Here is a 126,137-nt window from a genome sequence, read left to right on the forward strand (position 1 = left end):
ACAGAGCCCTGTGTGTTAACCCTCCTCCACACAATGAAACTCTGTACAGTGAAAATTGGCTAAGTGGGTCCTTATTCAGGATCATTCATCACCATGGCACGGCCTCGTGCACACATGGCAGATTTACATCAGTGAAACTGAGGAGGCAAAACAAAAGACCCATGATCCGAAGGAAGGACTAGCGTTATTTATGAAGCGCCAGGAACATGCTGAGGACGAGATGAAGATCTAACCAGCCTCGCTCTGCAAGGGTGCTGGTGGCAGGGGGACATGCCACCAAACACTGCAGCGAGGAGGACAACGTGTCAACAACTTGGGGCTCCTTAGAGGCACATTGTGGTGTCTGTTTTGCGCTCTAGACTCTCCCCTTCGGAAGATGGGGCACACGTATGGAAAGTAAGTTTACTGGTGAGTATGGACAGTAAAATTAGTTAAAGGAAATAGCGTCCCTGTTGCACTTGTTGATTTGAAGCCTCAGAACCTTTGCCAGGCCAGGAAGCCACGGTGATAGTTTCAGATCCCACTTTGCTCCTTTTGTCCAAGCAAAATAAATGCCAACAAGTATCAGAGGGGATGCAGGGATGAGCAGAGAACCTGCTGCTTGGAGTCACCAATTCCTCCTCCTTAAGGGGCTCAAATACACACCTTCCCTTGTGTCTCTCTGCTGGATTTCAGTGAGGAACCAGCAGCAGCTCTGAAGCTGCTACCCAGGAGCCCAAACCCCCAAGCCAGGCTCAGGCTGATTAAAGAAGATCCTTGCCAGGATGCTGCTGGGCTGGGTGTGGGGTGCATGGTGTCAGCTGGCACCTACTGCTCATTCACAAATTCTCAGCTTTTTCATAGCAATAGTGATACTTGCTCAACAGGCAACTATCAGGCCACGAGGAAGCCTTCTCCCACTCTCTGTATCCTGGTGGTTTTTGTTAAAGGAGAAATTGCATCTCTTGGCACTGGTCGAGACAAGAGCTGTTCTGGTTTCCGAGGCGTTGCTTTTTGGTGAGTGTCTCCAGCTGCTGCGCTCCCCTTCAGTCAGGGCACTGACTCATGCTTTTTGCCATCACAATAAGTCTGTTTTCATAAACAAAATTAAGTGCACTGTGTTTATTCATTAGGGAGATTTGAAGTCTCTCAGCAACCAAGAAATATGCTTCGTGGGATGAACTCTCCCTCCCTTTTCCCCCTTTTTCTCTTTTAACAGCTAAGGGAAAGGAAAAGGTTTAGGAAAACAGTGGCCCAATGCTATCAGCATGCTGATTCTGTGCCTGCTGATGTGCAACACCACGACTGAAGAGACGGCATTGACTACTTGGCTGTGGTTTGTACGTCTCGGAGACTCAGAGCTCTAGAGAAGGATATTGGAAATTGCACAAAGACACACAGGAAAAAAACGGGGCACGTTAATGAACTGGGCTTTAAAGGACACTCCAGATAAGCACAGTGCAGATGAGCGGTCCCAGCCTGACAGCCAGAGAGAGAAGCTTTTCTGGCGCACGGATGGTGCCGGCTCTCCATGCTCCTCCATACCAGTGGCTCTCTTACGGACAGTTTTGGGCAGGATTGGTCCTGGACATGAGCAAAGCCAAGCAAGGCAGGCTGCCCAGTGCCCCAGGGCCTGGTGGCACAGCCGGCTCTGCTGCTGTTCTCCCTGCCGTATCTGTCTCACCCCCAGTCTTCCCCTCTCCTTCCCACGGTGGGAACACAGCTGGACCCAGCCCCTAGTGGGACAGAATTCATTTCGCCTGCAGTGCTGGTAGGTTTTGAGCTGAATCTGCAGCAAGGTGAGAGGCTCATGCAGCCTCTCCGTGCCCAGACTCCCGCTTTTGGGTGTCACTCCTCCCTGCTGCCAAGGCTCCTGCAATTGCTGCCATCTGGGATTATTGATGCGTTGGTGACATTGGTGTTTCTTCATTAAGGACTGAACTAATGCCACAATACCATTGGGGAGAAAAGAAAAATATTCCTATTCTTAAGCTTGAAATAAAATTAAATCAGATGGAAACTATGAGTGGCAACAGGATGGATAAAATTTCATGACTGAAATAACGCCTGTGCTCTCACTTAGAACAGTGTAAAGGCAAGTAGCAACCGAGAGATGGCATTAAGCATGTGAAGAGTTGGAATCCAATTAAACTAATAAATAAGCCCCTGTAATTCATCTGAGTTTTAACTCGAGCATCCAGGTGCAGAGATTCTGCACCTTGGTCAGCTGCAGAACTGCAGAGGGAGAAATGCAAAATGCCAAGTTATGGAGAATTATTAAGACAAAAAAATTCTGATGTCGGCTGAAGAACATGGACTGGATCAGAATCAGCAAGTCTGTGTAAAGATGTGTTTGCTCATATCAGCCCACTGACACAGATTTACTCCCCAATGCATGCTGCCTATTACTGCGTGTTTTCCAGCATGCCAGCGACGCTCCCCTTGAGGAGTTACGTTACGGGTTATGTTATGGAATCCGAATCAGAGACTTGCCAAGCATCTCCAACATTGAGTGCATGCTTCCATTCAGATAGCTTTAATCTTGCAGAAGATAATTTAGAAGTAAGTAAGTAATCCGCAAGCCAGTGGGGAGCAGTGAGGGACGCAATTCAATCAGCCAGGTATAATGGCAATATACAGGGAGTGTAATCCCAGCCCCTAAAATAGCAAAATCTGGGTTTGAACATTGATTAATAAACCTATGTTATTTCAGGGTGGAAAATATACCTTGAATTTCTACTCATAACAACTACTCCGTGACCTCGTTATTAGTATGCAAATTTGTACCCATAGAAGAAGAAATAAATGTGGAATTTGCTGTCTTTGCAGCAAATGTAGAAGATATTTTGGCCATTCTTGAAATCCCACATACCATAAATGAAGTGAATACCTTTCACTTGTACTTTAGATGGATCCATAAATCAGAAACAAAGGACAGCAGAATAACAGGGTGGTGTTTCTCCTTCTAGAGCACCAGATACCCAGTGCCAACAGCAACAGCGTCAACGTGAACTGCAGTTTCTGTGCCAGACAGTTCTATGGGACTTGAGCACGGTGGTTGCTCACCTTCCAGGGCGCAGAGCCAGCCCTCGCTTGCCAGCACCCAGTCTTCCTCAGGGGTCATTCCTCAGTAAGAGATGCTGGCAGCCACCTCAAACTTTGTGAATTTGGGAGAGTGGGAGCACGGATATTGATTTGGGCTCAGACTTCTGATAGCTGGATTCTGTCCCTGGTTATCATCACAGTTGCTGGAGCTGAGGCTTTGGATGAGTCCCTTGCCCGTGCCTCAGTTTCACCATCTGTACAAACAACGTTATAATATTTCCTTGAGAAATTTGTGATGTGTGGGTGAAAACAAAACAAAAACCCAAACAGATAAACCCAAGGAATTTTGTAATTTTTAAATGTTTAAAATTTTGGAATGTTTTGATTTCGATGTGATTGACAGAAAATGCAGGGGGTCTTCTGGCTTAGGTTCCCACGTGGAAAACTGGATACACTGTGTAAAAGTTCATTGGCTAGAAAAGCATTGTGTCTTCAAAAGCATAGCCAGATGGACTGTGCAGCTAAATACTCACAAGCCTGTGACTGTGCATAATTCTTCAAAGGAGACATCTTAACCTGCAGCCATTCTGTCACTGGTGTGTCTACAAATACTATTTCACTGCTCCACTATTTCTGTTGCTCTTGGATTCTTTCACCACTGAACAATGCTCTGGGTAAAGTGATGGCCAGGCTGAATGGGTGAGTCTAATTTTCAGCTCCTGCCAGGTCAGCTTCCGACACTGATTGCTTATAAAACACCTGACAGATGAATCTCACGCAGAAGTGGATTATCTTCTTCCTCACCTTCAGGGGGTTCTTCTCCTCAACCCCTACCTCCTCCGGAGAGACGGTGCCAGTGAGCCACCATCGGATGCTACTCTTTCCAAACTAGAGGTGTGTGGGTCTCAAAGGACCTCTAATGTCTTTTCTAAAAAGTCCTGGCTCGCTTCAAATCTGCTTATTTCAGAAACTGAAAAACCCCCACATACATAGAAGAAATCTCATCAAGCACACGATGGGCTCCAAGTCCACAAATGGGTCTGCATCTGTGTTAGGGGTAGGTTCAAAGGTTTCAACCATCCAAAGCTTCTGTATGTGGGGCCTTGGAGTGTCGCCTCTGAAAAGTTACATTCCAGTTCGATCCTATATGTCACGCATTTGAACCAAAATTTGTCACCAAGGTTTGGAGGAGGGAGAAGCTTCATAGTTATTTCTGTTGCTGCAGGTTGCTTTTTTCCTACTGAGTCATGATGCTTACCAGGCATCGTTGCTAAAAAAAAAAAAAACAACCAAAAACAAACAACAAACTACCAACACAAACCATCTTTGTCCTCAGATTTTCTTTTCATCCACCAAATCCCTCTAATTTCCTTAAGTTCTCCTGATGGAAACCTCACTATGGGTAGAGGAAAATAACACATCTAAGCTTTCATCATTGCCCTTATTTCAGAGGGCTTCAGGTAGGCCAGAAAGATCTCGGTTTGTCTGATACAATTTTAGGAAAGCAGATTAGTCCCAGCATGTAACCAACACGAAATGAATCTTGTTTAGATGCAGCTCCTTAGTTATAAAAAAATCCATGTTTAGCTTAATGTGTTTCCAAAGGATGGAAGGATAACTAAAAAATGGTTAATTGCTGCCAAACCCACTCCCTGTTGCGTGAACCAGAGACATGAACCAGGCTGTGACATGGGGCGATTGGCTCCTGGAGACTAAGGTGGGAGTGTGCTGTGTCGGGGAGCGAAGAAAAAGGCCGGGAAGTCACGTAGCCATTGTAGCAGCTGTGCAAAAACAGTGGTTTAATACAGAGCTGCTGCAACTAATAGAAAAGGTGTCATGTGTGGTCATCACCCACTGTCTGCAGTGGCAGGGATCAGCCCAGCGAAACTCCCTGCTTTCTTACAAGGGAACTAAGCAGCGAAAGGTGAACCAAGCTGCATGGAAAAATGGAAAAACAAGGTTTTCCAGATAAAATGGTTTTCAGAATCGTGAAACGCTTCCTAGTCTTGGTGTAGCCATGCCAGAGCTGGGGAGGGGAGGGCTGGGGTGTCTGCCTGCCTGTGCCTCGCTCTCGGAAAAGCCGGCCAAATCGCCCCGTGCCTGGAAAAGCGTGTGCGTGTGCATGTATCTGTGTGTGTGCGTGCATGAGTGCAGGAGCTGTGCACGGGTGCAGCGTGCGAAGGTGCACCAGGTCTGCTGTCAGCAGGGCCCTGCCTCCCTCTCCCTGAGTGCTGAACCCACCTGGGAGATGTTTTCCATGGCCAGGATGTTTCACGGTCCCTCTGGCACTGCAGCTCTGCCCTGCCAGTGTGGGGGTCTCCGTGGGGTGGGCTTCCACAGAGGCCGTGGGGAGGGCTGCAGGATGGGTGCAGCAGATGGGTGCGGCAGCTGCAGCACACTGCAGATGGCAGTGGTATTCTGTGCTGCAGCAAACCCTTCGCTGTATTTCCCCATGCTTTTTTTCCTGCTAAAGGGAAAAAAAAAAACAAAACACCAATCCTCCATGCAGCCTAAAGAGCAAATTTTATATAAACTTTGCTTTGGCCCCAGAGTGCAACCTGGAGGGAGCAGTGCCTTTGTAAGGCAAAGTATTACGTGGCCCTTTCTGGTTATAAAAGCCTAGAGAATGTATGATATGTAGGCATGGTTCAATTACATTTATTCCTTCCATTTATTTCTTATGGTATATGGCCTTTTTAAAGGTAAATGAAGCCAAAATGGTTTCTTGCAAAAGCCCTGTATACCTAGGCAGCACAAATCTTGATTTATAGAACTACTTGAGTTTAGCACTGGGAAAAAGTGTAAGGCAAGAAGGGCACTCCAGCACTAATGGTAGGCTGAGCTGTCACTGGAGACTTCAACTCAAAAAAAAGAAAGGTCTCTCCCCAACCTTTTCCTTTAGTGAAGCCTAACATGAAAAAGCTTAGAAATTGAACATCTGTTAGGCTTAGGTTTCAGTGGCTTGCTCAGGCTGATATAATCAGACATCTAGGAAGGCTTTCATGATACTACTCATCTTTCAATAAGGTTATATAGAGGGTCCATGAAAAATTTACTCAGATTGACTTAAATCTTCAGGACTGTTCATCTCACCGCTGACCCAGCCTTAGCAAGTGTTTCCAATATTGAGCATCCACGGGAGCTGGTCAGCACTGAGTATCACTCTAAGGAAAAATTAACCTGCCAGTGAATGAAGCTTTGGTTTGACTGAATTGGAGCCAGTGGCATAGGAAATACAGAACCTCCTATCACTGTCATGTTCACGTAGTCTTACCCAGCACGGCACAGAGATGGCATGGTTAATCTGTCACCTCTGTGAGAGCCGGCAGCTGTGCTGCTCTTGAGGGCCTGTCCACCACCTGAGCAGCCTGCTGTGCTGCTGGCTGGAGACATGAGAAATGCCTGTGCTGTTAAGCCACTTTACAGATAAGCCTGGAAAGTTTTGGGAATTAACAGTAACGCTCCACGGCTCTCATGGTAAATAAACAGCATTAACGAGGCCCCGTTTCCCATAGATGTTTTTCTTATGCTAGGAAGCCTTAAATTTTAATTTGGGATGGGGAAAGTTTGCTGGTAGTTGCAGTGAACCTGCAACACAGTCATCCTTCCTGCAAACTCTTCCAGAGAATAGATGAAAACTCAGTCCAGCTCCTTCCCCTGCCATGCAGCACATGTGCGGTCATCATCACTGATTTCTCATCCTTTTCTCCAGAAAATTTGTATTTTTTTTTTCAATGAGAAGCAGATATGTATTTTGATATATAAAGGGAAGTGTTAGAGCAAGTGGCTTTGGATGCTGGAGTACAGATAGGGCAAACTTTGCAAGGAATCAGGCAACAAGATGCCAGGAGGCTTGTTGTCGTAAGGTTGGGTGGGAGACACACACGTACTTCTGAATCTTTAATGGTTTTTGATGCCTTGAGTTCACCTGGTGTGAAAAGTTAAGGTGCGTGGGTTTGTGACAATTTCTGACATTGCAAAAAAAAAAAAAAAGGAAATTCAACAGGGAGGGAAAATAGCATGTAGTTGGCAAAAAAATTCAGTGATGTTATCTGTCAACACTAATATGAATCAAATTTGACTCCTTTGGTCATTACTCCTAGGCTGTCATTAAAGGCCTGCCACAAAATCACAGTATCCATCCCTGTTCTGCTCTGCAGGCACAGCAGCTGTCATATTTTCCCCTCAGCCACGCCGCTGCGCCGACGGCTCCCACCGAGGGCCGGGAGCGCACGTTGGCGCAGTCGGTCACTGCCGCTCTGCTGGAGGGAGGGTTCCGAAAGCAGATGTCCTAATCCGCGCTAAACCTTCAGCAGGATTTCGGAATAGGCATTCTCAATACTGCTGCTCTCAGCTAGAGGCTGTGGATGGCCTGGATTGCTCTCGGGGGGAACTTTAAGTCATATTTCCTCCTCTATTTCCTCACAGTGCTGCTGGAGGAGAGGGCTCGGGGCAGCAAGGGGTGTCCCTGCGCAGGGCCAGTGCTGACCCGGCTGGCTTACCCCTCTGCCGGAGGCAGAGCGCCCGGATACGTGCCAGGGTCAAGCCCAGGCGCCCGAGGACTTAAGCTGCAGTTTCTTATTGCTGGTTTCGTACTATCTGGAGCCCCGGATGCAGCCCAGCCCTTGGAGCAGTTAATAACACCTAGAAATCACGTCTTTAGTTGCATACGTGCCTCTAGTCGTGCATAAATGTTGCAGTTGGCCGAGGAAGGTTTGTTATGCTTTTAGCTTGGGTTCTGAAGAAAACAAAGCCGGTACGGGGAACACTGGCTGACCAAGCAGGGATGCTTGGTCCCCATCCCTGGCCTGAAAGGCCATTTCAGCCAAAACCCCTGAGCAGAGCTGGGGTCTTAATGGTAGTTAGACAGCTGATAGACTGCAATGCACAAATATAATTTTACTATTTATATGTCTTATATCTCTATCTGAGTGGCAGACAAAAATCATTTTTATTTTACCTGCCTGCCTTCCTTGCTCTGATCTGCCTCCATGCTCTTCCACTTGATTTCAGCTGCACTTTTGGTCCTACCATCTGCTGAATAAAGAGGTGCCTTTGTGCTGCGGTCCCCCCTCGTGCCTGGATTTGGCCAATTCGCGTGCAGTGCAGTTCCTGCCAGCCTCTCCTGCCTCCCCCTTCCCCGGGCTTTTATGTGAAGTGGTTCCTCACAACCTCAGCAATTCTGCTGTGCCAGCAGTCTTGCCCTTCAGTTTAGCAGGAGCTCAAATCCTGTGCTGTGGCCTTCCTGTCCCTAAATAAAACTAACAGAAGCCCCTCTACAACATGAGTTCAGTGAGCCGATAGCTGCTTGCAGGAGCACAGGACGTGAGCAACGCTGGGGAAGACAAGGACAGTGCTGGGTGGGAGCTCATCTTTCCTGCAAAGCTCTCTTAGCAGCAGCCCAGTGGAGCGTGGCCACCTGAGCAAGCCAGTGATGATGTGTTTAGAAAAGAATCTAGTATGAAGCTGAAAGGCAGCTTCTTACATTGAGTGAATTACATTTGTATTTAAAAAAAAAAAAAAAAGAACTTGTAAATTGCATATTTACACAATGGAGCACGCGAGCAAGTGAGCATTCATACAAAACCCAGATGTTCATTAGAAACATAAATTTTTCTTCCTTGCTGCCACCATGAAAAGTAAAACTGGGAAAAAAAGTCAGCTATGTTGAAGGGGTATAAAGGAATGAGTTAAGTCTACAAAATCCAGGAAATTTCCCGTTAAGACTAAAAATCTGAGGCACTGTTGTAGTCTTTTAATTTGGACCCAAGATATAAATTAAAGCCAGAGTATCAGGTCAGGTGCTCAAGTTCTCAGCCCTTAGCTGTGGAATTTCCAGGTTAAGTTACTTGAATTTTCCTCTTGCTGAATAAAGCTAAAATCCTGTGTGCCATATATTTGCTCATCATAAAATGTTCTCTTCTAGCCAGTAACAGCTTCTTTGTTGGCGAAGCCTGTCTGGTTTATGAGCTTCCCAGCCTTTGTACAGTGTACTGCGAGTTAAGAACTTCCACATGGCGCTTGCTCTGAGGCTTTTGTGAATAAGCAAAGCAAAGCGCTTGCTCTATGTCCAACAAATGCATCAAATATGGTTTGAATTCTCTGTTTTTAAATGCGAAGGATAATATTGATTTTGTTAAGGTAAATGTCTTTAATTGTACGCTACATAAACTCGACTCTTACTGAGACATAATGGGCTCTGGGCATTCCTCCAGCGCAGCAGTAAGAAAATGTATCGTTTAGTGTCTCCAGTAGAGAAACGCAGAATTAAGATTTAGATGAACAAAAATTAAATGGAGTACATCCCCAGTCTCTAAAAAGCATATACTGATGCAGAAGGACATTTACACAGACGGAAATTAATGCTATATTGAGGTCAAACCTCTGGAGTACCTGTTGATGTGGATTGTTTAGTGCTTTTTATTGGGATGGTGCTGCTGAGAATAGAAAATTAAATGAGGGAAAATAGACAATAAGAGAAAATGAAGATGTTCATAAAATTGTCACTGTATGAATGAATCTCTCTCATCTACAGAAACTGAATGGGATCTTGAGGCAAAGGGGTACTGGACGTCTCATTAAGCAAAGAAGTACTCCATACTGAAATCCTGATGCACATTCCATTTGTGAGTATTTAGGAGGGTGATGAGGACAAGACGGCAATCAAGAAGGTGACTCACCCACTTGCTATTAGTTTATCAAAGGCAATAAAGACATTTAAGAACAGAGCAAACACTCCTGCAGCAGATGATATCTTTTCATTTATTGCTAAGCTACCATAGTACAGGTAATATATAAAAATATTTTACAGATAGCAAAACATCATTACATTGGAGGTTAACAATGTTGTTGTAGGAATGTGAATGATATAAACCCCTTTTCAATTCTCCAAGTCAGGCTTCTGAACAAACAGTTTGATTTGAAAGACATCTGTTAGGATGATTTGAGTGACAATCGCTCACTTGTATGTATATTAACATATGATTTTACCTGAACATACAGGGCAGGGCTTCAGCAAGGAGGCTTGGCCTTTGGTGAAGGGGGAATCACTTCATAGTTACACACACGTGTACACACACACATACACACACACAAATATGTAAGTCCCAATTAGGCCACCGTTACTAAGACTGAACTGTACCTCGACTCTCTGTTCCCAGGTCTCACCACACTACTTGTGTAGTAAGGTACTGATCAGCATCAGTAAAACAATGGCAGTTTAATCCTGGAACAACTGATTATTCCAACAACACATCTGTGCATTTCTGGGCTATTACAAACACAGCAATCATTATTCATTTTTGTGACTCAGTTTTGCTATTTTATGAGAGTTATTGAAAATAAACCCAAAATACTAACTTTTCTCCAAATAACCACTCATTTGCAGCCTGTATGATTTCTTTACAGTACTAGCACCTTCGTTTGAAATTTATTGCAATGTGGGTCAGGTATTAATTTATTTTTTTTGTACCACAGGAACAATGAAAATGGCTAAACAAATCTTAAACAGCCCATAGTAGATTAGATACTGATTGGTAGTTAAATTGCTATCAGCTGTCACCTGCTGCAGTTACAAAGTAGCAGACATTAAAAAAGACAGATGTCAATCTTATGTCAAACATTCAAAAAGGTGGATTATTCATTCTGAACTGAGATGAATAAAGAATTATAATCTTACACATGTGATGGCAGATAGACACCTTACATTTACACGTAAGAAATCACTGCAATGTAAACAATGAGGAAAACAGTTGATTTCTAAAGAATTTGCAATTCACCTAGTCTAAACCCAAAACTGACGTCTTTTCCTATTGCACAGGAATACGTAATTTAAATAACAAACGCTCAGAATTGCAGATTAACTGCAACATCAGATGATTTTAAGTGGTGCAAAGTTTATGAAGATCTGAATCAATTTAAGATTTGAAATTAAGACAGTAATTTTCTTGAATCCCATCTGGCAGATAATTGCTCCCTATTAAGTAGCAATTTGGAAAGAAATGCAGGGGAAAAAAGTCAGATTTAAATATTTAGAAACATATTTCTGAAGTGTTTAAAGCTGTCTTTGAAGTCTTTGGAAAATTTATCAAATATATCTTTTTTTAGGACAATAACAATTCAACAACAATTGCATAGAAAATTAATACAGTCAGAAAATGAAAATTGATCCTTTATAAATACTATCCTTAATCCAAAAGGTGTCGCATATTTGGTCAGACAAAAAGCATAGACACTTTTTTGTAAAGATATGGATTACAAAATATACTTTCAAACACATGCTAGCTAATTTGAGAACTGTTTTAGATACGGTGTTAAGCAGCAGCATTTTATACAAGAGAGAATAACATAGTGCTGGTTTTGGAAATATTCTACATTCAGAAAATGCTGTATTCCTACAAGAAGAATGGAAGTGATACATATTTACATGGATACAAATAAAGCAAGTGCAAAAACCATGGCTCTTCTACATTCTTTCTACCAATAAAACCACATACATTAGACACTTTCATTCCATCGCTGTTATTCGGGTCTTACATTTTGCTCATTCTCATGGAGAAAAACAAAAACGGGACTTCATACTTCATTGCAAGAATCTTCACGAGCAATTACTCTCCTGGCAAACTGTACTTCCAGCACTCATAACTGACAAAAAAAAAATCTTCCTGATATCTGTCCACTCCCATTCCACTCTCAGACTGTTTACATATCATGAATGATGATTTTATTCTACGTATTCATATATTTGATGCAGAAGTTTATAGAAGCTCATCCTGTATTTGCAGCCAAAGCTTGGCCGGAAAAATGGAAGCGGAAAAAAAAAAATGCACACACACTCAAAAATGAAAGAGATGAACTTTGAGTTCCAACGAGCCCCATGTACGTCGCATGGTATAACTTTGATGGAAAATCCATTAGAGTTGTTCACCCTGTAGACAATATATTTGGAGGCCTTTGGTACAATGGCAGGAAGGCACTGTGGTGAAACATTCAGATAACTAAGGAAAGACAGAATTTCCTCATGTGCAAATATGGCTATCTTCCAGGTAAAGTGAGAACAAATTACTCACAAAATGGTATTAACTCTTCTAAGGTTAAGCTACTGCTTCTACAGAGAGAGAGCAAGTTGTATTAGGTAACAAAATATTAATACTGGAAAAACACTGCTCAGCAAGAACAGGAAATAATTTAGTACTGTATATTTCGAAGTTCTTCAGCCTAGCTATGTAATTTTAACATACTGGTTTTCTTTGTAAAGAGAGACAACAATGCATAACACTATGTCTGAGGATACTCCTTTTCTCCAAAAATAAATATAAAAAGTTGGTTAAACCTGTATTATTTAACTAACAGTCACATGTAAAAGCGGACAGCGTAGCACAGCTTGACCTCATGTAGCTGTAAATAAAACCACTAAAATGTAGTCTATATTATATACATCTTATGAACCCTCGATCCAGTAGCTGGCTTCATGTGCCTGCTTAGGTCTGGCTGACTGGAGCCAATTATAGGATCGCGACCCAGGTTTGTAATGGAAGTGTGTGTGTGTTCATATATAATCATATGTATATAATATAGCCATATAGCTATACATATGGTTATATTATATAAATATACATGTATATGCACCTACACAAACACACGTACATATTAATATCTATGCCTTAAAAATGAGGAAGAAATACACGTAATGCATGCATGAGTAACGCACTTGTAGCACACTTTAAAAAAAAAACAAACCTCTCCCTCTCTCTCTATAGCAAAGTGCCTGAAAGAACATGTGAGTGCAGTGGAAATCTTGTCATGCACACATCTTATGGGTGCATTCTGCAAAGCAGCTTCAACAGCACATTGCAGGGGCTCAGGGCTTTGCCTGCCTGGGTCCCTTCAAGGGCTGAAAAGCCTTTGCTATGTCCACATTTTTCTTGTCTGCTTTATACATTTATGCATTATAGTAAATAGGGGAGAAAGATGCTTAAAGGATCAGTGAGGGATAGTGGCAAAAAAATAAAAATCAGCCTGCACCATGAACACGCATACTGCAACGGCTCATTGCAGGGGAAGGTTGCTAGTGGATGTGGTGTGTCATTATCTGACTTCGAGATCAGCCATTCAGCTGTATACAGAGGACTATTGACGAGCAGTTGCTATGGACAGTCACCAAATAAGCAGCAATATTTTTAGACTACATCAGTGTGTCTACCAATTTGAAAAGAAGTTCATGTTCTTCTTTGATGTTCTATTTAAAATCCAGCAAGAGAAATGTTTCTGTCAGTTATTTGGAGATTTTTGGTTTTCTATCATTGTGCTTTTGGTTTGGTTTTTTTTTTAATTTCTCCTATACTTTACAGGTTGGATCATGGAAAATAGATGGTCAGTTTTGGTGCTTCCAAGCCTGAATTCTGTGAAACCAGGAGACACGTTTGGTCTGTTCTTTTACTCAGCTGCAGCAAAGAACTTCTCTGACAGGCAACTTTTGGCCTGAAGAATTTTTCAAAATTGTCCAAAATGTCTGACTGCATGAAAAATTAAAAATATATGTCAGAGTCTGGCAAACAGGCAGTTTTAAAACAATCCCAAATAGCTTATTTGAGGCATGTGAGCCAGTCAAAGTACTATACAAGTGCTGTTTAACGATTAATAATTCCCCTGCGCAGAAGTCATTTCGGCTAGTCCAAGCCTCAGCTTTGTTTCTGTAAAAGCCAGTAATAAAAAAGGCCATTTTCACCTCTGCAGGTAACAGGCTGAGGCTTGGCTATCTCAGGCAGTTGTACTGATGCAACGTGTGGAGCTCACAACATGAGCACCAGAATGAGGCATCCTCAGTCAGCCACTTCTTGGTGTTGCTGAAATGGGCCACAGGAGACTCATTTTGTGACAAAAGACCTGAATCTCACAAAGTGGACTAATACCTGCTACCACTCACCGTCTTACACGAGCACTGCTGGTGTGTGTTGGCAGTTTTTCAAGGGGAAAAAAAAAGCAAACTCCCCAGGCTGTGATATTAATGCCAGTTTGGGATTTGCAACTGGGAAGGGCTCTGCTCTGATTCTGGACCCAGGCTTGGTTGAATCCAGAGCTTAGAGCTGCTCCTGTGAAATTCAGATTTAAGATCCAAGATTATAGGTGCGGTGTTCTGGAAAGTGTAATGTTTCTATCTCGAACTCTGAAACAGAAGACTTTGCAGATTTTAAGTGCCAGATTTTAGTGGCAGAAAATATATTATTCTCAATAATCCTGAAAAGATTTCTGTTGAACTGAGCACATACTCTGCAGGGTTTGTGGAAGATCTTTCTTGCAATATTGAGGAACCAATCATGCAGCTAGTGTACTGTATTCATATAACCCAATTCCTGCTGTGAGCATGTGGACACACTGGTATTCAGCAAAGTTTACTATAAAACAACTGAGAACAGGAGAGATTCACTGTGTTTTCTAGAATAGAGCTCAGGCTCTGCACTCTTAAAAATATCAATGTTCCTCATTTACAAAACCAGAAAAGATTACTACATATTTCCTACAATATTATGGTTATCTTTTACTGTACATCGATTATCCACTCACGATGCCTTTTTATCACACTGTGGTAGCAACAATACACCAAAATGTTATACACTTGCTAGCTGTACAACTGCAAACAGCAGCGGTTATCTCTTACCGTGATAAGCCTGTGTCAGTACAGTATATTCTAACACATGAAGCAAAACATAATAAACATACTAACTCCAGTGGAAATGTAACCTTTCCAAAAATTGCTGGTAGCTTTGCAAAGCTAAAGAGACAGGGTGAATATAAGTAAGTGTATACTTTTTCTGGAACTAATAGTTTCTGTAAGATGCCATTATTTTCCTCTGCAGCTTGTGTGGTTAAATGTTACAGCTGCTAAATGAGATAAGGTACGAGCCAATAGCAGGTTCTATATGAAAAGAAACAGCAACAATTTATTAGAGAAAAAATATCTTAAATGTGTTCATACACTAACTAAATATTAATAAGGATCAATCATAAAATCTTTGGATTTACTGTGACTCCTATATATTAATCTCTGTTTTATCTGGGTTTATTTTACCTTGGGACAGGTGTTACAACTGCTGAATTGCTCTTTTCACTTGTTCTCTGTGAGCATCCTTCTCCTTCAAATTCCTATCCAGTCTGACAAGAAAAATGAAGAAAACTCCCGGATTCAGTTGACATCTACTGTTTGAAATACTGATCACAGTGCTCAGAGTCAGAAAAAAATATGGCTTTTGATCCCAGGTCAGATAAAGGCTGAGCAAGCTTGGGTTGCCTCAGTTTCCTACAACAATAAAATTCCTCAAAAGGGCTTTGAGATCTGGAGGACAAGTCATTGTTACAGAACCGCAAAATGTGTTACTCTTTTATGGAATATATTACTCTTTCTTCCCCTCTTTCCCACCCCACCCAAATAAGCACTAATATATAACCTCCCTTGCTTCGTGCGGTGTTCAGGAGAGACATCTCACTTCTCCCTTATTACTAAGATAGATCGATACATAGATATTTTGCAGCAGGCTTGAAGAGTTTCCTCAGACAGATGCTCTGTTATATGAGAACAATATGATCTTGGGACAAAAGGAAGGGTGTCCTTCTTGATGTTTACAGAGAGAGGTGGCGAGTTGCTTAGTCAAGGCTGTCAGCTTGATGCCAATACATTGTTCCTTGCATTGAATTGGTGCCTTGAGATGAACAGTTAAGGAAGTAGGAGGTTGCAGGGGCATTGGAAGGATCTAAGAGGTCAGTTACGGAAGGATTCGGTAAAAGTTGTCTCACAAATCTCTTCTTCTATGTCTGATTTCTGGCAGGGAGTCCAGAAAATTCCTTCCTGATAATTTCATTAACTGTGAAATAAAAGAGAAAGAAACGTTAGAGCGCTTTCAAAATCACGAGACATAGAAGCAATCCTTGGGTAGTTTGCTGTTAAGCTGAAAACGTCCCCTGTGTACTCATAATATAATTTTATTAAACCTTAAAACTTCTAGCCTAATTACCCAGACTACATATTTCTGAAAGGCAAGGGGGAAGGAGCGGAGAGAAGGGGTTTACACCGTGCTCAGCATGCTTCAAGTACCATAAAACCACAACTGATGAGTTGTAGCACGTGTCCAGTACACGTTACATCCTTTACGTACACAACACTTTCCCTCTTTCACAGACATTTCCTTTACCTGGGTTAAAAAAAAAAAAATCTATAAGTATCTGAGAATTTTAACTAGGCTGAAATAAGAATATTTTGAAGAGAAAGGCCACATTTGGAGGAAATATAATGGACAACGCTGAAAACATAGAGATTGCAATTCTGGTGAAAAAGTGTTGGCTTTTTTGTGTTTTGTTGTGTTGGGTTTTTTTTTAAATCTCACTGTAGACTCCATTTGCTCTACGTTTTTCTTAATTTGTTCGTAGACTGTAGCATAAGCAAACCTCCATGCACCACTATGATACTCTAGGAGGCCAGGACAGGCTCGTTAATAAAGCTCAAGAGAAGACACTGAAGAACTTTGTTTCCCGTTTTAAAAATCAGAACAATATTACATGTTATATACAACAGCTATTCTCCTCTGTCTACCTTTCAGACTTCTTTGCCTAAAGCACCCTTTGGCACCTCCTGCAACAACAACTCGCTCTCTGGGCTGCACTTTCATCAGGAGAGACCTAAACCATGAGTGTTTTGGTGCAAAACTCCAGAACTGCCTGTTTTGAGGCTCCCTTTCACATGCAGCTTCTTGGTGCTGTATTCACCAAGGGGGTTCACAGTTCAGAAACTGTTTATCTACCTTGACGAATTTGCCTTAAAATCAAAAGACCAAATTTTCTAAGGTTTTAGACCCCAGATGTAAATTATTTCTCCCTGTTGAGATTTCAGGGCTAAGACAAGGACTAATTCAAACCAGAGAAGACCCTCCTCACCCACAACTGATTAATCCTCAGGTATGCAGCTGTAAGACTCCCCTATATTTAGGCCCATTACTAATGAATGTTTATGAAAAAATTTAATTAACATAGTATTTCACCACTTCCCACAATTAAAAAAAAAAAGGTGCCCAATCTCTTACTGTCTCTGGGAAGCGGAACACATGTATTAATTTTTAATGTTATGACTCATAGTTTGAAAGCACCCTCTACTCTACATGCAATGGAATTTATCTCTGAGAAAGTAAAAAAAAAAAAAATAAAATCTATGTTTTACTCAAAGCTCCATGTTATTACGGTACGGATGTCTGATGTGGTGGGTTATACGTCTCAAGGATTAAGTATTTGCACAGAGCACAGCACAGGTGCTTGACAGCAGGAGGAGAGAGCCAGCCCTCCACAATTCCATTAATTAACATTAATGTGTTAATTAAACTCTCCTGAAGGGACCTCACAGTCTGTGCCACACAAGGCAGTTTCCATTCCTCTGTGCCCAAAAATCCCACAGTTAACAGCCCAGAGTTTAGCTCTAATTCCAGCCAGGAAGTGCCTGATTTCAACCAGATTGGTGCCTCTTGGAGAAGACGTTGGCAAAAAGCACGGCTGACAGCAAACTCCTGTTCTCTCCTCCTGCCCAACTTTCTACCTGCCACCGTCACCTGCTGGCTTCTTTCAATCAGCCTTTTGGGTGAATTCTTGCAAATAAAGGACATACGTGGGATATTTGGTGTGCTGCTGCTCTGCAGTGCAAGCAAGCAACCAGAGGGAGGTGAGGTTGGTCCGCTTTCGGGCAAAAAAACCTCCTGCAGCTCGGTTAGAAGGGCTTCCTGTTTGCTCTGCCCAGGAAACGAGAGGAGCAGGTCTTCAATGGAAATTTTTCACAGCCTCCGCTAAAAATAGCAGTGAGGTAAAAGAAGTGGGCACCCACTCTTACAGGGTCATTTCCTTTCTAAAAACAAGTGGGCTGAGACTGCGGGCCGATTTATTTGTCGACATGTTTGTCTGAGCAGCCAGCGTACCAAAAATACTGTGTAGGATTTTCCTTTCATTTAATACAGCCACCACTTGTGGAAATATCAGAGCCAACAGCCATCTTCGTCTAGGAAGGGTTAAATGTTAGGTGAAAAACGAGCAAGTAATTAAGTGGAGTTTACTAAACCTACTGCCTTTTGAGGGGTCAATTTTTGGTTCTGTTTCCCAGCTGGAGCTTTAGGCAAAGAGGAATCAGCTGCACAGCACCAGCAGAGCTGAGCCCAGAGCCTGGCCAGCGCGGGGACCTCTGCTCGCCAGCTGCGGGCAGGTGGGACGGGGCGGTGAAGGGCTTACTCAGCCTGCAAACTTCACTTTCCCTCCTGTGTGCTGCACTGGAGGTCAGCAGTGGGTTTTGTGGGCTGAGGTGATAGGGGGACTACGATCTGAAAAGAGCAAAAAAGTTGCAGGGGAACGGTCTGAAACATTAACCCCATAGACAGGCTGCAGGACCGTGCTGAGGTGCAGTTGGGCTCTCTCTGTGTGAGCTCGCACAGGTGGGAAATTGGATTTTTATTGTAAGCATCTGAATGGCTGGGGAGCTTCCTGCTATCAGTCAGCCTAAATGTTCTGTAGTCACCCTGAATTTCACCTAAATCCATGTGGTGAGGGGAGTGAGATGCAGTTTAAGCTGGGCAACATTAGTCTGGGAGCTCTAAGGGAAGGATGTGTAAGTCAATGATTGCCCCAGCACAAAAAGTACTAATCTACAACCAGAGCCCCTAAATCTAATGAATATATAAATGTAAAAGGAATGGATCCCAAGGCAAGGATCTCTCTCCCAGCTTGGAGTCACCTCCAGACTCAGTCTAGTGAAATCACACATCTTTGGTGATCTGCTCCAGATTTGGGAGCACATGGATCCAGATCCAGGTGTAATCTCAGTGATTTGAGTTTCAGTAGCAGGTTGAACAACATCAGCAAGCTGAGACATATCTAAACTTTAGAGGAAGATGAGATCATGCGCTCAACTTGCTATTCTGATCTTGAATCTATCTTTTTTGGGTAGCATGGTTAAAATATATCTCAAGTATCAGTTCTCATTATTTGCTCATTTCTAGCCAAGAGGAAATGGAGATTATGTGATTAATAAACAAAATATTGTTATTTTAAGGTGCCTGGCATGTGGCAACTCTAGAGCATGCTGCTATTGATCCATTTAATGAGAAAGAACTGATTAAATGGGGCCATGAGGACACATGCAAAGATCATGAAAGATTAAATCATAAAAAAAGGTATTGAAATGTCAGCTGACATCGGCCATCCCGACCGAGGAAATGCCTAGTTAGGCCTGAATCCCTTCAGCATATCCTATGTTAGGTACTGCTGTTGTACGAGTATTACAACAGCCCCCGTGCTTGGAGATCCCCAAGTTAGCTGAATGCGAGAGGCTGGCTGAAATCATGGGAGAGTGTCTGCGTTCTTCTCATCTCTTAGTGTTGATGGGTTAGTCAGTCTCTCAGGCTCCAGTACTCAAAGACATTTAAGACTCTAACTCACATCCTCTCAGATAGAAATCTGGAGTGTATTCACTTGCGGGATGATAGTGGGTTGTATTAAATACCGAGCTTCAACTAGTAGTCCAGAGACAGAAAACAGTCTCCAGTTTTAGCTGGCAGTGAGTCAGGCTCCTTGTAACTGATTATATGCATGCACATACGCTCACATGCATGCGTGTGCACACGTTCTCACACGCATCGGAATAACAACTTTACCAGCATTATTCCATGTGTATGTCTGGAATAACACTGACAAAGTCCATGTTGTCACAGCACTATACCCATGGCAGTGACCGGGGTCTTGTGCCCTTTGGGGATCCTGCAAGGGTGAGGGTCTCATCAGAGGAGGCAAAGCTCAGGTCCAGTGGGCTCCTCCCTGCACTGGGCACAGATCCTGCAATATTCCATGTTTGCTCCACTGATGTGGCCAAGAGGTGTTTTTACGTGCAAAGTAAACACAAGACACACAGCAAGGAACTAATGGCATAATAGGGACTGGGGAGAAAAGTTGAACCCTGAATTTTTAGCATGCCCTCAAAATGTGACCAGGCAAACCATGGTCCTAACGTGGTTCTAGCTGCTGTCTGAGAACGACAGGATGCTTTAGCCCAGCATGCACAACCCCATCTCTCCTTCCCTGCCCACCAGGCCCCAGCTACTTCAGGACAGCTCTGTGGTACACAAGTGGGGAAGAAAAAGAATGAAAAAAAAATAAATTAAATGAGATTTTAAACCCTTTAAGCCAAATAAAAAAGGGCATGACTTTTAATTGAAAAAATAAATAAATAAAGGTTAAGAGAAACACACAGCTGGAGAAAAGGCAGAAAAATACCAATTACCTTTCTTTTTGATTGCTTGGATCAAAGATCACAGTCATTCTTTTTCATATAATGTTTTGTATCCAGCTAAGGTGTGTATCTATCAGCTCTGAAAAAGATTTGCAAAACCATTTTTGAGAAAAAAAAGGTAACCTTTGACCTGTGTTGCAAGGCCAAATGTTAGTTTTCAGCTACTCTTCCATTTTGTGGTTTAATTTATTAAAAGAACATTTCAACATATACAATACATAAGGCAGAACTTAACCGCTGACCTTTCTGTTTGCTCAGATCCAGCACTAGATTTTACTTTTTTCCACTCTTTTCTCAACTGATATTATCTAAAAATACGTAGGCAAAAGATTACACTTTTAAATTGATCACAAAACATGCCAAATGCTGATAATGTGATCTGAGACTTCAGAGGCACAGGAGGTCCATGAGTCTTGTAAGTCAGGTCAAAGACTAGTCACTGCCTTTTGCAAAATTCAGTTATATTATCATCTCAGTGGCCCAGATAAAACATGATACATTTATGCCAGATCAAAAGTCAGTCCCTTTTAAATAAGAGATCTAACCACAGTGGCCATGTAAATTAGACTTTGCCTTAATTGTAAAGAACAGGAATGATACGAGCAAAGAAATTATTTGTTACAGTCTTTGCTTCAAACACAAATGAGGTGAAATTTTTTTCTCATAAAATGGCAATATTTAAAATTCTGTTTCCTTTTTTTTTTCTGTCTGATCTTTTTTGATTTCTTTTGAATTCATCATGAAAGCATTTGGCACTTCTCTAAAATCGTGAAAATTTAAAAAAAATGCAATATTAAGGAGGAAAAAGTGCTTCTTAAAACTAAGTTAGTTTTAAGCACAAGATTCAGAAGTGTCTTTGCTGCTGGATTGCAGGTGACTATATATAGAAAAGAGATATTTTACTTGGCTGCCTAAGATTGTGCAGCCACGTATCGTACACTGGAACCTACTGCTCAGTGTACAGCCTATTTTACTTTCTGCATCGTGGAAATTCAGCTTTTGAGCATGCAAGCAGGGCAACTAATTGACTGGCAAACCCAAACTTAGGTGTATTAGGCACAAGGAGCCCAAACCCAACAAACCGTGTTGGGGAAAAATACCATGTGTGGGTGAGGGGGTTGTTTTATAAATCAACAGCAATGAAAGGCTTTTTTCTGGAAAATGGGGACGTATAGCTACTAAGCGGTTCTTAGCTGTAAAGCTTTACTTTAATTACATATCAAAAGAAGGGTTTACTTCTTACTGAAATAATGCCAATAGATGCACCCTGCAACTTTTCTTCCTTGTCCTAGTTGTAATCTACTTAGTCTGTGTAAACTATAAAGCTCTTCAACGCTATCCAGCCCAACAGCAACCAGGTCATCTCCAATAATTAAGCAAACTCTTGGAAGAAGTTACTGATCTCAAACGAAGTGGCAATTCAAGTCCCATGGTGCATTTTTGCTAATAGTTTCAATAGGCTCAAGACTCATTGGCATCTTTCCATGAATTCAACATCATAATACAGATATCTGATGGAAAACAGAATCTAAATAAAATGCATGTTCTTGGCTAAAGCTTGTCCCAACTGAAATCAATATCTAAACTCTTCATAATTCACAAGATCTGGATTTCACCCACAACATTTAAATATCCTTCTCTTATATTTCAATATAGTTTCAGAGTGAGCTGCAAAAATAAAACAATCAGTATCTATGGTACTACTCTACCCAAAATCTTTAACAGGAAGCTGGGTGTGCCTGTAAGAAAAGAGCAGAAGATGAAGACAGTACTTCTGCTACAAAAAAAAAAAAAAAATCCGTGTCCCAAACGCACTACACATCAAAGTTAAATACTGTGACAGTACCTCAGAAATTTTAAGGATTTTCTAAGTACTTTCATTATTGCCAGTGGGCTTCCAGAAAAGACCAACAGCCTACCACTACAAAACAACTGCATTAAAACTGTCAGGAAAAAGTGTGACCTAATGGTTAAAGCAGAAGACTGGATAGTGGGACTCCAGAGCTTGGACCTCTGCTACATCATCTTGCCATGTGGCCATGGCCAAATCCAAAGTATCCTTGAAGGACCAGATTTATTACAGGTTTGCTTTAGTCTGAAAAATGCAGAAAAACTGTGAAGGTCACGCTCAGGGAACTTAAATAATACACACCTAGCTAACAGAAAAAAGCCTGAAATGCTGATGACCTGCACAGAACGAGCCTATACTAAGTGTGTGGACCTAGTAGAAAGCAATCCTTTTCAAAAGTCTCTACAGGTATGTTTTGAAGTCCTTAGGTAGTTTAGATCTCAAACTAACAAAGGCATGAGGTGCTGACTCACTTAGGCAGTCTAAAAATCCTAATAGGCAACAATTTAAGGTACCAGCCTAAAACCTTTAAACCTCTAAATGTCAGTCAACATAGGAGTGCTCAACACCTCTAAAAATTAGGTCCTAAGTATTTCTATTAGGAAACTGGGCCAACATTGGTAAGGGAGAGCACTTTGAAGACAGTGACCTGTTCTGACTTTGCTGTATAACACCTAAAGTCAGGAGACTAAGGAGCATCCCTCTGCCCTGGGGATGCCTTGTCCTGGGAGACACTGTGGCACCAATTATGAGAAGCTGCACAGATGCTCTCTCCACTGACTGTGCAGGGGTCTGGGACTGGGATCCCCAGACAGTTGGTAGCCTGAATAATTTCTTTTAGACAAATAACTCCTTGCTTTTGTCTATTCATGCATCATCCTCAGACAGAAGTTGTTACTCTGCAGTTCCCTCCAGCCAAGTTCTCCTCAGTGATACAAAGCAAAGCGACCAGTTACAACGCAAGGAAAACAGAGCAGCTCGCAGCAGTGGAAATAAGGTGAAACTTGTGCTACTCTCCCTGCCATGCACAGAGCTGTTGGATGCCTGTCCTATTTTGCCATGCTTCACTTCAACTTGTTACACAAATGGTTACAATCTTGTAAATCAGTAATAAATTGCACCTGAACCTTAAAGTGATTAGTAAAAAAATCATTATGCTTCCATGGCCAGAGGACTTTCACACAGTTAATCAGTTAAGAAAAGAACTGGGTGTTAACTGGTTGTTTAATTCCCTGGAAGATCAGTTTATTGAGACCCTGTAGCAAGAGGACTAAAATCTGAAGCACAAACAATATATAGGAGAATTATATTGCTTACAAACTACATACTCTCCTGGAGAAAGAGGTGCCAAATGTTGCCTTAATGTGAGCTGAATGGGGGAATTCTAAGGCTGAGCAGGTGCTGTTAGTGGTGCTTTCAGTTATTTAATCCATTTGATCCCTGTTTGAACCTACTGGAAATCAATGAGTTAAATTTTCTAGGCAGCTTCTCCATGAACCAGGAAACTGGGGTTATGTGATATTTGCAGGACACACATGCACACACGCAAAAGCTTTCTCATCCTGATTTGTTAACTGGAACAGCAAGTGAAAGAGCATTTTTTGCTCCAGAGTGTGATTTCCTGTTTGCTTGATGGATTTCAGTATTTAGTCGTCAATTTTTTATCAGCAGATTCTAAGATAGGCACAAACTCTTGCCTACGCATCAACTGGAGGAAGAATCTGCATCAGCTGGCAATCTGGAAAGTGCACCTTCGGGCACGATTTCATGCCTTCCTCTCCTGTTCCATTAGGCTTCAGCGTATCACTGTGGGAAGCGCTCGGAGCTCAGCTGCAGGCACAGTCCCCTTGGTGTAAAAAATCTTAATTTAGAGGAGCTGCATCTTAGACATTGCATGAGTACAGTGGGAAGAGGCATCCCATCAAACTAGGGTGTTTCTTTAAATCTCATTCTCAGAACCTTTCTTCTGCCCGGTCCACAGCACTGAACATACTGAAACTGAACCCGAGGCATGGCATTCAGAGGGGCACCCAGTGCCAGGCACTGCCAATCTCATTCATGAGTTACCTGACAAAGGACTGACTCTGAATATTAATGCTGACACTGCCGGGAACTATATGAATAGGAAGCAAAACCTTTTGTACTATTAAATTTGCTAAGACAATGATAAATATCCCATTTATTTATCAGGTAAATCCTTTAAGTCTGTTTAGTCACTACACATAAGGCATAAAAGAACTGCAACAAGATGTGATGGCTTTGTGCAGTTCTACGAGTGTCAGCAGCCACTTTGGGAAGCGTACCTTGAAAGTGGAAAACTAGATCAGCCTGGGTGTGATGAGGAACTCCAGGCCACCGTGGATTTGGTTTGTAGTAGCTTTCCATAACAAAGTCTTTTTTTAACTGACTTTCTTTCTGCTCGCATATATTTAGATATGACTTTCATTCTGCAGTACTCTGATGCCAGATAATTTTGGCTGAAATTGTAAGGGAAGGGACACACGTTTGAGTCATGCAGTTGGCTGTCTCTAGTTGATAGTTAGCAAGTTACTGAGAAAAGATGAAGTTTGTATTTAGTTTTAGTTAACATGCAATGAGACCAAGTAAAATATTCCAAGCAGAGTACGCACATAATAAATACATATACAAAAACTTATACCAGAAGGGGATGGAGTTCATTTTCTTAAACCACATTACTTGGCTAAACCAATACAGATATATTAGGCTGATGGACTGAAGCTTAAGAAACACAAGGGAAGAGTCTTCATTTTGTCACTTCTAACTCTTGATCTAACTCTGTGGCAGCTGCTGCTGCGACAAAGCATAAGGGTGAACTGTGCCCACATCTATTTTTGTGTGCGTGGTTTGGACCTTACGAATTTGCTATGAATTATGAATATAACTGCTGAGATAAGCAGTGCCATTTGGTATTAAGACACATTTATTTTAGATTGAAAACAGCAAAACCCAAGGAGGCTGGCGATGACTTTTTCCTACAGTAGTTTGCACCTTATGGTTTAAAAGCTAATGAAATTGGTAATAGATACCACAATGCCTCTAAAATAGTACCTGCCAGCAGGAAAAGCACACAAAGCGATAGCACTATTTATTCACATGTCACTTTGCAGTTTCATCATTCTCCTAGATGTAACCTATTTACTAAGAGGCGATATGAGTCATTCAGCAAAGTGTTTCAAAAACAGAGAAAAGAGAATGGATGGGAGAAAGCTATTTTTTACAGGAAATAATTGGGGGGTAGGAACCGAAGAACAGTTACAGCATGTTCAGGATTAGCTGAAAGTAACAAGAATAGACAATGCTGCTGCTTTTTTCACTTCTGTCACAAAGGAACTACCAGAACAAATATTTAATTGAGGGGAAACAAACCATTTAACAAATATTTAATTAAGGGGAAACAAACCATCTTACCCTTCCCTTTAGGCAGTTTTGCAGGGGATGAACAGTCAATAATTTAATCTATTTTCCTCCCTCAAGCACTAGCGCTTATGTCTATTAATCCACAAACATTTACTGGCTCTAATTCTCTGGCATCTTATCTTCTGCTGTGTCTTAATTTTGCAAGCAACCCCACCGAAGGGCTTGTGGATTCTTGCAGAATCCTCTGCAAGCCTCTCCGCCAAACCAGGTTTCCCTCTGAACATGTCTGAACTGAATTTTGAGCCTGGTTCTCAGGAGAAAACAACCAGCAGAAAATCACTGTCCCAAGGTAAGAGGGAAGACACACAAGTGGCCTATGGACAATTTTGCCAGACAAACCAAGCTCTCCTTTGGAGCAGGCATGCAAATAACCTTCTGCTTGCAATTACTCTGCTTTCACAAACAACTTCGAACAGCGAGTGCGAAGAAGGCATGTTTCTTATGTGCCTTATTTTAAGGACGATTATGGGCAGTAGGCATACTGTAGCGAAAAACACTACGCAGGGGAACACATGAAATCACTTTTGTGTACAGGTTATTTTTCTATCAAGACTCCGTAACCTTCAGCAAATGAATATTTAGGGCCAGATTCTTCCTCCCTTTGCGTTAAGCATGGAATGGTGAGCACTGTTTTAGGAGCCCTGGTATCAGGAACTGCCTCCTCAGGTGACGGAAAGGGATAGCATTGCTAGAGAGGTCTGCGGGTCTTGGCAAAGGGAGTTCAGGACAGCTGAGTGCCTTACTTGAGGGCTACAGTTACGAGTCTCCAGTTAGCTGGAAAGAATCCAGACCATTAAATATTTAAGTAGTTATTGACAGAGTGTTACAATTCACATATAACAATGTCAAGGAGGTGCCACATACAAGATACTGTGTGTCTGCCCACATCCATCGGTTTGCTTTTATTTTGCATTTGGACTGTAAGCCCTTTGAGGCAGGAACTGCTTTTTTTCTTTTGGAGTCAACACAGCATCTGCCACAATGGAGTTGTCATCCGTGCGGAGGTTTCTAATATAAAATAATATAATAAAATACTACATAATACTATGGAGTATATGTATAAATCAGAGACTGTTATGAACCAAGAGGGAGAGCCAATTATAAGAGACACCTATAACGAGAAAAAGGTGTGCAAAAGACTACGAGGAGCAGATACTGTAACTTGACTTTGCAGCTCACCTTGAGGAGCCCAGCAACCTCTGACAGTAAATGGCTTGAGAGAATAACAAAAATGTGTATGCATCATCCAAAGGCATAAAACTTTCAATTTGACTCAATGGCAAAAACGATAAAACTTTTGTTCTCAAAAAGAAAAGAAAAGAAAAACTATAAATTACCAGAAATAGAACTCAACTCCTCGATGTCCAATAGCTGTTGAGGTGACTATCTTCAGCTGAAGTGCAGCCGGCACTATTGAGGTTGGGCAATTCCCAACCTCACCACAATAGCAATAACCTATACTTGTTCAGAAATTAGCCCTCAATTATTTGCAGAACTCACATACCAATTCCAGATCAAGATGTAAGAACAACCACCCAAGGAGACGGCCCTAGGGAATCCTTCTCAAGATTTAATGATGAGCCATCCCAAATTTTCAAACTGTGAGGTCTGAGAGCTGCGTCTATCCCCATGAAACCCAGGCAAGAGGCAAAACACCATGCTCACTGCAGCGTCTCAGGGGCATGCTGCAAGATGCTGCAAGTACCTAGCAAGACCATCCTCATCACTCCAAAGTTCCCATCAGCTCTATGACAACATTCTCCTTCACACATGAATTTGCACAGCCAGCTCACGAGCTCTGCATTTGTAGCTCATATTGAACCCATTAGTTTGTATTTAACCATCCATTGCTACACTTCCTGGGTGAATTCCAACCAAACAACAAAGGCTTTGGAACCACATCGTGACAAAATACCCTCTTGCTTAAAATAAAGATAAAACTTGCTTACGTTTGATATGATCTCATCTGACTACAGAACACATTCAGAAGCAATTGGCAGGCCGTCCCTTCGGCTAGGAACGTGAATTGAATGGGAACACTGTTTGTCCTGCAGTTGGGGAACTAGTTACAGACAGCTGGAAGACACAGTAGTAGCAAAGTGGAAGGCCAAGATCACCATAACTCTTTTTGAGCTGTCTTGGAAGGAAAGCAACTGCCAACACCATGAAATGCCCCAGCTAACACACAGAGCATAATGAAACCATATGAAGTCATCGAATATCTTCTGCAAAGCCAGAGTTTTGGAGGTATTTTGGTAGCTCTCAACTAAATCACTGCAGATTAGACATCTAGCCACTTTGAAAACAACCAAATACACAAGGAGACAAGCATGCATCACCTCCCAGAACCTGGCCTAGACTGTACCCAATGTTTCCCTGACAGATGAGACGGAACAAGCATTGGGGAACAATAACAGAGGATGGCTTATGATAGGAACCGCGGGTTGTCCTTTGGGATGCTGAGTAGAGATGGGAAGGTTTTTGTACTAGTAAGAGCTGACTCACTGGTGCAGAGGTAATGCTGACTCCTTGCACGTTTCTTGCAGCATCACTGTGAGGAAGGCTCATAGCTGAATCTTCCCCCTTTTCAGCCACAAAGTAAAAATGTGCTCAAGTTTAAATGGTTATGCCATGGTGACTTCAGAGCAGGCTCATGCTACAGAGGGTGCTGGGAGAGGGCAGAAGGAGCATCGCAGAACTGAAAACTGCCCCATTTTGTGCTGACAGTGAGCAGTGGCATTGGGAAAGCCCCTTCAAGCAGAGATCAGTTATGTCCCACGGCCAAGTCAGCAGCCAACATCCCTGTGGGGCCCATCAGCATGGAGGGTGGGGAGGGAGTGCACTCTGCCCTGGCCATACCACAGGTCACACAACAGGGCTTTCCTCTCAGAGAGTCCCTGTGACATGACTGTAATCAACACTAAAAATAATAGCGCAGTTTATACTTGGGCTGCAAATCACCACTGTTCATAGCAACAGCCAGCAGTCTCCAGAGAGGGTTTGGCCACTGCTGACCCTGGCTGAGGTCTGAAGGATGATCAGGATAGAGAGGGCTGCAGCCTTTCAGCCGCAAAGACAGAGGCAATTTTTATGGTTCAAGAGGGTGACCATCTCCAGTAGGTACTCCCTCCCTTCTCATCACCTGTGCTAGGAGCCCCAGAAGCACTTCCTAGTTGGATTTCTTCACCCGCTTGTGCGAGGCACTCAGCCTGGCCCTGCTGCTGCGTTGGGGCAGCATCAGAAGCGGGGCAGAGACAAACATGAGAGCAAGTGGTTTGGTTTGGGCTTTTTTTCTTTCTTGATTCAGAAATATCATCTGCATCCAGCTGTTAGTATTTTGGAACTCTGCTGCGTTTTGTTTTCCTCGTGTGATTCAGCACGGCTGATTCTCCAGCTGCAAAAGCTTCAGCAGCCAGTGAGCTCGCTTAAAGCAAATATACATGAAAGCCCATGTCCTGGCCAGCACCTCCTCTGTTGGGAGCACCCTGGGACTCCTCTTGGGTCCCGGGGGCAGCCTCCTCATCACTCTGATGGTGCCTGACTCCATCACAACCACACCAGATGAGAGTGTGGTGATCAGGAACTGCACAAATAGGTATCTACATCGAATGATGTGGCCAAAAAAATATTTTAGTTGCAGCCAACAGCATCCTGACCTCAACTTCTGTTCCTTCTGAAAGCATGTCAATGCTTAAACAGAATCACACAGAATCACAGAATGTTAGGGATTGGAAGGGACCTCGAAGGATCATCTAGTCCAATCCCTCTGCCTGAGCAGGACCACCTAGATTAGATCACAAAATCCTCTTTAGAGAATCTCTAACTCCTGTAGATGCTCCTCCAGTACATTGTAGCTGAAGCTAAGAAAATATATAGTGTGGGCTGCTTGTACGGTCACTAAACCAGTGGAGAAGAGATTACTTTAATATCCTTTTTACCTGGAAAGAAAAATAAACTGGGAAAAAAAAAAAATAATAACCCCCCCACCTCTTTAAAAGGCTGGAAAAAACCTGTCTGAGAAGGGCGATAGTTGAAAACGGCCTGTTGAACGCGCACTGTTTTTGATCCCCCATAAGCAGGTCTTAGTGTGTCTTTTACCACGGCTGGCCTGGATGCAGGCATTTCCCAGCGCGGGAGAGGAGCGAGAGGATGTGAAGTTTGCTGTGCTGTCCAGAAGATGAAAACACTAGTGCTGTTTATAGAGGGAAACCCAATTCGTCAGCCCAAATGAATTCCTGTGCTAATCCACGCAGGCTTCATGTTTTCCACCGGCCCCAGCCACTGTAAAGACTATCTTTAGGAGGCACAGTGTGTTTGGAAAGGAGCAGCTGGAAAGAGGGGACGTTTATGCCAGCTTGGAAGGCTTTCTGGTATGGAAAAAGAGGAATGCTCTCTTGGGTCTCCCCACAAAATTAAAGCATCTTCATCCAGAGCAAAACGATGCCAAGCACAACAAACAAAAGCGGCTTTCCCCAACTCTCCTGGGCAGCCTCACTCCAGGCTTCACAATGGTTTCCATAGAACTTGTTTTGCTATCATAACAAATTCGATCTATCCAGGCGTGATGGCGCGCACTGTTTTCTGAAGACAAGAAAATTAATTTCCTCACTGATTTGTCAGCCAAAGCATTTTTGTCTAGGTGCCACAGACAGGGACTCCCCAGATAACCAGTGCATTTGCCTGTCGGCTGAATGCAGCACACATCTCGAAAGGAAAAATCCTCACGAGGTTTTGGTCCGTGAGGCCCGATGTGAGTTACCTTTGCCGCAGAGGCTGGGGGAGAGGCTGCCCTTGGCTAATCAGTCTCCTTCCTCCGCCTCTGATCCTCCCAAGCTGAGCCAGCCTCCGGCAGCGCGCCTGCGTGCGGCAACACGAGCTTCCTGTAATAAACCAGCCATCGACTGTGTGCATCTCTCGTTGCATACATGGGAGGAAATGAGTGTCTTGTTGTACTGACCACAATCTGTTGAAATGCTAGTAAATATTACAGTCTAACTGTGATTAAGGGCTAGATTATTTGCATGGCCAGGGTACACTCCCCGAGAGCGAGAGCTGCACTGGAATGTCACACGCAGGAGAGGCTCCCTCCAGTCTTTCTGCAGACACTCGCGCTCAGCAGTAGTTTTTGAACAGCAGAGATGTTTTTCTGCACAACAGAGAAAGTTGGAGGAGCATTTAATGCTACATCTAAACCAAGACCATTATCAGAACAGCCCGAATTTTTTCAAAGTCCTAATCTAAAACTTGCACTAGTTTTGAAGATGGGAAGAGCTATGAAATGTAATGAAGCATAAACTAAAAGTCCACAGATATTAATTTCTAAAACAGATACATTAATAATTTTGTGTGCTTTTTATTTTAATAATAGCCTATAAAATTTATACTGAAGAAAATTTTGTATTAAAATTGATGGTATTTTTTTAAAAAGGAAACATATCTGAAAACATAGTAGAAGTTACTAGAAGACATGAAGCTACGGGATGACCTCAGGAGAAGAGCTCTCATGTAACCCAGCCTACCTAGCTGAAAACCTCATCTTAGGGTTTGCCTGCCGGAAATCAGTATCTTGGGATGCTTTCCAAGGAAGATGACAGCACCCCACTCAATGCAAATGAATATGTGTGAGGAAGAAACTAGATATGAAAAAACAAATATAATTTTAAGGTAAAAAGACCCACAAAACACAATGTAATTAAAAAATACAGCTGCTATAAGTCCTCCTTCGATTTGCCTCAGTTCTGATTTAAACCAGGCCAGTTTGCTCACTGGACCTGCCCAATACCTAGAGTGGCCAGTGTTTGCAGACTATTTCCAGCCTTTGCAAACATCGATTTGTACAAAATTGTAATTACTTCATATCTAGTGACTTGAACCGGGGGACTTCCCCAAGTCCCAAGGACAGCTTCCTAGGTTGGTAATCATTTACCTGTAGTAATGCTGGGCCTGATTTTTAAGTGGCTTTGGCAGACTCATGAAACGTGGCTGAAGCACAGGTACGGCAGTGCCCCGCGTGCCCCCAGCAGTGCCCCTTCCCTTGGAAAGCAGTGGCCAAAGGCACTGCCTGTGGGCAACCACAGAGAGCATGTGAGGGCAGGTGCCTTTCACAGCCGGAAACTTCACAGACACTTTTGGAGAACAGCCTTGCTGCCTCCTGGTAAGAATCGGAAACCCAAAAGTGGTTGATGAAGATCCAGCGCGAGCACCAGGAGGTATTTGACCATAAAGGGAATGCAGTGTCTGGTACATCACCAGCTTCCTCTGGCCTTGTGGCTACGGAGTCTCCTGGAACTGAGCTCTTCCGAAATAACTGACGCTGTGTTGCTCATAATGACAGATATTTAACCCAGGGAGGTTTAACTGTCACAATACTTTCAGCATTGACTCCCATACTTCTGAAGTGGCTCCCCCTTCATTTAGTCATTCTCACTCTTTCCAAAGAAACTTAGAAACCATCTAAATAAACCAGCACCAATTGAGACACTGCAAATGTCATAAGAGTCATTCATGTGTCTCACTATTTGTCCTACATTTGACTCGATTCATTCACAGATGATGAAGTCATTCATCATTAAGAAACCAAACCAAACCACACCACAATTTGGGAATCTTTGACTAGGCTCCCCCTGGCAGAGATTATCAGAGGGAATAATTGCAAACTCACACTTTTCTAATTTACTGCTGCTTTCACCCTGGTCCAAATTATTCTTGCAAGTTAAAAGCAAAGGTTTGGAGTCCTCACACAAAGGCACAGCCAGTCAACACGTAAGCATTGAAAAAGGACTAAACTTTGCTGTCACTTTGCTGTGGTATCATCTGGCTAATTCTGCAGGGCCTCAAGGGTTTCTGGTCTTGCAGTGCGTACTGCTTTGGTGCGCAAACAGGTCTGGCACATGAGCACAGCGCTGCTGGCACCCTCCCACCACCCACGAGTCAAAGTGTGCCCAAATGCACACAGCTGGGTGGGAGCAAGGGACAATCTGCTTTGACCTTTACTTCCACACCTGACAATTATCCATGGGGAAAAATTCTCCCTCAGATGCAAACCTATCACTCACTTCAGCGTCCACGGGCAGAAGCCAATAATACTTTTCTCACTAAATCTAGTTCAACTACGATTTCACTCTAAAGAAATCGTGTTTGTTCAGCTGAGGGCAGAGTTTAGCCTGTATTTTGGAGTGCAAAGTTTCCAAATTAAAAACCCACAAAAGGACATGGCTTGATTAAAATGGGAACTCTGTGGATTGGGAGAACCTGCAGGAAGATGGTGAGCATTAGACGAGTTTCTCACTGAGTAAAGTAGTGCTGCTCTGCTGAGTCACATGGGCATCACTGTTGAAGCCCTTTGATCCTCAGTGGTTTTACTCTAGCTAACAGTAGCTGAAGATTTAACTCTTTTGTACCTAACACTGGTTAAATCCAACTCGAGATCAAGTTTTCAAAGTCACTCTTACCAGACCATTAGTTATGCAAATAGAGAGATCAGAGTTTTCATTGCCAAACAGACTGTAGTGTTTCTAGTAGACATGCAACTAAACTGGAGAATGTGAATGTTTGCAAAGTTGGGAGTACTTGGACTTAGTGTTTTTGTGCAGACCCCAATTCCTTTTAGAGAAAGGATCCATCTGTGAAATTCACAGCTGGATGTATGCCCAGATTTCTGTGCTTGCAAAATTGAAGCATGGGGACTTGGAGTGATGATTCAGACACAACTGCATTGTTTATACATTTTAGGTTGGCTTTTACTTTCCTCTGGTTTCTTCTTGGTAAACACAGAAAAAGTTATATTACAAAATGAGAAAGAGTGTGAAAGCCAGCAACTGGTTGAAAATTCAAGTTAGGAGCTAATATGCTGGGAAGGGAGTTTTATGGTCTTCAAGTATTTGCTTTTCTGCTATCTCTGACTCTCCTACTGGCATGACTATAGATGTGCTGCTTGTTTTTCAAATCTGAGAAGTAGGAACGACCTATTAGGTCACCAAGTACCTCTCGTAGCCAGTGCAGGATTGTCTTCTTGTACATTCGTCCAGTCTGCTTTTAAAATTCCTCTAAAAACATACTGCATCCAAATTAGAGCACAGAAGTCTCTTGGAACTGGTGAGTAAGCAGCACTATAAAATGACCAGGGAGTATAAGGCCATACCAGCTTCTGCTGGGCAGAAAACTGACTCGCACTATTCAGAGTTCTTGTAAGAAAACTAACTTTGATGGGGAATTCAGATGATTCGCCCTCAATTTTTCATTTTTTATTTAAAAACAGCCAGGGATTTATAAATTATTGTTGTTATTATTATTATTATATTTTCATAAGTAACAAAGTATAAAAAGCAGGGGGAAGAAAAACGCATTTTAAATTATTCACCTATAGGTCTTCATTCTTGTGAGAGAAAAGATCTATATGGACAAAAAGTCCCCCATCAACTATCCATGCTGTCTGGCAGGATGTGACCTTAACTGGAAAAGTTCTGCTTGTGTGAATAATATGGAGAATCTAGCCATTTTTCTATAGTAGAAGACTTTATAGTCTTTTTCAGACTTTTTATAGACTTTTTCAGTTTGCACCATAAACAGACTGTATCTCTTTAAGATGGTTATTCTTGCCAGGCATTTTATTTCACAATAGTTAAATGTGCAGATGTTGTCCAAACTTTTCAAAGTAGTGGGGCTCTTTGCAGCTGCTTGCAAGATTTCAGAAGCGCAGTTTGAAAATGGCTCAAGCTGCCTTTTTGCTAGCCTTTGCAGCAGGAGCTGAATCCTCTCATGGATCATATTGTGCTTTAAAGGAAGAAAACCTGCTCTGTTCCCACCTTTGCACAATCTCAACATTAACACAATTTGCAACAAATGAAACTGTGAAGAGCAGCAATGCCAAACACAGGCATTCAGGGTTCATGAGTCAGGCCTCTAATAGTCATGAGATTGGCTTTAAAATCATGCAATCAACCCTCCCGCCCCCAAAGTTGCGTCATTTTTGTCTGCCTGGATTTTGAAAGACCAAAACACCAAGGTTGGTATTTTTAATGTTTTGGTTTTTTCTTGGATCAGACTTGAAAAGACTAACTACAAAAAAAAAAAATCACTCTCGTATTTTGGTGCAGTCACCTGCACAGGAACTTTTAAATCGCTATAAATACACTAGGACTTATTTACTATGAAATTGCAAAGAATTAGCAAAAGCTTTGAACTGTCATGGGGACGCAAGCCAGTCCACTGATTATTCTTATTCAGCTACATTGTGCTAATATTAAAGGGGAGATAACAGGATAAACTGTGAGGACAAATACATACCTAGCTCCAGGTTCCTTATATATTTGTCAGGGAGAGTACAGCACCCCTCAGCAAAGCATCTTTCTAATAAATGAATCCAAAGATGATGCACATTGCATCATTCTTGCTGGAAGTTACTTACACTGGAATTCATTTTGAGGTGGACAACACACAAAGCAAGCAGGCTGAGCTCCTGTAATTATTGCCCACATGAAAATCCACTCTATTACATAGGCTGTAGCTACCCCTACAAGTTTAGCCAGCTTAGCAGCACTGGCATTGCTGGTGAAGCCCTCTTTCCAATGCAGACATAGTCATCCCAGTACAAAAGCCTTTCATGAAACAGCTGGTGGTGGTTCCCTGACTTGGCATAAGCTGTGCTGATTCCACTGTTTTTACACCAACAGAGCTGTGTCTATACAAGGGCTTTTACCATAACAGCTATGTTAGCTAAATGGAGAAAAATCAACCACCTTAACCAGCATAGTTATGTGGTAAGCTGCCTAAGTGTAAAACAAGACTCAGTAAAGGTTTCCAGAGAGCACTTCTCTGGTTCAATGCAAAATGGTGAAATTTAGGTCCAGAAGGAGTTAACCCCCTTTCCTGCTTTGCACAGTTTTGTTATAAGCCATTTCCTATCTGCACATTTCTTGCTTCTCACCTCCAAAGCTCCCATTTTTAAAAAACATTGTCAAAACAGTTATGATTTTGATTGAACTGAAAGAATTTCTGTGTAAAACACCCAGCGTCACCCCTCACCGGCAGGAAGACCACTGATTCATTTTCCTTACATCCTGTACATGCTCACACGACAGCTTTGCTCTGTCTCCAGACTTTGCCCTAAGAAATGAGAGTGTTTCTAATAGACATACCTGTTCCCAGTGACAGGTCACATATTACTTGCCAGCAATCAATCATTCGCTTCTAGAAAGCAGATAGTATTCTTTGACACATACAGTATGAAAGGAGTGAGTCTGGTGGAAAGGCAGAAAAAGGAAAGAGCAGCTCTGCCAATCCCTCCCTTTAGTGCAACACGTGTTTTAACAACCTATGGCACCAGTGCTGCCCCAGCTCCTGCACACCCGGGCAACAGCTTCACGTGCCTTTGGTACCCCCACATCTGTACGAGGGATGCAGCTGGGGGAACCTGGCAGCCTGGGATCCCCTAGGCAAGTTACAGTTTTACCAGTGACTTTTTGCATCACCTGGGGCAAATCACATAAAAGCTCTGTGCCTCGCTTCACCCATCTGGAAGAGCTGGCGAAAAAGCTTGTCTGCTTCTTTCTGCAGTGGAATTATTTTACTTCATTACCATTTCTCTGCACTGGATGAATAGTGTCACTGGACTGAAAAATGTTATTGTTGTTATCCCTTTAAATTGAAAGTGGATTGAAGGAATAAAAGTAAATGTATGGTCTATTTTGGCAGATGTCTTCCAACAGATGGGTGTCTATGGTCTTCTTTATAAGAGCTGTCTGCTGTCTGTGATTCAGACTGTCTAAGGAATGCCATGAGCATGGAGTAAATGGACAGCAAGTCTGGGAAAGGACTTTATTGTGGTTTAGAAGCTTTCAATTCCCAACTGCATGAACAAGTTCTTTTTTTTAAGTAACTCTGCCAGTATTTCAAAACTATCATTGAAAATTACTTGATGCCTTCCGAAAACTGAGCGCTTTCTGCTGATAACAGTCCACTGGTTTAGCCTTCAAACGGTGGCACGCCTTCCACCAGCAAATCACTAGAATTGGGGTTTATTGTCTTGGTGCATCAGTTCATGCTGGGACCCTGCCCATCGAGGCATTGAGAGAGCGTTCGCGTACCCATCCTGCAGTGTCAATTCTTGGCGGTGGTGCCCGTGGTCTCCTAATGGAGTCTGCATGTTCTTTTGAACAGGAAACGCTTTGTAACACAACTTGCCTGTGGGCACTTACTGCACCAATTAAAGATTCCTGAGCTCGAGAACAAAGAGGTGCCAGTGGAACTATGGTTTTAATCACTCGATTAATTTTCTTCCTTCCTCCACTGCTGATTTTGGATAGATGGGTTTTTCTTTTTCTTGCTTTGTTTTTTTTTTTTTTTTCATGTTTTTAGGCAGCAGGACAGCTGCTCAGAAAGACTGTTGGGAAAAGAGCAGTCTTGAAAAGGGGCAGGATTTGTCTGAATTTTCAAATAGTGAATTGTTTCTAGAGGTGAAGAAGAACGTCAGATGCCAGCCTGTCATAACAACACAAATACTTAGTTCTTATTCAGGTATGCAGCTTTTTTTCCTGAGAATCCATGTGAGTTTTAGTAACATGAATGAACTAAATGCTTAACTATACTAGAAGGAAGGATAACAAGATACTTTTTAATAATGGTAAACTGAGGTACAAGGACATTAAATACTTTGCTGGAAGGCCAAGTTCAGACACAACCCAGGAGACCTTCCTCCTGATACATTGATCTTTCTATTTCCTGCCAACAGACTACAGGTTTTTGGGAGCAGAACCATCTTTTGTTCTCTTTTCATATTGCCTCTAGAAAGGCAAGACTCTGGCATATGACGGGGGCACTTAGATCCTAACGCAACACAAACCCACAATAGCAGTCATCCAAAAATAAAGCATGTAGTGTACTCATGGAGTGCTGTAAGGTCCCAACAGAGAACAGAAAATCTGGAATAAAGTGAGTCAGAGCTTCAAGAATGAGTCTGATGAATACATAGATTTGCTAGAGTGTCGGAGCGAAACGTTTTGGAGAAGGTACATTCTTCACTTTTGGTCAAACTGCCTGAACAGAAATGACCACACCTTCTATGAATAGTTCTAATTCAAAACAGCATGGGTTTTTTTTTGATGCAAATTGTTGCTCTAACTGAACCGCAGCCCATTTGCAACATTAAAGTTCACTGCTGTCTAAAATGCCAGGAAACAGGCACATTTCCCCCTCTGCCCTGTATTGCTATTTTGCTCTGTGCATGGACACACAATAAAAACAACTACAAACCAAACTAAAACATGTTCCTAAAGCCACCATCTTCTGCGCTTTCTGTGGACGAAATCAACACAGTGTTAGGAGAGAAAAGTGGCTTCTCTACAGCCAGGCAGGCAGCAGGACTCCTGGCCCCTGCTAGTGCGGTTCCACTGCTCTAATGCACGGAGGGCTTAAAGCTGCCTTCCTCGTGCAGCTGAGGTTCCCCGGCACAGGGAAATCCCCAGCTGGCAGCAAGCTGACAGAGCTGGCTTTGTGCCACCCCCTCCTCCACCCGCCGTGCAGGGGCTGGGGATTGTGAGCAGGATGCTCGCGACGCACTAGCACCCCAGCCAAAGCCCTAAGGACCATGTCCACTGCCTGCCTTCCCTCCTGGCTGCACTGACCCTCTCCTTTCATCCGCACGCACACACCGGTCTCCCCGAGGAGCACACGGGACCAGTGCGGATGCAGAGTGGGCTGCATGCTGCGGCGATGGCAGCGAGAGACCAAAGTTGGCAGGAAAGAGCGTGGTCCCCCACTGCCGCTTAGTCAGGGCTGACACAGTAGCTTTGCTTCTTGGGTCCCCCCAGGGGACCTGGGGTTTCCTGGAGGTACACCCTGCTCAGGCTTGTGACTAACAGCTACTGGCCTGCGGAGAAAAAACCTGGTCAGAAAAGAAAGATTCTTCCTGAACATGGAGGAAAAAAGGGATTTGAATTTCATTTCATGCCACTGTGGGGACAGACTGTGGATTTTCTTGTCGTTGAATGAAAGAACACAAAAAGAAAATGTAAGCACCTAACATGCTTTTAATGGTCTTGGACGAGACTCATGGTTAAGGCAATGGTTACTGTGGTGGGGAGCAAAACTGCACAAATTAACACATTTCTTGTAGTGAAGGTGATAGAAAGTGCTGTGTGATTTACAAGCACCATATTGCACACCCTGCAGATGCATTTTCTGAAGAAATATCTGCTGTGTCTGAAATTTTCTGTGAAATACATGAGTTCACTATAAAACATCTCCACTGATCAGCAGTCTGATAAACCACTACACAAGCATCTGCCTTGCTTTTCGCCTCCCCATTAAAGATTACTGGAGCACCAAAAAAAATTTAGAGCTGTCATATCAAACAGACAGTTCTGAGTGTCAGATGTGGTTAGATAAGTTACTATTTGAATAATGACAATCATTTTTCTTTGTAAAGTAAAAAGCACACAACATGACAGCTGAACCAAAAAGAACTAAATCTAAGGAAGGCAAGTTGATAACATTCAAGACAACAGCTACACGTCCATTATTTGTATATGGAAAGAGCCTAATACCATACTTGACACTCAGTCTCTCCAAGGGACTTCTAGATTGTGTCACATCTGAGTGCTTTAGAGTCTGTGATACATTTATCCTCCCATTGCTCTTGTCACACAATCCTCGTATCTCTGTGTCACAGATGGGGAACTCTGGCACGCAGCAGCTGAGCTGCTTCCCCAGGGCTATGCAGAAAACCTCTGGCTCTGCAGCATGAGGATGGGTAGTCCAGGGCACAACCAGTGCCCCCAGCCCTGGGTCATCCTCCTCCTCAATCCTCCCTCACCAAGGGATTTTGGACAGTGCTGCAAGTAACTAAATTTTTAACTGGGTTTGTTCTTTAAAGAGCTAATCTGATTACTCTGAAGACCCTGGGAGATCTAAGTTCTATTTGTCAACATACTTCTGTGGTTGTTTGTGTAACTTTTACCATTGTGGGTGGTTTTGGTTATGAATAATACTAAGATGAGGCCTCAGCTGAAACATACTGAGCACTCTCTCATCCTATAGCTTTCACTTGCATTTGAAGCTAATCACTGCTTGCCAGCATTAGCCTGGACACCTGATGCATCCTGAAGGATCTTCTAAAAATGGCTTATCTTCACTCCCAAAGTATTTCCAACAGTAAAGAATCTCTGAGGCAGAGGTGTGGCAGGTTTCTCTACCAATTTTTCATGAATATTAGCCAGTATGGATGGTACCAGTTGTGCAGCTACTGTACAAAGAGGTCCGCGCACATGGTAAAACCTACCTGAGAAGACAGGTAAATACTTGCCATCACCTGCCTTAAGGTCCATGCTGTTTTGGCTATACTGCTGGTGCTATTTAACCTCAAGAGCTTACAGCTTTGTGAGCTATGGTCACGTATTTGACTGTAATCCTCCTGTGGAGGTGTATCCAGCTCTTATCTTTACAAGACAGGAGGTAAAGACAGGTTAAGTGAGCTAAGTCCTCAGTACTATGTGCCCTGTGGAGCAGTGAAGACTCTGAGCAAAGAACAAACCATGGCCTCAGGAAGAGGACAAATACTTTTTTTTTTTCACAGCAGAGAAGATCAGAAAATAACGAAGTGTCCTGCCAGCAATGGCAGCAGGAAGCTGCAAGAGGGAAAGAGAAATAACGATTGTGTTATCTGTGAGATGTTCTTCTCTAGTCACTTCCAGGAGAGCTCAAAGACTGGCACAGCATACCCACTCTGAGAGGCAACAGCTTCAGGAATGAGGAACCGACAGAGCAGGGCTTGTCCCAGGTCACTCAAGAAGTTCGTGGCAAAGCTCAGAATAGAAGCAAAGTCCAGAACACCAAGGCTGTGTGTTAATCACTGAGGCAGAGGACAAGAGTTGAGGAGAGAGGTCACAACCATAGAAAGGACGAAAGCTGGACTGTCAGCAGAAACACAGAGAAAGAAGAACAAAGAAGAGGGAGGAGGAAGACGGGGGAAGGAAAGAAGACAGAAGGGAAGCGAGAGACACTGAAACAGTCGTTGCCCAAGAGTCTGTGCATCAGCAGCAGTGCAGCACACTCATGCCAAGCCTGGCTGGGGAACCATCATCTCAGAATCTGTCCGTGAAAAATCATAGCAAAACCTAACAGCTCACTTTATCTCCGAAGAGCTTTCTGGATATAAGGGATTTAAGGGTAAAGCTTCCACAATCCTTTGGGTTTGCTTTCTTTTAATACTATAAAGCACAAAAATAAACTTTCTAGTTAGGAAAAATATGGCTCTTGTTATGTTCTGAGTCACTTTTCCCCAGCAGCAAACAAAGTGGCTTTTCAATTCAAGTCCTGAACATTTCAGAATGAAATGTTTTGCAAAGTCCTAAAGTAAATCACAATTCTCCAAGTCACACTTCTAGCTAATGTAAACTCACTGAGGTCAGTAAAGAGACTGCATGTGACCGATCATGCCTGGCCTGACTTTGGGTGGCATAAACGGATAAATTAATCTCTAGTTGAAATCAATTCAGGGTGATCCAGTCAGCCAAGTAGAAGCCTGGAATTTCGTTATTAACTTGCTGCTATTCTGCTGAATGGCTTCTCTTAGCACAGAGGTTGAGCACATCCCATGTGAGCTATGCCATAGTTTGATGTTACTCTCCTGATTCAAAACCCTGTGAAATTAATTTTGCAGTCCATTTGGGGACTTCATTTAAGTGGACTTTGGCTCAACTCTGAAGTTTGCTGGCTTTAACTTCAAGATTCTTTTATTTCTTTTACAAAGTTTATACCAAGTATATTTAGAAACACGGAAGAATCTCTCAGCTTCTCATATTAAAAGTACCTTAAAACACAGTGTTCAATTTTACTATTAGAAGTATTATCTTGCTTTGTTATCATGCTCCATTCCCTGAATGGGAGGTGGATTTTATTTAGCTACTTTCTTGCAGATCCAGCAAATCTCCTAAATCAAATTCACTGTTAAAACTCAATTCAACATTCCTCTTCAGACAAGGAGGCCAGAAAAAAAAAAAAAAACCTCTCCAGATTTTACTATGATGGCACCACATTTCAAACAAATTTTAATCACATTTCAAACACAGACCAACAGAGAAATCTTTCCAAACTCTACTCTGCCCACAAAAGCAGCAATGAAGACTGTACATGATACGGTCACAGAGCACTCAGTACCTAAGTCGAAGAAAGTAAAACTTTCACGGGCACAATTTCACAACTCTAGGTGAATAACTGCAGGAAAAATCCCAAACTGGTGGGTGCTTACAAAGCACATAACAGTGCACATTCACGAGATCAAACCGCACGTGCAATCGCCTAGACTGAGAGGACTGCAGCAGGGAATATAGGTGAAAATCAGGTCCATACTTCGTGCATAAGAACACTCATATTCGCAGCAATATACCCAGCAACCTCACTCTGCTCTCCCTAAAATCCATGTCAGGTTTGTTGCTGGCCTTTATGATTGCAGCGTCCAGCTGCACTATTAACTTTGTGTTGATTTCCTCTTGCAAGGAACATACTTTAATAAAAGAACCAATCAACCAGCTTGCCAATAGCTGCCTACCTAAGGATATGTTCAAAGAAAGCTTTACTCTAACTTATATTCATTCCTAAAGGCTAAATCTGCTGGGCTCACAACAAAGAAACAGCATTGTTTTACTTATCAATGTCCTACTGTTCATCTAGAACATCTGCAATAGTTTTGCCTGCAGCACTACCCCATTCATTACAGGCCTTGATAGACTGTTCAATGGGCTTTTTTTTTTTGGTACAAAATGTACAAAAGCATTTTACAAAGTGGACTTTGCCCTGATATGAATAATAAAAAAATAATTTAAAAGTGCATTTTGTTTCAGATTCTCCATTTTCCAAACTAACCTTTGTCAAACGGAAACAAAATGGCAACAGCTTGAAACCTGACAGCTCACTCCATGGCACGAAGCAAGGCAGTTTTTGCTCGGTTGCCAAAGTGCATTGCCATCTACCAAAAATGCAGTTGATGAAAGATCAAAATGCAGCATGAGCGAACAGCAAATACCCACACTTATCAAAAGGAGGCCACATTGGTTTTGTGCAGAAGAACAGGTGGGATTTATAAGTCCTAAACTTTCTCCCTCCCTCCAACAAACCAACTCATACAAGAGAAGAGCGGTGCTTACCGTCATCCAGATATGCTTGGTCCAGATTCTGTTCCTGTTTAATAGTGACTCCAGCAGGTAACACTTCTTTCTGGTCACTAACCGGTGGTCCATTTTTCACTGCTCGCTGGCCTGAGGCTGTCTGCTGCTGAATCACGGTAGGATATGAACTCGGACTTAACCTTTGTGCTTGACTGACCTGGGGCTGGCTGGACCTTGCAACATTGGATGTAAAATTTTCACAGCACATGATATGCTGAAATTCTTGGTGACTTCCACACCTCAGCTGCTGGTTGGTTGGAGAATAGTGAATCACTGGAGAAGACTGCTGGTTGCCTGGAGAGTGGTGGAGCACTGCTGAAGTTTGGCCTGGAGAACCAGCATGCACCAGCACTGATCTATGGGCATCTGAAATAGCAACTGGTGTAGCCATCAAATTGGATTGCTGGTAGCCCAGTTGGCTTGGGCTAAGGCTCTTGCTTCTTTGGTATATTACAGCGGCCGGATTCTGCTGATGGTATCGAGAATCAGGAGAAGAAAGGCCTGAGCGCAACTGCTGGCAAGGAGCCATAGTGGCCACAAGACAGGAAGGGGATTCGGAGACCATTGCATGCTGTGAATAGTAAGGCTGTGTTACTGTTCCCAGACCACTGTGTACTGTATTGCAGATTAAGGCTGGATCATAGTCATCAATGGGCTCTGTTTTGATTGATGGTACTAGAATAAAGCATGCAAAGGACATTATTCGTAATGAGCTGATGAGAAACAGAGAGATTTTCCTTGAAGTAATAAGATATTTAAGCCGTTTACAAGATTTGCATGTGCAAGCCCGTATCTCGTAGGCATTGAGTTTAATAAAGCATGTATATGCAAGCATGGCAGAGTCTCTCTGGAAAGCACTCTGTACTAAGATGTTCTTAAAAATCTTTAATGATCTATTTAATAATAAATTTCTAAAAATTGAAAAATTCAATACTTTAGCTCGTATAGTGATACATTTAAGAGCCATTCTGGAATATAAGCAAAACCAGAAGCCATAGATAGGTGTTTCATGTAGTACTTCCATCTCGAAAGAAGGCTGAATTAAATAAAAGTCCTATGACATGCACAACTCTTCATTTTTCTGTCAAACATTTAACTAGTGACCAAAGGCAGAGTCGAACTATTTTCTTTTTAGTTCCTTTGCTGTATGTAACTTCCTAAATACTAAGAGCTGAAGATCTTTCTGACAGTATCTGACAGCATCATTTAAAAGACCATGATTTAGTAAGAGTTGTGTGAATCTTGGTGTGGGTAAATGATGGTCCTCTACAATTTCTCACATTTCTAATGTGTTTCTTTTTGTCAAATCTTCCCCCAAACTCTCAGTACAGAAATATCATACAATGGAAACCACATAACGGTCATGCAACAGGGTTATTTTTTAGAAATGTAAGAATTTTTTCTCCAAAGTGATCTATTTTAGGGATTGTATTAAGATAGTATTGTATTTCTCAATACTATTCCATAGCAGAACAATTTAGCAACTATACAAAACCTTCACAATGGTGATACCCTATACAGTTCATAAAATCAGGGAGAGGACCAGAGATTTTCAGGCTGAAGAAGACTAAAATAAGAATCGAAATGAATACTTGCCTGTCCTTAGAAACCAGTCAAATTAAGACATCATTTTGAAGCTTGCATAAAATCTGGTAGTTATTTTATGCTTTCTGGTCTCCACAAATACAATACTCTGATTTTCTCACAATATTTTTCTCCCAGCCAAAGCTGAGAAATTCTGGGAATCTCATTAGTAATCCTGTTGCATTTATTGTGACATGGCTCACCAATTCCCAAGAGGAAGAACATCAGAAAAGCATTCATATTTTTCTCAACCAGCTCATTCTGAAGAATATATATTGCTCGTCTTCCTCCATACCAACCCCTTGTTACTTTCCCAGATCTGATGTTATCTTATTGTCATACACGCCAGCTGGGGAAGGCAGTGCTCATGGTTTTCACAGGGTCGCATCATGTCACAGACTGAGTCTGCTCCCACTGAGTCTGTTGGCAAACTTCCATCAAGTGAATGGGGTAGCATCAGCCCATTGCCAAGATAACTGTCCCCTTAAATTTATGGGAAATTCCTGATTGTAAATCACATGCATCCTTTAAACCAAACAGTTGTTGAGTGCTTAGCTGCACTCAGCTGAATTAAATTAGTAAAATTTAGATCCTCAAATAATAGCAAGAAAACAACACAGCAGAAAATAAAATCTTGCTCATGAGAACCAGGCAACAACTTGCTCTGTCCTTGAGAATTACCTGGGTGATAAGTAAAATGCTGGGGTTGGCTTCTTTTTCTTTTCCCATTGATGACATAGAAATTCACCTTCACAGCTGTGCGGATGTGCTTGTTACGGTACTCTGGTATTTCTACAAAAAGCATGCTCTGAAACAATGGAAGGTGACAACAAAGAATTAGTAACTGAGGCTGACCGCAGATTCACGCATGGATCTCCTGTTACATGTCCAGGCATAAAGGAAGAGGAATCTTCCTATTCATCCCTATAAAGAAGTGTATGAGAAGAAGAAAGGAAAAAAAGGGCAGATGGTGAAAGACTAGAAGATTTCTGGCACTAGGAAGCTGATTTCTATGTACTGTATCCTCTCTCTACTTGATGTTGTCCTGAGCTTGGAGAGAGAAGTCTCAGTTACAAATAAAACACAGAATGATGATAAATGCGACAGCACTTAATCACATTGTGCTTAATAAACAGTATGTATTGCAGAATTCCCTCTTTTTGTTAGAAACAGCTTGATTATTCTATAGGCTTTTTACTTATACACAGCCAGATCCTGCTTCCATGGAAATTAACAGCAATCGTCCTGTTCTCTTCCGCAAGGGCAGGCATGGCCCATGGCAATGTAAGTGCTAGCTCCTAAATGCACTGAACGACTATAGTAAGGTCCCATTAAGCAAAGTGAACAAAGAGCCTCATTCCCTTGAAAGATCAATGTTCATTTTAAATACTATAGTGCAAATCCTGTCCTGCAAAGTACAGAGCACCCAAGACTTCCATACAGGGGCAAGGAAGTCAGGACAGCCAGCATCCTGCAGAGTACTGGGCTGATACAATAGCGTCTTCTGCAAGAACACAAAATCTAGCAGTTATTCAATTTGCTGTGACTTACTGCTAAATGAATAGTTTCTTTTTGCAGCACATTTACTGCTGAAGCATTTGACATTTGTTCATCACAGCAGTAAGATAGCTGCTCTTTCTGCTTTTGAGACGCTCTTTGAATACTACCCCTTGAATACAACTTGCTGTCTGAGAAGCTCAAGGAGAGGACATCCAATGTTTTGCATACTTACAGGCTGGCTCTTATCTTTGTCCACTGTTGCCTCCATTTCCCAGATCTGCTGCCCATCTAGAAGAATATCACAACATTAACCTCTCTGTATTTTTTTTTAATCATAAAGCTTGACTTAAAGAAAGGAGACAAATTAAGGGCATCAAGTTGGCAAAGCTCTCAAAATAGACTTAATTTCAAGCATCTTCCCAGTCCTAACCAAATGCAAGAGGATTTAATTTAAACACATCATTGAACATTTCTCTTGCCAGGAAAAAGCTTACATACATATTAAAATTAAATGTTTATGTAGAAATTAGCCAAACTGAGGAATGAAATACTAAGCACAGGTGCAACATCTGCTTTTTACCAGACTTGGTTTCAACCAGCTTGACTGATGGAGGGCACCAGAAGGTCAGATAACATGTTAATGGTCACATCCGGTCAGCAGCTCAGCAAACTTTCTATTTTAAGCTAAGACCACATGGCTGCCCACCAGTGTGATAAGTGGTGGAATGGGCCAGGAGGTGGAGGACGGACTAGCTAAAAATCCAGATCTTGTATGGGGTGCATGGGGACAGAAGCAAGCAAACTGAGCCACTTCAGGGCTGATTTTCAGAGGTGCTGCACAGTGAAACTGGCAATTGCTCTGAATTCTCTTGGGAGAGGTTTTTCTAGAAGTAGTTCAACAGGGACGGATTCTTACTGTAATTGGGAAACCAGCTATACAGGGTGCTTGATTTGTATTATGCATGCCTTCTTACTATTTATACTCGTTCTTATATGTGCAATATGAAACCTCAGCACATGATATCTAGCAATATATCTCCTCTGATTGAGGAACGGACCCAACATCTCTGACAGTGGATCCGTGCCTCAGCACTGCCACTACTGCAGACTGTGACGAGTGCCACAGGCAGTCCTAAAGTCACTATAAAGCACCAAATATTCACCATACTAAGTGTAAAAGCACTTCATTGCACATGTGACAGCCTCTACCTCTGAACAACTGGAAGTCCTTCTGCTCTTAATTATATCCACACAGCTCGTCTCTGTTCTGTTACACAAAACTGTATTTATAGAAGAAAATAAAATTTGATCCTCTTGTATGGAATACCATCAAAGTAGCCCCCGTGCTATAAGAGTACATCAGTAGTGACAGGACATTAGTACACAGACTGGGTGCTTCATCTGGCTACAAATATTTCTTAAATCTACTGTCACCCACACTTCCCAGAAACATCATTTAGCAATGACTTCCCTACTTTTTTTTTTTTTTTTTAGATTTTAATTGCTACCTCTTTGATTTTTATATTCTGCTGAGCCTTTTAGCCAAGCAATTTGCAAAAGAAAAATACTGATGGGAAAAAAATTGCCTCATACCTTTCTGAAAGCTTGACTTGAAAATGAATAGGGGACACATATCCAAAGGAACAAACGTGACTTGAAATACTGCAGCCACAAGGCTGGTGTTTGCTTTGGATAGGGGGAGGCAGCTCCTTGGCACATTTCTGCAGGGGTTCCCCAGCCTGAATGCCCAGGTCTGGCAGGACAGGGCTGGAAGTCTCCTAAAAACAGTCCTTCTCACAGGACTTTTTTATTTTCCTCAATTCTTGGAAATTCTGCAAGAGCTGCTTTTGTCCTCTGTTATTTAAGTACTTCTGCTTCTGGCGAAAAGGGAAATGAAAGAGTATTTTTAAATGCATTTTGCATTTTTTCTGTTGTTTTCCTCTTTGTTCTCCGCTCCGCACAGACAATGCGCTGACAGATGTGCTCGGCTCTCCGGGAGCCTCTTCCCAAGCGGGACTCGGCGGCTGCCCCACAGTCCCCCACCCCACTCTTCATCCCTCTGCCTGCCCCGCTCCGCATCCCTCTGCCCAGGGTCCCTCCAGCGTGCCCACCGCACCGGGCAGGACCTCGCCTCCCCACCACCCTGCACCTGAGATACTTCTGCTATGTTTTCTTCTGGTGCGAGGAGAAAACGATAAAACGATAAAGAATTCTGAGGTTTTTTTTTTTTTTTTTTTAAGTGTTTCAAGTTCCTCCACAGTGAGTCAGTTGTCTTTTCCATGCTAACACGTGGATTAGTGACGGACTGCCGGAGCTGAGCCTAAGCGAGCGGTGCAACAAGGCTCTCGCCTGATGTACTGGTTAGCCCTCACATCCCAAAGGACCGCCGTGCAAAGGAATGGAAAATACTTCATTATTTAACAATAAGCATTCACTTCAGCCACTGCTCTGAACTGTTGCAGCTTAAATCTATAACCCTATTAATGCAGCTGACACTTAACTGTGGCTGAAATGGTAAATATCTCAGGGAAGGGGGGAGACAGCAAATACCAGGAGTTTAATCCAGCAAATATTAAATGCATTGTCTGATGACAAGGCAGTAAATACTTAATTCCTCTTCTAGGTGATCTTAGTGAAAAGAAACTATCATAGTATGTGTTAAGGAACCTCCCCATACTCGCCCCCCCCAAAAAAAAAAAAGAAAAGAGAAATTTTTTCAGTTCTCTGAGGAGAAGAGGAGGGAAAAGGAAACAACAAAATTTGTTATAAACTAAGAGCTCTGATAGAGACACACATCAGGAACTGTCTAAGCAATGCAATATGAAGATGTCCTGACAACAAGGACAGCCAAGCGGGAATATTTGACACTGGTTTCCCTCCAGGCAGAATGTTTTCATCTTTGTTTCTGTACTGCTAAATTCAAACAGTCTGTGCAGATACAACAGCACTAACTTCACAAAGAAGGTAGAAATCAAAAGGATTTGTTGGTCCAAAACGCATAAAATAAAGGAGAAACGGGCCTCCAAGTCATCTGCAACATTCAGGAGGCCTGTAAAGCACATGCAACCACAGTCACAGTGGATTTGATTTAGTAACCAAGCCACTGAAATTGCACTAAAAGCAAATGAAGCCAACCATAAAAATCAAACGGTGTTTAGGCCGAGTCCAAAGTCTGCGGGGATTAAGCGCAGAAACAAGAATAAACTCAACCAAACAAGAAATAAATGTATTTGGGGTTATCATTCTAAAGATGATAGATGCTTCTGTTTGGATATATTCATGCTCGTGGCAGTTAAACAGGTTTCTAACAAATCTGTCAGCAGCAGCAATCCCTGTTCTTTAAGCACCAAAGCCCTGTTGAATATAACCACTCTGCAGCTCACTCCCTGACCTTTATGCTTAAATATCATGATGTGGCTCCATCTGTCTCACTGCTACACTTTTATAGTTGCAAATGTACAAGCTTTCGTTCGAGATAATCAATATTTGCTTTTCCTTTAACTTCTCTGGATACGCACACTACAGTGAGCTTTTGGCAGAAGGATGAGGGAGGCCATGAATAAAATGAAAAATAAAACCACATTCAAAAATCTGTCTGCTTTAACCTATCCTTTTTGCTGGTAATGAAAAGAAATCTTTTGATTATGTACACTCAGAGAGTTAATGAAGAGCAGGAGGAATAATCTGAGAAGTCTAAGGCCCATCCGTAAGGCAATTCCAGCAAATTTTGAACAGAGAAAACTCGCACCAAACTGTCAACACACTAACCATCTTTAGATTGTGCATAAATAAGGATTTTTTTGTGGAGGAAATTAAAGTGGATGTTTGAAGAAAGCCATCAGCAAAAACGGGATTTTTATTGTAAGGATGTGCTAAACATCATAACGCTGATATGAAGGTAGAGCACAGCCCCCAGTACAAAACACGCGTCTCAACCTGCGTACTCAGAAGCAAGCCCTTTTCTCCAGCGCCAGTGTTGCAACCCAGGTGGTGCCTGAACACTGTGGATGCATTTTGCTTTGAGCAGAAGGTTGAGCTCAAAAACCTCCTGAGGTCCCTTCTGGCCTTAATTACTCTGTAATTCTACCATGCCACAAACGGGACAAATGACTGGCCCCCTTCTTGCTTGCAAACCAAGAAGATTAAACCTCAGCTTGATTGATAACTTAATCTAAAGTCTCCAAGTAAGTACTGATAGCTGTTTATTGCATATAATTAAACCTGCTTTGACAGTGGAGAGTAAGAAAACTGCAAAAGAGCAACAGCACCATTTTTGCTGAAGTATTGGAAGAACATGAGCACATGGATGCAGCGAGCGTGTGCTCTACAAGTTGCAGACCATGCTGCGCTGTCCTGGCAGCGATACACACCAGCCAGAGCACTGCAAGGATGTCCCAGTACGTGCGTGGATCACACAGGAGCTTGGTGCCAGGTCCACATGTGTGCTGTGTCTCAAATTCTCCCTCCACAATGAGGAATTCAATCTGCACCTCTGAAAAGAGCAGCAGTTCCACAAAAGATGATAAAATAATTTTGGATTTAGACCCTGAGGTCTTACCAGCCATGGCTGTCTCATGCAGTATTTTTACTGTTGTGGTTCCCTGCTCATTTAATGGTTTGTCTTAGTTGGCAACTCTTTAACACCACAGGTCAGTGAAATGTTCAGGAAATAGAGATTTTTGTGCTGCTTCAGGGCTATGAGACTTAGCATTAAACCCTGATGAGAGATCTGATTGTGTCAGCACTCTTTGGAGGAATGAATGAGTTGTTGGAAGAAAGTAATTCTACCCTCTCTAACTCAAACTGTGATCATACCAAAAGTCTTGCTTCAAACTTTGGGGAAAATCAAAACGTCAGTCTGCATTAGGAACATTTTGGGTGATTCTCTGCAGCCCCTTATAGGGCTTTTTTTAATTAGCCAATTAAAGGTTTTCTGAACCAGTTACAGCCTTTACGTATTATTCACGATATCTTACTCACGACTTTGGGGTCAGTAACTAGCAGAGAAACAAACTTACTGCTTTATTTGAACAAGCATGACTGATGGACTGAGAGGTTCAGGAAGTTTTCTTTGCAGTTCTCTCCAGTTGAAGACTAAGTATACTATTGTGCCAATTCAGTATGTGATTCTGTGCCTGCATGTGATTTCATGCTTGAAAATGTACATTGCTTTTCAGTCAAGCATTACACAAATTACTTAATGAGCAACCTGTTACCTTTTTCCCAGGTAGCAAACCACACTAGTTCCCCAAAGAGCCTGGTAAATGGGGCAGCTGCCCTGACTACACAGTTCTGCAGAGTTCTCTTTGGGCTTGCAATGAATTGTCCCTATTCCCTGTGTTTCTTGGAAGGTCTTCCAAAAAAGCACGACAATTATCTCTGTCAGCTTTTATCAGCAGATGACAGGCATCTCTGGAAAACCGTCAAAAGTTTTTCAGAGCCACTCCAAGAACAAAATAAACAACAATGAATGCTTTCCAGCAGAACAGAGACCACTTCTGAGATGAGGAAACCTTATGGGCAGGGTAGTCTCTGCTGCTATTTTCAGGGACAAATTCTGATTTCAGCCGGGAAGTTACTCTGCTTCATGTTAGCGCAAGGTTGCTCAGCATCCAGTCCTAAGCAGTTGTCTCCTTCTAAGCTTTTACTTCAGAATAGTTTTCAAACTTTGGAGCAAATACAGCATGAATACATTTAAAACTCACAAAAGTAGAACTATTGAATTTTTCACATAGCTGGGTTTCCATGGATTCTTTTTCTTTCTGAAGGAAGACTGCCACTGCAGTTAATGAAGCTCTGTTTATGATGAGCTGAGGCCAGTGCCTTCATTTCACTGAGGACATAAGTTTGAGTCACCAAGGCCAAAGATACAAATCAAGGTCTGGGAGGTAAAAGGCCAATGGATTAGTCATCTGCCATCCAGCCCAGCCCCAAATCTGACATTTTGCACAGTGAGAACAAGTCTAGAGGAGATTTCTCCCCATCTATTGTTGAGGAATTCAATTCATGCTAAAATAAAACATAAATACAGTAGTTGAGTAGTGAAGCAGCAGGGGCAGTCTGGCATTCCAGAGTGCTTCCAAATGATTCCTTATGTCAATTCATCAAAATAGATTTGTTGGGTTTTTTTTAAGATTATACGTGTGTGTGTGTGTGTGTGTATAAATTATTAAACAAAAGCTCCTCTCAAAATAAAACCACTGGGAACCTCCATGTAATAAAATGAGTCACACCAGGATGCGATGACTAAGTGGGAGAATAGGGAATTCCACTCCCCATGCCAATTTTTTACATGATCAATTTTCTGTCAACAGGTGATGGGAGCTTGTCTCTCTGCCTTTTGTTTATTCCAAAAATTGTTATTATTTTTTAATATTCTCTTTAAACAATTAAGATTCAAAGCTGAATAATCAGGACCAGGCATACTTCCACTAGGCGCCCCCATAGTAAACAGTGAGCCAGGGAATCCAGGCCAGTAGTGGCTGCCTGTGTTAATAAGGATTTACCAGCTGTAAAATTCCAAAATCTTGTGTCATACGGGGAAACCTTCCAAAACACTGGATTCCACCCTGTCTCGCTGAGTCTCCAACAGCTATGGCAACTCCGTTTCTGCAGCCACACTCCTTTGCATTTTTGTGTGTGTGATCCTTAGATTTTTTCCTGTTTTGCAGTGTTTTCCTGGGATCCCCAGTTTAATGTCTGACAATCACCCCTGTGGGATTACAAGAACACCTGTGGCAGACAACACATTTCACACAGGGGGTAAACCTGTGGGCAGAAAGTTTTGCTGGGATTTCATCAGCTATAACCGCAAGGAAAGGCAGAAGGTGTGCCATTTATCCTGAAACTTTCTAATCTGCACAGCAAAAAAAGGACAAACTCTCATCCTCCTGATTAATGCTTGTTACTCTTAGATGTTCACAAAGGGTGAGATTTGCTGAGACACCTTCCTCTGTTGCTTAGAAAGAACAAACAAAACAGAAACCCAAAGAGAAGGAAACCTCCCTGATCCTCCCCAGTTCTGACATCTTTTCGCAGAGAGAACTACCAAGGAGGCCCTGCGCTCCGCTTCGCAGCCGCTTTACTTGGGTGCACTGCGAGGCACGAGGAAGGGAGATGAACCTGGAAGGTGACCATCTTGAGCTAACGCGAAAATCAGGCGGGCCTCCCAACAGAGACATCTGCAATTTATTCCCCTGGTTCATCCCATTGCTCTGCAGGTTTAGAGTGGAGAAGATGTGCATCCAGCTTTAAAAGCTGGACTCCAGCCACAGCCTGCGGGGAGCAGGGAAAGTGCTAGTGCTTCTGCGCTTTTGCTAAACTGTCAAGAAAATAGCAAGATAGCAAATTTATTTCATATACTCTCTGTAGAACCTCACATGCTGCAAACATTGAATCATTTAAGATTACGATACCACTCTTAGTTTTGCTAATTCTATAACTATTCCCAGATATTTGTGCTTTTTTCCTCAGCCTTTTCCATTAAAAACCCAAACAATAGTTTGGGTGGGGCTTTTGTCTCAGGTTAAGAGACCTTAAAAACTTACATTGTAACGCATGTTCAGCAGTGGACTGTGTCTATGACTGAGTTATGATCCTAGTTCTAAGATATGACCCATTCTTCTCAGTCCTCCATAACTCAAACCCTCTATTTCAGTTCATCAATTTAGAAATTCAGGGAGAGAACTGGAGCTTGGAGCTTGCATTAAATATTTAAAGTTGTTTACTGAGGTCAGATAGCAAACATCTCTTTTGGATGAATCTGGGGGGAAAAAAAGGAAGTTTTTAAAAAAATTTTTGGTGTCTTTTTTTATCTTTAATTTTCCTGAGAAAATTGGATCATTAATTTTGCATCATTAAGTTCAAAGAGGTAATTGTTGCAAATAAAAAAACCAAAGGATTTACCCCATTTCACTGAACTCTCTGGCTGCTTTTCACAAGCAAGTCCCATGCCCAAACACCCAGAAGTATTGAGCTCTTGCTGCAGCTGCAGGGCAGAAGGGAGTGATATTAGAAACTATAAAATAGGATTTTTTTTTATATTTTTAAAATCTGTTGTGCAATGTGACTATATCTACATATATCTTTAACAAATCTTCACTCTCCCTAGTTATAAGTTGTGAATATAATGCCTTTCTAGGGAGCTGTGATTTCCTTTTAACTTTTGGAGGGAAAGGTACAGGAAGATTGATAGCATCATTGGGTCCAACTTACTGCACTTTATAAACAAAACTTTCTCTAGAAAGTGGAAATTCCAAAACCAGAAAGCACTGCTGGGCTTATTTGCTAGCTTGTGAAGCGGCAAGAATACTGAAAAGCGCGAATTTGAGAGCAAAATTACTTGTTTGCTTGTAAAAGTGAAAGTAATATGTTTTGGAGAAATTAAATGAGTTGCCCAGAGTTAAAATAAAGTACACATCTGCAATGAGAGATGAACAAAAGTGCTGGAAATCAGAGAGACACTGTATCATCAGAATAGTTATTATCATTATTGTTATTGCAGAGATAGGCAAGCTATTGCCAGGGATGTAAATTAATATACTGGGATAAAATGGGTACACGTGGCCATGGGCGCTTCTGAGCACACGAGCCACTGCAGCCAGCATGGTCCATCTACAGCCATCTCTGACAGAGAGCTGCACAGCAATACATACCCGAGAAGCCGAGAGCCACCAATTTCAAGGAGGATGGGCACAGGTTGGAGGCCTGATGCACACCTCAAGCAGCATGATACTGCTCCTGCTGTGTGCGAAGACATGAATGCGACTGCCCTAGCTGGAGCAACAAACCCTGTGAATCATATTTCAGATATTTTAGTAAAGCTGCGAGGTATGCCAAAGGGCATACGGGATGGAGACAGAGGAGGTACGAGCAGGAGGGAAGAAGAAAGGCTCATGAGTCTTGGCATGTTGGCAGAGGCTGTGTGGTTCATTTCTAGAGAACAGAGGCAAGTGCCTCCATTCAGACACAGCACTTTGGGCACCATGCAGATGAAAGTCTCAACTCGCCACCAACACACCAAACACAATGGTCCTGATCCTTCCCTGTGGTGAGCTCTCCTGAAACCAGTAAACATTCAAGTATGTTCAAGCTCACCCAGTCTAGCTATTAGCATCCTAAGAAACCACTGTCACGAGATCACTGAGGTGACAGACATGCAGAAACTCAAGGGAGAAAGAAACTAGAACTCCATTGCTTGAATACGGAGCTGGGAAGATTTATTTTTATCAAATGGACTTTGAGTGTCCATGCTTCAGAGGCCTTGACAGCTGCATCAGTTCAAAGGGCACTGAGAGCACCACCTCCTCTCTTTACACTGCACGGCCGAATTGAAAGATTTATGGTGGATCTAGTCCAAAGATGTACGCTTTCTGTTTGGGTTGTTCCTCCACCACCCACATTGTTCTAGTGATGATTCATGATGTCCATGTGGCCACCATAAGAGTTTGGCAGGGGAAAGCACAGTCCATTTGCACTTTTCTCCCAGAGAAACACGAAACTCCTCTATCACTTACAGCAGAGCAGCAGTAACCAGTACACAAATGGGAGTAAACACAATGCAACCAACAACATCTGACTTGCAAATTATTACATGACAATTAAAAGGGGGAATTCCAAACCTTTTCTTTTTTTAACTGCATTGTAAGATCTGGGCCACAACCAAACACTAACACCCTTGACCTTTAGCATATTCCAAATCCTTGATAGCCATAAGACTGCTCTTCAAGCTCTCTCTTCTAGATCAAAATTAAAAGAATACATGCACTTCGAAAATTTCTATCCGTTCAATCTGATCTAGTTGCTTCCCCTGACCTATTTTTATTCAGCTGGGCTCAGTTACGTGTCTCTGAGTTCAGATCTTAAATCTCCTTCAGCCAAACTCTGCTTTTGTGTGCTGGACTGAGTGTACCAAATTCATGAATTCCCCTGGTTTACAGCAGCTACAGATAACAATCTTTCATCAGGAAGAGATAACCCTAAAAAGAACTCAAAACTATAATGCTTGCATGTTGGTAAACCTTATCATTAAGAAAATGAATGCTATTTATGCATCAGCACTTCAAAGGCAAGTACTTTATCCCCTCTCTCGCACACAGAGCACTGAGCTCCAGCCCCTTCAGTTCGCTTCCTGCTGCCATTTCCTGTCATGAGCCTAAAATGAGAGACTTTTACAGACTTCTCACTGGCAAGCTCATTGCAATAGTTTGTAGCTCGCGTAATACAACAGGGCAGTTATTTTCATAATGACATCCCAGCATAATTTGGGCAATATTCTTTATTTTCCAGGTATTTCTAGGAAGAAATATACATATCTGTAGTGCTGTGTAACAGAGAAGTAAAAATTGCTCATTATTGTTCTTAGAAGCATGTTGTATTTCAGTCTCAAATATAAGCAGTTCTGCATTTCTCCGCGTTGCTAATAATGAGTGAAGAATTGCCTACAAGATCCAGAGGAAAATGAAATTGAGTATCCCACCTGAGGGATAAAACCTAATTTACAACTGTGAGCCCAACAGCAGTTTCCTCAGTGTGGCAAGGCACCCTAGCTGCCACCTTCTCAGCACCTGCTTCCTTGCAGATGATGATCCAGACCCCAGATTCAAGGTGCACCCAGATTTTAGAGTCTATGAAACAATTAACAGGAGAATATCTCGCTGCACAAAGCTACCTGCAGAAAGGTCTTTGGGGAAAAAAAAAAAGTCTTGCTACTCTTATCTTAAACCCTGGACAAACAAGCCAAGTCAAGGAGCTCACGGAGTATGGTGTGCCGAAAGCTAGTAGCTGGTTACCTACACTACTGCTCTCACCCTTGTCGTTACTAGTAGAGCTAAAAGTGGCGGTAAAAGTGGGAAATCAAATACCACTTGCTAGCATAGACAAAGCTTGTGAGCTGTTAAAATGAAACTCAAAGAAAACCATGTTTCCTCTGCGAGCTGGTGCATCTGCCTGCCTTCGCAAAGGTGCGATTCTTTCACAGGCTCCCCGGGGCAGCGGCGCGCTCTGGAAGAGGGTGCGACAATGACAAGGTCACACCAGCCATGCACTATCCACCCACCGGGATGTTTATTGTGGCTTACTTCACTTCTGAGCAGCTTATCAGCGCTTTTTGCAAGGTGCTGCGCAGATCGGCTCTGCAGCGAGCGAGCTCCCCAAGGCGAGCGCAGGATCCACGTCCTCCTTCCACCCCGTGACGCTTCTAAGTGATCACTCAGGCTGCAGAACTGGCCCCTTTTGTTCTGTCTTCACGCAGCCTAGTGCAACGACAACTAAGCATGGACATGGTAATGATAATGAAAATTATCTACAGTTTATGAAGAGGAAAGTTGAAAGTTATAGGTGTGTAAGATCCTAATTTTCAGGCAGGCTGGGAAACTCATTAACCTCTGACAACCCAAGCACAAAGGCTTAATTCTCAATCTGCTGCAGTCAGCCGGAATCAGATCGGCTCCTGCATAATTTGCATATCCAGCTCAGCTCCTTCACCTTCCTCATCTTAAGATATACCTATTAAAGAAAGCAGTCTTCACTTAAAAGCACTTCAGGGCCTATCTGTAAGAGGTATCACTGCATTATAAAACGGTTCATGGATACACAGAGAACAAGCTCGCCTTCGGAACGGAGCAGAGTCCCCCAGATAACCCACCTCAAACTACAGAGACTTCTGATTCAGACCAAAGATTTGACTTTGAGCCTCCCATCCTCTAAATTCCCCCTCTGCCAATCATGTATTCAAAGTCCAGCAGACTGAGACTGCCTGCAGAGGCCAAGCTGCGGTGGGGAGGCAGGATATGGAACACCAGCATGCAAATCCCTGCTCCAGACTGGGCACCGCCGCTGGGATAAGTCATGCCTCTCTGCTACCAGGAGGTAAAAAAAGAACAAGAAAAAAAACATAGTTTCCCCAGCAGTGAAGAAAACCTTTAGATTTAGTGTGGAAAATGTTGTTGTTCTTTTTACTGTCTAACATCTATTCCAGCCAGAGCCTTCTCTGCTCTTATATGGAAATAGGGGCAGGGCATTTTGGATGTTTCCTCGAAATGGCATTAAGAGCTACCTCCTTTTAGTGTATCATCTCCTTTAGTTACTGCAAAACATTCTTGGGACAGGTACAGTTGCAGACTGCCAAGCATGTTCCCATGCACCTTCATGATTCGCTGACACCGACGGAACAGTGGCAGCACAGTGGGAAGGAATTAATACGCGGGCTTAAAAGGAAATACAAGGTGCCAAGAAAATTGCTCTGACTGCACAGGCTCATCTGAACCTTCACAGTTCAGAGGCCCAGAGCCTTTCATTCTTGTTGTAAAATAGCATGGCTTGCTGGTGGTGTGGGAAGAAGCTGGGAAGAAACCCCATAGCATGCTTTTTTCTCCACCACATCACCAGCTGATGCCCACATACATTAATTTTTGGCTAGATTCTTATTTTTTGCCAAAGGCATTACTCCATAAATCATATATATGCAGTCCACCTGGGCGATGCAATTTCCTAAATCCCCTGTAAATCACTGATATATCATGCATGCTGCCTCTACCTTAGTTTACCCACAGAAAATTTAGGAGGAACATGTTTTATTAACAGCACAAAGCAAACACAAAGTTTACATAAAACAGGCTGATGCTTTTTCATACTGCTAAGTCCTTTGTCTCACTGAAATCAACAGCAGTAAAAGATGGCACAGCCTGGCCCTTCATATTTGCAAAGCGCTTTTTTGATCCCTGGCATTGTTGTTATCCTTGCAGAGCACAGCATTTAGAATACGAAAATCAAGGCTAATGAAGGGTAAGTTAAACAAGTCCAGACCATTTACAAAGAAACACATGTCCCTTTGCAAAAGCCTTAGAAAATCCAATAAAATACACATACTGCTTAGTGAGGTGAGATGAAATGCCTGTATGCGTATGATATTAGAAAAGAAACAATTTCGCGCTGAAAAAACAGGTAACTAACTACAGCAGAATGCATTTGTTTGCATTTCCTCCTGTACACAAGAAAACCTGGATTTCTGCTGCCCATCTTAACCATTAGATCATGCTAAGGACACTTTGTGGGGTCAAGTATTCTTTCAGTTAGAAACCAAGTGATGTTTACTATAGCATGCCATTATGAAAACACAATACAGACAGCTCAGGAAAGGCAGTAAAGGTGATTCTAGGCAACTAAATAACTCCCAGTACCCATTCTTTATTCCTACTGTTTATTTATATTCGTCCAACACCAGTCAGGGCTTGGGACCATTTTGTACTGGCTCTGTGCAAGCAGACAAGATAAAGAATAAGAGAGAATCTACAATCTGCCACTTGTTTCCCCTTCATGGTTGCCCAAGGGCTAGCAAGATTACCTGAAAACTTTGGCAGGACAAGTTTAAAAAGTAGCAGCTCTACTGAAAAAAAAAAGAAGCATTGGGCTGTAACAGGGGGCCTTTCCCTTTGAATTGAATTTGATTCGTTTTGCTACAGTCTGAGCATATACAATAATACCTGAAAAAATATGGAAGATGCAGTGATGTATTCTTGTCTATCTGTATGTGTATAAAAATAATTTTACTTTGATATAAAAAAGTACGTACATTCTCCCCCACACTTCTAAAGGGAAGAAAAAGCAATCTTTGCCTGCAGTTCAGATCAATAAAAAAATGTTCATTTCAATTATGATTTCTACAGTAGCATTCCCTAAACATGAGATCGAACAAGCACAGAGGAACATTTAATGGTCATCCCATTTCTTTGATAACATATCCTGTTCCTGCTCATTTCCAGTGTCTGTATTCTTGTGAACCAACAACACAAATATTTGCTCCCTAGTCTAATTTTACTCACACAGTTAAGTCAAGTGATTTGGTTTTACTTACATGAACTTGAATGAGATTACTCACTTGAGTAGAGTTACTCATGAGCACAAATCTCAGGATGAGACCATGAGATACAACAGCACTACAGATTTGCCTTATCCCATTAGGGAAAGTTAGGAAAAAAAAAAAAAAAAAGCCTTACCTGATGTTTTTTCTGTGAACACCACCTTGGACTCTGCTGTGAAATTTTGTCCAGTCAGGATCATCTGTTGTCCTCCATAAACGAGGCAGCTATCAATATCTTGTCTTTCAACCATTGGAAGCTCATGAGCAGACCTTTGGGCTGTGGACAAATTGCAGACATGAATGAAACCAACTCTGTTTTACCAGGACTTTCCAAATCTTCCCAGAACTATCCACAGATCGATCTTGTCATCGTTACCATCCGTTGACTGCCAAAGCAGCTTCTCCAGGGTGCTAAATTTAGGTTTGAGAGGGAAAAATAAACTTACTCAAGGCATTTTATTTGGAAACATTCAGGAGCTGGCTGCAGCGTTTCAGCTGTGCTGGCCTTGCTCCTTGTCCTTGAGAAAGGACAGCTTGGATGAATGAGCTGGAACTTGCCCATGTCTGTTTCCAAATAAATGGCCAAATTTTCAAATGCAGGCACACTACAGCCCTGGAGCCCAAAAATTCCACCTGCAGAGAGGATTCCACTGAGTAACACTGAATTTCTTCAGAAAAAAAAATAAAAATAAACCTCTTCTACAAAAGCCCACTGCCTCCTACAGAACAGGGACTGCACTGGGCATGGAACAGTCCATTTGCCAACAAAAGCACCATCTCCATGTGCAGGCACGGAGCCTTGTGCACACAACAAGAGGGGCAATCACAAAGCCGTGTTCGTGCTGGTGAGCAGGAGGGGTCACTCCGGGACTCTGCTGCAGCCTGGGCTTTTTGCAGGGATGCTTTGCAGAGGCCTGAACATCTGAGGAGCAGGGCCCTGTGTTGCAAATTGAGTTTCATTACAAAAGGCAAGGAAAGAAAAGGTCGGGTGGAATCCAGATGGGCACGTATGTGATCAAGGATTTCTATGGTCTTTACTGTTCTTGGCCACGAACTTGAAGCGTGGCTTTGGCAAGCTATGCGCTCTTTCCCCAGCCAGAAAACCGGGATATCACCATCTCTCCACCTACTTTCCTCTCATCCCATTAAAACAGCCATTTGCACGGTCAGAATAAGCTCCGGAGACTCCTGGTCATCATCCCTGCAAGCCCATTCGAACAGTGTGCTAACAAGCGGCGGGAGCCGAAGAAAGCGAAGATGCGAGAATGGTTCCCTACAACACAGACAGCTGGAAAATATCATGAGCTTCCCTGTGACCAGACCAGGTGGGCAGCAGTTTGGGTCTGGTGAACTGCGAGTTCATGACCTGCACTCAAACTCCTCCAGATTCATCCACCCCAACAGGAAAGGCCTCCAGAGGATGCCGCTCATCTATTTAACAGCTGCCTTGGCTGGATTTTAACTTTCTCTGACAAAAAGCCTGCTCTTGAGAGACCCTGAGCACTTGTGTCTTCCCTTCACCAAACACCATTGGCCGCTGAGCCAAAACTAAGGAAATATTATCCTATATGTTGAGCGCTGGCCCTCCGCTCGCACACAGGCAAGGCTGTGCTTTCTGTGACCTGGTCCCGACACACTTTTACTGCTGTGCAACCTTCAGAAAGCTGAAAACCCAACAGCTCTTGGCTGCGGTGAGAGCTGTACAGATCCCACCACAGGAAGAAAATGCTAAAATATTTGCTGGGAAAACAGAAGCATTAAACCTTTCAGACAGGTGCCTGTAGAAGTGGGGAGACACTTTTCTAGCAAGAACAAGCTCAGCTGAAGCCTTTCTGCCAGTCATGACACAGAGCTTTTGCTCTTGTTAAAAATATAGATAATTCAATATTTATAACTTGCTTGTGCTGTTTGAGAAGCATTTTTTAAAATCTGTTTAAAACAACCTTATGACTCATTGCTCCTTTCAAATATATAACAACAGCTAGGCTAAGATACTGCCAATTAAGAATATATATTCAGATTATTCTCACAGAAACTGCTAATTTCTTTCACATGGCTGTATGATTAATTCCTTTCCCTAAATACTCAAATTTTTGATGAGTTCATAATTGGATTTATCACAAAGACAGATTTGTAACCTCAAAGTTTTAAGAGTGTATAGCAATCATCGAAAACATTTCTACACTAGTCAACAGAAAATGTATTTAAGCTTTGCCCTGGACACTGTTTATTCCTATTCAATCCCCAAATTTCACTTCCAAAGCACCCCAAATCTTCAAAATTCCAGATTAATCTATAGCACCTTCAGACTTCAGTGTGTTAATGGAGAGCTTTGTACTTGACATCCCACAGATCAGTGGTTCTCAAGGCTTTTTCAGGATGAGGAAGGATAAATTTTAGCCTGGAAATAACCGTCTGACTCATCTTAATTACATTTGGATCTCGGCAAGTTGGAAATCGCTGCTGAAGACCAAGCCTCTGTCCAACTTCCATAGAGCGCAGTGTTTGTGTACGCTGCGACCTACCAGGGAGCCGCGGAGGACAGCCGGTTCACTGGGATCGTGCATCCCGGCTCTTAGGAAATGCCAAAAACCCTTCCGCCATCCCCAGCCGAGCTGGGGCAGCCTCAGCAGCGCTGCTGGGAAGCCTGCGATGGGCAGAGGTGTTCCAGGGGAACCCCGACACAGCTCCATGCTGCCACAGCCCCGAGGCCAGCAGCAGCCAGGCTGATGCAGAGCTATGTTCAGGCATTCTGCTTTCGCCCTGACCCAGGCTTGTCACCCCTGGAGGTGTACAAAACCCATGTGTGCTTTATACATTCAGCAGAATATCGTTTGGAAGTGTTTCAGTTGAGTTTCTCAATGCAAATATCATGCTAAAGGGAAAGATGGAGGAATACAGGTACCTACTGAGTGCCGGATTTCCTCTGCCCCACTTTGACTGCACTCTTCTCCTCCCACTTAAAAAAAAAAAAAACACTTTTCTTTTTCCAAGATTTTTCTTTTTTTTTTAACCCAGGCCTGTAAGAAGGTTTCACTCCATTCCCCATTTCCAGCAATAAGGAGGCTCAAGGTTCAGCATGGAGCTGCATCAATAGGATTACTTTTTTTTCCTCTGCAAGAAATATTAATTGCCAATAAATCCCCTTCCTCTAAGGCTCATGATGGGTGGACTGCATGCAATAATTTCACACTATTCCTTCTCTTCCCCCAGGGGTTGGCACTTCATAAAGTGACCTACAGCTACTGGAGTTTATGAGCTTTGAATAAACAAAACGCTGTTGATTTAACCAGTTGGGGTGTTTACTTTCAATAGCAACAGTTACTGACATAAGGCAGCAAAGCAAATGCTATAGAAATACTCACACTTGGCCTGAAGCAGTGTGTCAACCTATTAACGGGGGACATTATTTTTCTATTTTATTTGACTGTCTGCAAATCAAGATGTCATGGATGCAGGGTGCCAAGAAACACAATGCACACAGCGACACAAGAGAGAAAGGGAGCTCCTGTCTCAGAGTGCGGCACCACCTCCGGCAAGCAGCAGCCCGGGGGTCAGCAGCCCCCACGCCGCCCGGCAGGTCCCTGCTGCCGCAGCCCACCCCAGCTCCCCCGCACCCACCGCAGGGGCACAGGGCGCTTCTCATCCCCTTCCCTATGCCAGCAGGTGGAAGAAAGGTTAAGGCAGCCTAAACCTGTGGGCTGGCAGGCTTAATGCTTCGCAGCGGATCCGCAAGCCCGGGGCTGACTGCAAGGACGCGTGCCAAGGTGGGGTGAAGATGTTTCTTGCTCCTCCATCTGCCCACAGTATCTAGAATCGTTCCTTTTTTGGCACAGAAACTATTGGCTTTCCAGGAAGAAAAAGTGGTATTTTGAAACAACCAACTGCCTGGATAAGTCTGTTGTGGCTCCAAATCGCCGCCAGGAGAGTGTTGCCCATTGCTGCTAGCAGGTTCGAAGTGACAAATGGGCTTGTGTTCCCTGCTGTGGTCTTTAGGGGATCCCAGCTCCACCTGACCGCCCCTTTCCCTCCGCGCCACCCAGCTCTCCATCAGCGCTCCTCCTGCACACATCTCCTGGGACGGCGGTTCTAGCTCTGCCTCAGCATCGTGTTTCCTTCCACCAGCTTGGAGGACTTCCAAGTGCTGCCTTGTCTTGCCCAAAAGCTGACTCGTTTTATGAGGAGTCTTAACTGAAGCTAAATGTCTCTTAAGAGCCTCCGGAGGGGAACCGTCTCGGCAATCTCTCTCCCTGCATGTGCAATAAGAACAAGGGCTGGATCGGGTAATGTAGACAAAGTAAAAACACTAACGTGATCTGCCTCTTGGGAGGAACGGGCTTGTGAACTCTGAGCAGAGCAGCACGGGTCTGACCGACACTTCCAGAGCGGAGATACTCTACAGCCTCCATGCATCAGCGCGCTATCCCAGCGCCGCCTTCTGCAGAGCAGCTGGAGGCCTCCGTGCACACCTCTGTGCAAACAGAGGCCAAAGAATAGCTGCTAGAGGGAAATCTGCTCCATGCCATCTTTCTGCCACCTGCAACACTGGATCCAGAGCTTAAGTTTACCAGTTGACTTCATAGCTGACCACAGTTCAGGAGAGATCTTATCTTATCAGGGTGATCACAAGGAGCAGGACTGAGGCTCACCTGCCCCTCAGTGAGGACAAACCTAGAGCTATCTCTAATTACCTCTAACAGCCATCACGAGCCAAATAAACCAAAAAAGGCGGCTACTTAAAAGAGATGGGGTCACAACTTGCACTCCCAGTACAGCAGTCTCCCCAGGCCAAATGTCCAGGTCCCTCTTTGGACTCCCTCTCTCCTCCCCCTGCCCAGGGCAGCCCCAGCTCATCCCAGCTTGCTGGAAGCCCTCAATCCATGACTCACCACTCCTGACATGTCTTTCCAAATCCTCAAAGGCTCTCGGCTCCAGCCATTGATTTCTGTTGGATTTGAGAAGAGCAGATAGAGCTGAGTGTCTGACGCTAAAAAAAACGAACCCCGAACCCTAGGAGCAATAGCAGAGGTGTAATTTGTTGTGGGACTAATTCTTCCACCTCAGTGCAAACCTTAATGAACCAAAGTCAGTATCTCATTCCTCCTGTCACACTGTGTCTATTTACTACGAGCTTCCCACCTGAGGTAGAACTGATAGGAGCAGAGCTCCTGTGCCCAGTGCTTATCCAACACATTCGTGTCCTAAGAGACTCTGATCCCGACCACCACACGCTGAAGCACCTTGAGCTTCATGGTGGGAGGAGAGGCAAAGGCTGGGGAGCTGCAGTGTGGGAGCCAGGGGAAGACCAAGGGCAGGAGGCAGCTCCAGCAGGCAGGTGGACATCAGGAAGGCAGCCTAGACAGCAGGAATCTTCTAATCGGAGAGATGGGATGAATTACCTCCTGGTAGGAGGAGCAAATTTCCAACCCTCGTAATTAGATGGGAAACCTTAAAAATGTGATCTAAACGCTTTGAAAAGAAGAACCCAGTATGAATCCTTGCAGGGGGGTTGGACTAGATGACCTTTGAAGGTCCCTTCCAGCCCTAACCATTCTATGATTCTATGATTCTATGAATTACAACGGTTTCTAATTTGTTGCCAGTAAGACTTAATCAGCAGTTTGCGCAGAGCCATCCAAGAAAAAAAGCATCAAAACCAGAGGGCTTTTCTCCACCTCCTTCTCTGCACATAATTTATTTCATGATGTCCTTGCGAAGGAGGAGTGACAAGCACTGATGGCAGCAGTGTCAGATCAGTATGACACTTTCTATGAACTGCAGCCAGCTCACCAAACCGGCGTGTGATTAACGACAGGAAAACCATGGCCTCGGTTCACTTCTCTGTCGATCATCTCTGCGGGTATGGACAGCATTTCCCTTTAATGCCTTGCGGAGGAGAGATCTGCTGAGCTGAAATTATGCTCAAAATTCCACGTTCTGCGTAACACGCTGGGCTGCTTGCTCTTACCAACAGCGGTATTGCAAAGACAAAAAGTAAACGGGAGTTTATTCCCAGAGCAAGGCTTGCAGCCTGCAGAGAGGGCGGGCATTTTCTTCTGTCTGACTCAGAGTTTCCAGACTGAAATCTTTTGGTTGCTCATAGAAAGTGGCAAATGTTGTCAGAATTCACTTTTAAACTCTGTGCTTTAGGAGAAAGAAGAATTTTACATTAGAAAAAGCACCAGTTCTTGTGTCAGCTGCCTGACTGTCTTGAAGTTGAAATGAAAGGGGGAAAAAAAAAATCCTTTGATTCAACTGGAAATCATGCTACTCTCGTAATAATCATGGTTACAGTTAAACTTGCAAATGGGTATCTATCTCCCTGGTGCAAAGAGACCATTGGTTTCTGCTTTTTTATCTCAATAAACTAGGACTCCTTCTTGCCTGCCATTGTATTCCAACCAGCACAGCTCCCAGCCAAGGAACAGCACTTGCTGGTTTGCCAAGACAACATTCTTTGACATGACTAGCTCTTTCCCCTGTAGTTATTAATGTGTCACATATCCTAGGCTCAGATTGTCTAATATTATGGGAAAATCTACTAGAAGGAGAGAAAAATAAAGGAAACTTCCAGGGAAATTGATTAAAGGGAAATAAGATATTTGACAAAATTTAGTGGAACAAAATATGGTCAATAATAGAAACTATTTAAATTCCTCAGATGGACACGCAGTTCTTTAGTAATAAGTTTTGTTTGTTTTGTTTTTACCACCTCGGAATATCTATTATAAGAACAAGATTTTAGACTCCTCCTCTCATGCCAAGTGCAATCGTTTACATTTTAAGGGATTCATGAGCACAGCTTAGTATCGGCACACATGGATTATACAGAACAAGAACCGTGACACACTTTGGGAAGCTTTAACCAGGATCCCTTAGAATAAAAACTGTGACGCAGCGTGGATGATATTCCCAAGCCTTACACTCACATCTCACAGACACTTGCATAAAGTAGGTTTTGGTTGCTGACAGCACGGAGTAAAACAAGCTGCCTGCTCTGAACTCCCTTCAATACTGCTCCTACTCTGCTCCGCGGATGCTTCAGCGAGGAGTAGAAACACAACTCCAGCAATCAATCACTCCCTGAGAAATGAGTTTCGGCTCATTGTGAAAGGTAAATCAAAGCGAATGAATAGAACCAATGTTACAGAAATTGCCTGAACAGTTTGAAAATAATTATCAGGTCTGCAAATACCAAAGCCCTCCACGGGTGATTGGGCAAGTGGGGTGTTGTCGTGGCTGTGTTGGAAGGGACCCGTTCCCCCACTAACCCAGCACACCGACAATGCCAGCACCTTCCACGACAGCAGCTCGGTGACAGCCCTGCCTGGCCCAGTCAGAGCTCACCCCACGAGCTGCTTTGTGCCTGTGCCTAAAGCACGGACCTGCACATGCTGGGATGTGTCTCCAGGATGCTCCGCTTGGCGTGGAGCGACACCCCGGAGAAGGGATTTTTCTCACCCTTCCAGCACCACACCTACAAGACAGGGGCTTTTTATCCCTAAGTAAGTGATGCCCTGTTGCTACAATTATCAGAGGGCTTTCAAATGCCTTCGCCTCCTCAGTGGCCTCAGAAGGAATCAACAGGCAACAGGAGAACAAAAAGCTGTAAGCTCCTGGATGCGCAGGCTCGTCTGGATATGAGGTCCGTTTTAAGGCATAACTGATCATTTAACAACGTATCGCCTCCTTGGTCGTCCCACACAGCTGCCTGGGGAGGAACTTGCTCCGGATGATGCTTTGAACCTGTGAAATCCCGTCCTAAAACCTGTCAAGTGCTGAATGTGACATAGATGAGGTGGAACCGAATCGCCCCGTGAAAAGCAGATACTTCACAGTTCTTGCTTCATTGCAGCTAATGATCTGCTGACACCGGTGGGAGTTTTCAGCGGGATCGGCTTCTGCTGAGGAGAGCACTCAGATATTCTGTTGGTAGCAACAGTGCTCTCGGGGGAACCCCACTGGTAGGGAAACAGCCAGTTATCTTAAAGCTGCTACTTACTGAGGCTTTCCCGGCGGGATATTATTCATGGCTACCAGACAGGAGAGATCTTATGGGAGAGTCCCAGCATCACACAGAGGCAGGAGGTGAGACACAAGGATAGGATGTCACAGAGCCGCAGTGTGCTGCTTCTCTTCGCCTGAGCTTACCCGGGACCGAGCTCTGCAACGCGCGCAGGTTGTCTGGGAGAAACTGAGATTATCATCGCCAGCATGATTTAGCTGCGTTACTAACGCCGGCTGCACTCACTAATGTTTTTAACCATCTTCCCAGAACTGGGCTAAGATCAGGAAGTGCTACTGAAATGCAAAAATGTTGCTGAACATGCAACATACGTTCTAAATGGAAGAGGCTTATTACTCCAGGTCAATTTATACTCTGCTTCCATGAGTTTAGAAAAGCATAGTCCTTAACATATCTCTCCAAATTGCCATTATATTCAGTATTTCAAGAATAAAACTTTTTTTTTTTTTATTCTTGGGGAACAAATACATTTTTTCCTGTAGGGGCTGTCTGCTCATGTCTGCTATGCAGCCAACATTTTCATACTTTAATTATAAAAACAAGCCACTTCTACTGGTACCTCCACTCTTAGGTTTTTTTATGCCCCTAAGACTCATCAATGCAAACACATCTCAGGATAAATGCCTAGACATCTTAAACAAGCCACTGCAAAGAGCAGTCATTTCCCAGGCAAATTAGGTGTGTGCATACAATTTGGAAAAATGTGATCTTATTCCGTAAACCGTGACCAGATTTCTGCTTGAATGCTCTTTGGTGATGGGCACAAATGCAATGTGCAATTGTGGAAGGGTCTTAGAACTGCCTGGCTAACTCATATTTGCTTTTCATGTAGGAGAATTTGCATAAGTGGGGTGTGATCTGCAGGGCAACCTGCACGACCCAGGGACCATCCACCCTCTGCTCTGGGCTTGTGCCGTTTTTCTGTACAGTGGAACTGTTACACCTGGAGCTTCCCCACCCAAGTAGCTCCCATTGCTGGCAGGAATGGGCTGTTTCCACTCGGAAAAGATACTGAGGGAGAAGCCAGGTGATCCTTTGCTGCAATTCCCTTCCTATCCACAGAAGCTGCAGTTTGCTGAACGTTTCCTTTACCAAATGGGCCTTTGTTTCAGCAGGGACAAGTTTGGGGTGGAGGCCACTATTGTTTCAGCCATCTGGTCCCATAAAGGATCGTAACCGTTTCCTACGGAGAAAGGTGATGGCTACTCCCACTACTCTCCCTTCCCCATCACAGTGCCTGGACACTTCATTCAGCTGCTAAAATGCTCTGATAGTCGGCATCTTCTCATAAACATTGCCAAGAGATCATACATATCCATCATCCTCTCCTTAGCCTTGCCTTGTTTCATCATTTCTACTGTTTTATTCAAAGCTGCCATCAATAATTCACTAGTCACCATTTCTCTTGAGTTCCCATCCAAAATTGGCTCCCCTCTTATTCTAAACAGTCGTTATTTAAGTAAAGCCTGCATCTCAATAAATAAAACTCACACATGAGAAACTCTTCAATGACTTTCTTTACACGACTTATGGCAAGACAGGTTCTGCTAAAGGGGTGAGTCATTCAGCAATGGGAGAGGAAAACTGTTCATTCTGTATTTGTGAAATCCCCAAACCACTGAAGAGGCACCATTTACCAACAAAAGGCATCACAGGATGCACATGAACCAGCAAAGTGGGTGGAGCCCTTCCAGAAATGACTGCAACACGGGGGGCCTCTCTTTCTCAAGATCCAGTACGTTAAAATGAGTGGGAGGCGCAGGTTTCTCAGCTTACACGCTTGTGGGATTTGCCCCCCAGAAATCAAAACTGCAAGTTTTCTTCTGTCCCTCAGGGGAATACCAGAACAACCTGGGCTTTCCCTGCTTCAGCTGCAGCCTCCTGAGCTGCACACCCCTGAGCACTGACATCTAGAAAAAACAATAACCAGCATGTGCCCGTTCAGATCTGCCACAGTTCAGATCACAGAACTGTGGTCACTCCTCTGGCAGGCAGGACTGGCCATAGTGCCAGGATCCAGCCCAGGTCTGAATTCAAAACCTCCCACCACCTGCCAGCTTGTGGATAACAAGTCCTGGTTGTGCCTCCACTCAAAATAAAACCCCTCCCAGGAAGGCAGGCAGCTTGCACACTCATGCACAAACAGAGAGAACGTATATACACCCCTATACGTGCACTCACACTGGCTCCCAGAAAAGACCTGCTAGCCCGACGGATCCAGCAGCAACACGCCAATAAATAAAATCTGCAAAAACCCCAAAGCCCCTCGCTGTCCTCACGAGCTCTAAGCACCATGAAGAGCTACCTGTTGCCACAGCCTGTTTCAGGGGAGGGAGCGCACAGAGCCACAGGTCACAAGCGGTGGCACAGACCCAGCCAGTGTAGGAGCCGAGCACCTTGTGTGTGCCCATTTGAGCACGTCGGGCTTTTTCCCCTCAGTGCTCGCCTGGAGCAGAGGGACCAGCCCAACGTTGTTGCAAGAGACAGAGAAGGAGCAAATCTCAGGGGGTACTTACAGCATTCGATGGGGTTCGACGCTGCTTGCAGAGAAACGATCCTGCCGTTGGACTCGGGGATGTGCACGCGGAAGACGAGCCGGACGCGGGTGTTCTTCCTGCCGATGTCCGTCTCTCCCTTGCGCAGCTCGATGTCTGCGTTCCTCAGCTTCAAAATCCCCGCGCAGTCAATGCTGCCAAACACACACGCCACTTAGCTTAACGTTTCTGCTCTCAAACAGCTTGGAAATAGGTGACAGACAAGTGGATTAAGCTGGTTTTCTTCCATCTCCGGGTTAAAAGCAGCTCCAAACATTTGTTCTCTTTAGGATCTAGCTATTGCCTTTTCAGCAGGTCCAGGGGAAGAAATCCCAGGCACGCAGTGAGCGAGGGATGCTGCTGGACCCCTCCCCAGAAATTCTCAGCCTGGTGGCTGAGCGTGTCCCAGCTGAGGGCCAGGGCCAGCCCAAGGGCGAGGGGTGGCTTTTACTCTGGAGACAGCAGAAGCCACCCTCCAAACATTATAACCCTGAGTCTTATTTCCACTGGGGCAGGCAATAAGCTGCGGCGGTGCCGGAGCCCTGCACGAGCTATAGAGCATTACAGCCTCCACCGTCAGCTTTCCAGCAGCTCAGTGCTCAGAGACTGCACAGCAGCGATTGCCTGCACGTGGGCAAATTAGTTCAGCTCCACGGGGAATCGCAGCAGTTGAACCAGCTAATTGCAGGCACCATCCAGGCACGTTTGCCCCACAATCTCTAACACAAGCATTGATTTCCACTCCAAAGCAGGAACCAACCTGCTCTCCCCTCCTTTCAGACAAGGTAGGTATTACTGCTGGAACTGGGCTCTCCAGCCCTGGCCCAGGTCACCATGGCATCCTCCAAAGCCCTGGGATGTTGTTCCCAGCCAAGGCAGTAGCCTGGCAGCGCAGAAAACGGTGTTCTGCTCCCTTTCACCATGTCCCTGCACAAAGGGAGGATGGTGGGAGAAGGATGGGGCTGAGCAGCAATGAAAGGTTTAGGATCGCTTAAACTAGCGTTGTAACTTAATATTGGTGTAAGTGCAGGTTAGCTTCTTAAGAGTCCAGTATAACCTAGCAAACACGCCCATCTACATTAAGAGAACATGCCAATTACAATTTCCAGTAATATTAATATTACAGCTTATTATTGATATTACAGATCAGCAACAATCCTCAGGGCTGCACTGTTATTAGACAGGCACTGCCAACCCATTTTGGTATCAGTTTTAAAGACATACAATTTTTCTTCTTATGATATGAATTAAAATCACATTTTGGGAGGCATAAACCCCAAGCTGTTTCCTACACCCACACCGTTCCTTGCCATCGCATGTGTGCAGGGGTTTATTACTCCGGGGTTACTCATTAGGAACAGACGATCGTGTTCCATTCAGCGCTTGGCTGCTTAAGTTTGAGATAGGGACGTTTATTTATTTCCTTGGGTGCAGAGGGAAGGAGAGTCTTGAAGGAAAGGGAGGAATGAAGTCTATTTTCTGAAAAAAGATATATAAAGAACATGGGTTTTGCGATGAAGTAGGGGGGCTTAAAAACATGACTGCTCTGCCAATTTTGTCAGTATCCTCTGAAGGACAGAGATACAGCTCTTCCCTCTGCAGACCAATCACTCTCATGCTGCCTGGCACACGTTCAAGCCTGAAGTTTCAGACTGGTGCCCACTTCATCCCTCTGCTTCCATAAAACTAGCAGGAGTAATACAGAAAAGATGTGCCTGTACTTGCTTTTCTGCCAACCTATCACAAGAGAGTGCGATTTCACGGCCAGAGCACTTGGCTGAGTTCAGGAGAGATGTTTTCTCTTCCATTACATGTTGTAAAATGAACTGTACACCCTTCCCCTGCTGTCTGCTGCTCCTTGCTTCTCATTGCATCACTGCAGCGTAAGGACTTGAGATTTGACTTTCATTTTCCTTAGTGCCCTACAAAACCATTCTGACTTTGGAGATGACAGATGATTACAATATAGTCACTGCAGCAATCGGGGTAAAGAGCAAAACTGCCTGCCCGGACAGCTGACAAATGATAACTCCTTAAGCAGCTTTAACCCAGGTGCTTGTAACTGTCTGCTCATACTTTTGTAAAAAGGGTCTTACACTCATATATCACCCCGATGCTTTGGAAAGGGGAGCCTCTCCAGAGCAGTCATCCTTACTCATTGTTATTCATTTAAGTGACTCCTTTCCAGAGGAGAAGGAACTTCACGTGTCAATTTAATCCTCCTCAACTTTGCTAATAAAAAGAAATATGCTTACGTTGCTTTCATGTTGTTTTTGGGTTCCAATGGGATCTCTAAAACTTTGGTGTTGCCAATGATTTTTTCATAGCTGGTGGTGGTGACAGTTTTCCCCGTAATGCGATGGACTTGATAGAAAGCGTGGGGTTTAAGTATCCGTTCGTCTGCTGTCCCAATGAAGATCTGAAGACCCAAAGGTTTGTTCTCCATGTAACCATGAAGCTGGCAAGACATTAAAAATCCATTATCACACAAAGAGCTTGCAATGCCTTCATGTCAGGAAACCAAACAGATCTACAGACATATGGACAGATATGGAGATATATAGAGACATGAAGATATGTGTAATGCAGAGTCTTTCCTACTGTCAGAGACAGACATCCTCTTAAGAGTATTTGCAGAAGTCCATGATACATAAGGAAGGCAGATAATGGAAAACATGTAATTAATGGTTGTAATACTGAATACATCAAGAAGGAAAAAAGAATATATCAAGAAGGAAAAATTCCAGACAAGCTCTCCATTACTAGAAATTTTTTGGTTGTCTCCAAACCAGATTGATAAATCTCCTCAAAAGGTACCTTTCTGAGTACATTTTTTTTAATTTGCAGTGACTGATTCCTAAATGAGGTTCAAAAGATTTTTCTCTGTGAGGTGGATAAAGTTGCAAAGCGGAGCTGACTCTCCGCACCTGCAGCCTGGGGCAGCACGTCCTGCGTCCCATCAGCAGGAACCACAGTAGGGGCAGCAGAAAGTCTCCTGCTTGCATTCCTGCAAATATACGTGGTGCTCCCGCACGCACCTTCTCCAGACCTTATCAAAGCTAATGAAAAATCTCCAGGGGACTTTGAATCAGGCCCTATGTGACATCCAACTTGCAAAGGCCAGTTTCTGTCCACCTTAACATTTGGTAAAATGACTCTGCGTCAGCTCTGCTTGCGATTCCCACTTCGACTGCAGTAAAAATATAGGGTTTTTTCCCCCCTAAACAGGAAGTATCTATCGAATGCGTCGATGATTTTGAGAACTGAAATGTTAAATGATGTATAAACATTTCAGAAATTAATGATCCCTGCCCCATCCCTTTCTCTGGCCTTGGCATGCGCAGTCTTGCCCAGCTCATATCCATTTCAAACCCAGCTGGAAGGACTGTCCTTCTAGCCCCTGACTTCGCTCAAGCCATCCTGAAGTCTCTCCAGTTTCCCCTCTGTCCCTCACACCAGACACAAGCTGCTGCCTTCATCTTCAAAGCTCTGCTCTTCTCTTTGCCCTCTCACCTCTCATTTTCTACTCAGTTATCAGCATCTACTCCCAAACTTCCCAAATCCAGCCCCAAACACCAGCATCAGCTTCTTAAACACTCACAGCATTGCATTTTCTGCCCATCAGCCTCTTCCCCCAGGGAGGATGTTCTCTTTTAACATCTACATCTCCACCCTACAAATCCCCCTGTCTGCAGAATTCTTCAATAGTCTTAAAAGGAAATATGTTCTTGCTCTCCTGAAATCACTTCTGTGCGTCAGGGTTGATTCACTGCTCTTTGAAAACTCAACCTTCTCCCAGTTGTTAGTTCACCTTCAGCCATTCCTCTTGCACTGCATTAAAATACCATCTGTACAGGCAGAGACGGCATTTTTAGTCTGACTGTACAGTACCTGGCACTAGGGGGTCTTGGTTGACCTTAGAGACTGGGGCCTCTAGGGTTCAAGGACATAAATAGACTTTTCTGTACTAAATAACATTTTTATAAACAGCATTTGCTGCAAGGGAGGCAAGAAAGCCAGAATGCCTCCATAGGCCAGGAGACGAGGAAATTTCTCCTTCTTTATTAACATTCAAAATTACAAATCAAACCATTCTAAATTTCTCACATAACCAAAAATGAAAACCAGACATTTATCTACCGCATAGCCAGTGATCTAGCTGAAAGGAAACTTTATGGTCTGAGACATGCTAAATTTGTTTTCAATTATTCTGTCCACATACAAAACCTTGATGAAGCCATACAAAACGAGTAGTACTGGAAGATCAGAGAAAAGGAAGATTAAGCTAATGGTATTCATGGCCAAACCTTTTTTTTTTTTCTTTTTTCTTTTCACCAGTCAGCGGGAGGTATCTTTGCATAGAAGGATTAATTCCTCCCTGGAAGGGGACCACATGCAGCATCAATGCAATCCTGGCAACCTTCCTCCAGTATGGCAAATGTAAAGCGACACTCACTCTTCTGAGCTATCATTACTCATCTAGCACATATTTGCAAGGCGTACAAAGACAGGGTCTATGCCCCAGAGACCTCACAACCCAAGGGCCCGAATTTGCAGCCTCCACTTGCATGAATAGCTCCATTGAAGTCAACAGGCCTTAAGTAGCAGTTGTGAAAGACAGAATTACAGAACCCAGCCCAGCCACGGCTCGAACACCTACCATACCTCACTCGCACAAGCGCTTCGGAAGATTGCGAAGGGGCAAAATAGGGTACGAGGCTTTGTGCAAACACGCCAGTTTGCTCTGGGAGCGAGGTGGAGGAGCAGAGCTGGACTCCAAGCACAAGGGTTGGTATGGGAGAAGCAGCGTTGCCAAGAATGCAATAAATACGATGGCAGCCGCAGGGAGATATAGAAATGTATAGAGTGTATAGAAGATTAAAGGCGACAGAGGTCAAAATGATAGATCTACTGGGAACAGGCATGAATGTAGGAATCATCCCCTGTTTATCCACAGAGGCCCATTAAGCCCAAGTCCTCTGGGAGCCATACTGAAACTCATCCTAAGCATGGTACTTTCAAAAACCAAGATTTCCTGGCCTTCAATGAAAAGCCATTGTATGACCAAAAGCCATCTTGTCTTTACAGGGGGAGAGGGAGGAGAGAAGTTTTCAAGTACTGAGCGTGCTTATTGTCATGCCTGACAGAGTAATTCTTTGTGGATCCAACTAAGATGCCAAGAGGATCCTTTGGACTGGAACAGTTACTACAGTGTAAGCAAAGCAGCTTTCGCTCTACCCTCTGTCCTGGCAGAACAAAACCCCAGAGTTATAGGTGGGAGACTGGAATGGAGGAAAACAGATAATAAATTACAAAAGAAAATTTGCCTCCAGCGAGCCCAGTCAGTAGCAGCTGTAACAGAACTGGCTACGTGCACAGTTTTTAATACTGGCCACCTTTAAAAGTAATTTTAAGTGGTGTTTGCTCATGTATGGAATGAGTTCCCAAGGCAAAATTATTCATGGTCCTCTAACAATATGTATGTTTGTGGGTGTGTGTCTGTATAAATTTATATGTACTTAAAGAAAAAGGAATTGATTGCCTGTTCATATGGCAATATTTGTATCATCTGCTGGACACGGCGGTATAAAACACATAGTAAAAGGCTGCCTGGTCCTCCACAGGACCAGATTTTAAATCAACTGTTTGATCAGTGAAAGAAAGTATCATAATTATTTGGCAGTTCACGGCATTATGGCAATGCTTTGGGATGACATCACTATAAAATCCAAATAGTATTATAAAATGCAAATACAAAGATAAAAATATATGTAAAAGAGTCAAGTACCCCCATTTAAAAGAGTGTGTGCTTATCTTGAGTTAATTGGTTACGTTTTAAAGGATAATACAGGTGATCATTTACCATAAGCATTTCCATCTACCTTTCACTTGCTAAGAACACATCAGGATGACTTAGGAACAAAAATTGAAGACAGAAAGTCAACAGAAACGCTTCAGGAGCTTTGTAAAATCAGAGTTTCACACCCAGCGCTGCCACCAATTTACTACATAGCTTCGGTCATGTCATGTAACCTCTCTGTTGATCTGTAACAGGGAACAGTGATGCTAACCCTACTTTGCAGGGACAGAAATGAGTTAATATTTTGTGCTGCATTTTTATATAGAAAAATTCATTGTGAGCTAGGATAAAAGAACACATTAAAGCTATGTTTCAGATATATGTCTCTCCTCAAAATTGAACTATGAGAGACTGTTGCACACCTCCACTATGCTAGACAGCTGCTTTAGTATTTAACCATAATGCTGATCTGATCTTTGGCGGAGCAAATAAGGAGTAAAAGTGGCCCTTGAACTCTATAGAGAAACGAAGACTTAAAACATCTTTTTAAATAATAACTTTGCAATTCCTTTTTTTTCCTCCCTTAGCAACAACCAAGCAGCACAAAAGTCTCACTTTCTCAGTCCTGCTCTTCTGCTCATCTAACGGAGGGCAGACGGCCGCTCGCCTGGCAGCTGCCCTCGGGGAGGGCACAATGCCCCGCCACCAGAGTTCCAGCACCGACAAGAACAGAGGACCAGCCCCGCGCCAAGGTGCTCCCTTACTCTTTTTCACTCTTTTTTTCCACGAAGAAGCCAAAATCATCTGGATTTCAGTTTCGAAAGAGTGAGAGTTGAGAAAGATTTATGAATGCAGAACCCTGGAGGAAATATTTTTGTGTATAAGGTGACCTATTCACAATAAAACTCCCCCAAACTGTATACAGATCGAGCTGGAAAAAACCCAACTCCTTTGAGTCACATTTGCCACAAGGGGAAAGAGAAGCCAGACATGATGTGTACCTTTCCATACTCTATTTTGGGATTTTAAGATCCTATTTCTTTCAGTTTTTTCTTAAATTTTGCTTTTGCATAACTCTTATAATATTAACATAGCCAGACATGGGCTGGTCTGTGACCTGAGGAAATGCAAAGTACTTTGGCAGATAAACAAATAACATCATTCAGACAACAAGGAGACTTTTCTTGTTTGGTTTGCTGCTATGATTGAGTTTCTAAACAAAATGGAAATGCGTGGCACGATTAAAATCGTCGGCTCACCTCTGCATAAATAAAATTCATTCATTCTGCACTCCATCCACAGATCAATACCAGTCAAATCTGGGAGAAAGGAGTACTTAAGCGCCATTTTCAGGAAAACACATGCAATTCTGGATACAAAAAATGAGCAGATGTGCCTTTAGCTGCTGTGTATCAGCAGTCCAGTTACCCACCCGAACACAATTCCTGTAACAGTACCAGCAATCGCAGCCATTGAAACCACACATCAGGCATAGGAAACAACTTTTTTTGTTCTGCACTATTTCGAAACTCAAGCCTTCTTGCAAACTGAGACCCCAGCTCCCAATACACGAGCACTTAAAGCCAGAGTTCAAAATTCACATCTAAATCAGTTCCTACCCAGTGTTCAGATGAACCAAACCCTGCATCCGCACAGCTGGCATTGCCTCTGGCTGTGGGGATTTAAAAGCACAGGTTCACCTTTGCTGTGCTGCATGAATAGCAAATCTCTTTGCAGTGAAGCCTGCAACACTACTTAGTTATGCTGCCTGGTAACCGAGCCATAAATTGACAGAAGAGTCAGAAAGAAAGGTGAATCCATTAAAGATTCTGTAGGTGGTCACCTATAGATACAACTTCAGCACATGCGGGGGGAATTTAGTAAAACTTTCAGAATTCAGATCTTTGAATCTTGGACACATTTACTTGAGCTTAAATATTATTATCTTTTATACAGAATTACATTACATTATTAACAAGAGGAAGGAGGATTCACAAGAGATAAGTAGGACAGCTTTTTTATTGTTAAATGGGGAAGGCAGGGCAGAAAGGTGCAGTGATTTGCCAGGTCCTGCAGGTGACGAGCAGCCAAAGTGGAGCGAGAAACCCGAGGTCCCCGTCCCCCCGTGCTCTGCCTTGCTGCAGGCGTTGCCGACCTCATTCTGCAAATGGCACAAACCTGCGGTAACACCGCTCACCGGCCGCGGCACCTCGGTTACCGCGAGTATTGCAGACTTCTGCCTTTGTCTTTTTAATTGTCAGGTTTCAGAGCCAAATTTTCTTGGGGATTTCTAGTTTGGACGTTGCACATCTGAAAGTCTGCAGACAAACAGGGCTTTGGAAGACAAAACCACCTGTGAATCTTCCGGGCACCTTTGAAGAGCCCCAGCGAGAACGATGCCCTGTGCGATACAGAAACTGATTGCCTTAAAGCGTAGAAGGAAGTAATTTGTTTCCCATTCATCCCAACAGAGCTTTGGTTGTCAGGAATTTAGGTCTTTCTCCCCTGGGAGGTATAAAGCTGCATCTTTAAAGCTGATTGCACGAATCTTCCTGTCTAGACAACGCAAGCTACTGCCAGAACGAAAGTATAAAATTGGGGAATGAATTCACTAGTCTTGGTGATTTTATTTGCTTGAAAGTAATCAGCTCTCTTGCTTGTTTCAGCTCACTGTAACATGAGGCTTAGTCCATTAACACTGCATATTACTTGCTATCTCCTCGTGGAAGTCACTCCAGCTTCCCCCTGAACGGGGTGTGCATGTGTGTGGTCAGCTTTGAGAGCAGCGCCGGGGTGATTCAGACAGACCATCCCCGGCCGGTACTGAAAAGTGGGAAAACAGAGCTCGACAGGCAACGTTTAATTAGAAGCAAATACAAAGCCACGTGAGAAATCGCTTCCTCCTACTGCTTCCCTTTTCCTGCTGTACACAAGCAGATAAGAAAGCCCTGGAAGGCTGGCCCAGAGCAGCATGCAGCTGTGGCACCGGCTGCCTGAGGACGGAGGAGCCCCAGCTCGCCCAACGCCCACCTTCCTCTAGATACAGCGAGAGGTTGCAGAGTCAAACCCGTGTCTCATGCTTTTGGCATCACAAACTATTTCCCTGGTGAGACTTCACCAGTCCCGGGGTGGCTTTCCATGCCAGCAAATGTTTTTGGACACTCTGCAGAAGATGAGAGGAAGATGTGCTTGTCGGAATACCCCCGGCTTGGCACATAGTTTCTGTCCTGCCTATTCAGCTCCTTTCATGGCAGAAGGAACTTTGCATCTTGGATTTGATCACTAATTCCCATCATTAATACCCTTTGACTGCAACAATTTCAAGGATTTTGGGGGGGGGAGCATCTTTACTCAACAATACTCCTACCAAGACGGAAAATCTCCCTGTATCTTCTCAGAGACAGTGCCATATCAATAGCCATCAGGAATTAAGACAAAGACCTCATCCACTTACTGTATCATGTAGCAGCTTGCCTGCCTGCTCCAGTTAGAGCTGACATGGAGCAATAAAGTTGAATCTTGTCACATGTTTTTGTTCAATTTAATGTACTTGGGACATAGCAAAAGAACGCAAACCAGAAGGAAATCTCTGCCTCAGTTCTTTTTGCTCCTTACTAAAGCAATCTAAAAAAGCCTCCGAAGATAATCTTTGAACATCTGATTCTGCTAAATGATGAGGTTTTATTATACTCAATTTTAAGTGTTTCTTATTTTGGTGACAATTTTGTCAAAATTCCAAGGACTGAATCTCATTTGCTCTGCTGCTCTTTACAGTAAATGACAACCAGACTCCCAGTGTCCAACTGGGATTTCTGCTTTCACAAGGGGTTAAAATACAGATCTGGGACAGAGGCAGCAGCTCTCGGAAGAAAGCAGTTGGGGGGTTTTGTTCCTGACACCGACCTTACATTGCAATGTAAGCAAGTTGTTTCCTCTCTGCGCCTCAGTTTCCCTACCCCTATGAAGAGCTGATCCTGTTTTAAAGGCACTGTGACTATCTCAACTGAAAGTTTAACAGAAGAGGCACTATGCATCTGACTACTGCACGTGTACAGGTGTGGGGATTTGGAGATCAGATTTTCACAGCTGGGCAAAAATGAGAATTTCTTCCTACTAAGTAAACCAACTGTGTAATTAAAAAGCTTCCACACACATTCATGACAAAAGATTTAAACTTCCCCCAGCACAACAAAACTCTCTCTGCCACAAGTAAATCCGAGGGTGAAAATTTGCTGATTTTGACAGAATCGCACTGGGAGGGGCTTCTCGGCGCAGGGCTCTGCCACCAGTTGGTGAAGCCGCTCCCTTGCCGGCTGTCAGAGGCACTGCGGGAACCGGCTGCAGCCCAGCTGGAGCAGGAGGGAGGGTGGCAAGCAGAGCTGCTTTCTTATCACCTAACCTTGCAGCTTCCTCTGCCGCTGTCAGTTCGTCCTCACCTGCAGACAGGGGAGGCAGCGATGCTCCAGGTGCAGCCCCAGGAGCATCACTGTGCAAGCGAGACACGGCACACACGCCGACAAGGGGCAAGATGGGACAGTGGTAGCAGTAAGAGCATCTTGGAGTTACTCGGCTCAGCCTGAGATGATTGATTTGATCACATTCAACCAAATCCCCAGAGCTGAGCCCTCTGCCAGGGCTTAGTGCTGGGCCTCCTGCGAGGTGGGTTTGGGGTCCAGAAGCTGCGGCCTTTGCTCAGGCACTGGCCATTTGGCTGAATGTCAGCCAGATTTCAGAAAGGATCCTGGCCAAAAAACATTTTTGGGAACATAAAATTAAAAAAAAAATTAAAAAAGAAGAAAAAAAAAAAGCAAGCCCCGGGAACCTCTCTCCTCCCCAATTTCTTTCTCATGCTGAAACCCACAACACGAAGCATGCTCAGAGAGAGAATAACTCAGGTCTGCTGGAAGCATCAGGGTTTCAACAGCTGTTTCAGAATAAAACAGAGACCCTAGAAACTTTTCACTGAGCAGCAGCAGGCAGGAGGAGTCCAGTCCCTTTCCCCCGACCAGCCATCAGCCTGGCGAGCGCGATGCTCCCGTGGATGCAGGAGACCCAGGTGCGAGTTCTCGTTTGGCACAAGGCACTTTCAATTCGATAGACATAGGTCTTGAGGGAGGGAGGGAGGGAGGAACTGGAGGCTTAGCTGGACAATGAAGCCCCTGAACGGAGAGCTCAGATGTGAATTTACAGGATGCTATCCATCCTGCAGGAACAGTGTCCTGTCCGCAGGATACTCGAGCGCGCCCTGAACAACATGAGTTGTGTCGGCATTATTGCTGCGCTGGAAGTGTCCATGTTCATGGCAAACAGCCATACATTCCAGCTCTGGTTTACTGCGTGTCTACTGCCCTGTGTACAGTCTTGAAGGGAGATCACACATGAAAGAGTAGCCTAAGTCTTGCATCTGCCTAATTCAGGCATATTCCTACTCCAAAGAATAAACCAGGTTACCTGCATCTCACCGGCATCACCCCCGAACCGGGCGGGTACACTCTCCTTCCCCTCACCTCTGCCAAAATCACTTTCCATCAAAAGCAATGTATTTTGAATCAGGCTCAAAAGTTTCAGTGACAACTCTTCACTCATCTCTAACTCAAAGCAGGTTGGCACATGGGAAAATTTCCCAGCTCCCTCGAGGTACACGGTTCACTGATCATCTGCCCTGCACCTCTGCACCCCTGCTGCATCCCAGCTGCACCACGGAGTGATCCTGTCTGTCCTTCTCTTAGGGGCAAGCTGTGGGGTGATCTCATCTGGGTGACCACGTCCCTTTCACACAGGGGTATGTAGACTCAGTTTAAAGATCTTAAGCAACAGAAGATGCAACTTATCTCTGGTTAAATTCTCCCAGCACCTAATTATTCTCACTATTATCCGGCAGTTCCCCTCTTTCGTTAGTGTTAGGGAAAGCATACAGGTCAGCTCTTCCTCTAATCTTGGTTTATTTAAGAAAGATGGGGAGAGGCTGTTCAGGAGGGCCAGTTGTGATAGGACAAGGGGTAATGGTTTTAAAATAGAGGGAGGTAGATTCAGGTTGGATATTAGGAAAAAATTTTTTACCATGAGAGTTGTAGAACACTGGAACAGGTTGCCCAGAGAGGTGGTGGATGCTCCATCCCTGGAGACATTCAAGGCCCGGTTGGATGAGGCCCTGAGCAACCTGATCTAGTTGGAGATATCCCTGTTCCTTGCAGGGGGGTTGGACTAGATGACCTTTGAAGGTCCCTTCCAGCCCTAACGATTCTATGATTCTATGATTCTATTAGACATCATATTTGATATCCCCTGCTATTCAGTCCAGTCCTGCATCTAAACAAAAGCCAATTTCAGGCTCATCCATGTTTTCCTACACTACTTTTGATTTATCTAGCAATTTCATTTCCTCAGTGACTTCCACAGTCTTCAGACGGACAGATCTCAAGGTACAGCCATGCTACCAGTATGCTAGCGGTACAGCGTGAGGGGTACTGACTGACCTACCCTTACACTTCATGGGATAGTAGTTTTGAAGATAATTTCCCAGGTGTACTTGAAATCTGCGTTTTCAGCATTGCACATCTATCCCTGCAACAGCACATGTAGCCACAATAAATACATCCGTGACCCAACAGCTCAAAGCTCAAGGGGCACTGACAACCATCACAGTTGTACAAACAAGCCTGGTAGCCCTGCAGGTAAATCAGGCATGAAACGTGCAGGTTGTCATACGCTGTTCTTGAGTATGACAGGGAACAGAAATCCCTGCAGGAGCCAAAAGCTTCCGAGAGCCCACGCAAGGCTTCCGCTCCCTGAAAAAGGGAAGTGAAGGCCAGGAGAATGGTACAAAGACATTGCAAAGCACGAGCTGGCTCTGCCATGCAAGTCCAGCACAGCCTGCCCATGGAAGTGCAAACACACAGGGCTTCATCCCAGACCTTGGACTTCTTCGCTGAACAGGAGGAGTTGGGAAGATGGACAGAAAAGGACAGACTCAACTCCTCCGATGTGCTCTCAACAGTAAATCTTCCTGGGCAGGCTGGTCTGGGTTTCAGCAGGAGCACATCTCCAGCTCAGCCCTACTTGTGAGAGTGTGAATCATGGCATCAAGCTGTGATTTGGTGTTGAGTTTCCATCAAAGGTTCTGGTTACACTAATATGCAAAGGAATTAGTTGAGTGTTGGAAGTCACATACAGTTAAAAGTCAGGGCCCCACAGGAAAGCTAGGCTAGAAAACAATGTCTCCTTTGACTTAGAAACCACAAGAAGACACATACAGCAAAATTCAAATATAAAAGGAAAGTGGAACATACGTTTGTTATTGTAAAGCAGCTCCTGTGTGCTCCATTAACAACTCTACTCTACTCAGCTTCTTTTTAATTAAAAAAAAAAAAAAAAAAGGCAGTGAAAGTCACCCAAATTTTAAGAGTCAAAATCCCAGGGAAAGTTGGGTTGGCTGTGCTGAACAGGAGCCCCTCTCCATTCAGCTTTCCTGCATTAAAGAGAAGAAGCGAGGAGGAGAATAGCACACGCAGGCACGTGATGGCTCGAGGATACCCTGTGCCCGCTGCTGCCCTCCACTTGAGCACTGGGGTTTTGTCACCCTGGTCTACATTTGAATTTTGTACCATGTTAAACTGTTGGGTAATGTATTTAATTTTTACCATTACAATAAAGACAGTAAAGGAGATGTAATTATGGCAAGAGGATGATAGGTCATACTAGAATTAACCCCTCCTTTTTGCTTCAGAAATTAAGCTCATGAGGGGATATCCTTTTCTACGTTCACTGGTGCCAGCTGAAGGCCAACTTACAGAATCATAGAATGGTTTGGGCTGGAAGGGACCTTAAAGATCATCTAGTTCCAACCTCCCTGTCATGGACAGGGACACCCTCCACTACACCAGGTTGCTCAAAGCCTCATCCAACCTGGCCTTGAACACCTCCAGGGATGGGACAGCCACAACTCCTCTGGGTGACCTGTGCCAGTGCCTCACCACCCTCATTGCAGAACATTTCTTCCTTATATCTAATCGAAATCTACTCTCTTTCAGTTTAAATCCATTGCCCCTTGTCTTATCACTACACGCCCTTGTAAAAAGTCCCTCTCCAGCTTTCCTGATGCAAATGAGTTACTGATTACTCAGGTGCTGGTTTTCATTCAGAAGTATTTGAGCCTTTTGTAAAGGTAAGTTAGAGAAGCAATACCTTCAGGGGAAGGATTTGCTAAGATAGCAATAAAAAAAAAACACAGAATGCCAGTCAGGCACAATCCTTTGAGAATATGACTACAAATTACTGTGCTGAAGAGCTATGTAAAACATCAGCTTCCTCAAGGATTATTTACAGCAAGTTAAGTCCAAAACACACAGGTGCTTGGGGAAAAAATTAGAAATAATAAGAAAAACAAAAAGAAGTATAAAGGCGTATATTTACTCTTTGACCTCAAGACTTAGCCAAATTCTCAGAAACATATTTTTAACAAAATACCTCAGCCTCTCTACAGTCATGGCAGATGCACGTCTGAAATCGATGCCCTGTGTCACCACTGTCAATTATATGATGTGAACGTAGCAGCAAATCACACATTTATCTCACACTGATCATTTCCTGAGGACTTCGGACTGTGGGAATATTATGATGTGAAATGGGTCCATCTGATTTACACCCATGGGCTGCAACACACATAAAGGCAACCACTTCTAATGAAACACGTACAGATCAGCTATCCAGAGTATAGCTGGACAATCATTTCCATAAGTCAACTGCTCATCTCTCCTAAAAGCTTTTCCTTTCCCTTCCACTTTCCTGAGGGAGGGACAAGAGTTCTGCTTAGAACTCCCTGAAACATCACTCAATCATGCAAAATATCATTCCCATCTTGAAAAAATTCTGGCCTCATGCAAAGCAGTAGGCCAAAGCTAGAACCACTAAGTTTAATAAGAATCTTCAAAATAATATTTGTATGACTTTTAAGGGACCATAGACTCTGCTTGACCATGGGGTGAAGCTCATCCAGACTCAACCTTTGCTACTGAAAAGGTCTTTCCTTCTCATCACTGCCTTAAACAGTTCAAAGACAGGAGAACCTTTGCTAAAGAACTGAAAATGTGTCTCTCCCTGAAGCAGAGAGGTTCTTATCACATTTCCCTGTGCATAGTAGGTGACAGACACCTATGCCAGCATCCGATGTTACTCAATTGCTACCACATGCCCTGTTTCCCGTGGACAACAGGATAGTAAGCAATATCAACAACCCTAAAATTTTACTTTCTTTTAAGAGGTGGGAGCTGCTACAAGCTCCCACCTCTTAAAGGAGAGTTCTCAAGGAATCATCTTGGTACATCTCTCCTGTACCAAGCAGAATTCAAATATATCCATATCCTTCCTCGCAGACGTTTGCCTGAAAGCATGCAAAGATGGAGATTTTTACCCCTCTGGGCAGGGTGTGTTGCCACGGGGTGAACTTGGATAGAGCTAGGTTTATGTTTGGATTGCCACCTCAATCCCAATCACATCCACAAACTCTTTACACAGGAGCCGTCACTGCTTTTCCTATCGGACAGACTCTTCCAGAGCCTTCACTGAAGCAGTTCGGTACAACCAACCAGCTGTTCCTCAACTTTGGTGAAAAAGAGTTGGAAACCAATCATGCCTACCACTTCACTTCAGACTCAGTGACCGGGTGGACCTGCAAGATGGCAGGTGTATGAAAACTTGAGCTTTGTCCTCGCTAGGCAGGATTTCCTCGCTGCTCTCAGAGACTTATGCCATCACACTGGCATTCAACTTACATCCCTAAAATAGAAGCCCGAGTTTCTCTATAGCTAACAGCAAGCTGTATTCTCCTCCCAAGAGTGACTCAGAACACCTACACTGGGAACCTTCACTTCTCTGTGTGACTCTAGATGGTCTCTGAACTTAGATGGTGTGAACATTACATGGCATGCATAGCGTCTCTCTTCCTTCCCCAGACAAACAAAGTTAATGCCCTCTTCCATGTAGTCCATCTAACCAGAGGTTTTAATTAACCAGACTCTTCTCCTGCTATACTTGGAGTGCACAACTGATGCAGAGTCTTGTGCACAAACTCTCGGGGCTAGACACGTGAAGAAGAGGAAGCAGCATCAGAAAGATAAACCACAAGATAAGGAGGATATGAGACCTGCTGGTCTGTAGCTTCAGAGCACCCAAAAGAAAAAAACTTGCATGTAAAACACAGTTTTCAAAAAACAAATATTGCAGGCCAACACCATGCTGCAAAAACTAGCCAACATCTCTTCTTCCAGAAGGTTCAGCTAGATAATTAGTCATGTGAAGAGGTAGTTCAATGGGAATTTTTTTTTAAAATCATATTTTTTTAAAAAGAGATTGTATTTTAGAAAAGGTCATCAAAATAGTGGAAAACCAGTATACCAAAAGTGGTTGTAAAATGTATGGGACATGAATGGGACATTCGGCCTTAGTATAAATCCCATCATTTTGGTGGGCTTCTTCCCACCTCAGGGCAAGCTTGGCTTCTCAATATTTAAGTCCAAATGTCTAAGAGACAACACTGGATTCAATAAAGTTGCTCTGGAGAGGCCCTAGCTCTCCAGAAAAGTCCCAAGGGTGATGTGTTCACATCTGTCATTTGAGAAGTGCTGTGGGTCCCCAGCACCAGGTCTGCAGCCTGCGGGAGAACCCCAGCCCTGTCATCCCGGCTCCACGCTGCAATTGCTGCTCTGAGGCCAAACACAGACAGAACTTGTTGAAAACAATTTAATTTAATTTAATTTAATTGCCTTGCAACTGGTTGCTTTTAACTCAAGCAAACTTTCCTCGACACAGCGCCTGCCTTTTAAAAATCACTCATGTTTAATTCTCCTTGTTTCTGTACTGTTTGCATCTGACAAGAACACAAAAGTTAAAATTCACTGAAGGGAAAGAAGGGAATGGAAAAAAAAAAAAAAACAAACAAAACCTTGAAGCCAAATAACTTATGACATGAAAGCTTTGGATTTTACTAGCCTTCCCGAGTTTCAGATGTCATAAACCATACAGGTGCAACTATCTCATTGCTCAGCACCCATATGAACCTTGTTATGTTAAAGTGAACACAAATCCAACGAATACTTCCAGGTTTATAGTAAACCTTCATAAAAAACCTGTCCATATTTTCCCCATATGCAGGCACAGCTGTGCAGAGGCACATCTGGTCGGGAAACTAACATGGATCTTTGAATTTATAGTTTAAGATCCTTAAGCTTGATGGTAAATTATGATAAAACTAGGAATATCAGTTCCTGTCTCCAACAGAAAATATAAATCCTTCTTTGATTGATATTGATTGCAGGAAGGAAACAAAGCACTTATATTTCCCCATGTCACGAGAAACTCCTTCATTGCAATAAACATCCGGTCGATAGGAATATCTTGGGAAGATAAATGATACTATATTTGTAAGCAAACTGAGAAAAGAGCAAGTGCTGATTGGCCACATAGCTCGTGCATCCATGTAGCTTCAAACGCACCACAGTGGGCTCTGAGTTTGCCAGATTCATAAACTAAAAAGATTGCATGTATTAAGGTATGTCAAATGTGATTGCTATTTATTATTATCCTGCACCTTTTACTCAAACATCCAGTCCAGCTCAACTGAAGTAAACAAATTCATTGATTTAACAATTTATGGCTTGATTTTAAAAGCAGGTGAGCCTGCAGGGGAATATCTAACATATGTTTGAAGTTAATCACAAGCCAACCAAGTGAAACCAGTGGTATTGATCACATGCTTAAAATTAAGCATCAATTTCACCGTTTTCCTGGTTCAGGTTTGCCATAGCAAGTCCTGAGTGTGATGGGAACATCTGCAGGATGCAACCCAACTTGGGTCAGTGAAAGCTGTAGCTCTGGCTGATCTGTTGCCATCCATCATGAGCAGCAATATCGCCCTGACACCTTGCAAACCCGACCAAAAGCCTGGCTTTCCTTCCTGAATAGCACTGGCTGAAATGAGGAGGAAATGAGTGGGAAGACTGATGTGGCCCCAAATGGCTATACTGCAGCTACTCAGCCGTTATTTCACATTAGACTTCGAAAAGTGAAGGAAAAGCCCTTCACTCTCCACAGCAGAATAATGGTTCAGCTCATCCACCTCTCAGGTCAGCAAACGGCCAAATTTTGTTACCTCCACCACTGTCAGCTTGGATTTCATTCACTGGTTTCAACAGGGTGACTTCCCCTCTCACAAGCACATCTAGGACCAGAACTGAACTCTTTAGGGCAATATAAATGATATCTCAAAAGAGATATAAAATTTGGTTTCTGTAGTGCCATCAGCCCAAATCACCAGGGAGCTCCTGCCTAAACTCATTCACACCTTCTCTATAGCACTACAAAGCCAATAAACATGTCCTCTCTATATTTACAGCTTTACAGGGGCCAAACTTCTTCTCAAAGTCATCCCCCCTGCTATGTAACTATCTTGCCCTGCTGTCTCCTTATCATCTGGCTACTACAGGTAGTACAGGTTTCCCCGTGGTGGTGTGCATCCAGGACAAAGAGAAGGCAGTGTCACCACAGATGACAAGCAGAACTGCACACGAGCTGGGACACGGCGTCAGCAAGTTACATATAAACCAGGCACTAGATGGAAAATGGATGCATCGAGTGCCTGAACTACACACCAGTGAAATTCTCTGACCTAAATATAAATGGGCTTAAAATTAGACGTTCTACCACGTAACCAGAGGACAGGAAAAAAGGAGTAAAATTGCTAAGGAAAAAGCAAATGCATGAAAGACATTTCTAGCAAAAGGCAGCTGTTAACTCTGGAGAAACTCCAATTTAACATCCATCCCTTCCTAATGCAGCTCCCATTGAGGTGAACGAAGGTTGCTTTGCCTTTCTTTAAACCTCAAGTGAACGTGTAGGAGTCGCGTAGAGTTTGGCTTGTACAGAGTGGAGAGGAGCTGAGGTCAGATACCGCCCAAACGCAGGGAGTAACTCTGCCACACGGACTTGCTCTGCGGGACCGCACGGGAGCATGGCTCCAAAACCATCATTCACTGCTGCCAGGAGGACACAGTACTGCAGATCCAACGCGATCTGCTAGCTGGTTTAAATCTGAGTTTGGTAGGTGACGGACCTACACTGAGTTTGAAAGCCAGGCTTGACGTTTGTACGTTTTGAACCTCACAAAAAGCCCTAGCTTACACGGAAGAGTCTGTCATCAAGATGAAACGGGCTCCGCTGGAATTCAGGACAGCTGGGCATCTTATGACAGAGTTGGGTCACAGGAGGTTTAATATATAGCCCAGAAAAGGCAGCGAATATTTTGCCGAAGTTTCTGAGTTTTCACAAGCTAATCCAAACCAACATTGAGAACATCTAGGACTTCACCACAGTTCAACTTCAGCCACTTTATGCACATCTACAAGCACACCCAGGTTCACATGGCCCTCCTCTTTCAGGGTCGGCCCTCAACAAGACTTTCAAAAATGAACTCACCCCCCACCTTTTCCTCTACGGTGTTGTTCTCCAGTCCCTTACCTGGACAACAGGGTGGCCTCCGGTCGGTGCCTTGACGGCCCCTCGACTCCCCTCCGTCTCATAGTGTGCCCGGTGGTGGGGCTTCGGCTGTACCTCGATCCGCAGCTCGTAGGAGCCAGACTGGCTGGAGAGCGGCCACTCGAGGGGCGGGAGCGACTGGACGGGCAAACTGGGCAGAGAGAGACCACACCAGCTGAAACTCTTTCGCACTTTATTTCTGAAAGCCCTGATCCCTTCTTCCTCCAAGTACCCCGCCAGGGCTGCTGTCACTGAAACGTCTCAGAGTCTGCTATTAATTTCAATGAGAATATGCAGTCCTGCTCACATTTGATTACAAAACGTGCTGAAATTCAGGATTAACACAGTAATTTCTGTGGGCCCATCTCCTTGCAGAAGAGAATAGAATATTTCTATTTTTTTAAATAGAAATATCTGTAGAAGTTATAAGTTTTCAGAGATGCTCCTCTTTTATCTAGCTTTTGCTGTGTGTCTTAATCTTGATCATAGCTAACATATATTGTGAAATATTATCTTCATTAACCATTACTTACCAGTTGCGCAAAGTAATAATATTTACGATTTCCATAAATAACAATACACACACAAATAAAATGCTAAATATTCTTACCTGATACTAATTTTCCTGTTATCAAAGTAACAAGAGTTTATCACATGAAATGAATACGTTGAAAAGTACAACCAGAGTTCGTGCAAGATTTTAAACAACTCTTATTTTGTTAGTACAAACTGCTGCCAGGGCTGATGTAACAAGCCATGAAAAGTCACGGCCCGCGTTCCCTCACTCACAATGTGTGTTCAGCAGGTCAGCTGTCAGGAGCAGCACAGGATAACGTCAGCATGGAGACACCCTCGCCACCGAGCGGGATGGCAGGGCTGACGGGGTGCCAGTGGTGACTGCAAGTGGAGTCATGCGTTTGGCAACCTCTGTCCTGGCAGATGTGCTCCGCTCAGGGTCCAGACCCATGTGCCACCGGGCACTGCCAGCGTCAGATGATGGAGGGAGCTGATGAGGGCAGTGCCAACAGCTGAGATTGGGGTTAACTGACAATTTACACATTAACAACCAACAATAAGGCAGCTGGGGTTAATCAAATGCTCGGTCTGACTTGGAGCAGGGTGCTCTATTTTGAATCAGGAAATATTTGAAGTATTTTCATCCTTGATGGAAATTTGTGATACAATTCCCTGAATTCAGAAGAGCAATCAAACCATTTTCTTTAAAAGCTGCAGGATGGAACAAGAGTGTTTAGCCTTTGAGAAAGGCTGTTTATAATCTGCTTTTTAGACAAATAATTTGGAAAATTGAATTTGTTGTATGCTGCGCTATCAATGAACCACTTTGATGATGTTTCTTCCAAACACAGATTTTTTCATCTGTTGGAATCATACTAGACTGGGCTCCCATTAACCAGTGCTGTCCCTGAGCACTTAGCTCTGGTCAGCAGCAGGATCTGCCCAAGGAAACCATCCTTGGGATGATCCCTAGAGATCATCATGCATGACAGAGGACATCATGCCAGGAGAAAACACACAACCACAAGAAGCATTACATACCTGCAGATAGGTATTGCAGGCATCAGTTGCTTTGTCCAGGATGGAGGTACCAACAAAATTGATTCTGGGGCTGAGTTTCTCCTGTCCTCCTGCTCACAAGGCCCGTGGAAGTCGACAGTCTGAAAGACGTGACATGGAATGCTGTTTTTGTGGGAAGGCATTGATGAAGGATCAGGGCTGGTTTTCCAAATTTTCGTGGGAACGCCACAGGAAGGATCCGTAGGAAGGCTGCTCATAGCATCCATGGAAAGAGAGGCGCTGGGCAACTGCGTGTAAGTAACTGACGAGTTGTCTTCTCTCAAGGGGATGCGAGGAGAGGATTGTGGAGAGGGGGTCCTTGACTGTCGTGGAGAAGTGGAAGGCAGCTGAGTACTGTAGAGCTCAGTGCAAGAGTACCTCCGTTTTGCACCTGGTGATGAAGACCTTGAGTTGGGACAGGGTGATGGTGAATGTCGTCCCAAGCAGGTTTCCTCCGTGATGCTTGTTCGTGGTGACATTATTGGAGAGGTTCTAGGAGAATAATGAGTATGGATGTTTTGAAACTGTGGACAAAGGTCATCACTAGGACCATTATTTGGTGAAACACATGGTGATGTGCAAGGAGATACATTTGTCTCTGAAATGAAACTTGCAGAGGAGCCGCTACTAGCTGGGCTCAAACACAGTGGTTCTCTGTAGCCCTCAAAGCCAGGGACGGGCAGGGTAACCCTTGGGCTAGCGGTAGCTGAGTTTGACTGATGTTCTACCAAAAGAACATCTGTGTCTCTGCTGCGGAAGGGACCCCCTGAATGAATCAGTTCATGATATGGAGTAATTTCAATCCTAGGGCTCGGAGCAGAGGCCCCTGCAGCGTTGGCAGGGTGTGTAGGTGTTGTCCCTATGCTATCTGGCTGTCCATATCTGCCCATGGGATCTGCAGAAAGGCTAGAAAAAGGCAGGGGGCATGGCTTGAGGCCACAGTCCAAGACATCATGAGCGTATGTAACTCCAGAGGGTGGGCTGTTGGTTTTATGTGGAGTCGGTTCTTCTGGAAAAAGAAGGGTCTCTTTAAGACTATAAATATTATTACAGAAGCTGAGCAATCATGGATTAAAAAAAAGCATATTTATAAATTGGTTGTGATCTGATATTAGGTAAATATTTGTTTAATTCTTTTTAACTGCAGTTAATGCTTGTGAAAAGTACTGGATTAACAGCCAGGGAAGCTCAAGTGCTCAGAGCAGATGCAGCACGGACAGAAGCCCTGCAAACACCTCCACACTGCCCGGCGGGCTCCCTCTCCCTGAGCCCTGCCCTAGAGCGATCACCTGGAAGGGTCAGTGACACGTCAGCCTCCCTGCCCGTGTCGAAGTTGGCCTTCCTACTCCTTCTGCCAAACATACCCCTTAGCACCAACTGGGGTGTTGTGACTTTGGCCAACTTTTGTCAACTAGGAGCTGGACTGAGACCGTCATGGCACAAAACCACTTCCAAATAGGTCTACGTGAAACCAAAAGGTTGAGGAACAGCTTTTGGTGAAGGGAGAAAAATCTTTCTCACACAGCAAAGTCCAGCCAGAAAAAGGCTTCATGAAACCAAAGCTGAACTCAAGCTCTTAAATGAAAAAGTCAGTTCTGTGTGATGATTTGTTTGGCTGCATATCATGTCAACAAGTTTTGGTGACAGGTTTCACAGGAGAAAGCACCAGGTGACTAGAAAATACATTCACCAATATTTGTTAGAAAAGAGAGAGATAGAAAGGATCCAGCCCCGTGTTTACAGGCAATCACCTTCCAGTTTCAGCTCAGGGAACGTTTTGGCCAGAGAAGAATTATAAAATACAGACTAGCAGGTCAATGTTCACTGCAACTCTCTTTCCTGGCGGAAAAAAAAATCCTCAATTTTCAGAGATTCTAAGGCTTACAAACTGTCCCCAGGTTGCAGAGAATTGAGATGCTTCTAGGCAATACAGAATTCCCATCAGCATCGCTGGGCCCAGTTCTGATCTTGTCCCAGCACCCCACTAGGTGCTTAATGCCAGTGGCATCCAAGAGAGCAGAGTCATGCCTGGTATTCCTGGGACAGACCCCTCCCTGTACATCAGCTCCTGTAGCTTCCCCAGCCTGGAGCTGGATAGTATTTGTTGTTACACAAAAGCGTGAAAAATACTGTCAGGATTTTTATATGTTTTTAAAGATGTTTTTCAATGTAATCAGCAGAAAATATCTGTAACAGCTCCACAGTTTGAGATTAATTTACATTATCTGCTCATCCTTGGGCATAGATCAGCATGCGTCACAGGCAAAAAGGGTTTCATTTAAATATTTAAATAACTGTTCCAGCATTTTCTGTAACGCTAGTCTACACAAGGCAGCATTCCCCATGAGCAAATAACATTGTACATAAAGCCAAGTAGGAGCTGACTCTGCTTTCTGCAAAAGTTTGTAGTGAAACTTTCGCATGTGAGAGATTGTGAATTAATTTCAGGGGGTTTCTGTTCATTTTCACTTTTAAATGCTTCTTAGTGCGAAAGCAAAATCTTCCACTGATTTTTGACTACTACTTTTTGTGCTCAATGTTTCGCAACTGCTGGAGAAAACTCCACAAAAAGAAAAAATGTAGCAGGAACTGCTGAGCCTTCTTGTTTAGCGGGAAACCCCGACCAGCCAACCAAACAAACCAGCACACAGAATGCCTATGCGAGGGGATGGGAGACGACCGGGAGAGTCCAGCTTGCAGATTTCTTAAGGTTCCTTCTGGCTTTTAATTCCAGCTGTTTTGGTAATGGGGGAAAACAGCGACAAGTAACCGAATTTTGAGCCAAATGTATTTTTAGCATTGTCGATCTCGGATATCAGAGCTTTGGCATTCACATGGTGAGCGCACAATTTGCATCACTCAAACTCTGACACATCAAGCCTAGATATTGATGCCACAATTCACTTTGAATAAAACTCATCACTCCTTTGGACTTAATAGAGCAACACACCCCTCCACAGTCACACAAAACACCACTCCCACTGCTTCCGGAAGAATCACTCCCATATAAATTGATGGGACAGAGCAAAACCAGCACCGAACAGAGGCAGGCTGGATGCCAGGGCTTGAGGCAGGGTTTGTACAGTGACCAGAAATCGCAGAAAAGCTCCCCAGGCTGAGTGGCTTCACCTCAAGGAACAGGCGACCGTTTCGGTTCCCCATTCCACACACCTACAGTAAGAGCTGCCCCCGCCGTACACGTTAAACCACGTTATCTGTGCCGGATACACGGACAACAGGTAAAGAATTACAACTCCTCGCAACACATGTTGAGCGGCAGAGCTAGTGTGCATAGATTTGTGTTGAGGGGTACGGGAAAAGCAAACATACAATTTGTATGTGCATGTATAATTTTTAAAGTCTTCTGAATAAAACACATACACCACCAGCCACACTTTCTGCCTATTAAAAATCAGGCTTTAGATAACCCAAGTTTTCTTTGCTTTTCTCTGAAATACAGTGTTTACACGAGCACTTTCATCTTTGGCAGTCACCCGCCAAGAGGATCCACGTTCCAGACATTAATAACAATGTTTACGTACAACAACAAGCCGCAGCGTGCCCTCGCCTTCACCCAGCACCCTGGCAGAGCCCTCCTCTGCCACACTTCCCAGGCTGCGCACACCGGCACCGCTCACCCAGCGCCCGTGGGCGATGCGCAAGGCGAGCGCCCTGCGCCAGGCAGGCAACACCCATCACCTTCCGCAGAGCAAAAATATTTCATTTTCCCTCTGTGCGGCAAATTATCAATAAAGCAGGCAGCAGCGCAGGAACGCGGGCAAGACTGCGGACGAGAAGCCCTTGGCTCGCCTGACGCGTGCCCAGGGAGCGGCGGCGGGCAGCGGTGCCCAGGGGCTGCGGCTGCATCCTGCAGGGCAGAGGCTGCCGGCCCTGACTCATCGGCATGGCTTCGTCAGGACTCAGGGCTTGAGGGGTTTGGGGAGATCTCCAGACCAAGCCCCAGCCCTGCATAACTTCAGAGGCACAATGAAATCACTGTCTCGGGTGCTCTTGCCCACGCCGGTGACGTCAGGGTCTGTTGCCATGGGAATGCCGGTGATGCTGCAAGGCAAGGCTCCGACCTCACTGGGGGAGGGAAAAGGGGCGGTTGGGTGAAGCAGCAAGTGCTGCTCTCCAGTAGTAAACGGCTCTTCCATCAAAATCAGGAGAAATTCTGCTTTTTGCTTCAGCAGCAGGGGACTGGCTACCTGGCTCCTGGCCAATTTGGCTAAGGCAGGCTGGGGTTTGGAATCCGCTCAAGGAAGGGGCAGACCCAAGCCAACATCCCAGCTTCCCCAGACGAGCACCAACAGGAGTTTGTTTTTTATAAACAATGCCAAGCTCCTGCCTTTCAGACGGGCAGCGGGGGACAGGGAGAGGTTGCTCCCCAGCAGCGCGGCTGCTTTCTCTCTGCATTTGCAGAGACCAGCGGGAACATGGAGCAGCCCAGGGCATGGGAATGGCTCCAGGCGGATGGCTCCAGCAGTACCCGTGCTCCTCCCTGAGCTGCCAAGGCAAGCTCGGTTAGGGTGGCAGGGGCTGAGGACAGTAAACCTCACGCTGCTGGCCCTCTGCCACACCAGAGCTGGCAGGGAGCAGCCCTGCTGCCCACCAGCTGGGCTCCCCAAGGAGGCGAGAGGCCATTGCACCCCCTTACAAGAGAATAATTACGCGATGGATCAGCCTAGCAAAGGTGTTTTTCAAGAGCTGAAGCAGCTTTGAAACCCTTGTGCAGATGTCCCAGGGGTACAGTTGTGCACGCAAGGTTGCACCGCCTTCAAGGGTTCATTTGTCCCTGCACACTGCATCCCAGAGCACAGACTGAAATCCTGCAAAGGACTGTCCTCCCCGCGGCTTTTCTGGCGGACGTCTCAGCGAGCAGCACAGCAGCTTCAGCCCAGCTCCTCCGACAGCCCTCCGCACGGGCGGCTGCAGAGCTGGGTGCAGTCTGTTGCTCCCCCACCTCGCCACGCTCGGGCATTTCCCAGCCTGAGGTTTCACTGCTGAATCATCCTCTGATTCAGTACCAAGAGATCCTTCTGGTTTGAAAGAGGGTTAAAAGAAAGCAAGCTTCACACCCAGACAGCTCTGGCACCTTCTCACATTCTCAGCCAGCTTTACTGCCAGCAAACAGCCTGTTCCCCTGCGCCACCCACCCAAGCCTCACAACTATGAAAGTCCTACCTCCAGTCCCCCTTAGGATGCCACCCAAACTGCCTCCAGGCTGCCAACTCCTATTCCCCCCTTTTTTCCATACCCAGTTACTAGTTCACAAGGCCATTTCTCCTCTCCCCACAACAGGAGTGGGAAGAAGGGCTCTGCGTGCCACCGTATTGTAAACAAACAGCAAAGCAGCTCCTATAGACAAGCTCACGAATGCTGCAGGCAGCTCCATCAACTGTCCGACAGCTGGGCAACCTCCCCAGGCCCGTACCTTCGGGACCGCCCTGAGTGCTGACAAGCAAGGGGAGTTAAAACACACGTGAAAAAGATCAAGGCATTTAAGTTTCAAACTCTTGATTTAAAACACTCCTTTTCACATGCTTCTGAAAGGCAGAAAGGAAAAGCCACACCAGGACCTGCTGGGCTCCAAGGATTTCCCAAGCCGGACGGGACACACCAGTGTGTGTGTGCACGTGTGGCTTTGCCAGGGCCCTCCCTCCGCTGTTTTTCAAACAAAGCAGTAACTTCAAAGCCATTCAGTCAGCCAAATGTGACCTTGCCCATTAGCATGAAATTAGGGAATAACAGATCACCCCAGCAACTGCATTCCACCATGGGTTTATACAAATCATCATCTAGGCTAAAGATAGCCGCGTGCAGGACAAAGGAGCCAAGGGAGGGCAGGGGGAGAAGTTTGGTTTTGACCTCACATCCGTTTGCTGCAGTGCAGCTCCTGAGATTCAAATGGAGTTCCTTATTTGCCTAAGTAAGAAAGTCCAATTTTTTTTTATTAGTTTGCTTATTGTCACTTGAAGGAGCCAGTCCAGAGCTTTTTTGCCTTTTTCAAAAGCCGAGTTGTCTCTTACTGACACTAGCTGCTTGGAAGCTCAAAGTGAAAGTTGGTTTCCGGAGTGAAATCTGGTATTCTCTGCTACATGTGTGTGTTTGTCTCTTCGCTGCGGGGCTGCCGCTGAACACTGCCTCTGTGTTACTGAGCCAGTCACCAGGACCAGCTGCAAGCACTTTTTTCCTTTTAATAGCTTTGTATTAGGGAGAAAAAGAAGGAATGAGGAAAATTATACAGGGCTTCACACCTAAAAGACACGGCAATGTTCCTGGGAGACTGTCTACATACAAACAAGCATGCAGAGGAATATTAATATTTATAGATGCTCCCTGCTTCCCCTCTCTATATTATATATACGTAGACTTTGTAGACTCATACCACCAGATGCAAAGCAAGAGTCTGCTGAGCTACAGCGATGGCTTGAGCCTACAAGAAACTACTCCTGATATCCATTCTCACCTGTTGTCTTAGGGCGGGTTTTGTCTGGAATCTTATTTAAAGATGGATTTTATTTGGATTTTAAGTTTCAAAACACCCCTCAGAGGATCAGTCCTCAGAAGGGTTAACCTCAAATATTAAAAATTATGCTACAGCTTTGCCTTGTCAGTGGATCATCACACAGCAAACATAGAACAAAAATACATGAAGTGAGTTGCTGAAGCACAACAGTTGTCTGGCTTTTCACTCATAGTGGCCAACAACAGGTACTATGGAATAACCTACAAAGCAGTTACTAGAATTTACTGGAAGTCCAATTTGTCCAATCTGGAAGTTCAATTTGTAGATGCTAGTTCAAATGCTCATTCACTTCCTGTCAATCTTCTCCACTGAGAAACACGGATATTCAGCACCTTTCAAGTTTGAAATAAGCTAAAATTTGAGATACCACTAGCAACACCTTCACCTGTACTCAGGGGAATGCATCTAACACATCTTTTTAAAAGCAGACAGAAAACGTCTTCAATGCCCAAGTGAAATCACAATTTCAACCTAACAGCCCCCACTTTGCCCCAACTTCCCAAAGCCTCTTCACCTGGGCACAACTGCTGATGGCAGATGTTTCTGGTTTGCAAATAGTGAAAAGAAGACAGCTAATTAGAGTCTGGCAAGTGAGAGTAAAAGTTAAAAGGTCCACGGAAAATGGCACTTTGTAAAGCACTCCTGCTTTTGGAAATGGTTGGCTTAGAAAGGAATATTTAATATTAATAATATTGACCATAGGATTTTTATTTACCCTTTTTTCCCTGTTGCTTTTATAGCAGGCCATGTTCCTGTTGTCTTGGGCACACGTAAGCACTACTGAATGCCAACCGCTTTCAGTAAGGATATTTCTGGCATTTCCATGGCAACAAGTTGTGATATAGATCCTACTTTTAAAACACAAGCTTAAGTGGATGGTCTCAAATCCCAACTTTTTACAAAACTATTCATCAGAAATAAACTTTCATTCCAATCCATACCTAGAGTCTCAAATGTTCTTTTTTTCTCTTTAAAAAATAAATAAATAAATAAATTACTTTTAGCATGTTTACAGAGATTTGTTATTGTAGGACTTGTCGTGAGCGGTGGGTGGAGCAGGCCAGACTCCGAGGAAACCAAACCAGAGCCTCTTCCAAACAGACTTTGAATGCAGGAACCAGATTGAAACACTGGGATCCACAGACACTCCTATGGTTTTGGTTCCATTTCGAATCCTCCACTGAAAAGGACTTGTTTTCCCAACTGCAGTTCAGATGAGGCCAGAATTGCACATGAACAACGAGCATCATTTACCACCAGCACGTGGATAAAGCCCTTTCTCAAAATTTGAACATTTTCTGTTCTCGTGTAAACATGCTTTAATCTTTTGTACATTAAAGGTCACGGATGTATACAGGATTGCTTTCAGACTCTAGCTGGTGCCTTTTCAAAGCGAGCGAGAATGTTCTCCAGATTACAATGCTAGTATATATGGTTGTGATCTTTTTCTTTTTATGCTAATCATTTCCATCTTTGGAACAAACAAAATTACTACTAATTATGTCTTCCAGTCATTCAAACATGGAGAAAGCAGGCTCAAGAAGGAAGTTACTTCTACTACAAGCATACACTGCTCTGCATTTATGTGGTTTGAAGATTAAACTTTCTACCCCCCACCTACATACTATTATATTCTGTGGAAGTTCCCACTTAAAGCTTCACAGCAGTACTCTCTACTATAAAGTTGTGAAAAAAAAAAAAACAGCATCTGAAGCTTTCACTGAGATTTAATGTATTTTCACTAAAATCACTGACCTCTCCCCATTGTAGATTTATTTTAGCAGGGTTTGATCTACATTAAACCTTGAAAGAAAATTCAGCTTTGTACATTTGATGACATTAACCATCCTCACTCAGCTTTGATGCTGGTGCACATCTGTATATTTATACAAGTAAACAAAGAATAAAACTCTGTAAACAACTCTCCATTTTGCTAATGATACCACGATTCAGGCCTAATAGGTCTCTGCACCGTCCCCTAGGAACACAACATCTCTTTCTTCAAATGCCCTAAAGAAATGCCACCTCTCAACTGTGCAGAATCAAAACACACGTATCTTAGAAACAATAACCCAGCAATGCTTCCCTCTGAGTCTTGTCTCTTTTGGCTTTGTCTGCTTTATACAAATCCATACTTTATGGGATAGGAAGTATCGATTTTTAGTATCATCAATCAATTGAACTATCATTTTGAAAGTCAGGGAACATTTATCACGGTGCTTTTAGTGTCACAGACTTGCATAAACTCAGAAAAGTAGAACAGACTGTCACTTTTTTAACTTAAGCTTACGTTGTTTGGACCCAAACTGGAAACTGGTCTCCACTAACTCCTTGGGGCTCCTAGATCCAGTGCTCTAACTGGCTTTTTGAGTTTCTAGAACACCCTCTACCGTCTCGATGATGATGGTCCCAAGGTGACCAACCAAGCTGAGCTCTTCTGCTTCATCTTTCATAGCCACACTCTGATACCCACGTTCACAACTCCGTAAATACTAGCAAGGTCCCACAGCTGCGTTCAGATGCTCCAGCACCTGCTGGGGGCCAAGCCACTCGCCGCCAGTGGCCGCGACCGTTCGCAAGCACCTGCTGGCTACGGCAGCACCGCAGAACCCGAGCAGCCCAGCGCTGAGCCCAGCCCGCCAAGCAGCGCACCGCTCGGCAGCCCTCGCCTCGCCGGGCCCGGGCAGCCAGACCGGGGCACGGCCCGGGTCTCCCCCGCCCTCCGAGGGGCTGGCGGAGCGCGCAGGCAGCGCCCGGCCCGGCCCCCGGAGCCGCTCGGTCCGGCAGAAGCGGCCCCGCCGCCCCGTCGGGGCTCGGCACCGGCTCCTCCTGCGGCGGCTCCTCACCAACCTTCGATCGGCTTCAGGTAGTCGTAGTCGAAGAGGATGGAGAAGTCAAACTCCTCCTGCGGGCTGCCCTCCCGGGCCGGCTCCGGGCCATGCCCGGGGCCCCCCTCCTGCGGGTCGGGCTCCGGAGCCTGGGCGGCGGCGCTCATCGCGGCCGGAGCCCGCTTGGCAGCGGCGGGGCGGGAGGGGAGGGGAGGCTCGCCCGGGGCCGGCCGGCTGCCGAAAGGAGCCCGAAGTGCGAGAACCGCAGCGAAACCCGTCGGTATCCTTCCAAGTGCAAGTGAAGAGGAGTTAAGGGAGTCAAAAAAAGAGGGAAAACAAGCAAAAGGGTCTCCCGGGGGTCGCTGAGGCGGGCGCGGCTGCCCCCGACGGCGGGGGGTGCGGGCGGGGAGCCCCGGCGGCGGCACACGAGGGGTATCGGCGCGACGAGCGGTGGCAGCTTCCTGCTCCCGAGCAGCCACCTGCCGCCGGGGCCGCCCCCGGGGAGGAGGAGCCCGGACCGGACCGCACCGGCCCCGGCCCTACGGCGGGGCCGCGGCCCCGGGGGAGAGGTGGGTACCACGGGGAAGGATGCGTGCAGGGGTCGCGGTGGGGGAGCGGAGGAAAGGGGCCAGGGAAGGAGAGACAGTGGAACTCACAGGAGAAAAGCGGGGCTGCAAGGGAAGTAATGGCCTTGCACAGGGATAGGAGCCTCCAGAAACCCCTCCGGCCCCCATTCGGGGAGCCGTCTCTGCCCTGTTACCCTGGGTTGAGCGTCTTGCTGTCTTGCATGCAGCCTCCTCCTCCCCAGCAGCCGGGCCCCTTTCTGTTGAGGTTTCCAGGGTGTCCAGCAGCACCAGGCAGCCCAGGTGCTGCCCTTGCCTTCTCTGGGCTTCATGCGTCCCACGCCACGTGCTCCTGCCTCTCATCGCAGGCTGCTGCTAAGGCAGCAGCAAGCAGGTTTCTGGGTACATCTCCTTCTGCAGTCCCAGGCCAACCTCTCTTAACTGGAGCACCTTTAGAAACATCAAGTCCATCACGCACAAGGCCTCTGTTCTCCTCCTGCCTCGCTCACAGTGTCTCACAGAATGGGCTCTTGCCACGTTCCCTGCTGACCACACTGCCAGTGCTGCCAGCTTCCCCAGGTACCCTCAGCCACCTTCGCCACATTGACTCTATTCATCAACATCTTGCCTGGGCCCTTCACAGGGTGCTGGTCACTGCCTCCCAACTGCCTTCTACCCCTACAACCAGCAATGACATCACTCGTGGGTAACTGGAGATCCTAAATTTGTGTGTTTAGAACATCTGTGGTCAGAAGACTCTGGCCCCTCGCTTACCTGTTTGTGTGGTCCCCTTTATTAGTGTATGGATGGTTGTCACCAGGTCTGTGAGTCTGAAAAATGTTCTTAGCCTGTAGACAGGGAAGGGAGGCAAAGGCAGAGGGACCAAGATAATTTAAAAAGTATTTTGGTGTTTACTTCAACTTGTCTTTATTTGCTAAGCCTGTTAGCACGACAGCATTAACTACATTACAGATCTGACCCTAAGTTACTTATCTAATGTCACAGAAAGTCTGTTTCATAGCACACATGAACCAGAATTTCTACGTTTAGGTTTATACCCTGCCCCCTTTATCATTAACGTGGCCAGACAGGTAATGACAAATCACCTTCTCATCACACCCTTGTGCTCCATCCTTTGACGGTCCGGAGTGCAAAAACTCGGACTTTTCCTGTGCTTTGAAATGAGTTTCTACGTTGAGCTTCTGGAGAAGCCCAGCGGCGGCTTTGTACCAGCCGCTCATCCCGCAGCAGCTACTGGGAGGCGTCAGAGGCACCTATTGGTGAGTAGAAACACTGCACAGGGCTTTCGGGTGTGAAAGGGGAGTAAGGGGAACGGCAAAAAACTGCTGTTATGGCTGCAGGAACGCGGGAGGGGAACAGTCAGACTGGAATTAGGCCTTTACAGCATTAATTTTTTACTGGAATTAGGGGTAATTCGAGGGGTAGGGAAACTAGAGTTGCAGAAAGGGCAGGTGATCCTGCGGACAGGGTGTGCCAGGGTTGTTAGTGAGGTATTTACAGAAGAAGATGGGTAGCTGGAAATACCGGCAACCCTGCTGGTGTATTTTCTTTATATATTTCCCACTGGAGTGCGATTTAAACGGAGAGGGAAAAGCCATTATTCCATATTCACAGCCACTAGACTGATGAGTGATTTCACTGCAGTCAATGCCGTACTTGAACTCAGCAGAGACTAAAAGGACAGTATTTTTTCTCATTAATACCTAATATATGGAGTAACACAATAGCTTCCTTGGACTAAACTATTTGAACTTTCTCCTGCGTATGCTGCCAAAACAACCAGGGACGGTGCTTTGCTCAGTTTCCACGTGGTCGGCACACAGCCCTGTGTGCACGTGCACACACGTGTGTGAGTGGCGTGAAAAGGCCACAGGCTGTGTCTGTCTCCTCTTGTGCAACACGATGCTGGTGCCTGACCCGACGTGGCTCCTTGCTCGGTGCAGGGACCACTGAAGCCTGTTTTGAAAAGGATCCAGTGCTCGTTCTGTGGTTGAGCTGGAGACCACAGTTAAAAGTCTACCTCATCTGCTGCAGCGATTCTTAATACTACACGAGGCGCTCGCTCTCTGTAGTTCCGTAGTGTCTGGTTCGGCCAGAGACAAGGCTCTGCTGCCGCCGGGCACAGAGGGGGAAGCCAGAGCAGCCCATGATTAGCGGTCTTGGCTACCGGCGTTCAGAAACGAGGCCACCCCAGAAAGCTGCAGATGGGGTTGAGCTCTTACCCTCAGGAACATGCATGGGCAACAGAGGCTGCCAGCCCTTGGGGAACATGTGCTGCTCTATCTGAGGGCTTGATTTGTTCTGAATTGTTTAAATGTGAAGAAAACATATATTAAATTGGCCTATTTTTATATCTGTTCTAAAATGATGCTTACCGTTTGCTGGAGCACCAGCCTTTTATCATTGGCCCTTCTATTTAAAATTCATTAGAAAAACCAAATATACTTGCTGATCTTGGCTTAGCACTAAAGAGAGCTGTCATCCTTGCAGCTAACAACATATGGAGCACAATTGGATCGCATCATTTGTATTAGCCACAAAAAGAAAAGACACGAACAATAACACTGACCTTTTTAAGTAAGATATGGGTGATTGGCAGGAGAGCATGGGGAAACGACCCCAGCTTCTGCTAAATCTTTATCCAATCCTTTATCCTTTATTTCCTAGCTTGCCTGCAACCTATTAAGCATGTGAAGTTTCAAACTTATCCTCAACTACTCCTAGAATTAGTAATACTCCACGAATGGAAAATGTACCTTTTGCTTTCCAAGATGACCATGTCATTCGAAATAGTTTCACTGCTAATACATGTAATCATAAATTCTGACACTGGCGAGGAATTAGGGTGACAAGACAGCAATGAGAAAAGTGTTAGAGAAATGTAGGAATTAGCTCAGGTTACAGGATTCAGCTCTTTTGCCCAGTGGACAACGTGACAGATGTCAAGGAGCACCAGGCACACAATCAACTGCATTCCCTCTGCTCCCTTCTGCAGCTCACAGGGCACATAAGGACATTGGTCCCGTATGACTGCTACGGCATAATGTATAGGAATAGCAGTTTCCACAGGCTTTGTGTACACAGAGATGTGAGTTATAATGCTATACTCAGGAGGCTGTGTTGGAACCTACCAGTGTGTTATTTCGAGCAGAAATGGTGCAAATCTACAAAATACAGATCTGGCCTAAATGTCAGAGATGCATGAAACCATTGTTAGGTGCAAGCAGCTGCAGACTTCAGCTCAGCTGTAGTTTCTGGAGACCTCCATGGGCTGAACATAGTTTAGTTTAGACCCAAAACATGCTTTTGAGCCAACAATGAGAATAAAACATTATAAATCGTTTAAGTTTTAGCTGTTATAGCTACATAACTGACAAATACTGCCCACAGTCTGTCATTAATAATTAGCAATGAAGAAAAGGCAGGGAAACTACTAGACTTGAATAGTCTGTGAACTCATCAGCTCAATACATACGCTCAGAAAAAGCATCCAGCCACTGCAAGTCAAAGGAAAAACTCAAACAACGTGGCAAACACTTCCCAATGCTTGTTTTCTATTAGGGCTGGAGTGAAAGGCTGGAATACAGTGTCCAAAGACCAGAAACATTAGCTGATGTCCCTAAATCTCAGTCTTTTTTATGAAAGAATAGATCAGAAATATATCAGAAACACTTCCTTTCTATAAAGATTCTCCATTTATTTCTCCTTTTACCACTATCAAAAGGCTGACATGTCCACAGTCCCCTTGGCTGCTGGTGACAACTCTGCTCAGACGCACAGCACCCACCTTAGAGGTCTGGGAGTCAGCATTAACTCCTATGTTTTTTTCTGTAAAGCTGTTTTCATGAGCCAAAAAGGTGTTTCAAGAACTTGAGCAAAGTCTGTCCTTGGCAACATTAACAAAAATTGCAGCCACGTATACTTGCAGCAGCCTCTGCAAAGAGCATAACTGGAAATACATCGTGCTGCCATTTCAGGGAACTGGAGAATGGAAGGAGTCCTTTTCCACATAGTTGGATCGGTGCTTGCCTTTGGCAGGGCTTTGCTTTAATAAACTTTAAAAGCATATGAATACTGGACTACCTAGGTACTAGGGGATGAGGAATCCAAAAACAAAGCTCAGAAAGAGTAATTTCTAGTGTGATACAAACTATTATTTTAAAAGTACTTAACGTATTTCTTGGTGTTTAAATTTACTGCAGATGTAATTTATCATTCATTATTGTCAGTTTCTACTTACACCGTCCCGTTGTATTTCCTGTACCAATAACTTCACTAATGCAAGTGACCAGATGATAATCTGAGCTGAAGAAAGTTTCAGACAATCTTCTCAGAAATACAAGTGACTGTGCTAATTATCTGGCCCACATGACATGTAATTTACACTGGATCTGTAATACTGTAGTACCCTCATATGAAACTTTTTAAAAGAAAAAGAGGTAGAGAAAAACGGATTAAAATTGCTGCATGTATATTTAGCAGCTAAAACCGAAAGAAAATACGAGTCAATGCTGTCTTAAAAATCTAAGTGTTCTAATGGTGTATGTGGCAGGCATTAGAAATTTAACAGGCAACTAAAACTTGCACGTGGACTTAATCCAAGCTCTTTAAAATGAGCTCAGACTGTGAGTGACTAGTTACTTGGTCTGGAGCGTTGGGAGTGCTATTAGAGAAAAAAAGGAGAGAGAGAGAGAGAGTGGAGAAATATTCTGGTACTTCCTTTGAGAGGCACACATGCACACACGCTACTATTCAATTTTGGGGTCAGGTTTAGTCAGAGATACTACCCCCCAATTTCAAGCTTAAAGTGGTTTGGCAAGAAAGGACAATGGAAAAATTGCTCATATCTCCATGTTCCCATTAAGCTCTGAAGTCTGCTGTGCAAACCAAAGGAATGCACATATCATAGTTTAAAAAAATAGATTAAGCCAGTAGTGGAAAAGAAGTTCTAGGATATTATTATCCTTGGCTATTTTCAAAAAATGAATGATGAAACATTTCAGTTAGAATATCTGCTGGAATGTTATAAAAGAGTGTTCCAATTATGTCAGTGTCCCATCTGTGAATGTGATTCCTGCCCTGTACGAAAGCCTCTGAAATCATTCACTGACTCTTAGCTGGTGTAACTGGGTCCCACAGCGCAGGCTTAAGATAGAAAGGGGCTACCTCGAGTGACGGAGCAGCAACAAATGTGGGACAATCAGATGACACAGGGACTTGTGGCCACCTGATGAAAATCTCTGCCGTGCTGGCGCTTGCAGAAGCACAGATCATGAAGCAAAGCTACTGAAGCATCTTTTTGCTAGCAGGGTGTTAGGCTATGCAGTCTTGATTCTCCATTCTAAGCCTGCTGTAATCATAAAAGGGGGCTAGGGCCCAAAATTATTAACACATCATTGTTTACACACCCTACATTAATGGGACTCTTGGACTTTGTTGTGGGTGTAGAAAGCCTCCCAAAGCCAGAGACTGATCCCAAAAGTGCCAAGTGCTATTAACTCCGAGCAGTTTCATGCAGCTCTTTTTTTGTGGAAAGGTTGCGAGCAGGCTTGGGACACGAAGGCAGATCAGTGGCAGGGTCTGCTCCTATCACCCGTATGTCACTGGCAGGAGCAAATGTTTTAAATAAGGGAAAAATATATGGTGGGGCTCAGGAGCATTTTCTTTCCAGAGCATCTCTGGGCTCTGTCGTGTAACAGACTGCACTGCTCATCTGGCTACTGTGGTCTCAACTGTTTGCTCTGGGGGAACAAAAAAATAAAAAATAAAACAACAACACACCAGTGCCTTTCATTTTGGTCTGTAATTGCAAGGCTCTGGGGAACATCTACTCGGGGAAAGCAGAGCTGTGTAGCAATGGAAGGAACTGTGGTAGCTGCCATTGGAGCCCTGCCTTGTGCTTTGATATACTGCTACCCTATAGCAGGTGAGAGCAGGACCTTGCCAACACTGAGAAGTGCAAGAAGTTTCCTATCTTTCCCTTTCCTGCCCTCTCTGCAGCAAAGTAATTTCTCCGGGGTGTTGTGAGAGTGACTAAGAGCAGCTGAAGAGCTCAGGAGAGAGGGAGTTTTGTCTGGAGAAAGCCAAGGATATACAAGGCAGGGCGATGGCCTGATCCTAAGGCGGTATAAAGCCACTCAGAGTCTTTCCATTGGCTTGTCCGAGAATCGGAGCTCTCGGATGATCCCTTTTGGGTGTACGTGTTAATAAGTGTATTTTGGCAGGTGCTTGGGGAGCTTGCTATGCCAGGAGAAAACAAATAGCCGCTACTAAGGGCCCTTCAAACGAAGCCCTGCGATGCCCGCCTCATCCCCCCCGACAGCCCGCACATCCCCTCCGCCGGCCCCGGGGCTCTGACTCAGCGGCCGGGCGGCGGTGCCAGCGCTGGCGGCGGGGCGGGGAGGGGAGCGCGGCGGGCAGGCTCGGCGGCGGCTCGGCGCTGGCCGGCCGGAGGGCGGGGGGAATCTAAAAGGGACCGAGTCGGTGGAAAAGCGCTTCCCTTCTCCACCTCCTGCCCCTGGACCGGCAGCACCGCTCACACGTAGAAGTTGTAACTCACCTACGCCTCCCGCCCGGCCCGCGGGGTGCAGCGCCGAGCGCCCCGGGGGAGCGGGCGGGCCGCCTGGGCAGGGGGGCTGCAGGGCCCGGGGAGAGCAGCCGGGCTCACTGGTCCACGGCTGCTTTACAAGAGCCGGGCTGCGGGCGGCGAGGGGTCTCCTCCAGCGGAGCATCCTCCGCCTGGATCCGCCGCTGATGGCCACGCCGACCCCGAGAGCTCCAGGCACGGCTGTGCCCGGAGACCCCCTCCCTGCCCACTAACATCACCCGGAGAGATGCCCCTTGCCCCGGCTCCGTGCCGGCATTGCACACCCGCTGCCGTGCCTGCAGCCCCCTCCGCGTCCCCACGCGGGGCCGCTCCCGGCGCCGCGCCCTCCCTCGGGGCCCGCAGCCTCGCTCGCCGCGGCGGGGGAGGACAGAGGATGCCGCGGCCCCTCCTAGACGGCTGCTCCCCGCCTCGGTGGGGCCGGGGCGATAGCGGGGAGATCTCCGCTGCGGAGGGGGGCTGGTAGTTCGGGTCGGAGCAGACCCGCGGGCGGGCGAGCACCGAGCGCTGACAGCGGGGCAGACTCCTCCTCTCGCCGCACTTAACTCTTGCCTCCACCGGCACCGGCACACCGCGGTGGCTGGAGGGGAGCGCGGCGGCCGCTCTGAGCCCCTGGCCCCGCGGGACGGCTCGCCCTCGGCCGCACGCCCCGTAGGGGTGCGGACCTCGACGGGAGCCGCGGGCATCCCCGAGGGCAGCGCGACCGCGGAGCCGCCGATCCCAGCCCAGCGCTGCCGCAGGCTCCGCCGGGCCCGGGGAAGCCGCCCGCGACGCCCGGAGCCCCCGACCTGGGCAGGAGGCGGAAGGGTTAAGCGGCCGGGAGGTTAGTCAGCGAGACTCCTGGGGTGATGGCTTGGAAGAGGAGAGTCCCTCTGGCTGAAGTTTAAAGGAGGTTTCTCCAGACAGATTTGTATCGCCTTCGCGGAGCGCTTCTAACCAAACCTAAAGCCAGTCCAACCCTTCCCCGAGGGACCTTCTCGCCATGAAACCCTTCCTGCCCACCCGGCCGAGCTGCCTGCGAGTGAGCTAAAACCGGCAGCACAAACCACCTGGCCCGAGGAGTGACCTACGGAGACCCCCGGGTAAGGGCAGCGCACAGGAGGGCACACACAGAGCACAGACACACAGCGCAGGAGTAAGACCCTACCTTGATCCATAGACCTCATGATGTGGTGGTAATGTACCAGCCTGCAGGCAGTTTCTCTCTGCATCGGGAATTAAAAAAAAAAAAAAAAAAAAAAAAAAAAAAAAAATCAATAGCAGGGGGAAAAAAAAAAAAAGAAAAAAATGAAGAAAAAAAAAATCTTCTTTAAACCATGTTCAACCAGTGCCGCCCGGACAGAGGGAACCCCTCTTGCTCGCCTCCTCCGTAAGTATTTGGAGGTGCAAAGAGGGATCCGAACTGAGCTGAGCTTGTTCCTGAAGTGAAGTCAGTTCTCTGCTCTGAGATGAGGGTTACTAGAGAGGGAAAGGCCACTTCCTTCCCTGCTCCGAGTGTTTATAGTCTTTGAATGCTGTAAAATAACGGGATTCCCTCACTGTTTCCTCCTGTTTATCCCAGTGCCATGGAAACCCCTGGATCGCCTCCATCTCCCAAACTGAGGGCTTTCCTGCAAACTTCACACTCAGGAATCCATGACGTCTCCCAGCTCCGGGCCAAGGCAGCTCTGCGGCTTGCTCAGTCTGCAGCACAAGCACTTAATTGTTGAACAGAAAGTTAGAGAGCGAGAAAGAAAGAAATATGGATGATGTTAAAAATCCCAGTGTGTGCTTTTTAAACAAAACTTGCAGGAACTGCAAAGCCTTTCAAAGCAACGGGGCTTCTGTGCAGAAGTTTTCCTTCTTCCCAGCAGAGACAAGCTCGGGCTGCTGCTGCTGCTTTTACCTTTGAATAAATCATTCAGAAAACCAAAGTCCCCAGCTTATATTTATGTCTTTTAAATTCACCAGCACCCTATTAATACCCATCTTGTTACCGGTACAGGTTTTGGCTTTCAATTACCACTGGCTCAATTCTTCATACAGAAGACGAAAAAAAAAAAAAAAAAAGGTTGATTTGTTTAGTGGCGTTTCACAAACCTCTCTCTGTTTCTATTTTTAGGTCAATTTAGAAGAGAGAGGAGCAACCCCACGGATTTCCATTGATACACGTGGGTCTTAGCAAGAATGAAATAGCCAAGGAAGCCTCCGAAACCAAGACAACCCTTGTGTGTTTACATATACTATGTATAAACAGGAAAATAAAGCAAAAGAAAACAGGAAAATAAAGTCAAAGATGTCATGAAGTGTGTGCTGTCTCACAACGTATAGATTTCACTAGTGTATTAACAAGCATCTGGCTATTGATGCTGTGCTGGGCTCGGCACCTCCGTGCAGCCGGACTGACATGTATTTTTTTTTCCAGCAGAGATCGAGTGCACATACATAAAGCGGTGCTTCGGGATGGTGACAGCTCTGCAGTCCCTCGGTGTTTGTACAGAACCCACCGACCGTCGCAAGGTACGCTGTGAGCCGGGGTGGCCGCCGGGGTCAGCCGGAGCCCTGGGCAGCAGCGGGGAGTGAGTCACTGCCGAGGGACTTGGCCCGGAGCTGCACGGAGGGCTGGCTGGCACCCGCACGACATTTCCATTTTTCACTCTCTGAGTCCCAAAATCGACTCGAAGGAGGTATCACAATCAAACTTTCTGCTTCTCGAGTTTGTTGTCCCGCAGGCTAGCAACTGCGGGCCGGCCAGGGAAACTCAGCGCACCTCACTTTCCTAGCCTTTGTCATTTTTGGACATGCCGAGGCGGAAACACCTTCCCCAGCTCCGCGGGCCCGTTATGCAATCGGCTTCCACCGACCCCCCAAGTGCGGGGGAGCCCTGTCCCAGTAACCCCGCGCCCCGCAGCTCCCCCCGCGGCGCCGCGCCGGCCTCCCCCGCAGTGAGTACCCCCTCATACCCGCCGGCTTTTAGGGAAGCCTTTTGCTCCTCGTCCCCGCGGAGACCGAGCCCCGGGACCCCTCCGCTCTCCCAGCAGCCGTGCCGTTCGCAAGCATCGCCCTCCGGCCGCGCTCTCGCAGAGGTTTTCCTGCCCGAGCCCCACGGCCGAAGCGCGAGAAGCACCAAAATGCTGCACCTGACACCTAGGCTGCACCTGGATGCTTCACCCTTTAGCAGCCCTCTCAACGGGCCGCTTGAAGCCACGATGTTTACGAGCGAGATCCCACAAATAAGCGGCTCCGCAGCGGCGGGGACGAACGCACCCCCAACCCCACGCGGGACGGAGCCCACCCAGTGGCTCCCGGCGCCTCTGCAGGGGTGTCGCGCTAATTGGCGTGTTTGATTAGTCACTTGATTCGCATCAGGTGAAGTGAAGTCGGAACCACCTGATTTCTATTTCGAAACATTAAGGGGAAACCGAGGTTGCTGCTTTGCTTGGAGAGCAAAGCAATTATTTATTAATTATTATTTTTCTACTTCTACCACCCACACTCCTTACCGTGGCACTAACTGATCACCCCAGCATCACTCGTCATAATTGCACTGGCAAACGCATAGAAGAGGAGCTGAGGAAGGGGCTTTAGACGAAGGGGAGCACTAAAGCAGAGCTGGGAAGGGGCGAGCTGGAGGGGGGCTGAGAGCAAGCAGAGGGAGCAGCTGGGTGCGGGGGGGGCCTACACGACCTGGGGGGGCCGAGGGCACCGGCCCGTGCCAAAGGGTATCCCAGAGCGAGCGGAGAATGGGCGACCCCGACGGAAAGCTTCGCCTCCTCCCACGCTGAGCTATAATCGGGGGAGCAGTCCCAACTCAGCGGTTATGGCACACAGGTTGGCTTCCCTCGTCTGGACCGTTTAAAAATACAATGTCTTTCTTTTAATAGCTCGGTTTGATCGGCTCCCGCTAGTTCACATGACAGGGTTTTCCTAAAATATCTTCTTCCACCAAGTTTTTTCCAACTTAAAAATGCTGAATCCTGCTACCCAAATTAAACTCAGTGCAAAGCGAAAAAAAAAATAAAAATAAATAAATAAAGAAGTGAAAGAGGGCTGGCGGCTGCCTCCGGACTGCTAGCATTCCCCAAACCAGCATATGACACAACTGTAAGATTTCCAAGGCTTTTGGAGAGTTCAGCGAGAGAATCGTGTCCTCCGCTGGCTGCAGCTTCCCCGCTGAGTTAAACTTTCCTGACGGAACGTTTCTCCATCTGGCTCCGGCTCCCAGCGCGTTGTGAGCGGCCGCGGAGGAGAAGGGGATATAGTTCAAGTCTTATATAACTGTGCAAGCTGGATGCGGGGGCAGAGACTTTCCCTAGAAACGAGAGATTTTTATATATATATAGTTATTTTTAGCTTCCTTTTTCAAAGGAAGGCCAAATACCTCCGACTTTCCTTTGCTTTCTTATTTTGGTATCACTAAGGGATTTTATTTTTGGAGGTAAGGAGCTATTAATAGCTAATATTTTTAGCTATTTATTCCTTCTTTAGGAGAATACTTCCTCTTCCTTTCAGGGGCACATTCTGGATCGCATCCCTACCCCCCAACAACGGACCCAACTCCCCACCGTGCCCACGGTACCCTCCGGGGTTTGCCAAGAGGATGCCCGGCTTTTGGGGACAGAGGGGACCCATCTCCCGGCCCTGGCACTGGCCCCGGCCGGCTCCCTGGCTCAGGGGGTAGGTTTGGAACCGACGCTGTCCCCGTGAGCAGCCCGGCCCGTCCCCAGCGCCGGGCTCCCAGCCGAGGAGGCTGAGCGAGGAGCTCCCTGCCCGGCAGAGGAGAGCTACCGGCGGCTGGGGAGAGCGGGGCTGCCGGGGAGAGCCGGCAGCCTGCCCGGGGGGCTCTGGGGAGTCGGCCCCCGAGGGGTCCCTGACTTGCCCCGGCAGCTGCCAGCAGTATCGCCGCGCCACCGGGCAGGGCCGCTGCACCTCCCGCTGGAGAACGAGGGCTCCCGGGCCGGCTCCGCGCTGTTAACTGGCAATAAAACCGACATAATTTGTTGTTTTTTAAAAATTTCTCATGCTCTCCAGGAGATAAGACATCAAGGTTTCCTGAGGATGTGCCCTCAGGCCATGGGGGCAGCTGTCCGGAGTTTATCATCATAGACTTCATGGAGACATCTCTATTTTCCACTTGTAAAAGGTATTTCAGGCTCACAGCAACAATAAGTATTTCTGACAAAAGCTCCTCACCCTTCCAAAGTAAATACTGCTCTCCCCGAAGCCAGCGCGCTCCCCGGCGCAACCTCAACACGCTTAAGAGGTTCAGCAGAGCAGCCCCTGAACACCACAGTTACACACTCCGAGTGTGTCTTCACTGCAGCGAATCAGGACCCCCAGCAGAGCCCAACACGGACCAAACAATTCCACATCTGCAGCTCGGCCTGCTTAAGTAATGCAAACTGGCACCTCCCTCCCTTTTCGTAACTGTCCTACCGCATCGGGACTACATGTTACCAACTCAAGCTTATTTCTGACAAGGCACTTGTCTAAATAACATATTCATTCACTCAATTAAGTTACACACGGAGTGTCTGATCTTGTAATGAGCTCCACGTGGCCCAGGGAATCCACCCACATATAGCTCTCCGAGATTGGAACTACAACTGCTCGAATTTTTCCCATCAAAACATTTTTTCCAAATGAGAAATAGCTTTTAATTTAAAATGAGAATTGGTTTAAATTTTCTGTTTGGTTTTTTTTTTTTTTTTTTCAACAAAACTCAATAAATTGAAAGGCTATTTTTGAGTTAAAGTAGGGCTTTTTGTTTTTGTTTTTTTCTTCCCTAAGAACTGGCTTTTAGTAAGTCGATTCTGTTTGTGGACATCAAAAATCATTTTTATAAGTGAAGAGTGATTTTTTTTTAATTTTACTTTTTCCTCAACAAAGGCAACCTCAGCAAACTAAACCACAAATAAAAAAGATATTGAAGAAAGTGTAGAGAACATTCTTTCTCTTCCCCCTCCCCTCGAAAATTTCCTGTAAAGGAAAAAATAAATGTCTTTCAACTCACTCGTAGAACAATAGGGCCCCACTCTCGCTGTCTGCGGTCAGGCAACTCTTGAATTAGTGTCCTCTTATGGGACCGGGAGGATGTAATTAATTCAGCTGGCCTGATACAATACCGTCTCAGGCTGCAATTTCCCGTTTTACCTGTTACCGTGTCTGTCCCCTAGAAATCTGTAGGACTACAGACAGTGAAGCACATTTACGCAAGTCGCACGACTTCATGACCACTTGTATGTGGAAATGCCCGACTCCCTCGTGTCAGGACACATGTGAAAGTACCAGATCTGCACCTGTAACTGTAGGAAAACCTATTCTGAGCCTCAGCCTCCTGAAAAACCCGGCTTCGGACGTTTTTTCCAGGCAAAAGCCAAGTCTCTCTGCCTGCCGCGCAGCTGAGGGGGCTGTCCGAGACCTGCTCGGCCCCGCAGCATCCTCCGGCCCCGCAGCATCCTCTTGCCCCGCCGGCATCCCGGAACATCCCTGCAGCAGCCCAGCCTCCCACCGCAACTCCCTCCTCGCCTCTGGGACCGAAATCACCGCTCAAATCCACTCCGGTCCCTTCAATTTGTAAACAGCCCGCATTGATTCCCGGAGAGGGAATTTTAGAGGCATGGAAATTCACCTGCATGAGACAGAGAAAACGAGGCAGGATGGCCCGTAGGTGGGATGGAGGGGATCAATCTGCCCTGGAAGCCTTTTTTCACGGCACGGCAGGGCAGAAGGCAAACTCGGTCATTCAGCTGAAAATCAGAGAGTTTACGTATATTCCCCATATCCATGTGGGAAGAAAGGGCTGAGGCGCCTCTCGGCTCCCCCCGGCAGACAGCGGGAGCGCGGGGCTGCGCCGCGCGGGGAGGAGCCGCCGCGGGAGGGTCGGCGGGATGCGGGGGGCAGCCGGGAACAGCGGGGTGCAGGTGAATCGTGACCTCTGCAAGCAGGGTTCAGGCGTGACAGCTCGGAAATAAAAGCAATACATTTATTTACCCGATTGTAAATGGCGAGGTCTACTCCAAACCCGAAATTCCCTCTGATTAAGCAAGCTTGTGCAGAGGGATGAGATGTTTGTATGCCAGGATTTAGGCTTTTACCCAAACATCAAACAATGTTTTCAGGGAACACTTAAGCCCTCCAGATCGACACTGCCTTACAAACTACTACCAATGACTAGGTTAGCATCTCCAAGGCATTTTGCGGACAAGAACATAGGATAAAAATGAACTATAACCTTTTTTTAAAAGCAAGATTAATTAAACAAAGAACTCTGGATGAGGCTGTAAAGATGTTGGTTTCTTGCCAAAGATATTTTCTCTTCACGATTATAAAAACATAGGGTTTTTTGGTTTGTTTCATTTCCAAGATTTTAAGCTAAGATCCAGAAAAAAAAGAAGAGACAGCCAAATAGAGCAATTACTCACTGGAATAATTAGGAAGAACATTAGTCACACTTGGAAGTTGGAGAGGTGCTTCTCTATGCAGGCAAGGCAAGTAAAGGACATGCTACTACTTACCTGTTTCTTGTAGAGCTTAAGTCCCTGTAACTGCAGTCGCCAGGCCACACTTTGGGAAGAGATCTCCAACAAACAGCCACGCATGAGAAATGCCAATTCTTCAACCTCTCAACGCTGGATTTTTAGCCCCATCTAAAGCTGCTGTCTGGGAAGTTCCCATTATTGGTCACATCAGGATTAGAACTGGCTCGTGGACCCCCTTCCCTTTGCATAACACAGCAAAAAAATGAGAGGAAGAAACTACACGTGCTGGCCAAGACCAGGCGGTGGGATTCACAGGCATCTGCCAGCTCAGCGTACAGCAGCCCTTGAGCTATTCCATCTAGTGCCCTTCCCTGGGGCAGATGAACACTGGGAATCCTTTCCTGCCTGCTCTGTTCAGCGAATCTAGATACAACAGAGAACCTGGTCCCTAAATTATAGTTGTTACAGTAGTACAAGGAAATTGCTGGCCACTTTTGCACATTGCTCCCAGCTCATAGAAGAGTTTGTGAAATGAGAACTGCATCACGAATTAATCATTATTACCAGCTATTCAACTCACCTTCCCCTTTCCAAGGAGTTACTACAGAGAGAACCAAAGTTGGAATTTGAAGAGATCCTTCTGATGGCATGTGATTATGATCATTTTTCCCCCGCTGCTCCTTTCAAGGGGCTGGGTTCTACATCCCCTAGGTATGCAGGTCCACACACCAGCGGCTTCACAGTTCTCAGCACAGACCTTCCTCCAAGTACCACACAGCAGTAAGCACCTCTCCAGTGGGGCTGGGTGTGTGGGTGTGTGTTTGCCAAGTTTTTCAAAAGGGAAAGCACTCATGGCTGAAACCTAGTCCAGGAAGGACTCTGCAAACCTAGACCAAGAAGATGACTGTGAAACCCACCACGCTCACAGGCTGCCTGGACTCAAATGTCCACACCTATTCACTCCTGGCTCAGCTGGAGAATACAGCTATGCTGGTGGATAACTCAAAACCACATCAAATCAGAGTTATACCGCTTTCTCACTGTATAAAGTGATTTTAATTTTTTTTACACAAGTTCAGAGTGAATTACAGTTTAGAGTGATATTCCTTTATCTCAAGCCAGACGAGCACTCACTATCAGAGCACTGGCAAAAATACATGTATAAAGAGAGAGCATTAGTTTCAGTTACATTAGGACATAAGTTGGTTTATTAATAATAAAACCACAAACTAATCCAGTTAGACACCTGTCAATTAGCTTCAGGATGGAAACACTGATGCAGTCATTTGCTATATCACATGATGGCTAAACTAAATACAGATAATAAAGAAAGGTTATGACTGTTTTGAAAAGGTGGTTTTATTCCTTTAGTATCACCGCCAGGGCAAGGGAATCTGATATTATATCCTGAACACAATTTACGATTCATTACTGGGGCTCTGGCCACACCCGGCAGCTAATCTAGAATTTCACACATTTAATGAACTTCATACTTGAAATATGTGGTCTGTAAAATCTGATTTACACTGTTGTTAAAATAGTTGGTATTTGAAAGAAAATATATTTCAAAGTATGTATTTGTGCACAAAGTTTGTTGGTTGTTTTTTTTCTAAAAAGCCTAAACCTGGTCATTAATTTATCCCAAAGCATATAAAACATTCCCTACAGCGTAATTTCTAGTGCAATATTTCTTTCAGCACCTCAGATTTACTCCCTATGTTTCTTCAGGAGCAACTGCATTCAGTTATACAAAGGAGCAGAAAGCCCCCACAATGTAATTGTAGGTACTTCAGTCAGTAAGTTAACTTGACAAGTCAGTTCATGATGGAGTCCAGGATCTATAATTACTCCTTACCTGCCACCACCATAAAATTGCTGCATTAGGTCAGTCCTTGCTTGGGCCATACAAGAGGTACCTTGCAATCCCAGTTCATTCAAGCGTGTTAGCTTTTTATTGGATGTTAACACCTGATATTTCCTCCAGGCTCTGGTTTTACTGAAGGCTTTGTGGCATTATGTTCTTTGGAGCTGGAATGGCAACAGGAGCTGAAAGAAAGAAGAGTGGGAACCCCTATAAATCACCGCCCTGCACGGCATCCTGACGGTGAAAGATCACAACAGACACCGAGGCTGCTGAAGGAAATAGCTGTCGTTCACGTGTGAAATACAAGATGTTTCTTTCAGTGGAAGGCTATTCATGGTGAACACTGCACCTGTAAAAATTAGTTCCACACTTCAGTAACAAGGACCTGCAAGAATTCAGCTCGGACTTGAACAAAACCTACGAGGGTGTGGCTGAGCGTGACCCATTCATTTACACCAGCCGTTAGTCTTCCTCTGCGAGGCCAACACGATGCACTTTTCTCCATCTGATTTTGGAAAAGTTTTCTCTTTATGGGTTAGTGTTGCAAATAGCAATTTCACTTAGAAAATTTGTCTTTTGACTCATTTCTCCTTGTATACAGGAAAGATCAGATATCAAAATCTGAGCAGCAGGAGGCTTGAGACTTCCTAGAAGCAAAACTGGCCAGCTTTGAATCAATCTTCAGTCTATAGACAGTTACCTGAGAAGTTCTGGCACTAGTTTCAACCTAAAATTTAAACTGTCACTTTGGTTAATTTATCTGAATCCAGCTAAAAGGCAGCAATGCATCTTGACAAATAAATAAAAGGATATTAAAAATTGGAAAGAGGCATATCTGGAAAAAGCAAGACAGATGAGGGGTTGATAACATCTAACCTTGGTCTTTTAGAAATTTCTTTCTCATTTTTACAGCCCAGCTATCAGGGTGGAGAAAGTCCAAGTCCCCATGCCACACTGCAAATAATAATCGATAAATGCTTCTTCAGAGTAGTTCAGAGCAGACAACAACAGCGTAGATCCTGTTCAAAGCCCGTCTTTCCCTTCTCCAGGTATTTTACTTACCATGGACACAAATAGGTAGGGAGAAGAACCAGTGGTAGTTTCCAGCTCACGCTTTAGGCAGAAAAATTTCCTCACTCTTATATAATTTTATTTGCCATCAGCGTTAAAATCACTTTTCTGTTTGTCATTGGGCTTAAAGTAATTGTTCCAGGCTAGAATGAAGCCAAGATGGTGTACTCAATAATTAAAGCTACATTAATAAACAGCAGGATGTAACTGTTATGTTTAAAAATTAAATTAAGAAAAAGATTTTATGTGCAAATCAAGTGATTTGTAACTACATCTACATGCAAAGGCAACATGTTCACGTGCATGAAAATCAGGCAGGAGCACCGCGAGGGCTGACACCCATGATGTTGCCGGGGGGAATTCAGGAGGTGAACCGGGGCCGGGCAGGGTGCTGCTTGGGTTTCCCTGGGCTTGTTAACCACCAGCACAGCTCCAACAGCAAAAGCTCTCCTCCCTCACCTTGCAGGCTTACGCCAAGGATGCCTTGGCACGAGAGTGGTTAAAATGCTGGCTGCTCTTCACTGGGGCTCTGAAATTTTACAGCTCATGGTGTGCTGGTTGTTGAATATAAGGAGAATAGGATGGAGCCTCATAGAGGGGCAGCTGGAGAGCAATAAACATTGCCAGCAACATCTACAGGGCAAAGATCCTACTTTGTAGGGGCTGAGAGGACCACTGGCAGTGTCCCTGCCCTCGCAGCAAGATGACAAGCTGCTTCACCATCTGCTGGGCTCCAGAGGTCTCTCCTCAGAGGTCTTACCCTTTAACTCTTGGAACACGATCAAAGCCAAAGGTGGTAAAAACGTTTTAAGTGTGACCCATTCGAGCTCCCAGTCCCAAATGGGCACCCTGGTCTGCCCAAGAGAGCCAATTCACATGCGGGACCTTCCTGCCCAGAGTGACAGTGATGGCTCTGTGCTGCTCCGGGGCAGATGCAGAGGGCAGTGATTCACTGCAAACCACTGCGTTGGAGCAGAGATGCTGTCTGACAGAGGGAATGCGGATCCTTACAAGCGTGCCTTTTATTCAAAACCTTAATCTCAAATTTACAAAGGCAGCATCTCCTGCCTTTCCCATAGGATCGACACTGAGCGGCGTTTCTTTCTATGGCAGTTGCACCATTGCTGCTGGAGCAGGTAACATTCTCCATCGAGACCATTACATGGCATTTTGTATAATGGTATCAGTGACGAAGAGTTTGTTCTCATTTCAAAGAGGAATCCCGATTTGCATCACTTTTTGACAAGTCACACGGCGGTGAAATCCGCCACGGTACAACACGAATCCGAAGTGATATGTCTTCAAAAGAGAAGAGCCAGCGCAGGACGGATCCGTGTCTAACGGCACAGACACGTAATGCCTACAGCAGAGCTACAACACAGCTTGGCAGATGTGAAACATGTAAGTAAATACAGTGTCTGATGAAACCTCGAGCACAGGAGATACCCGCTGCCCATGTGCCCACCGAGGTGTGCTCTGGGGGTACTTCTGAGCTGACTAAGCACAATTGCACAGTACAACCAATTCACCTCTATCACGCTCTTAATTTACGGTGTGGGTAATTCTGCTTTTACCCCGGTAAACAAGTTTCTGGATATGGTTAAGCTACTCAGAGTGTACATTTGAAATAAAATCTGTTTCACATAAAAGGACAAATGAGGATGACTATTACCCCCATCTTTAACGCGCTAAATTCTTTTGCACAGATTGTTCTTGTTACTACTTCTTTCTGTGAGAGAATCTGAACAGCACACAATATTCCTCCTTACGTGCATAATTACAGCAAGCCAAGAGAGGGAGGCTTTAAAGTGGGAATGCAATGGTTTTAAAGCCCTTTTTTGTAATCCACTCACTCAATAACAGTGAGGTCTTAGGCCACAAAGGGAGGAAGAGCAGCATAGGGAAGGACGTTCTTTTGAAGGCCAGATTCTGCAAAATACTGATCATCTGTAATTACACGCAGCAAAAATTCAGATTCACCATGTAAGCCAGAGAGCCCCACACCACCCAGAGAGTTTTAAGGCCAAGAAACGCCAGCTTGTGGCCCACGGAAACCACGGCATCAGTTTTTATACTGACCTTAAATAGGTGCTGGACCAGGACTTAGTGCTGCTAGTAACTGCTGCCACACTCCGCAAAGTTTTCCTTGCATTACCTTTTTGCAGTTGCAGCGATGCTATTTCTGCAGCCAACTGCTGCTCGCACTCTCTGAAACTCACCACTTTCACATGCAGTTGCAAAACACTTAGCACAGATGTAATCTGGATCTGCAGTTTCACGTTTAAGACAGAAGAACCTGGCTAAATTTTTGGTTTGGGGTTTATCAATACTCCATATAATAATGACAGTTTTTTCGAAGCCTGCAATCACATTCCTAATTTAAAACCAGACATCTGAATACTCTGTGGAATAAGTAACTTTCCTACAGGACTGACCCCAATGTTAAAGGTGGGGAGAAAGCCTAATAATCAGAACAAGAATATTACAAGAATATTGTTCTCCACTCCATGCTCTGCCGTGGACTATTGTCTGTCATGGTGACCATGTTTCATGCCACGGTAATGCGAAGGAGAAGAGGTAGAGTAGGTGCACAACTGCCATGACTTGAGTCATCAGAAGGCAAAGACAGAGGGCATATTGACAAGGTTTTCTTCCCTCCAAATGGTTTAAGGTAAAGGGAAGCTTCTGTACATCTTCATACAACATGAAAGGCTCAGGGCCATAGTAAGAAACCCAATTACCAGCCAGCACCTTTTTTTTTTTTTTTCTAAGAAGAAAAAAGACACACTAGTGTCTAGTACAACCACAATTTGAAAAATAAGGCCAGGCATTCTTTGGTAAAGCCTAAGCCGAAAACTTATCCCAGGATGCGTGATCTTCCAAAAATCTGCCAACCCCTGCAGTGTTCAAACTTCTTGTATGACCACAGCCACATGAAGAATGAAATTAAACCCCATGGAAATCTTTGACATTTCTACTATTATGCAATGTTTGGGTGAAAAAAAAATTTGCAGAAATTCTCCTTCCCTTTCCAGGGCGAGTTTAGAAAAACTATTTCTAGCTTTTTTTAATTACACATTTCACCATTAAAAAGAAACCATCCATAAATTAAAAGAACCACTAACTAAGGCTTATGTAACCCATTTAGAGTGGGAAATTAGTAACACTTGGGAGTGAAGTCTGTTACTGTAATTTCTGGAGTCTGCAGCATTCATTTGATGTATGCAAACATCATACAAATTGTTTATTTAATATTTGCATTAACTATTTTATACAAAGAAAGTTAATCATGAAAAAGGTTAAGATGCTGGCATCTGCGCCCTATAGAATCTAAAAGAAAATCTTTAATAAATGTTTAATGACCTGAGGGATAGTTTATCGCCGCTTTAGTGAAACAGTCTTCCAAGTTACAGGTCTACTTTATCCAATTTTTTTTTTTTTTTTTTTTTTTCCTAGAGTGTTAATGGCTCTGTTACATTTTTGGTAGAAAACTGTCATTCTGTGTTCTTAATCAATGTCATTGAAGTTTCCCCTGGGGAGAACATTCAGTGTTAAACTCCTGCCTCTCCCTCCCGTTTCTGACCCAGAAGCAGGGTGGCCAGCCCCAGCTGTGGGCCCGCTGTTGTGCCGAGCCAGCCACTTAATCAAACGTTCAAGTGATGAGAACATTCCAAAAATAGCTATTCCTAATGCTATTGCATATATATATGCTTTTCCAAGAGCAGCATATATATATCTGAATGGGAAGACTTTCTCCTAATTCACAGCAGTGGGCACCAGCAGGAACGACCATCCTCTCCCTAGTTGGGGTTGCACCAAAAATTGCAAGGACGATTTGACCAGAATCTTCCTGAATGAGCTGAATCTCTTGAAACTGAATTTACAAACTACAGGGCTTGTTTAAAATCCTCGGGACAGTTGGGTACTCTGAGACTAATTGGTTGTAGAAAAGGCAGCAGCGAACCGGCAGCCTGGGGCTGAAGTTCCACCTGGTGTCACAGCAGCCAGGTCCTCTCGCTGCTGGAGCGGTGGCACGACGGCAGCAGGGCCAGCAGCCTGCCCGTGCCCAGCAGCAGCTTCTGTGCCCCACACAGCTAATCTACACCATTACATTGCAATGACTGGCAGAAAACAATCTTGCAAGGAGTCACTGACCAAGTGAAGGGCAGCAAAAGCTTACACCAATACTTTAAAAACACCCAAACAAAACACCAACCAAAATCCACCCCCGAAAACCCCTTCCTGTTAAGACAGTTAGAAAACTGTTTAGAGTAAAGAATTTAATGAAGCAGGTCTACACTGATCAGCAAAAAGTACTGACCGTTTCTCGCATATGCATTTCCCATCTAGCCAAGTTAAAGGGCCACAATGCAACTTAGCCTATATACTTACAATTCTGTCAAAATACATCTTGGACTGGTCATGCCAGGACTAACTTTGGTGCATCATACATGGTGTATATGGATGAAGTAAAGAAGTTGCATAAAATTTATTTTTCCACCTTGTTTTACAACATTCCCTTTTAAGTTTTTACACATCTGCAACATATAACTCCACAGAACAATAAATAATTGGCATTCATGTTTCTCTTGAATCAAGAGTATTTACATGTTGTTTAACTAGACGACAGGTACAAAACATCGGCATCACACTAACTATCATTTTGACACCAGAATCTATTTCCCCAATTAAAAATTAAATTAACTTAACATTTATTTTTTAACAATTTTAACAATTAAAAATGTTCTCAAAGGCATATAAGTACACAAGTTGTAGTAGGCAGTAGTAATGGACCATATTGGCAAAGCTATAGAACCCAGGATTTCATGCAAACCAGAGGTTTTTTACTCTCTAATTTACTTACAAAATAACTAATAACAAATGAAAAACCCTGAAACAGCCCATCCAGCTCACGCTGAAAATTTTAGTGGGCACTGGACTGGCCCCAGCAACCATGAAGATGAGGCAAACCCCATCCAAACAGTTGTGTGCACACAGCTTGTGCTGGTGAGCTGCACGCAACAGCAGTTCGCGAGCCCGGCTTACGGCACTGCCGGTGCCAACTACGCAGCAGCAGACGGTGCAGCAGCTCTCTTCAAAAGACAAAGCCAAAAGACAAGCTTTAGGGATTCACACATCTAACTCTGGGGCTCCCTGACAAACTCAGCTCAACGACAGTGAAATTTGTGTCAGCAGTTACAGAGGATGAGTTTGTCCTGGCATTTCATTGTGATAGTTCAGCAGACCGCAGACAACCAGCGCCTTTGGTGCTGCTCAGTTTGGTCCCGCCACAGCTGTAGCTCTCAGCACATAGTTCTCAACACTGAGGGGACACCAGAGATGTCACTCATCACTCCCCTGCCCAGTCCTGATAAGACCGTGCCCAGATTTAAGCTGCTGCTGTTGAATAAAGAATGTTGCATTTCAATTGCCCTATGAGCTGAGCAAAACAAATGTTTGCAAAGATAAACAGGACAAGCTCTACAGAGGAAAGAAATATAAGAGTTAAAGAAAAAAATAAATAAATGAAGAGGGTTGTGACACACCTGGAATTACTGCAGAGATGCAGAAAGAGAACAGTGCATGTCACAAAACCTCCACGTTAACTAAGCACTGCAGCAGCACAGCACAGAGCGTCGGCTGCCCTAAAGCCACCGCGGGAAGCAAGAGCACACTGTGGGACAGACACCGCTCCCCCACAGCATCACCTGGAGCACAGTCCCACAGCACACAAGTCGTATGAACTGCTAACAGTACATAAACCAGAACAAACAGACAAAAGGAATAGGAAGAACACTAAGTAAGGCTACAAACAAGATACTACATAGAAGAAGAAAACAACGCTTCACTCTCAATAAGCCCAAATTATGAGCATACTGGAGGAAAAAGATTAATTTAAATTTTCAGCAGATAATTCATTTATTCGAATGTACAGTAAGTATGAACATATGTATCAAACTTTGCTTTTAAAAACATTTTTTTAAATAACTTAAGAGAAATAGATTGCAGACATAAAGTGCTAAACTTGAAAAATACAAATATCATTCCTCTTTCTTGCTGTTTGTTAGATGGCAGTTTTAATTTTCTGATTGCTTTAAAAAAATGCAGTGTATAGCCAGACAAAAGTTACCTCCTGGATATACAACCTTGTGAAAAAAAAAAAAACAACCCCAAACGCAAAAACTAGCTGCAAAGGAACATAATCTGCACGCCAAAACACAGCCACAGACTACTATCAATTGCACTAAATATGCATTCCTTGTTAAAGTTATGATTCAATAAATATAACCAAAATCACAATTCACCCCCTTTCTTGGTGTAAGCTAGTATTTTGCAAATATGGTCCACTCAGTGTAAACTGTATTGACTTCAGGAAACAGTGAATTCTACCATACATACGTCTCAAATATTTACATACAGTCGCATGGCACTGTTATTCTTGCAGGACATTTAACTACTAATACACACTAGATAGGGACAGGGCTTTACAAAGATGTGTACTGCGATGTGTTTGCCAAAGGACAAGAGAGACTTGACTTCTCAGTCACAAGAAGCTGCCAAAACAAATTCTTGATTCTTCTAAGTATACTTAAATCAAATGCTGACTGTGGACTTCCAGAACACCTGCATGGCCGACACTATCCACAAGCTGTAGCAAGTCATGATAAAGACGATATTAAGTATCTTTTTGGTAAAGTGGCATAATTCATAGAAGGCTGTTAGCCCAAATCCCCCACAAACGGGCTGTTCAGGCACTGCTTTTCCTCTGTGAGACAAAGCACTAAGAAGTGTTGTAATTCTACGGCCTTTCCCAACATGAACATGTGTGTCAAACAGGCAGAAATACAAATCGTTATTATTTTTAGGGAAAAAATAATAGAAGAGAAAAGGAAAAAAAAAGGCAAATTTTCAAAATCCTATGAAAAGGTGAATACTAAGAGTTAAGTTTCCTTAGCCAGCAGGTTGTTTCTGAAGACAGTTGGTATATATGGGGACTTCAGATGAGAGCCTAATCAGAAGACTGGCACAAAAGAAAAAACAGCAAGTTAGACTAAAGAGAGTTTGCTGTTCTTGCTCTTGAAGGATTTTGAAACATAGTTTTCTAAATTAAAGGAGTTTCCCCCACGTGAAATAACAAGATCATATAGACTTGCACCTTCCTCTCACCCTGAGCCACATGCAATATGAAGAATATTCAATTTTTCTCTAAACCTTCTGGAACTTGCTTCCCCTCTTTGATATTTACTCACAAGAACCGAGAGCAAGGAAGGCAGGTCAGGTCATGCAAAACATTCCCCAGAGCAATTACCACACATGGACCACAGAAGCCACAGATATCTTAGATCTGAAAATTCAAGATGTACCACTGTGGGTCAATGGAGACTTCGGCTCTTTTTAAAATAACACTCCCATTTTTCCACTGATTTTCACTCCAGACCTTTCTACGCAGCATTGTGCTCCTTGCAACAGTGGAACACCTGTAGCAACGGCAGCAGAAGCTGGCAGTCCATTACAGAGGTTCAGCACGGCACAGAGATGACCAGGGAGCTTCTGCTCCTTGCACCAGCATGGTTGCCCTGACCTGGAAGGGTGGCCTTGAGAGAGGAGAAGGCAGCTCAGGCTCTGGGCTCTGCCATTCCTGGTCCCTCCACGCAGCCAAACAACAACGGCACCAAGTGGTGCCAGCTCTGACAGTGATTTTTATGATGTGGGAATGAGACAGCAAGCAACTAATTCAGCACAGACTAAACAGCCATTAGAGGATGGCTGCCACTAAAAGCTCATCGCGTTTGATGCACAGACCCAATGGTAAAAGGTTCCCGTAAGTCTGTCATTCTCCTGAGCAGCCTCGACATGCGTTGCTCTCCTCGTGGTATTACAATGTGGGCCAATGCTTATTATAAAAACAGAACTCATTGAGTTTGATTTTTGAAAATTAAAAATAAATACACAAATTTGCTCTGCACACGAGCCCAATGCCTTCATATGAACCCTACTCCTGTGATCCAAGTTTGGTTTTT

At 44.6% G+C, this 126,137-nt stretch overlaps 1 protein-coding gene across 1 annotated transcript; it reads right to left on the reverse strand.

Annotated features, from left to right (window-relative positions):
* Positions 1-20,361: 20,361 nt before the first annotated feature.
* NFATC2 (nuclear factor of activated T cells 2) lies at positions 20,362-100,700 on the reverse strand. The gene is made up of 10 exons (XM_086623158.1): positions 100,556-100,700; positions 91,159-92,185; positions 89,584-89,752; positions 72,530-72,732; positions 70,257-70,429; positions 59,851-59,991; positions 46,089-46,144; positions 45,038-45,164; positions 42,752-43,447; positions 20,362-20,405 (listed from the first exon to the last, which is right to left on the reverse strand). Exons 1-10 carry the CDS (start codon positions 100,698-100,700, stop codon positions 20,362-20,364), a joined length of 2,781 nt encoding a protein of 926 aa, XP_086479284.1.
* Between the last annotated feature and the right edge of the window lie 25,437 nt (positions 100,701-126,137).

This window comes from Tauraco erythrolophus, chromosome 18 (genome assembly GCF_009769465.1).
Source record: "Tauraco erythrolophus isolate bTauEry1 chromosome 18, bTauEry1.pri, whole genome shotgun sequence".
In the NCBI taxonomy this organism is placed as follows: Eukaryota; Metazoa; Chordata; class Aves; order Musophagiformes; family Musophagidae; genus Tauraco; species Tauraco erythrolophus.

Bases quoted from the DNA above. Each gene is read 5' to 3' on its own strand.
- NFATC2 (XM_086623158.1), bottom strand. From the start codon at position 100,700: ATGAGCGCCGCCGCCCAGGCTCCGGAGCCCGACCCGCAGGAGGGGGGC. The intron at 92,186-100,555 runs GTTGGTGAGGAG...TTCTTTTTCCAG, and splicing joins CTACCTGAAGCCGATCGAAG to AAGAACCGACTCCACATAAA. The intron at 89,753-91,158 runs GTATGTAATGCT...CTCTCTGCCCAG, and splicing joins CCTGCAATACCTATCTGCAG to TTTGCCCGTCCAGTCGCTCC.